Source organism: Quercus lobata, chromosome 3 (assembly GCF_001633185.2).
Source record: "Quercus lobata isolate SW786 chromosome 3, ValleyOak3.0 Primary Assembly, whole genome shotgun sequence".
In the NCBI taxonomy this organism is placed as follows: domain Eukaryota; kingdom Viridiplantae; phylum Streptophyta; class Magnoliopsida; order Fagales; family Fagaceae; genus Quercus; species Quercus lobata.
The window spans coordinates 2,112,993-2,257,171 of NC_044906.1; the positions used below are offsets into that span (position 1 = coordinate 2,112,993).

Consider the following 144,179-nt stretch of genomic DNA (forward strand, 5'->3'; position numbering starts at 1 on the left):
AAGAAATTTAAAATTGGTTAATGGATGTCCATTCATTATCTCTTTCAGTTGTGGGGCTAGCCCATTATATGACCTGTGAAAAAGAGTGCACTGATCCTATGCATATTCATTCACTATCTCTCCCAACGAATAATTATAATTTATATATATATATGGTCTTATGCATCATTCTCTACCGAAAATAAGCTCATATTAGGCTAACACTCTCTGTCACTTTCAACTTATAAATAGGCCAGCGAAGAAAACAATTAAGATGAAGGGCCAGAAGTCAAATTTTGTAGTTGCTGGGATTGACTTGCTTTGGTCTTTGCTCATACCTTTTTTTTTTCTTTTTTTTAAAATAAAAAAGGATGAGGGCGGGAGTGACTATTGTGGCTCACCCTCTTAGGAGTGGCCATATCCCACTAGAGAAGGTTGAATTGAGTCATAGATACTGTGATTTAGGGTGACTACAAACCTCACTCTAACATCACGAGAGAGCTAACAGTCAGGGGCTAGCTGCAAGAGAATTCCCACACTCCTCCCCAAGTTCTTTGCTCATACATGGCTTGATTTTTTTTTTTTTTTTTGTAACCTCACATGACCTGATTTACTTACATCATAATTACATCATAAGAGATGCATGCACATGTGAAGAAACGTCACTTAAAAAAAAAAATTTCAAAATTCAATAGATAAATCTTGAATGTCTCAGTTAGAAACAAGTATTCAGTTATACCAACTTGTCACAGGATAGATTCCATTACGAATGAATGTGTACCATAGGTGCACCAAGTTAGTTGTAAAGATTACGTCATAGTTGTTTTTTTTTTTTTTTTTTTTACCACAAAAGGAAGATACAGAGTTTATCAAGGTTACAAAATAGTTGGATCTACCAAACTTTGGTGAATTGGCATTCGGGTTTGCCAAATTTGCAGCAAAATAAACAAAATCAAGAACAACCTTATGGATAACTAATAGTTTACAAAGCAAACCATTTTGATACAAAAACTCTAGATCAGCAATCAAAGATCTTTCCTGCCAAGCTGGTTTCTTAGACTTGCTTATAAGTTGGACCAGATTCTTGCTGTTGGTCAAAATAAGAGTCCTTTGAAATCCATAGTTTCTGACTGTGATGACTGCTTCCATCAAAGCCTCCTGTACAACCCCATTGGTTGACTCTACTTTGCTGCTAGCTACACCATAAAACCTGATAACTCTTTGATGATCCTTAGCTTCATAAGCCCAAGCACTTTTTTTAAATCTTGATTTTCTAACCCCTGCAACCTTGATTAGCAACTGCTAGTGTCCTACAGCTGTGTTGGATTCATTACTTGATTTGCTGCATCTGTTGCGTGATCCAGGTGGTTGGAGAAGGCTTCTTTGTACCTGCAAGACAAAGTTTGAGCTGTTAGGACTACTTCCATGGGATTTGGTTGTTTTCCTTCGTGAACCTACTTCCATGGGATTTGGTTGTTTTCCTTCGTGAACCAACATATTCCTGTGATTCCATATGGTCCACAATGTGGTAAATATGTTGGCATATACTCCATAAAAACAGTTTCATTCAAGTTGTGAAAAACAATCAACTCCCTTCACCATTGTTGCACAGAGATGTCTATAAGATCAGAAGTGTGTACAGCCAGTGGTAAGGCATGCCAACAAGCTCTAGCAAAGTGACAAAGCAGAAACAGATGTGTGGTGGATTCCTCTTCACAATTGCATAGAGGGCATAGCCCATTATCAGTGATTCCCCTGTTTTTTAGCAACTACATAGTTGGTAGACTGTCATGCATAAGCTTCCAGTTTTTCTCTCTCTTTCAGTTTCAGATTTTTCATCAATGGCGTTGCTTGTCGCTCGTCAACTTTGTCACTCGTCGATTCGGCTTTGTTGCTCATCGATGGCGTTGCTTGTCGCTCTTGCTCTGAGCCAACTCGGCCTCGAACGCATTGATGATTTCGTGAATCACTTGGCGATTTGACGACTCGTCCTATCTGACCCAGTAACTCGTGTAGCAACGGAAACAATTACAGTTAAATTGTGGCAAGTGATCGGAGCTCACAGTTAAGGTTAGTATGGTGGCAGGAAGGAAGGCCAAGAGGTTGGAGATGATTGATGGGTGACGAATGAACTGTGCCTTTGCTATACAGTTTCTTCATGGTAAAAAAAATATAGGACAAAACTCTTGAGAAACAAAGACCAAAGAGAGAGAGAGAGAGTTATTAGGGGGTTGTGAGTGAGGAGTCAGGCATGGGTCTCACAAAATAGTAGAAATATTTGAGTGATGAGAAAGTGAAAATATGCGCCAAACGGATGGGTATAGAAAATTGAGGTATTTTAAGTGATAAGTGAAGAGTGACGAAAATTGAGTGAGGAGTGATGAGTGATGAAAAAAAAAAAAAAAAAAAACCAAACAGTCCCTTATTCTCCAATACTGTTTTGCCAACATTGTCTAGTTCATTAGATTGAACCTTTTGAGTAAAGCTGTAAACGAGCCGAGTTTTGTCGAGTAGTGCATGTTCAAGCTTGGCTCATCAGGAAAAATAAAAAACTCGAGCTTAGCTTGAGCTTGTGACAAGCCTAAAAATAGTGTTTGAGCTTGAGTTCGTGGAAAAGCCAAAAAGTTTGAGTTTGGCTTGATTTATTAATCAAGTCAAACTCAAGTTTAATATTAAGCTCAAACTCGAGCTCAGGTCAAGTTTTTGAGTTTAAGATCTAAAAAAATGACATTATTAAATGCTTAAATATCTAAAATTAAGAAAAAACAAAAAGAAAATAGTATACTCATTTTAGCATGCATATAGTCTTGCTTATGATTAACTATTATTCAAATTAATAATTTACATAATTAAATTCATTAATTCATCATTCCTTATCTACAATTTTAGCAGTTGTTTAAAATATAATTTTTACATTCATGTTAGATAGTGAAGGACTAGAAAAATGCCTGTTTGTAACTATTATGAATGAGAAAATACTAACATGTTTCACAACTTTACTTTAGATAATTGATAGAGAAGGATCATATGTAGCCTACTTAATTATTTATTTATTTTTGAATGTAACTATAGTCTAAAGTAGTTCTTGATTAGTTTAAAGATAAGGAAAAAATTGAGGTAATATAGGTAGTGGTCTAATGTTGGCCATGTCATTATTAAGTTATGTGTAATGAGTATATTTAGCTAACACATATAAATTTATAAATGAGTCTATACTTAAATTGTTGTGTATCAAGCCTAATAACTCATGAATTTGTTCGGGAACAAATTTTCTTGCTTGGGCTCTGTTTGTTTATTAAATGAGCCTAAAACTAAGGTTCAAGCTTGGCTTATTTATAAACAAATAAACATGAACAAGCTTTTTATCAAGTCGAACCTGAGTTGTTCATGATCGGCTTGGTTCATTTATAGCCCTACTTTTGAGTCCTATGCCTCCCCTAGACTTAGGATAGCATATCTTGTTCCAATTTAGTTAATGTAGTTTCTTAATCCCATGAGCATGACCCCACCAAAATGCCCTGGCTATAGAATCCATTTTCTATAGTAATAGTTAGGTGCACAAGTCTTACCAAAAAAAAAAAAAATTAGGTAAACAAGTTAATGCAAAATTTAATACAATTATAAGTCGAGTCTAAATCTTCTGTTCCACTCTTCTTACTCCACCATATACTCCACAAATAAAAACATGCCACATGTCCATCTATTTTATTAAATGCTAATTTATGTCTTCTATAATTTCAATTTCCTAAAATAAATAAATAAATAACCCATCATATTTAGGTAATTGAAATAATACAAGGTATAAATTTAGCATTTAATAAAATAGATGGATATATAACATTCTTTTATTTGTGGAGTATATAGTAGAAAAAAAAAAAAAAAAGTGGGATAGAAGATTTAGACTCTACACGTCTCTCTCTTTCTCTCTCTCTCTCCCTTGTAGAGTAGTTTCATGGGGATTATAGTTTCATGGGGATTGTTAAAATTAATAGTCCTTGATAAAAGTTAGCACCAACCTTTTGTATGGTTGCTTAAAGTTTGTTGTAATTTTTTTTTTTTTTTTTTTTTTTTTTGAAGATAGTTGGTTCGCAATTTCTAGATATTACGGGTTATTAGGTATAGATAAAGGTAAAGGCAAGATAAAAATACCGTAGATAAATGTAAAAATTAACTAAAGTAGTACAATAAAACCTATTGATAATACAAAAAAATACAGTAGGGTTTATAAATAATAAAAAAATAAGTTGAATAGTAAATAAGGTAACAACTTTCATCAATCCAAATGCCACACTACGAATAAACTTTGGTACGGGTAAGTTTTTTCACTTTTTCCATATTGAGAGATATCAAAATGCTGTACCCTCTTAAAATGCCGATGCAATTGCCTAAGTTCCAAATAAAAAAAGCCCCACTTAAAATATATATATATATATATATTGATATATATGTGTGTGTAATATTTATCTATATATTTTAATTAAAAAATATATCTTTTAGTCTTTTTATTGATCAGTAAAATGTATTAAAAAAATCCCATTGTATCCTAGAATGCAGAAAATTAAATAGGAAAAAAAAATAGCTAAACTTCGGCTAATAAAATTAAATTTTAAGAGACAAATTTATTAACTCATTCTTAAAATATGCTAAAATTAAAATTCATACTAAATAAATTTATTAATAATACAACATAATTATCTTAAAATATACTAAAATAGAGATTATTAATTTCTAAATTAAAAGAAAAAATCTCTCAGCTTTCTACCCTCTACTCTCTATCTATATTCTTTACTTTCTTTTTTTAGCTTTATTAATTTTTGAAAAAATAATTAAGGGTACATATTAAATCATCTATTTTTGAAAACATTTTATCGGGAATTGAAAATTTTATCATTACTTTTTCAATTCTCAAGAAAATTTTTTTAAAAAATGAAAATTAATGTGCACCCTTAAAACACACATTAATAAAATTCATTTTTTAATCTACTTGATTGATGAGGCAAGTACAACACACTGAGTCTTGATTCTTGATTTTTTTTCAATAAGCTCATTCATTCATTTTAAGTTATATTTTTTAATCTACTTAATTAAAAGGACAAGGACAACACGCCAAATCTTGATTCTTGATCTTTTTCTACAAACTCAGTCACTCATTTTAAGTTAAATATTTTAATCTACTTGATTGATAAGGCAAGGACAACACGCTGAGTTTGCTTTTACACACTCCACAGCACTGATGCTACTGCACAGTGACAATACACACTGCCCAAAGCTTGATACTTGATAAAATGACAGGACTTAGAGCATCAGCATTGGGGCTTCTATATGCCAAATGTTAGGAACATTTGACATTTAAGCCCCAAAACTACCCAACAATGGAAAGGCCATATGCAATATGCCAATTCCAAATTTGGGATTTAGCTACAGTACCATCTTAAATGTAAGATGGTACTGTAGCTGAATGTTATAAAAAAAAATAATTTTTTAATACTCTCATTTCTCTCTCCTCTCTCATTTATCTCGGTAAATTCCTCTCTCCTCTCTCATTTTTTCTGTTTCTTTTCTCTCACTTTCTTCCTGCTCTCTCTTCTTCAACGGAATGGAGGCAACGGCGTGGAGGCTTGATCAGAAAAGCTGTGGTGGAGGCGTGGAGGTCGTGGGTTTCCGGCGTGAGGGTCGAATTTGGGTGGCGATTGGGTGGCGTTTGGGTGGTGTTTGGCGTTTGGCGTTTGGGTCGAAGATGATGACGATGATGACGGGTTTGGGATGAATCCAGACGGCGACGGGCGACGGGCGACCCTCTCTCTCTCGCCATCGCTGCCGGTGAGAACAGATGGGTTTGGGTTTGGGTTTTGCGAGAACAGATGGGTTTGATTTTTGATTTTGGATTTTGGATTTTGATTTTGATTTAGGATTTTGATTTTGGTTTTGATTTTGATTTAGCTGGATTTGGCTGTGCTGTGTTGCCATTGGATTGTGTTTTTTTTTTTTTTTTGGTTCAGCTACTGGGTTTGTGGTTATGGCTAGTGGGCCGACGGTGGAGGTGGTGGAAGTAGTTGTGGCTGGTGGGTCGACGGTGGGGTGGGTGTCTATGGCTCCGTCGGAATGGGTTTTGGGTCAGTGGGTGGCAGGGTGGGTTTGCTGCCTGGGTTTTTTTTTTTTTTTGGGTGTTTGAGGAAAATTATGGGTTGTTGTTGGTGGTGGCGGTGGTGGTGTAGGTGTGTAATGCGTCGTGGTGGTGATTGTGGTTTTTTTGGGTCAGTGGGTGGCAGGGTGGGTTTGCTGCCCAGGTTTTTTTTTTTTTTTTTTTTGGTGGGTGTTGACGGTAAATTATGAGGTGATGCTGGTGGTGGCAGTGGCGGTGTCAGGTGTGTAGTGAGTCGGTGGTAGTGGTTGTGGTTGTTGAACAGAAATAAAGAGAGGGAAAGATTAAATAATGTGTTTTATTGTAAATGATGGTAATTGTGGGATATGTTATTTTATTGTATAAAAATATTATTTTAATGAGTAGAATAGGAAAATAAAAGTTGGGATGTTGGGTATGTTGAAAAATGGTATGGTATAAGTAATAAAGTAGTTTTTTGGGATGGTAAAATAAGATAGGATTTGAGATCCGGATGTGGATGCTCTTAGCACTGCATAGCTACAGTGCAGAGTATATAACACTTTATAATCTAAAAAAGTGGAAAACAATTTTAGGCCCCACCAACACAGCTACAAACTCTCTAATCCACCCACACGGGCCACACCTCATGTATACCCACTCAAATTAATATATATATATATATATATATTTCATGCAAATTTTTACTATATCAATTATTATTAATTATTATATCAATTAATAATTTGATATATATTATATCAATTTATTTATATTTTAATAATACTAAATTATTAAATCACGTAATAAGTAAAAATAAAAAATAGATTTAAATAAGAGTAAAAAATTTTCAATTAATATTATTTAAATATAAAAAAATTTCACTTAAAATTTTTGCTTAAAACCTTCAAAGCTGTTGGGCCGGCCTGATGCCTTAAAAAGCCTAATAGTAATTGCTTTTAAAGACAGTTGAATACGAGATTTGATATTTAATTCTTACCTACATCAAAAATTGATTAACGTCTTAATTTGATGATAAAAAACTATCATCAAGAGTGAACGTCATAAATTAAGATTAAGCTTTAGCAAAAGTTGAAAACATAAAAGAGGTCCGGCCTATATGATAAGGACTGATCTCTCTCTCTCTTAGTCCTTTTCTGCTTCAGATTTAAGCTAAAGCAGATGAAGTAGTAAATAGCCGATCTGAACCAAACTCGGTCTCTTTGTATTTATAGCTTTTGCTGACCCGTAAACAATGCCAGCCAACCCATTATTACATTTACGTTTACATTACTACTGAGGCATTGGGTTTGCAGAGGGAAGCTTCAGCGTGAATTGAATAAGGCAGAGAGAAAAAAGATAGCTGGAGTCAGTTGGAGAGTGAGAAATCAGTTATGTATCGTCTAATCAAGTGAACCTTATAGTTTATTATAGGCGAAAAACACATTTTGTTCCCTACATTTTCAGTCGATTTCCGTTTTAGTCCCTAAGTTTTTTTTTACCGTTTTTAGTCCCTCTCCTAAAAAACAGTTCCATTTTAGTCCCTACCGTTACATCATAAACGGATATTGCTGATGTGGCAAACGACATGCACTGTTGGCCTAACGTGGTCATTAAAATAATAATAAAAAATGCCACGTCAGCATTTAAATTAAAAAAATTAATTTATTAATTTTAACTAAATAAAAAAAATTAAAAATAGAATTAAAAACTAAAAATCATATGAATTGAGATCTAAGTGTGTCTTGAACAAGAACACTAAGAACACAAACTCAAATTCAAGAACACAAACCCATAAATTTAAAAAACAAACAAAAATAAGAAGAAGGTATTTTTCACTATTTATCCACCTGACACTTCTTCTATTAACTAAAACTAGAACCGGATATTAAAAAAACTCTCCTTCCCCGAAAACAAAACCATCTCCCCTAACACTCATCTCCCCTAACACTCATCTCTCAAAAACGTTTAGTCCCCAAAAACCATCTCCCCTAACACTCATCTCTCAAAAACCCAAACTGAAAAACCCTTTTGAACCCATAGCTAACGCATCAATTTCTGGGTTTGGATCGTTGAATCCGTAGATCTCAGTCTCTCTATCCTTCCTCCTTCTCAGATCGGAGCTTAGATTTTTATTTTTATTTTTTATTTTTGTTTTGTGGAGAACCAAACGGTCCTCACTCTCAGATCGGCATGGAGCTTAGATTAGTGTGGATTGTGAGATATCTCCATTGAGTGAAACGGAAAACAAATCAGTAAGTTGTGGTTTGGGATTGTTTTGATTTGGTATTTGTTGGGTGGTGGATTTCTGGGTTGATCTGAGCGTGACCGGAGCTGGGTGTGTGCTGTGATGTGTGCGTGGGTTTGGATCGGTGGGTTTTTAGGTTGATCTGGGCGTGACCGAAACTGGGTGTGTACTGTGATGTGTGTGTGGGTTTGGATCGGCGGAGATCGGAGTGGGTTTGAACTAATGCTTTGATGGTTTTTTTTTTTATTTTTTTTTTTTTTATTTATGGGTTTGTTCTTGGATTTGAGCTTGTGTGCTGTGATGTGTGCGTAGGTTTGGATCGGCGGAGATCTGGGTTTGAACTAATGCTTTGATGTTTTTTTTTTTTTTTTTTTTTTTAAATTTCTGGGTTTGTGTTCTTGGATTTGAGCTTGTGTGCTGTGATGTGTGCGTAGGTTTGGATCGGCGGAGATCTGGATTTGAACTAATGCTTTGATGGTTTTTTTTTTTTTTTTTTTAATTTCTGTGTTTGTGTTCTTGGATTTGAGTTTGTGTTCTTGGTGTTCTTGTTCAAGACACACTTAGATCTTAATTCATATGATTTTTAGTTTTTAATTCTGTTTTTAATTTTTTTTATTTAGTTAAAATTAATAAATTAATTTTTTTAATTTAAATGCTGACGTGGCATTTTTTATTATTATTTTAATAACCACGTCAGGCCAACAGTGCATGCCGTTTGCCACATCAGCAATATCCGTTTATGATGTAACAGTAGGGACTAAAATGGAACTGTTTTTCAGGAAAGGGACTAAAAGCGGTAAAAAAAAACTTAGGGACTAAAACGGGAATCGACTGAAAATGTAGGGACCAAAATGTGTTTTTCACCTTTATTATATTTACGAAAATATTATTGAACAACTTGTTTAGAACCTAAAAGAGAAAGTCCACTGCCACAGAAAAATGTATAACTTATGCCACAACTTGCCACATGGTGAGTTGTGGTTGGTGGAAGGGTAATGTGGAGACACCCTTCCACCAACCACAACTCACCGTGTGGCAAGTTATGGCATAAGTTGTGCATTGTGGTTGTGGCACTAGACTTTCTCAACCTAAAACCAAAATTTAGGCTTGTTTGGTAAAGTTCTTCTATTAACCTTGTTTAGGAGTTTATTTGGTTGGAGGAGTGAAAAAGTGGGAGGATGAAAAATTAATGGGAAGATAAAAAATATTTAGTTTTTCCTCGTATGTGTTTGGTTGGAGGGATGGAAAAGTGGGAGGGTTGAAAACTTTTTTGTATGGTTGAAAAGAAAAGTAGGAGGATAAAAAATGTAGTTTATATAAATTGACTATTATACTCTTATTACATGATAGGTAAGAAATAGATTTATTTATACTCATTAAATAATATAAAATTTACTAACAGTTATATTTTTCAACAAGAAGTGTTACGTTTATAATATTTTTCGCAATATTTTCACAACAAAATTTATGTGGAAAGTTGTTACTAGTTCTAATTTGAACCCACTACTGAAATTATTTTTTTACTCACCAATATTAACTAATAACAATTTATTACTTAAAATTTATTGTGAAAATATTGTGGTAATATTTCTCAATTAGGATTTTTTATTCATTATATTATTTCTCTTTTCTCAGCCTTTATTTCATCCATACATTTTGTTTTTGTTTTTGTTTTCTCCTCCACACATGTTGTCCTTATCTCTTCCTTATTCAAGAACATTCCAAGGGCAACTCTCATTCTTTTTTTTCTTTTTTTTTTTCTCCAGTGCTCTCTCTCAATTTTTTATTTTTTTTACTTGATTTCATAATGGGGTATTTTTGTAAAAGTGCTATGAGAGCACTTTTCTTTCCAGCCTTTTCCTCCCGATTTAGGAGGATGAATTTTGTGGGTCCGGGAGAGAAAATTTTCATAAAGGGTCTGTGAGCCTTATTGATCTTTATGTAATTCAGTATTATCAGTACAAGTTTCTAGATTCACATTTTCTCTATTTCTTCTATCTCTGACTTTCTCTCCCTTTCTCACACATTTTCTCACTTTCTTAGATATTTTCTTTTCTATATTTAGCTGTGATTGTTGACTTGTATTTCCTATTACTTAGCCGTGATTGTTGACTTGTGTTTACTATTACTCAATCTGTGATATTGAGGCCTTGTTTGGTTTTAAAAAAATGGTCACTCATCACTCAGTTTTCATCACTCATCGCTCATTACTCATCACTCATCACTTAAAACACCCCACCCTGTTTGACACCATCACTCAGTTGTCATCACTCAATATTTTTCAATTATTTGTGGGCCCATACTTGTACCTTGTGTAGTTTTTACTTTTTTTTTTCCCCCTTCAACCCCCAGTAGCTAAATTCACCGAACCCAGTGAGAAAAAAAAATAATTAAAAAAAAAAAAAAACCAAAATCACTGAACCCAGAAAAAAATAAAAAAGAAAGAAAAAAAAAGGATGAACTGAAGACCGAACAATGAAAAAAAAAAAAAAGAGAAAGAGACGAAGAACTGAAGAAAGAATCAGTGAAGAGAAAAAAAAAAGAAAAAAGGATGAACTGAAGACCGAATAGTGAAAAAGAAAAAGAAAAAAGAGAGAGACGAAGAACTGAAGAAAGAATCAGTGAGAAAAAAAAAAAAAAAGAACGGAAGACCAGCCAGTGAAAAAAAAAAAAAAAAAGAGTCAAAGGTCAAAAGTTATGGCTGTGGGTCCTTTCATGTGTGTATAATTACAAAAATGTCATTGAGTTATGAGTTATGAAAATTGAAAACAGCTAAAATATGTTTTCAGTTTCCATAACTCATAACTCAAAAATCAGAGAATTGAGTGATGAAAACTGAGTCACGAATCATGAGCCATGGAGTCTAAACAAGTGATCTTCCGTGGATCCCATCAATTTTGGATCATGAGTTATGAAAACTGGATGATATCACTTAAAACTCTCCTCATCCAAACAAGCACTGAGTTTCTCTTAACCGATGACTTGGCCTTGTCTGCTGCATGGCCTTGGCTGCGTGCCTTGGCCTTGGTTGCATGCCATCGCCTTGGCTGCATGTCTTGGCCTTGGGGGGCTGCATGTCTTGGCCTTGGCTACGTGCCATGGGGGGCTGCTGCCTTAGCCTTCGCTGCTGCATGGCCTTGGCTGCGTGCCTTGACCTTGGCTGTGTGTCATGGGGGCTGCTGCATGGCCTTGGCTGCGTGTCATGGGAGGGTGCCTTGGCCTTGGTGAAGAAATCGAGAGAAGCAAGGGGAAAAGATTAAAGAATAGAAAAGAAAATAGTACACTTCAATCAATTCAATAATTTTGTCTCCCACTATCCAATATTGTGAAGAAAAGCAAAGGAAAAGACACAGAAAAAGTTACAAGCTCCAAATCTTTCATAGCTGCTGTCTCACTCACTCCCACTCCTATAGTCTCATGACCCTTTGGCATTTTCCTAGTAAGAATTCAAAAGATTCGTTCCACATTGTGTATCCAAAATTTTCAAAAAGCAAAACAATAAAATAATTGCTGTGTGCCATGGGGGTTGCTGCATGGCCTTGGCTGCGTGCCATGGGAGGGTGCCTTGGCCTTGGTGAAGAAATCGAGAGAAGCAAGGGGAGAAGATTAAAGAATAGAAAAGAAAATAGTACACTTCAATCAATTCAATAATTCTGTCTCCCACTATCCAATATTGTGAAGAAAAGCAAAGGAAAAGACACAGAAAAAGTTACAAGCTCCGAATCTTTCATAGCTGCTGTGTCACTCACAGGGCCGGCTCAAGGCCTAGGCAAGTTAGGCCTAGGCCTAAGGCCCCACCAAAAAACAAAATTTTTCTTGAAAAAAAAAGTCCCATTTTTCATAGTTAAAGGTCCAAATTTTTATAAAATTATATATATTTTCTAAAAGTTGTACATTTTTATTTATTAGTGATGTACAAATTTTACTATTGACTTATAAATTGCCATGTTATTAATCACAAAAAACGTGATATAAACATTCATTAGTTAAATTGATGAAGTTCATCAATGAGAGACAATATCACATTATATTTTGAATATTTATAGTACTTTTAATTAGTACATTTTTCTTTTTCATTTCTATTAAGACTCTCAAAGTGCAAGACCAATAGAACCTTAACTCAATTGAAACCCTAAAATATTTCAAAAAGATGTTGCAAATGTGTTAAATTATCAATTATAGATCAATCTCCCCTAATAGTTTGAGACTTTGATTTTTGTAAACTAATATCCTACACCAAATACTATCAATCTCTCTCTCTCTCTCTTAAAATCAAAATATAAAATTAAAAATTAGATTACAACTTTATTTAACTATGCATCGTTTTATATCCAAAATAAAGTATCTTTTTCAATCACAATATATTTTTATTTCTTTTTATTAATATTTATAATTCAACTATGATATTCAATTCTCCATATGAAATTAACATTAGTCTAGTTGGTATTATTTATATATCAAATTAACCTTAATTTGATTAGGATTAAATAATTTTGTTTAATTAATATTTACATATTAAAGACCCCCTATAAATTTTTTACCTTAGATCCTAAATTATGTTGGGCCGCCCCTGCTCACTCACTCCCACTCCCGTAGTCTCATGACCCTTTGGCATTTTCCAGTAAGAATTCAAAAGATTCGTTCCACATTGTGTATCCAAAATTTTCAAAAAGCAAAACAATAAAATAATTGTAAAGCGAACGAATCGAGTAGCATTGATTGATCACCAATATCCGTGCTTTTATACATGTGCTTTTATATATATTATCATCCTAATTTTATTTTCAATCTAAAAAAAGTGCTCATTTAAATGTTCTCCCATTAGAAAATTCATGTTAAGGGTGTATTTAAATATTATTTATTTTATTAAAAATTAAAAATTTATTATTGAAAATCATAAAAAAATTTTTTTTTTTTATTATTGTTCACATTGAAAATACCGCACATTTACTTTTATGTACTGTTCATGATACATGAACAGTACAAGAGGTGCCAGGTATTTTTGTAAATAATGTATTTAAAATAGTGTATTTTTGTAATTAAATACATTAAATACCGCACATTGTAAAATAGTGTAAATATATTTAAAATACAATGTAATTAAATACATTTACAAAAATTGTATTTTTGTAAATATATTAAAAACACTATTTTAAATACATTATTTACATTATTCCTGCTCCACTTGTTTTAATATATTCACAAAAATACAATTGAATAACTTGTTTGAAAATTGAAAAATAATAAAATAAAATTTTTAAAATTTAGATTTTATCTCGTTAGTAACGTTGTTTTATTAATATTATTTTAATATTGTAAAAATATATATTTTGTTGTTTAAATAACAGAATTAAGGTTCGTCTAACTTACTTGTGCTTTTTATTTTTTCTTTTGAGTAATTTATTGATTTCCACTTTCCACCTAGTCGAGTCTACTTATATATTGTTTATTTTATTAAAAATTAAAAACTAAAAATATTATAATAAAATAATTTTTAAATATATAAATAATATTATAACTTATTTTTAATAAAAAAATAAAAAAAAGTTTGTTGATCTCATAATTAGGATACAGTACACGGATCCACCGGCTAGTCTATGTCCCACGTTCACGTGGTTCCAAATAAATAAATAAAAAGAAGAGGAAAAGCAACGAATCCGTTCCAGTGCGGTGGATTCGTTGTGATCATTTATGATCACAATAAATCCAATGTTACAGTGCACTGGACAGTAGCCGGATCCAGCTTTGATCAACAGTTTACTTATATCAACTCAATAATTCAGTCTCCCTCTCTGGCACCAACCAATGACTACGGTGAAGAAATCGAAAAAAGCAGGGGGAAAAGATTAAGGAATAGAAAAGAAAATAGTGATTACCAAAAAAAAAAAAAAGAAAGAAAATAGTACACTTCAATCAATTCAATAATTCTGCCTACCACTATCCAATATTGTGAAGAAAAGCAAAGAAAAAGACAGAGAAAAAGTTACAAGCTCCTTAGAGCATTTGCAGCAGTGGAGCTAAAAAGTTATAATGTTATTTTAGCTCCACCAATATTGCAAAACAAGCTCACAGCAGTGGAGCTAAAGCCAAAATATTTGGCTGATTTGCTACAGTGCACATCTATAGTTAGATGTGCACTGTAGCACTCATCTAAGAAAAAGACAGAGAAAAAGTTACAAGCTCCTTAGAGCATTTGCAGCAGTGGAGCAAAAAGTTATAATGTTATTTTAGCTCCACCAATATTGCAAAACAAGCTCACAGCAATGGAGCTAAAGCCAAAATATTTGGCTGATTTGCTACAGTGCACATCTATAGTTAGATGTGCACTGTAGCACTCATCTAAAAAATAATAATAATATTTTAATCCTCAGCCGAGTAAAATAATCACTCTCCCTCACTTTTTTTCTCTCTTTTATTTTATTTCTCACCGTCCTTCTCACTCTCAACTCCTTCTCACTCTCAACTCCCAGATCACTCATCACCGTCGCCGCCACAAACCAGCCCAGCCACGCCGTCCCTCGCCGTCTCAGCCCAGCGGCATCTCCCTCACTCATCTCTCTCACCCATCGCACTCCTTCTCCCTCACTCTCAACTCCCAGATCACTCATCACCGTCGCCGCCACAGACCAGCCCAGCCCACGCCGTCCCTCGCCGTCCCAGCCCAGCCCAGCCCAGCCCACGCCGTCGCCGCATCTCCCTCACTCATCTCCCTCGCTCATCGCACTCCACGCCGTCCCAGCCCAGCCCAGCCCAGCCCACGCCGTCCGTCGCCGTCGCAAGCTCTCATCTCAGCTCTCCACGCCGTTGCCGTCCCAGCCCAGCCCACGCCGTCGCCGTCGCCGTCGCCGTCCCAGCCGATCCACTTTAGGTCAGTGCTCTCTCTTTTTTTTTGTAGTGAAAAGATTCGTTCCACATTGTGTATCCAAAATTTTCAAAAAGCAAAACAATAAAATAATTGTAAAGCCAACGAATCGAGTAGCATTGATTTTTTTATTTTGATGAACTAATCGAGTAGCATTGATTGATCACCAATATCCGTGCTTTTATACATGTGCTTTTATATATATTATCATCCTAACTTTATTTTCAATCTAAAAAAGGTGCTCATTTAAATGTTCTCCCATCAGGAAATTTATGTTAAGGGTGTATTTGAATATTATTTATTTTATTAAAAATTAAAAATTTATTACTGAAAATTATAAAAAAATAAGTTTTTGGTTGTTGTTCACATTGAAAATACCACACATTTACTTTTATGTACTGTTCACGATACATGAACAGTACAAAGAGGCGCTAGTCAAAAAAAAAATTGCAAAACGGAAAACGCAATCAAAACGCTACCTAAATTTCCTCTCAACTTTTGGATACAAACTTATATTTTGCATTTTTTTTAGAATGTATATTTTTTATTTTAGCTAACTACTTTTCAAAACATTCATATTTGATTTTTGGTATCATGAGAATATTGTTATTTTTTATTATTTCTCTCACTTTTCAAAATATCAATTTTTATTTATTTTAGTTACTCTTGAGATAATTGTTAATTTTTAGTTTCTTTAATGCATTATTAAAAAAAAAAACTAAAACACAAAAAAGAACAAAATAATTGTTTGGAGAATATTTTTATTATTTATTGAACTATAGAACATCAGTTGGTAAAATATTTTATCGTTGAATAAGAATTTTATGATTCAAATCTGTTTATGTAAAAAATTAATTAATTTTTTGACTTAATTATTATAATAATACAGATGTCATAAATTGAACTGTAAAAAAGAGATTTTTGGTTGAGGTCTGGTTGAAAGGTTTTTCTATTTAGATATAACTTAGTTTACTGAAAATTAAAAATATTGTAATAAAATAATTTTTTGATTTATAGATATTACGGTTGGATTTATTTTTAATTTTTTTTAAAATAATTTAGTTGCGGTCCGAACAGTGGTAAACAGAACTTTGTCAGAAAACGCGTAAAAAAAAAAAAAAAAAAACGGAGAAAACGCAGACGCGCAGTGTCCAAACTCCACCATTCGAAGCAGCTTCTGTGTAGTCACACTTCACCCACTTATTTTGATACTTTCTACTTGACGCCATTAATTTTCGTTCCAGTCATCTCTTAGTTTGGTTCTGCTTTGCTCGATCCAGCTCTTAAAAAAAAAAAAAAATTAAACTTTTTACCTTAATTTTCGTTGCGGTATTTTGTGTTAGTATAGATCATATCATTTTAGTCGTACTCTGCTCCACTTTTCCAAAAAAGAAAAAAGAAAAAAAAAGTAGTTAAGTATTTTAGGCTTCTCACCCCTGCTCTCATTTACTGTAGCGATTATCCTTGATCTGTGAAGTCATAGAAGAAAAACCTATAAAAATTGTAGTGTGAAGGAGAGAGGTACTTCCTTTTAGTTTCTTACTTTTATATTTTTTTTCTTCGCTTATGCTATGCTTTCATTCTTCAATTTGATTTTTTGTTGCAGTTTATTTGCTCTGTTTTACTTGTCAACTCTTCATGATTACAGCTACTCAGTACAGTGACTGTCTGAGTGGAAAACAAATCAAGCTGTTCTGGAATAGTTTGATATCCTAAAGAGAGAGGTACCTTCTTTTTTTTCTTTTATCTCATTCGTCCTTTGACATGGTTCATGCTTTGTTGCAGTTATAATCCCCTTTTTTTTTGGCTTGTAATTGTGGTTCTAATAATGTTCCTAATTTGATGCTTAAACATGGTCACAATAGCTGCTCTTAAAAAGAAAACTAGCATGTAACCTGCATTATCTATAATTCTACATACACTTTAAGGTTTGTAGGTCCTTTACCTTAAAAAAAAAAAAAAAAAAAAAAAAAATTTGTAGATCGTATGTTTGATTGTAGTATTTTAATATTTTTAGGTTGTGTTTTTTTAGTCAGCGGACATGGGTCAACAAGGAAATCTTTTTGATAACCAAAGGCTTTCGTTTTTATGAATATTGCTTTGATAATTTGATTTTTTTTCTTTTCTAATTTTTGAGAATCAGTTGATTTGATTACTGGGTGATAGGAATAGAAAAGAAAATAATGTAATATCTCATTTTTACCATAAATATTTTCATAGATCGGACCATAGTTGTCAGTACACAGAGCAGGATCTAATTCCCAGCAGGAGGATCCTTCTTTCGTTTCGCATTTGTCATCGGGCAAATCAAGTCAAGAGGAATCCAAATGACAATAACTAGTACTGATTGATGGAGGAGAGCTCAAGCTTACTTTCTAATTATATAATAAAAGGCATTTTCTAAACGTAAGGGGCCTTTTCTTTCTGGGCTTGAATTCTTACCTTTTTCTTATGAAAAGGGGAGGGGCAACCAACATAGGAGGCTAGCTTGCTTCCCCTGGTGGCGGGTGGGCGAAGGGTCATATGCGATACGTATCGTGTACAAAAAGTTTCGTATCATAAGGATGTATTATAAGGGTTCATGAATCGTCCAATACATAGGTGCGTATCATATAAATCATATTGTATCAATTATACCATACATAGACATGTGGGTTTAAAATGTGTTTTTTTGGTTAAAAATTATGATTTTATTTGATTTAAACAAGTTGTTAGACTTTGTTAACACAAAATTATTGGGAAACTTAATTGAGTCTAATGAAATAGCAAGTCCATGAGTTTTTTTCCTCCCTCTCCTCCTTCTCCTACAAAATTTTGATTATACTCATAACAGCCAATTTCATATGTGCAAATTTATTTTTTATGTTATTAATAATGTATTAAATGAAAATATAATATTTTTTTATTTTGTTATTATTATTTTGAGTTTGAAAAGCTAGAATGCCAAGAAAAAATATAAAGAAAAAATTATTAGAATAAAAAAACCAAAAAAAAAGAGTAAATATTGATAATAATAAAGAAAATGTTTATGAAAATATAATTTTGCAAAATGCTGAACATGATAATAACATTGACTTAGATGGAGTTGATTAGCCATTATAATGAAAAGATATTATTATTTTGGTTCATATATCATGTATTACTTCTGAGTTTAATCAATTTGAATGTACATGTTATAAACATAAGTTAATTTGATTTATTTAGTCGGCTTTGTTAAATTTTATTACATAAGTAATGATTAAATTGGTCATTAGTTGAATAGATTTTAAATTTATATTGAATATACGTTTTATATATGTATATCTATAATTATTTTATAATTTTATTAGGTGTTTGTGTATCTTATGACACACGATTCGATACACGATAAAAAAAATAAAAAATCAATTCACGATATGATTCATGATTTGACAAGGATGGATCCGACCGTTAAGAATGTTCGATTAAACTGATACCATCTTGAAATAAATAAAATCATAGTGGTGATTTTGGTGAAGGTGGAAGTGGGGATTATTTCCCAGTTGGTTGGCGTTTAGCTTCTTTGATACTGATCTTACCCAAATTGGCCATTAATCACCACTATGATTTTATTGGACAATATGCTAAAACTTAATACTGCCTCTCTCTCTAGAAACTTCTAGAACTTTCACACAATCTCTCTCTTTCTAGAAATTTCTATCTTGTTCTCTTTCCAGAATTTTCTCCAAAATAGTTCTTATATTTTCTCTAGAAGCTTCCTAACAGTAGTGAATTTCAGCCACAAATTTATAAGGTATCTTGAAGGTTAGAGAAAGGTGTTAATTTAATGCCAATAAAAAGGAAGAAGCTAGAAGCTTCAAGTTGGTTTCCTAACCAACATACATCTAGTATAAATAGATGTAATGAGGTGAGTGAGAGACTTGTGAAGTGAAGTGATGTGAAGTGAAGTGCGTGAGTGTCATAAAGCACCGAGTGAGAGATGTGTGAAATTGTGTGATGTGTGTGAAGTGAGGTAATGTGAAGTAGTGTGGAAGGTGAAGTGTGTGCTATAGGTAGCGTGTAAAGTGAAATAGACTCAAGAGCTAGTGTTTGTAGGTGTCTAGAAGTGAGGTGTGTGCAAGCGTATTCAGTGAGTAAGTGCCGTGTTTGCAGTGAACTAGTGTCAGTCTATGGAAGTCGAGCATCAGGGCTTGCTAAGTGTTGTAATTCAAAGATTCAAGTTTTAAATAAAAGCTCTTTGTTTAATCTTTTGCATGGTTTTAAAAACCGGTATAGTTAAAGAACCGGAATAGAGAGTGGATCTCGGTTTTATGGTCGGATTGGGGTTGGACGGATGGTTGAACCGATGAGGTTATAAATAATTAATTAATAATTATAAAATATAAATAAATAAATAATTTTATAACTAATATTTTAACTAAAAAATTAAATTAAATAACAGTAAAACATTAAACCTTAACTTTAGTTTTTAAGAAATGATATGTCCACAATATTTTTATAATATTTTTACAACAAATTGTAAGTGGCAAGTTGATATTAGTTGTTATTGTTAGGCCAAAAAAATAATTTTAGTATTAATTTCAAATTTGAATCAACAACAATTAACCATCTATGGTTTGTTGTAAAAATATTGTAAATATAACATTTTTTTTTTATATTTATATATTAGACAACCAAACACAAGCTCACTACAAAAATTATTTTAGTTTGGGTTTGGGTTTGGGTTTCCTCAGTTCTGTTCAACTGTGTCAAGTCATAAATAGTAAATCTGATATTTATGGTGTCAATGTGGGCGCCTTAGGCTTCACAGCTTTAGACTTAACAGCATTTTCAAAGTTAAAATCTCTCTTCTTCTTAAATCGGAAGCAAAATCTCTTATTTATTTATTTTTTCTTGGTCAGAAACACAATGGCTGAAGTGTTAATGAACACACAGTGGCTGAAGTGTTAATGAACAAGCTTAGAACCGGTTTAACTGTACCGGTTTTCGGTTTTTCGGCTAAACCGGTGGATTTTCTGTTTTTTTCTTTATTTTCGGTTTTTAATAATAACCGGACCGGATTAAGGACCCGTTCCTAGTTGAACCGGCTGGTCTGGTTCGATTTTTAAAACCATGGTCTTTTGTTCAACAATCTAGTGTCAGAGTTTCCGTTAACTCAATATAATATTCTTGATAGTTGATGGTATTGGATCATATCAAGGTACTAAATTGGTGAAAAGATATTTTTATGGAATTGGACAATATCTTGCTGGTGTTCGATTCTTTTAAAAAAAAAAAAAAATACTATCACTATTTTTGCCAAGCAATTCAAAGATACAGTAATATATGTTTTCCACTCATTTTTATTGTTTTTCAATTGCTACGGAGATCAGGTGAGGTGGGAGATATACCATTCTTTTTTGCAGAATGAAGAAGATAAACTTTAACTGTAATAAATTTTCCATGTAAGTGTGCAAAACATTTCATTACATAGTTGGAGATAATTAATGCTATTAGTAGTGGTAGCTCTAGAGTGGTTACTAAAAAATTTAAATTATACAAAATCTAATAAAGCGATAACTTGAATATTTTCTTTAACTGCGAGCCAAGTCACTAAAGAAAGCAAAATTGTTACGTCTGTAAAGCCAAAAAGAATTTAGTTGTCGTCACCATCAAGAAAAACTCAAAACCACAATATTTTTCTTGGTACCATTTTTTATGGAAAAATGAAATTATAGATTATTTTTACTGAATAGGTTGAATGAGCTACAAATTTGAATGATTAGCAATTTTTATCTTTTTGTTGAATAATTTGTTCACTTGTTATTTGGTCTTGTTTTGTTATTATTTGGTTTATGTTTGTTGTTATTTGGGATAATATTTATTGTTGTTATTTATATCTTAAAAATGAAAAAGAAATTAAGGATTACGTTTGGGGGGCAAAATTAATTTTGGATTAATGTTATGTGCACAACATTTTTATAATAAATTTTATGCAAAAAGTTGTCTATTGGTGGATAAAAAAATAATATTAATATTAAGCTAAATTAGAATCAATAACAGCTTATCACATTTGTGGGGCCCAATAATTTGTGGCCTTGGCCTATTTATTCATCGGGGCCTAAGGCCCGAGCCGAAGAAGGTTATGGCCCAGGATCGGTAATACAAGTACGAAATAGTCTTGGGACACAGTCGAGGACGATTCAGTCCTCGGCATGTCCGAGGTCTCACTGGAAGGAAGGGTAAAAACGGTATAGGAACAGCTTGGAAAAAAAAATCTAAAATATTTGGGTCAATAGAGAAGGGTACGCTGGAAAGTATAACGACTAGGGAAAGTTGCCCTTACTGCCATTCAATACTCTGCACCTGACAGAGCCATACTCTCCAGCTTTTACAACCATCCCCAACCACTCTGGATATGGGCTGATGGAACAAGTATCAGTCTTGGAAAAGTCGATCCTACACGTGGACGAAGGATAAAGAACCTAGGCTAGTATAAAAGGAAAAGGAAGCAATCTAAAGCAGTGGCTGGGAAAAATGGCCAAAAACCAGAGCCTTCCAACCTGCCTCCGGGAGAAAGACTCTCAGGGCGAACACGATTTAACTATGTCTGACCACCACGAAAAACCCACCGTCTGGAAACTAAGGCCTAGCCTTTCAAACCCACGCTCTACAAATGATATTGTTTGGGTCTTTTTACATGCGAACCCAACACTATTATGGGTCGTTACAAATCGTGTCCACACAATTGGCGTCGTCTGTGGAAAAGGCTTGTGTGTTGGCATAGGCGGTAGGTCGAAACAGTTCCCTTGTCATTTCTAACAGCCGGTTGTAGTGTTTTAGCGTAAAGTTCCACTAGGGGCTATCTTTCATTACTAGGGGCTGCGCTTGGTAGCGTCAGCATCACGGATGGTTCTAGGGGCTTGGCCGAGGAGCTAATTCCCCTTAAACCAAGGTCACATGCCATAGCCGAGGGGGTAATTCCCCCAACTTATCGAAGTCAAGTTTTGGACAGAACCAAGGTATTGCATGGTCCTCGGACTCAAACCTATGGGGAAACCAACTACTTATCGAAGTCAAGTTTTGGACAGAACCAAGGTATTGCATGGTCCTTGGATTCAAACCTATGGGGAAACCAACTACTTATCGAAATCAAGTTTTGGACAGAACCAAGGTATTGCATGGTCCTCGGACTCAAACCAACTACTTATCGAAATCAATTTTTTGATAGAACCAAGGTATTGCATGGTCCTCGGACTCAAACCTATGGAAAGGTCAGCTACTTAGTAAAAATCCTAAGTTGCTCAATCCTCGGATCAAATACCAGAAGAGGTTAAAGCTATGAAAATTATTAGGAAGATGGTGAGACTCCTTATTACTCAGCAACCTGTAGGGGCTGTTCATTTTTGGGTCATATGTCTTCGGATGATTATCTCCTACACCGCACTAAGCATTCGGCTGTCATCTCGGCTATTTTGGGGTAAGTGTTGTTTTCTCAGGTCGGCATTATTGTGCCAAACAACTCTATTAAGTTCATAATAATATCGTTTCCTTAGCAAGGGTTTTAAACGTACGTTTCATTTGCTCAAGTTGGTATTGTTGTGCCGAATAGCACTCGTAAGTCCATGATAGCATCTTTTTTCTTGGCAAGGGATTTCGGCCCTAAGTATTGTGTTCTCAGGTCGGCGTCATTATGTCAGATAGCTCTAATAAGGTCATAATAACATCTTTTTATTTTCTTCTTAGTAAGGATTTCTGCCCTAAGTGTCACTTGTTCGAATCGGCATTATTATGCCGGATAGTTTCAATAAGCACAGAACAAGATCTTTTTATTAACAGGGATCTCGGCCATAGGCATTGTTCATAGTATAAAAATAGAAAAAGAAGTCACAGGGTAGTACGTTTATTCATGGCATAGCCATTTCAAAAAGAAGAGGTAAAGCATACGAAATGAAATAATGATGATTTTTATTAATATAAAGAGGTATTACAGCGTACAATGAAGGGCTTGAACAAACCTATATATAAAATGAGCTACAAAAACAATAAAAAACAAAGCAAACCAACAGCCAGAAATCTTTTTAAGCTCTGCTTCTAAGTCTTTCCAAATTTTCTCCCAGTAGCCCCCATATTGAGAGGAGGACCTTCCTTGGTGGGAGAGGAGAAGAAGAGGAAGAAGGAAAAGCACCAGGATGAATCTGGTGGTGGAAAGAAGAAGAAAGAGAGGCAAAAGGAGGCGCCAGTGAAGGAAGAGAGGAAGAAGCGGGGATACTTTCTCCCTGCGTCAGTCCTGACCCCTAACACGCTGGTGCCATGTTAGCTATGCTCATAAGAGAGCGGCTGGTACTGATAATGGGTGACCCCAGCTCAGTCGCGTCAAAAGTTTGACGCGACGAGCCCCTGCTTCGGATTTTGGCTGAAAGGAGGGTAAGAAGGATCTTGAGTCTCTGCCATCCCTGCCCTGACTGAACCATTTTGAGTTTCATAAGAACATGGTATTTCTGGGAAGAGTGTGGTTCCTTCATTACTTACTCCTATCTCGAACGCAACACAATTTAAGGTGTAACTAGCGGATAAAGTAAACTCTGGAGGAGGCTAAGTGTTTCAGGTTTCAGAAGGATTAAAAGGGTCTCTGTACAAGAGAAATAACCTCTTGCTTTTCTTCTTATATGAAGGGCAAAACGGAAGGTATTTAATCTGTCCAGATTTCCAAGAAAATCTGTAAACGAGAATATACCCGTTCCACTTCCCCACTCCGTCAATAACCGTCGAATTTAAATGGTCTCGTAAAGGGAAATCATTAAAGGTGCGTTTTGGATAAGCAAACGGCAGGAGCGCATTGTGAATGAATTTAGAGGAATGTCTCGTAGCTCGGTATGTTTCCTGGACAGATGAAGAGACACCAACATTAATGAAGGACCGAGTTAAACGAGCCGTAATAAAGGGTTGGCATTACCAAAATCCTCCTCTCCAACCAAGAGGTCGGACAACAGGATTTTGAGGGGCTATTGTGGGGCCCAATAATTTGTGGCCCTGGCCCATTTATTCATTGGGGTCCAAGGCCCGAGCCGAGGAAGGTTATGGCCCAGGATCGGTAATACAAGTACGAAATAGTCTTGGGACACAGCCGAGGACGATTCAGTCCTCAGTATGTCCAAGGTCTCACTGGAAGGAAGGGTAAAAACGGTATAGGAACAGCTTGGAAAAAAAATCTAAAATATCTGGGTCAATAGAGAAGGGTACGCTGGAAAGTATAACGACCAGGGAAAGCTGTCCTTACTGCCATTCAATACTCTGCACCTGACAGAGTCATACTCTCCAGCTTTTACAACCACCCCCAACCACTCTGGATATGGGCTGATAGGACAAGTATCAGTCTTGGAAAAGTCGATCCTACACGTGGACGAAGGATAAAGAACCTAGGCTAGTATAAAAGGAAAAGGAAGCAATCTAAAGCGGTGGCTGGGAAAAATGGCCAAAAACCAGAGCTTCCCAGCCCGCCTCCAGGAGAAAGACTCCCAGGGCGAACACGATTTAACTATGTCTGACCACCACGAAAAACCCACCGTCTGGTGACTAAGGCCTAGCCTTTCAAACTCACGCTCTACAAATGATATTGTTTGGGCCTTTTTACGTGCGAACCCAACACTATTATGGGTCGTTACAAATCGTGTCCACACAGCATTAAATTTGTTGTGAAATTATTGTGAAAATTTTATGAATAATCAATGTTGCATTACTCTTATTTTTGTTGAACCAAAATTTTTTTAATTCTCATGTTAGAATGTTCAACATATTTATAAAGTGGTCATAATATGTTATTTAGCATATAATTTTTTTTTTTTTGGCAAGTTTATATATACATTTTCTTTTTGCAAGTGAGGGTGATCCTTTGACCACCCTATCTTGGCAGCTGGCTATAAGATCCCTTAATTTATAGAAGGTTGATGACAAGACCATTAGAATGTTTCTACCATTAGATTTATAACAAAATAATGGCTTATAAATTGTGTAATTCTTACAAAGTTGTATAAGGTGTAAGTCTTTCTCTAAATATATGTGTGTACATATGGAAAGAAAGTTTGGTAGCAAGAATAGAGATTGCTTTTTCTTGAGACATACAGACTTCATTACAAATATAAAGGAATGAAAGATTTTAAAAATCTTGCGAATTCTCCCAATTTTAATAAAAAGGAATGAACGGTTTTAAAATCCTTGCAAATTCCCCATAAAAAATCATTTTATAACAAAAATGAACTTTTGTGTTATAATGTTATTTGTTGTTTTTCTTTTTCTTTTTTTAGAGAAGGAATTAAAAATTAAAACTTAGGTTCTCTCATTAGAGAAATTAACTTGTAACTCCATGCATATACAAATAAATATAACTAAACTTTTCTTTTAAGAGATAGTTTCAACGTATGATGTCTACCCCGTATGATTTCTCTTTATCATTAGACTAAGATACCAATTGATTTTTAAGATTGAGATCGACACCAAATCTCTTGTTCGACAATAAGAGACTTTACTTGTTAAGCTAATTAGAACCTACATAAGCATAACTAAATGCGTAATAGAATTTTACCAAGTTTGTATATAATATATATAATATTTATATTTTTGAATATATGAAATAGCTATTAATAAATATAAGTTTATTTGAAACAAACAAAGAAAAAAAATCATATAAATTGTTATCCACGAAATTCTCAATTTTAGTATGTCCAACATCATATATATATATATATATATATATATTAACAAGAGCGGATCCATTTGGAGCCTAGGGGGTTCATTTTGACCCCCTAAAATAAAAATTTGAACACTGTAATCTTATATTTTCTTTGAAGCCCAGCTGAAATAATTTTGAATATGATCTTCTTAACATTATCGTGACATTTTTAAACACAAAAAAAGGTCAAATAACAAACCAATTTGATCTAAAACCGGGGGGAAAAAAAAAGCCCAATAAGAAAAGTAGAATTTTGTTATTCTTTTCTTTTACAGTGAGTTTTAACTTATGATTTCCGTTCTTGATGATAGCTTTTTGTTATTAGACTAAGACCCCAATTGGTTTTTTGATGTAGGCGGGAATTGAACCCTGGAGTTTTTATTCAACCATCAGAGATTTTATAAGTTGAGCTAATTGAAACTCACAGAAATTTGTTAATCTTAAACCTTAAAAAAAGTCCATTTAGATATTAACCATTTTGAAATAAATCAATCAAATGAGAGATTAATGAATAAATGATTGTTTGGTTGTATATATTGAAAGAGATGTAGCTCGTATGATAGATAATGAAATATTATGAAACGATTTCAAAATATGGAATATTGTAGAAAACAATTGTAAAACTTTATGTATTTCAGTTTTTGTTTTTTGTATTTTTTGTGATGTCGATATATTTAAGTTCTCTTTTGTTTTAAATTTTGAATACTTTATGTTTGTTATTGATCTCTCTAAAAAATAATCTTGGAGCAGCCAATATATGCGTGTGTGTGTGTGTGTGTGTGTGTGTGTGTGTGTGTGTGAAGAGAAACCAGGTAGTTCCACTGAATAATAAAGTTATAATATTGTGATGAAACTTAATTAACTTTTTCCCCCTTGAATGAAAGTGGTTAATCATGTATATCATTTGTAAGTTGTGACCATGTCCATGATATAAAAACAGGAGGAATTCTCTTAAAAAAAAAAAAAACCGGAGTTAGGACTTCAGACACCAAATGGCATGAGAATTTACTATTGTCTATTGCCCAGAGCGTAATTTCCTATTAGATTTGAAAGTTATGTTGATTTAGCAGCTTCTTAATAACATTCTAAGCATTTTTTTTTACTGAAAAAAAAAAGATTTGAAATTATATTTAACCCAAAAAATAAAAAATACAAACTTTTTTTTTTTGAGGCCTTAAAAATACTCACTTGATTTTGAGAATTATTATTTTCATACTAATTTTATTGTTATTATTAGACCAACTTCTGTTATATGATGGTTCAGATAAAGGATATATTTTCTTCTAAAAAAGAAAAAGAAAAAGAAAAATGATATATTTATGATATTAAATACTGCGAAGTACAAGAACAAAATCTAGAGTGAAAATAATGCCGCCACATATATATATATATATATATATATATTGTTTTAGAGACAGCCACAATTATTTATATTCCATATAGTATGCTATATTAGTAAATGACTCCTCGTAGAAACGTCGTTTTGGACGGGCGGTTCCACCCACACTCCTGCCAAGTGCCAATCATCTTATATGCGCAAAAATTGTATTGCATCAAACCTTATTACAACCTGCCGTATATTAATAAATAAATATATAAAAAAAAAAAATTCTCTAACTTGTAGTGTGAAAGAGAAAGGTACTTCCTTCTAGTTTCTTACTTTTATATTTTTCTTCGCTTATGCTATCCTTTCGTTCCTCAATTTTATTTTTTGTTGCAGTTTGTTTGCTCTAGTTTGCTTATCAAGACTTGTAAAATGAAGGGAAAAGAAGAAGGTATTGCCAACGGTTAACGATTACTACTACCCAGCACATAGACTGTCCGAGTATAAAACAAAACAAGCTGTGCTGGAATACTCTGATATCCTAAAGAGAGAGGTACCGTCTTTTTATCTTTTTTCTCGTTCGTCCTTTGGTATGGCTCTTGTTTTATTGTGGTTCTAATAACTATTCCTAATTTGATCCTTAATAATAGTTACAATAGTTACCCTTAAAATGAAAACTAGCATGTACCCCGAAGTATATGCTTCTACAATTCTATATACACTAAAAGATTTCTAGATCATTTTCCTAAAAAAATTAAAAAGTTATATTGTAGATCATATATTTTGCTATAGTATTTTAATATTTTTAGGTTGTGCTTTTAAAATTAAAAAAAAAAAAAAAAAAAAAAAAAACTCTTTTTACTGTAATGATAATTTCATCTAATTTTTTGTTAGCACTTATTTTAAATTTTTTATCATATAGTTTGAAGAAGATGCTTTGATCGAAATTAAATTGTATATACTTAAAATTTGGTCAATAATAAATATTTTTCATTTTTCTAGGTATTAAAACGAAACTTATCAGTTACCACATAGTGCATCTAGTATATTACATAGTCCATAAAATGCCGTACTTTATTCCAAGTAGGGCTGTCCATGGGTTGGGCCAGGTCGTATTTGTGCCCAACCCAAACTTGACCCGAAAACTTTGCGTGGATAATAGTCACTAAGGAAAATTTTATTTTGGCTTGACAACTGGCTTCCTTGTGGATTTTTATGGAAAATTCTTGCTGGTCCTCTTATTGAGTTGGTGTTCAATCTCTCCACTTGGGAAAGTGGGATTTTAATTGTAGTAGGATTTCCTTTGAAATTCCTACCGATTAAAAACAAGTAATCAGAGTCACTCATTTGTCACAAATCCACCTCCCCTGTATAAACAATTTTGGCCCTCCAACTCAGGCACTTTATAAGTCTAGGCTGCCTTTTTGATTCCTTAAATAAAATAACTACAATGATAAGTGTTTCCAGAATTCAAAATTACAAGTAAAAATAAACAATATGCCAATATGAAACAAAATCAAAATGAAGAATAAAAATGTTGTAATATAAAATACCAAAATAAAAAATAACAAAAACTTGTTGTACAAAAGTAGCATTTTGTTGAATAATTATATACTTTACTAGAGGTCATTTAGACACATATCTTTGGTGGAACAAATCACCAAATTGTTGGATCTTGTTCTTTGCTTGTCTTACGAACTATTCATGATCTCCTTTGTGGAATACCTTCATGTTGCAAGAGAGGCTACTAGAGTCTCTCCTAAATCCAACATAAAGAAATTATTAGACAAATAACCATGTCCATACAAGGTTTTATTTAAATAAAAATCCAACTGAGGACCATCGAAACGGAAACTAAATCCAAGTCTAAGCATAGTAAGTACTGAAAATAGATTACATTGGACACCAGGTGCATGAAGCACATCATGAAGAAGTAATGTATGTCCTAGACGCAATTTGAGCTGGTAGGTTCCAACTCCTATGATTTCTTCTTGAGCTCCGTTACCCAAAATAACGTATTGTGTGCCTGTTGGTATTCTTTTTGTAATCCACACACCCAACTCTTATCTCTGGTTATATGTTTGGTTGCTCCTAAATCTACAATCCACCCAGGAATAGTATGAGCAACAAAAACAAGTGTACAAACATAAGTAATAGTCGAGTTGTTAAGAATGACTACCTTCTTCGGCTTAGTGCACTCAAGAGCGAAGTGACCCTTCTTACCACAGTTGTAGCACTTAATCTTTGCATTGTCCTTCTTAGCACGTTTGCCTTTTGGCAATTTGCTATCTTGCCATCTTTAGGCCCAAGGTTACCAGCTGCTTTGGCGTTCCTCCCTTGTCGTTTGTGTTTAGGCCTAAATGCCTTCCGCTGCCCAGGTTGGGCGACAAGGAGGGTGTTTTGGTGCGCCCCCATGCGCTCCGCCTCAAGCTCTAGATGACGAGAAATATAAGCAGAAGTCTTGATATTCTCACTATGTGTCAAAACAAGCTTCATTTGCCCCCAAGTAGGTTCAGGCAGTGAACGTATCACCGTTGTGACCTGTTATTCATCAAAGAGATTATTGCTAGCAGCCTTTAGGTCACGGATCAATGCAGAAATTGTCCTTAGATGTTCAGCTATGCTATGCTTTGAATCCATAGTATATTGCCCAAGCTTCAAAGTAAGAGCTCGCAACCTAGTTGTTGAAGTCACTCCATAGGCAATCTTAAGTTGGTTCCACATCTCTCGGGCATTTGGGTAGTCCTCAAACTCCCCAATAAGATCATTGTGCATGCTACTCAGCATAGTGAAGCTTGCACAACGATCTTTGTTAACCCAAGACTCATAGGCCTCTTAAGTCATGGCAATGTTGGGCAGTGTTCCCATTTTCAGGTCGCATCATCTCAATGGTTAGGGTTTCAAGGACCTCTTGTTCATTATGTAGATATTGAATTTTTCTATGCCACATATCATAGTTGGTTCCATCTAGTTTCTCTCCCTTAGTTAGATCATCAACTACATTCTTAGTGGCCATGTTCACTACATTCATTATACAAGTTGACATTAGCAGATACATTTTTAAATTTTATTTCCAAAAATCCAACTAGACCATGATATTCCTTTCTACATAGTGAGATTGAAAATTTCGCTAAGCTCATAATCATCTCTCACTATCTAAATTGGAATAACACATCTAATTGATTTTAAATAAACTTTTGTGAAGAATAAAACATCACACCATCCACATACTAAATCATACATATAGCATGTGTCCATACATCTTTGTGCACAACACATTGTGCATGGGCTCCACTATAAGCCCTATTGGTAATTTCATACAACATGCTAAGACAAAATTTGAAAATTATAGGTAACTGTGAAACACATCCCCTTACATGGTTTCCAAAATTAAATTACATAGCCTTAAATTACCATGCCAAAAACAATGGCCCAAAAAAATTGCCAAAAACTTTGGCCCAAAAATTACATATTCAAGAATCCTACTACAAAGATTCTATTTGTAATTAAAAAATTGGGGATGCCACGTTGCCAAATAATTTCAAAAATTATCTTATCCATACACAATAACAATAAATAAAAATATACGTGTTGCATAAATTACCAATACAATCTCTAACTATAGAGATGAGCCAAAGAGTCTCATAAACCCTTTGGACACATATTCATCACATAATGCATTCACATAATATCAATTCAATCATATCACAATATGTTAAAAAAGACTTCATAAATAAATTCAAAGATTAAAACCATGCATAATTATACAGAAAATTAGAAAACTAATTTCACAATTTTCTCATATTATCACAATTCTATTTTGACATCACTGTTTAAAAAAAAAATGCCACTACAATTACATATATGTTACATTAGAAAAAAAAATGTGGTCTAAACAAAATTAAGAATATATATTGTTTTACTATGAATTAAAACAAATAATAAGAAATCCCACTGTGCATGTTATAACATTTGATTTTAATATAATTTTCTATATTGTTATAACCCAATTCCTTCGTAAACTATGTTACAAATCCACATAGCATTTGTAGATAATATTACAAACCACAAAGCCACTTGTGTGTGGCTTATCACTTGCACAGTTTCCTTGTTGAAGCAAACAACAACAATTTGTGTGTACTTATACACCAACGTGATCTGCACAATATCCTTGTTAAAAGAATCAAGGATAATTAGTTGTGTTCAAGTGTAACAAATACACTAACATCAACATGGGGCTCTTTCATTTTTTTTTTTTTATTATTATTTATTTAGATAACCACTCAAACAATTAGTGGCTAGTGGAGCCCTCCAGGACTCATAGCCATAGCAAATCTTGGCTGATGAATAGTGAATGCACAGTTATTCACTTGGTCCTCTGTGTAGGACTAACAAAACAGGGTGTTCCTTTTTAATCACAACTTCATCATTTAAAGTCTAAATTAAGCATGTAAATTGTCATTTTAAAGCTTATGGAATGTGCTTTCAAACCTTTAAAAAATATTTGACATTAACAAGATTTAATGGGTCAAAATAAACCTGTAAATTTCGGATTACATGTAAACAATAAAAAAAATTACAGCTTTTTATTTTTCTCTCTACATGCCATAACATGCTTCTAAAAATTACAGATATGAAAATAAAACATTACTTAACGTTTTATTTTTTGCATGCTTATAGGATTACATATATCAGATATCATGGCATCATTCAAGTGTGAAAACAAGCATAAAATAGCTCTGATACCAATGTTGAATAATTATATACTTTGCTAGAGCTCATATAGACAAATACATTTGGTAGAATAAATCACCAAATCGCCGGATCTTGTTCTTTGCTTGCTTTACGAACTCCTCACGATCTCCTTTGTGGAACACCTCCAAGTTGCAGGAGAGACTACTAGAGTCTCTCCTAATTTCCATGCTCCAAATTTTAGGGAACAGTAGATAGTGTCTCAGAGAGAGCTTATTTATAGAAAGCACTCAAAAACTATATGTATGTTCAATCACTGTATCTATCCTTAATCTGACTGATGTCGGAGTATTTAAATACTAATAGAGATTCACTTACTATCAGATATATGTAATCCCTAAAAGATCTCATCTGTTAAGTTTAAATTACTCCACTATTGATATTGATAACTCATATCAATATTTGTTGAGTTTAAATTTAAACTTACTTCTTAGATAACCCATGTGGACAACCCATGGGCCATGGTTTATGGATTGGGTCAAAAACAGCCCAATTTCTAATGCATTTTAATATATTATATCATAATTTAGAAATCTGTCTACATTAATCTTATCAAACGCAAACATAGGCTTTGATGGGCGCAGTTTTTGTCCAATGCCTCTAGTGCATTGGATCCGTTGCGATCATAACATATGTCCATTTTTAGACGCATGTTATGATCACAATGAATCCAATGTCATTGGACACTGGACAGAAGCCGGACCCAGCTTTGATCAACAGTTTACTTTAATTAACTCAATAATTCAGCTCCCTCTATGGCACCAACCAATGACTATGGTGAAAAAATCGAGAAAAGCAAGGGGAAAAGATTAAAGAATATAAAAGAAAATAGTACACTTAAATCAATTCGATAATTCTGCCTCCCGCTATCCAATATTGTGAAGAAAAGCAAAGGAAAAGACACAGAAAAAGTTACAAGCTCCATATGTTTCATTGCTGCTGTCTCACTCACTCCCACTACCATATAGTCCCATTACCCTTTGGCATTTTCCTAGTAAGAATTCAAAAGATTCGTTCCACATTGTGTATCCAAAATTTTCAAAAAGCAAAACAATAAAATAATTGTAAAGCGAACGAATCGAGTAGCATTGATTGATCACCAATATCCGTGCTTTTATACATTTGCTTTTATGTATTATCATTCTAATTTTATTTTCGATCGAAAAAAAGTGCTCTTTTAAATGTTCTACCATCGGAAGATTTACATTATGTTTAGAAATCTCTTATTTTGTTGAAAATTGAATACTTATAGTTGAAAATAATAAAAAAATAATTTCTTTGATTACTGTTTGCTTCCATGAGTCATTTTTTTTTGTGCCTTTTTATCTTGATTGGTATCTCTCTCTCTCTCGTAATTTATTGATGGGATGTTTCCACGTTTTCCACCATGAATTTCCAGTGTAAACTTTTGTCTTTCATCTTCCTCTTCCATGATTCATTATTCACGTTTGACATTCTGCATGCCTAATTCCCTACCCTTCATGTTTCATTGCCAACTTTGATCTGGGTCTTCAATTTGCAAAAAAAAAAAAAAAAAAAAAAAACGTTGATCTGGGTCTTTGTATTCAACTCTAGTGGCTGTTTTTTCCGCTTAGCACTCTTAAATTAGAGGAGTAAAGAGAGGTACATGCTTTGCTTCTATTGTCCATCTTTGCTTTGCTTTGCTTTACAATTTTATTGTTGTGACCAGATTTACTAGTAAATTATCCAATTTCCTTAATTCTCATGCATTTCCCTGTGATTTTATTTTTATTCCTGCTGCATATTTGTTATCGTGTTAATTTTCTTCTTGGTTTTTAGCTATGTGCCTTTAAAAAAAAAAAAAATCTGTGCCTATTCTCTCTGACTGCATATTAATATTGTGATCTTTTAACTCAATGCTTAATTTTTAAAAACCACTTAAGGGCTTGTTTTGGGAAAATAATAATATTTTATTATTAATTATTAAAAATAGCGTTGCAGTAAAATTATTTGAGAGAAGAGCCTCTCTTTGAAACTCATGTTTTTAAAACATGATTTCAAGTATTGAAATATCAAATTTTAGACTAAAATTTTGTTTTCAAAACAAGATTATTAAAATTGTGTTTTGTTAGCACGACTTCATTATAAACACATTGTACACTAAAATTGTGTTTTGAAAATCCGCTTTCAGTGCAAAATTTGTAATTTCCATACTGCAAAGGGGCTATTCTTTTTTTCTTTTTGATACTATAGAATCACCTCGTGATTTGGAAAGGATTAGGAAGATAAATAGTTTTCAAACCTACCAAGGTCTAGGCAAAGTCACTTGAATATCAAATAAAGAGGGTTTTCATATGTCGTCAAGTAAAAAATCTATTGTAATTAGAGTTGTAAATGATCTGAGTATTAAAACTTTGGGATTGTCCTTTTAGTTTTAATTCAAATAAGAGTTACGCTCGAGTTCATCAAGAAACTAAGTTCATGTTCAATTTTGGTTAATTTTATTGTTGAATAAACTCTAACTTGTTCTCAAGCTATTTGACTTATATGTTTTTTTCATATATAGTAATCGCTATGGGTAAACTTTTTATACTGTCACAAATTTATACTACCAATTAGTAAATAAATTATTATTGAAATTATGTTATTTGAATTACTTAGATAAAATGACTTTCATTTCTAAACTTTTAAAACTAGATTTATTAGCATTGTATCATTAAAAATGACTATTTGTATTATCAATAAATTATAAATACTACTTTTTTTTTTTTCAGAATCAATTATTAATACTACTTTGATATTTTAGGAATTTATTTAAACACGTACACAAATATATTTCAAATTTATACTAATATATTTTTATATATGTGTTTATATATATATATATAATATTATATATATTAAATTTAAATCTATGTTTTGTTTACAAATCTATAATCTATATAAAATTGAAGATGCTTGAATTTTGATTGACCTAATAATATTATGCAACATAAGCTTTTGAATTCTCACAATTTTATAATTGATATATATATAGTGAAATATATAATTTTGGTACATTATATTTTCTTTAAATATTTTAATATATAATTTCAAATATATACACAAAGATTAAATTTTATAAGAATGTGATGTAAAACCCAGGTTTTATATAGCCAATTTCAACATGTTACATCATCATATTACCTATTATAGAATAGGTATAACCCTACCCAATCAATTTTAATATCTATTTGAAAATCTAACTTGATTGTGAGTTTATTAAGATGTTATTATGTGTGGTAGGATGTACTCAGTTTTGAGTAAAAATTTAACATGGCAATCTCTTATTGTACGGTATAAAATATGAATTTTATACCTCATCCTTACCAAATTCAATCACTTTATTTTGCAACGCACAAAGTACCAATTATGAACTTGCTTATTTCACTTAAAAATTTACGTGTAAAAATGTTTACAACATAAATTACAGCCTAGCATGAACTTAGAAGATGTTGCCAAGAGTTTTCTGTTTTCACTGATGAACGAAATCGGTATGAATGTGATGGCTCATGTTTTCTTCAGTAGGGGGTCATATCTTTAGGTTTTAGGTCAAAAGTCATATTATTACCTTTGCTTTCTTTCTGGATTTTCATTGTGGTGGGATCCGGTGGTCACATCAATTTTCTTTTGTCTGTGCCTTTTTTTTTTTTTTTTTAATAAATTTTAAATTAAAATTTTTTTTTATTGATTGCTTTGGCTTTTTACTTTTTTTTTTTTGAGTAATTTATTGATGGGTTGTTTCACCTTCTCCACCATGAATTTTCAGTGTTGACTTGTCTAGCATCTTGCTCTTCCAAGATTCATTCTTCACGCTCTACGTTTCATTGCCCAACTTTGTATTCGACAAGTCTAGTAACTGTTCATTCGCTTTGCACTCTTAAATCAGAGGAGTAAAGAGAGGTACCTGCTTCTACCGTCCATTTTTGCTTTGCTTTACAAATTTATTGTTGTGACCGCATCATCTACTTGTTCATTATTATAATGAAGTTGAATTTAACTTGGTAGGATATATGATACTATAAAACTTTATAGTTCTTCTTGGGTGATGCTTTTATTGGATATGGTTAATTGGTTGCAGAAACAACAAAAGGAACTTAAGACCTTTTATCATAGCGCACAAGTTCCAATGATAAAACAAATTTATCTGGATTTTCTGATTTTAAATATTGCCATTTTTTTTTAGGAGCAGAAACTATAGTCTTTATTAATTAGAAGCAAAACATACAATGGGGAAGAGAACGGGGACATATGACCCCCAATTTCTCTTTTGCATCACTAACAAACACTAGCGAAGCACGATTACATCGTTAACAAAGAAAGAAAAAGAAAACAAAAGAAAAAAGAGACAAAAAATTCAAAATCCAACTACTAAAAGAGAAGCAAATCTTCACTTGGATGTCCAAAAAAACCTGAAAACTGCCAAACGACACCTTTTTTATATACATGGACCTCAAAATGATATATATATATATATATATTTTTTTTTTTTTTCATCTAAGGATTGCCTTCATGCCCTGCAACCTCCATTGTACCCATTGTTGACCCAACACCTAGCTCATTCTCCACAATTTTTTGTTTTTTTTCTCCCTTAACCTCCATACCCTCCCTAATCAATTTTTCTGTTTGCTTCCTTTTGTGCCCATGTTCCACATCTACAATGGAAGACTTAATAGGGTTTCCATTTGTTGACTCCTTAACAAACTCCACTCTTTTTGGGCTATGCAAAGATTGACTACCACTTTTATCTTGATTACCACTTTTTTTGGGCTGGACCTTACTATTATTCCTGTTTCCATGCACGTTACCATATCCAACTTTAAAACCTATTTCTAATCCCTCAAAACCCGATTTTTGCTCAACTTGTTTTCCTATTTCCCATTTTAATATTGCCTTAACAGATTTTTTTTTTTTTTTTTGGGAGATTCAAATGGAGAGGCAGTTGAAAAGGCAGGTTGAGAGATCTACTTTTATTAATATACAAAAAAAAAAAGTTTTGGGCTTAAGCTTATTTTTGGAAAGCACAAGTTCCGCTAAAATGCCCCCAATTGAATTTTTCAATTTCCTCCAATTTTATTTATATTTAAAATATGCGTATTTTTAAAATCAAATATATAACATGTAGTATATTATGCTGAAAATAAGAGAGAATTGAAGGATTTGGACTCCTTTCAAATTTAAATATAAAATTAATTGAATAGTTTGAAAATATGAGAGAGAATTGCAGAATTTGAGCTTCTTTTCCACTAAAATATAAAATTAATTGAATAGTTTGACCGTTGGAATGGTTCGAGCAGGTTTCTTTATGACTGAACTCACCTTGCGGGCCCGCTCCCATTACTCGAACCCGGCCTGTTTAATAAATGGATTTAAAAAAAAACCCAAACCCACCCCATCGGACCCTATCCTATCACGATCGGCCCAAAATCACAAACACAAATCCTAACACAAACACAAACATGGAAATCATAAACAAAAACAGAAAAAAGAAAGAAGAAGGAGACTGAGGTGGAGTGAGGCCGTGAGAGGGTATCTGAGTGAGACCGTGTGGGGGGCGATTGAGTGAGGCCATGAGAGGGTGGTTGACTGGTAGGGTATCAGTACAAGATGGGTAAGGGGTATGGCGATATGGGTTGTGCGAGATGGGCGAGGGAGATGAGAGGGTTGTGCGAGATCGGTGAGGGTGAACTGAATATGAGAGAGTTAGGTGTTGTGCTTTTGGCCTTGTGAGTGAGGGAGACGAGAAATGAATAGGGAGTGGGTGGTTGAGTTAGGGATAGGATTAGGAAAAATGAAAATGGAGAGAGTTTAGAAGATATTTATACTTAGGGTTAGGGTTTTTGAATTTTTTAAAATATTATATATGTATATGGGTCGGGTTTGGGGCGGGTTTGCATAATACCCAAATCTAACCTGAACCTGTTTTGATTTTTTTTTTTTTTAATTTTTTAATTTTTATATTTAAACTCAAATCTACCCCATTTGCTTCATGGGTCGGGTAAAACCCGCTCCATTAGAGTCAGGTATCCACGGGCCAGACCTATTTTGTCATTCCTATTTAACCGCACATTTCCTTTCATAATGAAAGGATGGACTCAAAATATAGGTTCAATTGTGAGCTATTACACATATAGTTATAAATATTTATTATGTAAACAAAAAGTAAATATAATATAAACTGTATTGATATGTGAATAAATAAAATCAAGATACAGAAATTATAGACTTGAAGAAAATAGAATGGAAAATCTCGTTTGTGATCAAGGGCGGAGTTTAATTTTAACTTCAACTATGCATGCTTAAAAATAAGAGGCGGTGTTGAATTTGAACTGCACATGCTTGAAGATAAATTTCGTTCCTTACTGTGGTGTTTAAAATCTCATGGACACACACATCCAAGTCCAACTCAACTGGCTTGCGTACGTGTGTGAGTGAGCCCCACTTAAATTGGTCCTCCCTTCCACAAAAGTAGGGTGCCCCATGGGGCCAACCACATGTCCACGTGTAGGTATACAAACCCATAAATTTTTAACATTTTTTCCAATGTTGGACCATTCGTTATTCGTTTTCACTGCATTTACTCATGTATATAAGTAGGCACTTTTTTTCTCAAAAAAAAGTAGGCACTTCTATTCTCAAGAAAAATGTGTACATTTTTTATCAATTTTTTATTCACTTCTTGAAAACTTTGAGCAAGTGACCGTATGATGTTATTCTTTTCAAAGAGGTGAACACCACTTGATTCGGATTTATCTCAAAGGACATGCGGATCTCACCTTTATTTTGGCTCAAAGATAGCTGACCAATAACTTCTTGAACCATATTATCTTGAAATTGACTTATTAATCATGTTAAAATCAAGTTGATCCATTTGACACAAACTTGTAAAAATATTAACAAATTTGCTGGTCGTGTCTAATATTGTTACCTAACTTTAACCTGACAAATGTTTACATATCTTAGCGATACAATAACTACGTAATGTTTTAGATTTATTTTTACTTACAAGAATAAAATTATCAAATTCAATATATGTTAGTTTCATATTTTACTTTTTATATATCAAACATCAATAATAAATTCATATTATTATAATATTAAAGTTTTTCTTAATTTTATTAAGATTTTTCTATAATTTGGATGATCATCTTAATTTCATATATAATATGTATGTATGTATTAATTATATATGTTAAATTTTACATAAGAGAAAATTAACTTATTTAAATTATAATAATAGGACACAATAAATATTTTTTTTTTCTTGAAAATTATCAATTTATACATGTTTCCTTATGTAAAATAACTCACTAACCCACGTGATATTGAACTTATGAATTGATGCCACCACTAGATATGATATGCCATTGGTGTTACAACCCATTAGCACTAATTATATTTAAAAGAAATTTATGACTAACATAATTTTGTTACTAAATAGGGATATAAAAAATGAAATAGTTGTGGGGTTCGAACTAGTCGGGTCTCATCATCTAATAAGAAATTTGTAGTTCAAACCCCAGTCACACAAAATCCAATTGGTGTTTAGTTTTAAAGATAAAGAGCAATTATCAATTTGTAAATTTCTTGTAGTAAAACTGGTAGCACTTTTAACATTTTTCATATTGGATTTATTAAAAAAAAAATGTAAATTGCAAAGTACACCTCTAAAATTTAGGGTTGCTTGGATTTTACACCTTGAACTTTGAAAAAATAGATTTTGCGCCTTGAAGTTTACCTTCGTTAGAAAAAGTAGCTACTTTGTTAGTGACTCTCCTACGAAGCTATCAAGTGACACAATGGGGTATGATTTGTAATTTTCTTTTGCTACGTAAGTCGGTCTGCTTTTGCTAACAGAGCTAAACTTCTTGGTGTAAAATTTAAATTTACAAACTTTAGGGTGTAATATCCAAACAACCTCAAACATTAGAAGTGTACTTTGTTATTTACCTCTTAAAATACAAAAAAGAATTAAATTTTGCTTGAATAAATGTTATAAAGAGGTAATGTAATTTTATGGTAGATTTGTTAAAATAAAAACTTATTACGTTGTGTGTTGTTGCAAAAAATCACTCCAGACGCAACTGAAATCTCACCTCATAAATTTCTTGTTAATTGAATATTATTTATTATCTAACCTATGAACTCATGTTCTGCATATTTTAAAAATAATTGAAATTTAAAATTTTTATGATGAAATAGTTATTAATCTTTGATAATCTTGATAATTTTAAGTACGAATAGTATAACAAAACAATGAATTTCAAAGGTTGATTTTTCAAAATATTTCTTTAAAAAAAAAAATGAATGATGTAACATTATTAAAAATTAGATCGAAATGTAACTTGAACTCATTATCTTTGTTACATGTAAGGCTTGTTCGTGAATTAGAGTCCACACACAAAGACAAAGCTATAAATAAAAATAAGGGTAAATTGTAATGTAAACTCTTAAAGTTTGGAGTTACTTAGATTTTACACTACTTCTGTTAGTCAAAGTAACCTCCTCATTAGTTGACTTGCCAATGTGGCAAAACAAATTACATGTCAAACGCTAGCGTGTTAGTTGACGGTCATGGCCTGACTCACTGGGCTAGTGGGCTACTCATAGGCCGTGATAACAATGGGCTGGGCCGCCCCTTAGCTCAATGGGCCGTTAGGCTTTTGGGTCGGGCCGTGGACTATAGACTATTTGGTGACCCTTACAAAAAAGATAAGGAAATAGTTTAGCTTATATAGGTATAAGTTCTTTTTATCTTAAAATTTACAAACCCATAAGATATGTGTGCCCTCTATTTACTCTTGTTTTTCACTTTCATTTTTGAATGTCAAAATTTTAAAATATTTTGTTTTTAAACCTGGAACCAAATGAGGCACGTGTTCTACATAGAAAATACTCGCACTGTATATTACAATTTTTTTTTTTTTTTTAATTTTTTTGAGAAGAACCGTTTATTACCACTTAAACCGCATTTATGCATTTAGTTCAAGACCAACATATTTAATCAAAACATAAATGGAACAATATTTATTTTTGAGAATCAAATTGAACTATATCATCTTTTCAAAAAAGAAAAAGATTGAACAATATTAATAATTAAATTCACGAAATTGAAAATTATGTCTATTAACTATTAAGTCCATCGCATATTACTTCGATTTTAGATTTGGATGTAATCGTTTCAAGTTAATAAAATGAGTCAGTTTCTTTCTCAAAAAAAAAAAAAAAACCTATTAAGTCCATCAAAAACTATCAAATATACTTAAAACACAAATAACATTCAGATTATTTTGTTTTCACAATCCTCCTGTTTTGCAACTTAGTCAATTGGATCCTACAATTATTTTCGGCAGAGTTATGAAAAAAATGAACTAAGGATAGATCATCCAATTCTACAATTAGATTAGAGATATTAAGATCTTTGGCTAGATCAAGGCCGTCTCTAAGAGCCCACAACTCTGCAATCTTGCTCAATTGAGTATCGGGTTAGATCATAGGTTAATTATTTTTTTTTTAAATCGTTGGTGATGGAGTTTTACTTAAAAGTAAATAATGTATACAGTTCTAACAAGTTACATGAAGAAATGATGTCTTACAACTATAATACTTACATTGAGTCACATAATGCGCATATAATGTATACAATTCAACATTGTTAATTTATTAAAAGTATGGTTGAATGAAATGTAGAATAAATAATAAAATTTCTTTTAAATTATGGGCAATAGACTTTTAATTGGAATAATAATTATAAACATTTTGAAATATTGGCACTTGGCAGTATAGTTGTACTTTGAGCAACTAAGTTATTTAATTATTTATTCTAAAAAAAAAAAGTTATTTAATTATTTCAATGTACCATATAATTTTTTTAATATATATAAAATATAATTTTATTGTGATTGTTTCTTGTGATAATATTTAAATAACGGATTTCATCTATATAATTTCACAATTCTCTTTTAATATCCTAGATGTCTTATAATTTTAGATGTTTATTGTTGTATTATCTTTATATAATTTTAGATGTTTATTGTTGTATTATCTTTATATATTATTAGAGGATTTAGAAAGTTAGTTATGTTTTTAGAAAATGTCAAAAATACCCCTAAGCTAATTAGATAATCTTTATTCTTAAAAAATAAAAAATAGGGTTAAAATTGTAATTCAACAAAATTAAAAAAAAAAAAAAACTACGATAGAAACTTTTTTCCTAAAATTAGCATGCCCTATTTAAATATATCTCACACAAGTTTGATAATTTTTTTTCTAAAAACTAGCACACACTAAACCAAATCATTTACTCTATTTCAAATCCTAAATTTTAGTTTCTTAAAAATCTCATCCTATGTAACTTCATTAACTATAGATAAATTGAAATTGAATAATTACATTAAACTAAAAAGAAAAAAGCCTCGTGGCATGTGCGGAGTGTGTGATGAGGCTATTATTATTATCATTATTATTAATATTATTATTAATTGATTTGGTTTGATGTATTCGTTTCATTCCTTTTCAAGAATTCAGTCGATACACATTTACCATTTGAGCAGAACCGATATAGAGTGTTACTTTTTGCAATCAATGGTTAATGTAGATTTTGTGTTGAGTTAAAAGAAATAAATAAGCAGAAAATCCAAAAAATAAAAATAGAATAATCTATGAGTCTATTTGGGAACAATTTAATTTCCCTTCGTGATTGTTGTCAATTTGTCATTTTGTTTAAGAAACAACCCAAAAAAAAAAAAAAAAACACAATGTCTTTGTTTTAATTTGAATTTTAATATTACCATTATCCACTCCAGTTTTCTTTTTTTATTTTTAGATAAACATGGATGGAACACTCCAGTTTTCTAACATTTCACGCTTTGAATATTCAGAACTAGGCCGGGCATGACTGGATGGGCTGGTGAAGCAATTAACTTAGGTGTGAAATTCAAGCTCTAAAGTTTGATTGGTGTGGTTTGTCGGTGCACATCCGATTCACGACTGTTCATACTTCATGGTCGTTTTGCCATCTTTACCATACCTTTCTCCAAACTCTCTGCCTAATCATTTTCAATTTTGGAGAAAGAGAGATACGTGCTTCTGCTGGTCCCCATTTTCACTTTGCTTAAGTTGGATTCCTTTCCCAACTTCATTCTAGTGGGCCTCTTTACTCCGGTCATTGAATATCCCAAGGAGAGTGTATTTCCTTGTTACTCCCAATGGTTCATACTCATTGCAGAGTCTAGTTTTCTTTTTCTTGGTTTTGAGTTTGAGTTTGTGTCTACTTTCACACATACGGAAAAAGAAAAGGGAGAAAAAAACCAGAAGGAAAAGAGGACAGATATATTGAAATAAGAATGGAGATTGTTATTTCGATTGCAGCAGAGATAGCTAAGTGCTTAGTTGGACAGTGTCTAAGTCAATCGTTTCTCTACTGCAACGACATTCAAAATATGAAGAAAAAAGTAAAGATGTTGGATGCTGCTAGAGATAAGGTACAAAATTCCGTTGATGCTGCTATAAGAAGCACTGAAGAAATTGAAATTGATGTTCACAATTGGTTAGAAAAGGTAGATGTGACTTTGAAAGAGGCCAAGGAAATTCTGGAAGATGAAGAAAAAGGAAATACGAGATCTTCCGGTGGGGCATGCCTGAAATTGAAGCAATGTCGTCAACAAAGAAAGAAAGCAAAGAAAATAGTACAAGATATCGATGATGCCCTAAAAACTGGCAATTTTGACAGAGTTTCCCACCGTCCTGCTTCACATGCTATTTACGTGACCTTTGAGTCAAGAATGTCATCTGTGAAGGGACTTATGGAGGCACTACGAGATACTAATATCAACGTTATTGGGGTGTGGGGGATGCCTGGTGCGGGGAAGACTACAATTGTGAACGAAGTTGTTTGGCAAGCCAAGGAAGAAAAGTTATTTGACGAGGTCGCTATTGCTGCTGTGATGCAAAGCCCCGACTTGAGAAGAATTCAAATAGAAATCGCGGACATGCTAGATCTGAAGTTCGATGTGGAGTCTCTAGTTGTAAGAGCAAATCATCTACGAGAGAGGTTAAAAAGAAACAAGAAAGTACTTATTATCCTAGATGACATATGGAATAAACTTGATTTGGAGGCGATAGGAATTCCTTGTAATGGATGTAAAATATTGTTGACATCCAGAGATAGAGATATATTATCTTGTGAGATGAACACGCAAAAAAATTTTGAGCTTGATATTTTATCACCAGATGAAGCATGGAGTTTATTTGAGAAGATGGCAGGTGATTCTCTCCAAGATACTAAATTGAGATCCTTCGCACCGCAGGTAGTTGAAGTGTGTGCAGGTTTGCCTCTCGCACTTGTAACAGTTGCAACGGCATTAAAAAATAAGAGTTTGTTTGAATGGGAGGATGCCTTACAGCAACTAAGGAGGCCCTCCCCTGTGCACCTCACAGGAATGCAAGCAGCTATGTATTCAAAAATAGAGTTGAGTTACAAACATCTTGGAAGTCCAATGGTCAAGTCTTTCTTTTTGCTATGTGGTCAAATTGATTCTACCATTTACTACCGCGACTTGTTAAAATACTGTTTCGGACTGTGTTTATTTCCTAGCGTCTGTACATTGGAAGAAGCTAGAAATAAAGTATCTACTCTGGTTCGGAACCTCAAAGACTCTTGTTTGTTGCTAGAAGACCCTCATATGAGGGAGTATGTCCGTATGCATGATCTTGTTCGTGATGTCGCCATACTAATTGCCAAGGCTGAAAATATGTTCATGATGAGATATGATGATCCAGTAAAATGGCCAGATGAAGATGCATTAAAAATGTGCACATCAATCTCTGTATATGCTAGGGATATCCATGAACTTCCTGACAGGTTGGTAAGTCCGAAGTTAAAACTCTTTTACGTGGATGGCAGAGATCGAGATTTTGAAATTTCAGATACTTGTTTTAAAGGAACGAGGGAGCTCAAAGTTTTAGATTTGACTAAAATGAGACTTTCATCACTTCCTTCATCAATTAATCTCCTCACAAACTTACAAACATTGTGTCTAGATGTATGTGTTCTGAAAGATGTTGCTGTGATTGGAGGGTTGAAAAATCTAGAAATTCTTAGCCTCGCTCAATCCAAATTTACACAGTTGCCACAAGAAATAGGTCTCTTGACTCATTTACGGATGTTGGATTTGAGCAATTGTACCGAACTTGAAGTGATTCCACCCAACGTCCTATCAAACTTGAAACAATTAGAAGAGTTATATGTCTGTGATAGCTTCACTCAATGGGAGCTTGAAGGAGTGAACAATGAAAGAGCTAGTCTGGCAGAGTTAAAGCATTTATCGTTGTTGACCACTTTAGAAGTAAATATTCCAAATGCGAACATGTTGCCAAAAAATTTGTTGTTTAAGAAGTTGAAGAGATACCAAATATTTATAGGAGATGTGTGGGATCAGTTTGGTAGATCTGAAAGCTCAAGAGCACTAAAACTCAAGTTGAATTCAAGCTTTGAATTAGGGAGGGGGATCAAGATGTTGTTGAGTGGAATAGAAGATTTGTGTTTGGATGAGTTAAAAGGTGTTAAGAGTATCATATCTGAATTAGACAGCAAAGGCTTCCAACAACTGAAGCATCTACATGTCCAAAATAATTCTGAGATGAAGTACATCATCCATTCAAAGGGGTTGGTTATTGCTGATGTTGTCTTTCCTGTCTTGGAGATATTTTCTCTCAAAAACATGATCAACTTGGAAGAAATATGTCATGGACAAATTCCCTTGACATCCTTTGGTAACTTAAGCATTGTGAAAGTGGAACATTGTGAGAAACTAAAGTTTATCTTCTCATCATCCATAGCTAAAAGCCTTTCACAACTTCAAACATTAGAGATAAGAGAATGCAGCATCATGGGTGCAATGGTCGAAAAAGAAGAGGGCAGAATAGAAGACACAGATATGAAGTTGTTCCCTCAATTGCGTCGCTTACTACTACATTGTCTTCCAAAGCTCATGAGCTTCTTAAGTACACAAAATTCAGACATAATTGATGCTGGAGAAGTCATTCCTGAAAGCGAACAGGTACATTAATTAAAGTTTATCAATTAAAAGGTTGCTAGTCCAATTTGTCTGTAGTAAATGAGTCCAAATCTTCTGTACCACTTTTTGTGTACCACTCTATGTTCCACCAATCACTACTTATCAAGTGTATGATTGGTTTCCATTTTAAACTTCAATAATTCTATAAGGAAAGTAAAATGAACACATGGCAAATAGTGATTGGTGGAACATAGAATGGTACACAAAAAGTGGTACAGAAGATTTGAACTCGTAGTAAATAACCAAATTAAAATCAATTTGGGATATGTTTGCTAAAGTAATTAAGATTTATTATTTTAGAGTAATGCTCCCTTTTCACACAACAGTGGCTAAATTCAAAATAATTAAGGTGCAGAGGGAAAAATTAACCCTAGAGCATTAAATAATTTTTTCTTATACTAGCATAAGCAGATTTTTTTTTTCATAACCTAACTATTCTTTGCACAATTGCACCTTCCAAATGTAACGCTCTTAAAAAAAATCCTGGACCATTAGAAACATGGCAATGCTGATAGTTTCTATTATCAATTGTTTTTTGAGAATGTATTATCAATTGTTAATTGAAGTAAATGGGAAGTAAAATATCAGTGGGCACTTGTACACACATATCCTTTCTCACGCGTAAATAATTCGTGGACACGTGAGAGAGACATGTGCCTCAAGTGAGGTTATAGGCTTATAACTAAAGAATATTAGTTGGGTAAGAAAGGCTACGTATGTCACACAATTAGTAACTTGTGTCCTACTTTATGAAGCTGATTTTTTATTTATTTATAATTTTTGTGAAGCTAAATTTAAATGTTGCATCTTTATTAGGACTTGAAAGTTATTGATTGATGAAAACATGGTTACACTTAGTTTTTTTATTTATTTTTGGAGTCGCATGGTTACACTTAGTTGATCACCCTAATTATGCAATCAAAAATTATATTGAGACTTAAATGACTATTGAGTTTCAATGTTAATTGTTTGCAAATTTGGGAATACAAATCTCCAAGAGCCCTATAGCTTAATTTCATAGTCTCTTGTGTTTTCATGAAAGACGCCCAGGGTTCACATTCCTCCTTTGCCAATTTCAAATATATTGAAAATAAAAAGACTTTAATGCCCCTCCTTGGAGAACTGAAAAAGGGACTACTTGATTTTTTCCTGTATTTGATCAGTTTTCAATTTTTACCCAAACCTATTTTGAGTCCAATTCCTAGTTCAACTGGCTAGGCAGTCCCGTTTTTAAAACAATACATAAAGTATAACATTAAGTAAGACAAAGGATTTTTATTTAAATTTTGCTTTCAACTTCTTGTGTATTGTTTCTCAAAAAAAAAAAAAAAAAATTGTATTGAGTACGGTCCCACATATTAGTTTTTTGTATAGATCTCAGTTTTAATAAAATCTTCTTGGAATAAAAGCTTATAACACAAATAATATTATTTTAAAATTAAAATAATAAAAGTATCTATAATAATAATAATAGTATCCTGTATTTATAACCTAGTTAGTTAATAAAAATCACTATTCTTTCATGTTTTAAGAAACTCCATTTTTAGAATCCCCTCTCTCTCACTCCAAAAAATAAAATAAAAAGGTGTAGATATGTGACAGGATCATAATGTGCCTTTATAATGAATTTATCTTTTGATGACTTTTCCCTCTCATTGCTTGCTAAGTTGTCATGCCACTATGTTCAAAAAAAATTTGGTGATTTCCTCAAATGAAATAACAATAATATACGTACCCTAACTTATGCACTGATTAGGTTTGTCAAAAATACTCTCTCACTATAAATAGGATTTCTGTGAGAGTATATGTAATTACAATGAGAGGCTTTTTTTTTTTTTTTTTTTTTTTTTTTTTTTTTAATTTTTAAAATAAGAAAATGAGAGGCTCTGTTCCTTCATATAGAAAATAGAGTGACCAAAAATGCTTGAGTGAATTAACTGTTGTTGCAGAGGCTCTGTTCCTTCATAAGTCTAACTAATCTAGCCATTAGAGAGAGTTAACTGCTTCCTAATTACTTTAACCATTTGAATTAGAAAACGTGTCTAATCAAATACTAACAACTTGAGCTAAATGAAAAAAAATGATCACGCGTGCGTCACTTAAGTTAAAACTCTCTAAAAGAAAAAAAAAGGTACTCCCAAGTCTTTACGACATTGTTTTGAGTCTGGAATTCATCACCGTTTGAGGTCTGGGCGTTGTTGTATTAGGCAAATACGACACCGTTTTCTTCATTTCTTTTAACAAGTTTGCTGAAGTAGATAATTAATTGTTGTTGTAGGTTGTGTTCCCCAACTTGGAAACGTTGGAACTGTCCTCTATACACTCTGAAGAGATACTACTTCATAACCAACATCGGGCAAGCTCCTCTTTCAAATTAACAGTCCCGAGATTTCAAAATTTGCGTAACTTGAAGGTGAAAGGCTCTGGCAATTTAAAATACCTGTTGTCTTCCTCCACAGCGACATTTATGGTTCAACTCAAAGGTCTAATCATTGAGGACTGTAAGGTAATGGAAGAGATACTACTACTCACAGAAGACTTAGGAGAAGAAGAAATAATTCCAAAGGTGTTGTTCTGTCTACTGGAAAACCTGGTTCTAAAAGATCTTCCAGTACTTAAAAGATTCTGTATAGGAACCAATCTAAGATTTCCATCCTTGAAGTATCTGTGGATAGAACAATGCCCTAAATTGGAGTCATTCATATTCAAACCTGTTAGTTCAGGCATGACATTGGGCAAAGAACTTAAGGAAGTGAATTCAGAGGAGATCTCTCATGCTACCATACAACCTCTCTTTGATGAAAAGGTAATTCCATTTTTAAGTAGACGTAAACGGTTCAATCCTTTTAAATATAATAATATCTTTGTTCTTGTAGATGAGGGATAGAACAAGGGATCAGCAGGTCAAATACCAATAAAATAACCAATAGGCTATGCTCCTTCGTTATGTCAGTGCTGGATTTAATATTTTATTTATTTATAATTTAGATTATAGTTTTCCAAATTATTATATTACCCCCTCCCAATCTATTATTATTTGATAATTTTATTAAAGGTACAAGAACAATGTTTTTTACATGTGAATATACAATTTATTAATTTCTGTTGAAAATGATTTTATTTTAGATATTTTTTTTATTTGAAAGATTACTAAACACAATTTTTTTCCCACTTGTTTATGCTTTATTATTTTCTATTAACCTTATAAAATGGTGAAAATTCATTTGAAAGTTGTGTAATTTTTTTAGACATATTTTTAGTATAAATTTGTTAATGTTTGCCATTTTAATTCCTTTATTTGTATTTTATTATTATTAAATTAATTATAACAACATCACGTTTCGACCTCGAATGAATCTCAGTCTGACCTTAAAAACTATAAACATCTCCCTTTTACGGTTCATTATACAGTTTAGGTTTGAAAACTATGGTGGACATAACATTTCTCATAATTTAAAGATTGCTTGGTTGTGTGAATTAAAAAAGATGTAACTAAAAGTATTGATAATGAAGCTAACAAACAACAATTTTAAATATATATATATATATATATATATTCAAGTTTTTTATTTTTATTAAATTTTTTTTTTAATTTAAGTTTTTTTAATAACCACCTAAAAAAATTTTCTAGAACCACCACTGAAAACCATAAATACATTTTTCATCTAAACATAGAATTCATTGGTATCTTTGGGTACGTTTGGTACACTGAATGAGAATTACAACAGGAATTGTAATCTTTATTACTAGTAATAAAATGTGTTGTAATGTAATAACTAAACCTATTCATTAGTTTGGTTGTGAGTTATAACATTAGAATGAAATTTAACATTTATTTTAGGAAATATCTTACTTATACAATTATATCTTCTTAAAAATTGTTATTTTTAAATTTAAAAGAGATATATATTATTTTTTATGATTTTTTATTTTTATAATTGTTAGATGTATATGGAAAGTTTGCTTATTTGGAAATATATTAAGTTTTGAAATTATTGTACTTACTAAGAAATAGCTAATACAACCTTTTAAAAAGGAATAGTTATTCCTCATTTTGAAGAATAGCTATTCATAAGGAATAACTACTCCTTGTAATAAAAACATAACCAAACTAAAGAATAACTAAACCATAGGAATAACTATTACATTACAGTGTTTATTACAGTCTACCAAACATGCCCTTTATTTAATTTATATCTTGTCTTGCATATGATTGTTTCCTATATCAAGAACTCATGGTATGGGTCCTACAGGTCGCATTCCCCAATTTGGAGACGTTAATAATCTCCCATATGCCTAACCTGAAAATTATATGGCATGACAAATTTGCCCCTGGCTCTTTTACAAAGCTTCAGTCCATGAAGGTTCAATTCTGTGGAAATCTTATGAAAATCTTCCAAGTTAATATGCTGTCTAGATTCCAGAGCTTGGAGTCCCTTGTAGTAGAAGATTGTGGTTCGGTACAAGAAATATTTGAACTACAAGGGCAAGAAGTTACGGAAACACAAGCAATAACAGTGACTCAGTTGAAAAAATTATTTATGCATCGTCTACCGAAGTTGAAGCATGTATGGAATAAGAACCCCGAAGGAACGTTCTCCTTTCCAAATCTAGAAAAAATAAGTGTTTGGGAATGTGAGAGTTTGAAAAGTTTGTTTCCAACCTCAGTGACCAGATGTCTTAAGCAACTGGAAGATCTTCGAATAGTTGAATGTGGGATTGAGGAAATTATTGAACAAGAAGAAGGTGCAAAAGAAGATGCCAGGTTTGTGTTCCCTAAATTGACTCTCTTGATGCTTCGACAGTTGCCAAAACTCAAGTGGTTTTACCGAGGGGTGCATACTTCAGAATGGCCGTTATTGAAAACCTTGGAGGTGTCTGGATCAAATGAAATTCAAATATTTGCTTCAAAAGAATTTAGAATCGAAGAACCAGATGAACAGAGTCAACTAGAGACATCCATTCAACAACCACTTTTCTTGGTTGAAGAGGTAAGTGACTAATGGTATAACATAAATTATAGATGATCCCTCTCAAAAAAGTAAAACCAATCCCAAATTTGAAATTTATTGTGCATTTAATTACGTTTTCTTTTTAATAATCTGATTAAATTTTATTTTATATTTAGAAAAATGCTATATACACAACATTTTTACTATAAATCTTCAATGTTAGGTTGTTATTAGTAATTAAATGGGAGATCAATAGTTTAAGAGATGTTCTATGTTCATAACATCTTTACAATACTTTCACAACAAATTGAAGGTGGTACATTGAAAGTAATTCTAATTTGAATTCACAACTTAAATTATAGGTGGTACAATTTAGATTATAGTTTTCCAAATTATTATATTACCCCCTCTCAATCTATTATTATTTGATAATTTTATTCGAGGTTCAAGAACTATGTTTTTTACATGTGAATATACAACTTATTAATTTATGTTGAAAATGATTTTATTTTAGATAATTTTTTTTTTATTTGAAAGATTACTAAAAACAAATTTCTTTTCCTGTTGTTTATGTTTTATTAGTTTCTATTAACCTTATAAAAATGGTGAAAATTCATTTGAAAGTTGTGTAATTTTTTTAAACATATTTTTAGTATAAATTTGTTAATGTTTGTCATTTTAACACCTTTATTTGTATTTTATTATTATTAATTTAATTATAACATCATCACAATTCGACCTCGGTTGAACCTCGGTGCAAATTCTATGACATCAGTACAAATTCTAAATGTTAGGTTGTTATTATTCGTTATGAGTGGGTAAAATAAAATTAAGTTATAGATTCATATTAGAACTAATTGCAACTTATCACCTATGATTTGTTGTTGACATAACACCTCTTATATTTTTGTGATAAAAATGTGTATATACATTGCTTGTATTAATAAAATCTTATTGTAATAAAAGCTTATAGCAATGAAATTCTAACAGAGAGAATCTAACAGTGTTTAGCTAGATTGAAGAACAACGTAGAGAGAGAAGAAAAGGGGGAGAGAGAGAGATATCAAAGAGAAATTGTATTTGATCTTGCTTAATTACATTCTGGTGCTAGATACAGTATTTATACAAGTAAATCTCCCTAACTGAATAAAACAGAACCCCTGGAATTACGGATTAGATCCATGAATGGTGGAGTTTGTTGAGTTGGTTGATCACAGCTTCCTAACTGAAAAGCCCGCCAATACCAACTGACTCTTGAATCTTCCATAGGACAACGTTTGAGCAATACCAATTCATTAGCTATTTACTTGAATGAAACGATGCGTCTGACTGCCTTTTGTCTTCAGACTTAATGTAAGGGTGTGTTTAGCTTTATCATCTTCAACATGTAGCACAAATAGTATTATTAAAACATTAAAAATTAATTAATAAAAGTAAGATGCAACCCATATTTATAACCTAGCTATTTGGCAGGATCATAATGTGCTATTGCAAGGAATTTATCTTTAGATGGCTCCTTCCTCACATTGCTTGCCAAGTTGCCTCAAATGAAACTTTAGGTTTGTCAAAAATGCTGTCTCTTTAAATTGAATTGCTGTGATCTTTATTGAAGAAGAAAATGTGAGTATATGTTACAATGAAAGGCTCTGTTTTTTTATGTAGTAAACAGAGCAATCAAAAATGAGAAACATTTTTTTTTTTTTTTTTGATTTAAAAAATGAGAAACTGATATCAAAAGTTTAACTAATTTAGTCTTTTGAGAAACTAATTGCTTCCTAATTACTTACAATGAATTCTCTGTGCAACCTCTCTTCAATGAAGAGGAAATTCTATTTTTATAATCCCCTGTTTTACTTCGTATATATCTTATTTTCTATTTTGTGAGTTACTATGATTAGTTATGTTATTAACACACATGGGATGGACTTGCAGGTTGCATTCCCTAGTTTGGAAACATTGACAATCAAGCACATGGAGAACTTGAAAATCATATGGCACGATCAATTAGCTGAAGATTCCTTTTCCAAGCTTCAATCTCTATTTGTTGAATACTGTGAAAATCTTGTGAACATCTTTGAATCTAATATGCTGACAAGATTCCAAAGTTTAGAGAGACTTGAAGTTGCTTATTGTGGTTCACTACATGAAGTGTTTCAACTTCAAAGGCACGATGTTAGAGAATCACATGTTGTGACAACCATTCCGTTAAAAAGATTGATATTGCGTCATCTACCGAAAATGAAGCAGGTATGGAATAAGGACCCCCAAGGAAATTTCAGCTTTCAAAATCTACAAGAAATAAGTGTTTGGGAATGTGAGAGTCTGCAAAGTTTGTTCCCAGCATCTGTGGCTAGATGTCTCATGCAATTGGAGGATCTTCGGATAGGCGATTGTGGAGTGGAGGAAATTGTTTCACGTGAAGAAATTGCAGAAGCAGCAGCAAGATTTGTTTTCCCTAAAGTAACTCTCCTAATGCTTCGTAAATTGCCAAAGCTCAAGTGGTTTTGCCGAGGGGTGCATACTTCAGAATGGCCATTGCTAAAAAAATTGGAGGTGTCTAAATGTGATCAAATTGAGATAGTTCCTTCAAAAATTTTGAACTTTCAAGAAACAGTTGAACAGAGCCAACTAGAGACCTCCACTCAACAACCCCTTTTCTTGGTTGAAGAGGTAAGAGGCTAATTTAACTACTCTTATAATATTTATGTTTACGAGAAATAATAACTTTGTTTGGAGTCATACTCGTCTCTCACGCAAAAAACAAGTTTCAAACGCGAAGTTTTTAATAAAGGTCATATATCTATATATTTTTTTATTTTTAACAAAATCCTTAATCTTTCTTGCATCAAAATATAGGTACCTTTGGTGTGTTTTTATTTTGGTCAACGTGTCCAGAAATATGAAAGTACTACAGGTGTCAAATTGTGACAAATTGAAACAGTTGATCGACAACAACTACTAATTGATTAACATGGTTTTGGAAAAAAGGATTTTCTTGTAAATGACTCCTACACCACTATGTTTTAATTTAAAGGTTCGCAATTAGTTAATTTATGTTAGTTGTAGGATTCATGACATGTTTCTTAAAAATTCAATCTATGTTAATTTCTTCTTTTTATTTTTCATCTAGTTATATTCCTATAGACATCTCTACACATTGAAGGGATATCACTCCTTAAAAGCATGTCCTCATGTGCTTTCCTATGCAATGTAAAGATTCTATAAATTGCATGCCCCCTTTTGGATCTCTAAAATCTATCTAATCAAAGTATACATGTATGAAGATGCTTCGCAAACAAAACACAAAATATCATATAAGGAATTTTGCTCAACAATTATTAACAGAGCCAATTAAAAAACAAATACAAAAACTGTGATGTTGTCCATCGAAAAGTTTATCAAATTAACAAATATCAACAAAATCTCATAATTAAGCTTCTATATGCATCATTATAAAATTTAAAATTTTGGCAATCATGTTAAACATAAAAATTTAATCACAAGTGCTGTTTAATGCATCTGTATAAGATGGTTTTCTTATAAATGACTCCACCTTGCATCTGATTTGCAAGCATATATTCATCTCATATTTTGTAGATACTTCTTTTTTTGAGAGTTTGGTTTATTGGATATTCATGACATTTTTCATTACTCTTTAATTTATGATCAAGTCTTCATGATTTTTTTTTTTTTTGTCATCAAGATATATGATCCATTGACACTTTGGGACCGTATTCAAAAATATTTTCATGCAAAACCATAAATACATTTTTCATATAAACATAGAATTCCTTGGCATCTTTTTTTTTTGGTTTATATCTTGTCTTGCATTACGTTTATGATTGTTTCCTATATCAACAACCACTTTTCTTGGTTGAGGAGGTAAGAGACTAATGGTATAACATAAATCCTCTCAAAAAAGAGAAACTAGCCCCAAATTTGAAATATATTATGCATTTAATTACATTTATTTTTTAATAATTTGATTAAATAATGTATATTTTTAGAGAAATGCTATGTCCACCACATGTTCACTACAAATCCTAAATGTTAAGTTGTTATTGGTTGTTATGAATGGACAAAAAAATAATTTAAGTTATAGATTTAAATTAGAACTAATAGTAACTTATCACTTATGATTTGTAGTGAAAATGTTATGAACATAACACCTCTCATATTTTTGTGATAAAAAATATGTATATGAATACCTTGTTTTAATAAAATCTTATTGTAAAAAAAGCTTATAGCACAAATAGTATTATAAAAACATTAAAAATTAATTAATAAAAGTAAGATACAACCCGTATTTATAACCTAGCTATTTGGGAGGATCATAATGTGCTATCGTAATGATATTTTTTGATGGCTCTTTCCTCACATTGCTTGCCAAGTTGCCTCAAATGAAATAGCAATAATATAGGTACCTAGCTTATGCAATGTTTTGGTTTGTCAAGAATGCTGTCTCTTTAAATAGAATTGCTGTGATCTTTATTGAAGAAGAAAATGAGAGTATATGTTACAGTGAGAGGCTCTGTTTCTTTATGTGGTAAACAGAGCAATCAAAAATGAGAAACTTCTTTTTTTTTTTTAAGAAAAAAAAAATTAGAAACTGATATCAAAAGTTTAATTATTCTAGTCGTTTGAGAGAATTAATTGCTTCCTAATTACTTAAAATGAATTCTCTTTGCAACCTCTCTTCATTGAAGAGGTAATTCTATTTTTATAATCCCCTGTTTTACTTCGTATATATCTTATTTTCTATTATGTGAGTTACTATGATCAGTTATGTTATTAACACACATGGAATGGACTTGCAGGTTGCATTCCCTAGTTTGGAAACATTGCATTTGGATCAGTGTGTGTTGGAAGACATAGCTATGATTGGAAAGCTGAGAAATTTAGAAAATCTTAGCCTTCTTCACTCCAAGGTTGAACAGTTGCCGAGAGAAACAGGGCTTTTGACTCGTTTACGGATTTTGAATTTGAGCAATTGTACCAAACTTAAAGTGATTCCACCAAATGTCCTATCATGTTTGATACAATTAGAAGAGCTGTATTTCGGCAATAGCTTCAGTCAGTGGGAGGTTGATGGACTCAACAATGAAAGAGCTAGCCTTGCAGAGCTAAAGCATTTGTCACGGTTGACTACTTTAGAAGTGCACATTCCAGATGCCAACATGTTGCCAAAAGATCTGTTATTCGAGAAGTTGCAAAGATACAAAATATTCGTAGGAGATGTGTGGGATTGGTCTGATAAACATGAAAACTCAAGAGCTCTGAAGCTCAAGTTGAATACAAGCTTTCATTTGGAGATGGGGATTAAAATGTTGTTGAATGGTATTGAAAATCTGTGTTTGGATGAGTTAAAGGGTGTTAAGAGCGTCATCTATGAATTAGATATGACAGGCTTCCAACAACTGAAGCATCTCCATGTCCAAAACAATGTCGAGATCAAGTACATCATCAACTCAAGAGGGATGGTTATCTCTGATGTTGTCTTTCCTGTCTTGGAGATACTCTCTCTCAAAAACATGATCAACTTGGAAGAAATATGTCACGGCCAGATTCCCTCGGCATCCTTTCGTAACTTAAGCATTATGGAAGTGGAACATTGTGAGAAACTAAAATTTATCTTCTCGTCAACCATAGCCAAGGGCCTTCCACAACTTCAAGAATTGGTGATACAAGAATGCAGCATAATGGGTGCAATAATCAAAAAAGAAGAAGGCGAAATAGAAGACAAAGATATGATCTTGTTCCCTCAATTGCGTCACTTAGAACTCCATCAGCTTCCAAAACTCGTTAGCTTTTTAAACACACAAAAGTCAGTCATAAATGATGCTGGAGAAATCATTCCCGAATGCGAGCTGGATTTTCACATGCCAATCCTACAGGAACAGGTATGTTAAAGTTTAGATTTGCATATAATGATCCCAAAGATGGGCACACACCCACATGGATTGCTTGTCCAATTTGTCCCTGGAAAGCAACCAATTTAGTATTTTGGAGTACATGCTTCTTTTTTCCACATAGTAGTGGTTAAATTCTTTACACCTTCCATAGCAATATAAATCATGAACCATTAATACCCCAGTAAAATATTGATAGTCATTTATCTACTGTTAATTGAAGTGTATGGGAAGTAACACACTAGTGGGTGCTTGTGACAGTCACATGACCTTTCTCCTGGGTAAACAATCCTTGGACATGTGAGAGAGACATGTGAGAGGGACATGTGCCTCAAGTGAGGTTATAGCCTTATATATAGTAGAAAATTATTTGTGTCCTAATTTATGAATCTAAATTTGGAGTCCATTTGGTTTTTTCCTATTTGTTAAAAACTTTTACTTTTTGTCTACGTTTTTTTAACTATCTTTTTTTAAATAATCTAACTTTTAGTTTTTCAGAAAATAATTAAATCTACTTTTTCATTTTTTGTCACACATTTAACATAAAAGTTACTAAAAACTATATGTTTTTTATTTATAAACACTACAAAAATAAAGTTACTAAAAATAAGAGATTACCAGACACTTAAATATTGCAAATTTGAAGACTTGAATGTAATTAATTGAAAAAAATAAGGCCGCACTTATTTTAATCACCCATATTATTAATTAATTAAATATTTTAATGAGACTTTTAATAACTATTGAGGTTTTTTTTTTTTTTTTTGAGAGAGTTTCAATCTATGGTCTCAAGTATTAGCTATATAGCCAAATCAGTTTTAATGGAAAAAATTACACTAACCAGGTTTACTAAAATTACATTTACTTCTTGATTGTTTTGAATTGTACATGAACCTCCCTCAAAAAAGAATTGTACATAAACCTTCCCTGAGCACTCACATCAATATTTATAATTTATATAATAGAAAAAGTACAACATTTTAGCCAACTTAATCTAGAATTCACCCACATCAAGTCATGGAAAGTTATGTAAAAATACATAATTGCTACAATAACCATATAAATTTACACTAATATTATCCATTTTATGTTTAATTTTTATTCTTTTTTTACATAAATCGAGGATGAAAAAAGAGAGATAATGGTGGTTATTATGTGTAAAGAAAAAGAAACAATTAAAAAAAATATCAAGAAAATTGATAATTTAATGAAATGTAGAATAAAATGGATGAATTTAATGTGGGGTATTTTGAAAAATGAGTATATATAATAGAAAAAAGTAGGTTCTTATTCTAAAACTAGCCTCATTCTCTCTCTCTCTCTTTTTTTTTTTTTTTTTTTGGTCTAGTGTATGTGAGATTAAGAATTAAGGAAAATGGAAATTAAAAAAAAAATAAAAGAAACCAGTGAGTCTTGATAAAGTAAAAAAAAAAAAAAAAGTTGGAATGTGGTCTTGAGCAAAATATCAAAGTGGACTGAGAAGTTTTTTTTTCCTAATTTTAGTTTTTGAATAAGTTTGTTTTGAAGACATGGATTAGTAGGATAGTGTCCTATTTTGTGGACATTTTAAGAGGAGTTGGAGATATATTTTTTTACCAGGTTGTTCTCAAGGTTTTTTTCATAATAAAAGTAAGGTTTAGGGATATTTCTGAATTACATAAAAGTCTAGTCCAAAGAGAGGAATCTTCTTATAAATAGTATAGATATAAAATAAAATATCATCTCCCAAGTTTGAGATCAAGTGCAATAACTCTCATTGGCTGAGATTGAGAATTTAAAAAGAAACTTTCAATCTTAATTATTGAATAAAAAAATGAGAAAAAATAAATAAGTTAAAATAAAAAAAAATAAAAATAGTAAAAATATTTTATGAGTAAAGAGGGAGTAATTGCACTTCATCCAAATCCCCTTGGCTAGGGCTATCCATCCTAACCCAGGACCCGACCCACTCACCCAAACCATCCAACCCAGACCGAAACCCACCTAAACCACCGTCGGTGACAGTTGGTGATGGATTTTCATTTTCAGAACCCGAATCCAGCAAGTCAATTGGTGGGTCTTCACATGAAAAACAGAGTCCAATCGACCCGACTGGACTCCTCTCTCCAGATGCAACTCTGACCAGATCTCGATAAGGTCCGTCGAGATTCGACTGGATTTCGAAGAGATTTGCTGAAATCCAGCCAAATTTGAACGAGATTAGTCAAAATTCGACAAGATTTTGATGAGATTTGTTGAGATCTCCATCGCTGACATTGAGATCTCCACCATTGAGATCCATCAGTTTCGACGTGAAACAAATTGCTACCGACCCGAACCAAAGCCGACTCGACCCATGGTTTTCGTTGGTTGATGGCGAGTTAGCTTCTCTGCCACCCAAATCTGGGAGTTCGGTTTCAAGTTGGGCACATACCCGACCTAGATCGACTCATGGACAGGCCTACCCTTGGTGTAACACCGTTAAAAGTCACTATCAAAAATTGATAAATTTATACTTTTTACCATCACTTTCCAATTGAAATAATCATTTACCCTCCAAAATCATCATATGGTTGCTTTTCTATCTTCCCTATGACTGAAACCTAGTCCCTCTCTCTCGCATCCTTATGATCGAACCCCCTTTTTTTGTTCTCCCTTTTCTTTGATTTTGATTTTCCCTCCCTCGGTCTCCAATCTCCATTGAGAGTTGAGGTGTGAGTTTCAGTTTTATGATGTAGGTTTGGTGGATGGTGGCAAATTTCTAAAGGTGTTTGAATGAGTTTGACGTGTAAATAGACGTGATTCCAAAGCTGGTGGTTGATTAAACAAGGAAGGGTAAATCAGGTTGGTTCAACCATTGGCATATCGGGTATACAAGCTTGGACGATTCAGTGAATTAGATATTTGGGTTTTTCTTGAATTTTAGGTGATTGTTACTCGTTGATTATATGAATTCAAAATTGGAATCACACCTACCTACACATGTGGTATTGAAATTTATTCAAGTCTCTAATTAACATATATGCTTATGCTACGGCAGAACATGTAGGTTGGTAGCCAAAAGCTATTTTGGGACAGATTTGAATAACCAGTGTAGAAAATATACAATAAGTTTCCCGTAGAGCTACATGGAGATTGGAGAGGAAGGTGTACTGTGCCAAGGAGAAGAATAATTGGGTGGTAAACAAAAGAAGCTAGATTTGTCACAAATCCTAAATAAATCATCTTTCATTATTGACTTTTAAGAATGCTTAAGGGAGAAAGTGTAGTTTATTTTGGAAGAAGGAAAGTAAGGTCTGTACAGTCCAAAACAATAAGGAAAGTTAGTGTAATTTTAGTAACTGTTTTTATTTTTGTGGGAAAGTAATTTTAGTAACCTCCCAGTGCAATTTTTCAAATTTTAATAAGATGTTCTTGTAATAAAAGCTTATAGCACAAATAGTATAATTATACTACTAGACTCATCACATGTGCTTTGTGCGTGCAATAAGACTTTTTTTTTTTTTTTTTTAATTCAGTGAAATACTCCCTCCTTTCCAGTTTGTTTGTCCTCACTCATCCATTCCATTTTGGGATGTTCTAAAATATTGTCCTGTTTCTAAAATTAGAAGTCATTAATCTACTAATATTCCTATTATACTCCTACTTTTTTTTTTGAGAATGTATTATACTTCTACTTTATTTCCAAAACAATTTGAAAAGAAAACCAACAAATATTTAAAATATCAAACTAATTGGGCACCTTTTTGTTGCTTCATTAAGAATAACTCTTAAAAACAAAATTGATCAAAGACTCAATCTTACACGCCTTTCTCTCTCTCTTTTTTTCTTCTTTTTTTTAATTCTTTTTTCTTTTTCTTTGATGGGATCTTACACTCCATTCTCTCCAAATTAATGAACCCCCCCCCTCCCCCCCACACACCCCCCCCCCCCCCCCAAAAAAAAAAAAATATATATATATATATATATATGTACGATCCACTCATCTTACTTTGTCTTTATCAACTATCAAGTCACTCATCTTACTTTGTTTGGAAAGACAAGAATTGAAGAGAGGAATACTCTAGATCTATTTACGTATGAGAATTTTATAGGCAATGAAATATTACAAAAAAATTTCACTGGGGAGTAATTCTTTTTTGCCGCCCCCATTAAAAAAAAAAAAAAATCGAGTTTAGAAGTGAGATAAAGATAATTTCCTAATTTTTAGAATTTTGATAAAAATTTGAAAGCCTAAAACTTATGAACTCTTTTAAAAACAATAAATTACTTTTTTAATCAAATTTTGTTTTTAAATTTAAAATTATTGAATTAAAAGATAGGGGTATTTTAGAGAGTCTAAGAATTTGTATGAGGGTATTTTAGTATGCAAAATGTTAAAAACCAAATAGGAAACCTTTATTAATAGTATAGATAATATTATTACAACAACAAAAATCAAACATTAAAATTCTTTAATTTCAAAATTTTTGAACCATAATGAAAATATTCACGTGGTTTCTCAAAAAAAAAAAAAAAATGAAAATATCCATGTGGTGGGCACGTTGGTGTGAGGTGTGATGTGTGCGTATACACATAGTGGAATAGTTTGACTAAAGGTTGGGACATCACTTCCCTATATTATAAATAAATAATTTTTTTTAAATTCTCAAAATTATGGGGTTGGCTATGGATCTAAAAAAATTTAAAATATAAAAATTAAGGTGTAATTAACCTAGTTAAATAATAAAAAAAAAAATCACTATTTCATACTTCATGTTTTAAGAAATATTAAGGCTAAATTGCAAACTACACCCCTTAAGTTTGGATGTATTTGGATTTTATATGCTAAATTTCAAAATTAGGATTTTATTCCCTAAAGTTCTATTCCATTTGCATTTACAATCCTTCTATCCATATTTTCTGTTAAGTGCCACAAAAACTTATTATTTGTGTTTAGTTTTCCCAATAAAATAATGTGACGTTATTTGTGTAGTCTAAAAAAATTAAAAATGAGATGACATAATAAAAATAGCATGACATTATTTTATTGGAAGAACTAAATATGTGTGACAAACTTATGTGACACTTAACAAAAAAATAGGGACGGAGTGGCTACTAATGCAAACAAAATAAAAATTCAAAGGGTAAAATTCAAATTTCGAAATTTCAAAATATAAAATTCAAGTACTTCTAAACTTTAAGAATGTAGTTTGTAATTTAGCCAAATATTACTTTTTAGAGTTTTGCATGTGTGTGACAACAAGGGTCTTCCATGATACGTCATAAGTTTGAGTGCATGAATCAACCTCACTAAAATAATTGAAAATAAGACTATCTATCATAAACAATTAATGATAAGACTATCTATCATACCAAAAATGAGAAACTGAATTCGTAACTAATGGTTGTATAAGAGATTTGGAATTTTATCCCTGCCTACGTCAAAAACTGATTAGTATCTTGGTCTGATGATAAAGAATTATTATTAAAAACGGACGTCATAAATTGAAACTCTCAAAAAAAAAAAAAAAATCGGTAACTAATTAATCTAGCCGTTTGAAATTACTTACAATGAATTCTTTGTACAACCAATGGAATTAGGCAACATGTCTAATTAAATAACAACTTGAGCTAAATGATCATGTGAGTAAACGCGGGCGTCATTTAAGTACTCTCAAGTCTTTACGGCATCATTTTGAGTCTGGACTTCATCATCGTTTGTGGTTTGGGCCTTGTTGTATTAGGCAAATAAGACACCGTTTTCTTCAGTTCTTTAACAAGTACTCCCAAGTCTTTACGGCATCGTTTTGAGTCTGGACTTATCACCGTTTGAGGTCTGGGCGTTGTTGTATTAGGCAAATACGACACCGTTTTCTTCATTTCTTTTAACAAGTTTGCTGAAGTAGATAATTAAATGTTGTGTTAGGTTGTGTTCCCCAACTTGGAAACGTTGGAACTGTCCTCTATACACTCTGAAGAGATACTACTTCACAACCAACATCGGCCAAGCTCCTCTTTCAAATTAACAGACTCGAGATTTCAAAATTTGCGTAACTTGACCGTGAAAGGCTCAGGCAATTTAAAATACCTATTGTCTTTCTCCACAGCGACATTTATGGTTCAACTCAAAGATCTTTACATCGAGGACTGTAAGGTAATTTGGTGATTTCCTCAAATGAAATAGCATAGCAATAATATACAGTGAGATTTATGATGAATGTCAAACATCTTCACATAATTGAATGCAAGGTTATGGAAGAGGTTCTACACACAGACGAAGAAGAAACACTTTCAGATGCGTTGTTTCCTCGGCTAGAATGCTTGTTCTTAGAAGATCTTCCAATTCTTAAAAGATTCTGTATTGACAGTAATGTGGAATTTCCATTATTGAAGAATTTTATAGCAAACAGTTGCCCTAAATTGAAGACATTTGCATTCAGACATGCCAGTTCAAACATGGAGGTTCGTAAAGGACTCGTGGAAATAAATTCAGAGGACAATCGTCATACAACTTCGCAATCACACATCAATGAAAGCGTAGATATTTTTTAAACTTTCCCCCTTCTCTTATTTTTGAATTTTTATAAATGCTAAAATTAAAAATCTTTTAGCATATTTAACTTGTACATATGTTTATGAGGATTTGAGTTTGTCAGAGTTGAAAAAGAATTTATTATTGCTGCAGGTTGTGTTCGCCAACTTGGAAAGTTTGGAACAGTCCTTGGAAGAGAAACAGCAAAACCAACATTGGGCAAGGTCCTTTTGCAAAATAACAAACATGCAAACATCCATAAGGTTTCAAAATTTGTCGGCTTTGGGCGTGTGGGGCTCTGATAGTTTCAAATATCTACTGTCATCCGCCATAGCAAGATCTATGGTGCAGGTCAAGAATCTTCACATAGTGAATTGCAAGGCTATGGAAGAGATACTATTCATAGAAGATTTAGGAGATAAAGAAGAAGAAGAAATAATTCCTAAGATGTTCCCTCGACTGGAATTCCTGAAACTGAATGGTCTACCAATTCTGAAAAGATTCTGCCTCGGAAGTAATATTGAATTTCCCTCCATGAAACGGCTGTTAATAGAACATTGCCCTAGAATGAAGACATTCATATCCAAACCTTCCAATTCAGACACAGTGATGACTGTCTGCAAAGAAATCAAAGAAATGAATACAGAGGAAATCCCTCGTACTGTTGCTATACAACCTCTCTTCAGTGAAGAGGTAGATATTTTTCAATTTTCCTCCTGATTTAGTTTCTTGTGCTTATTAATCAATGTAAGAGTTGACCACTTAACCAACCATTGCACTCACTCACGAATATTCTAACACTTTATCTTCCATTGTGTGAGTTATTATTATTAGGTGTTTCATTAACACATGGGATGAACCCTGCAGGTTGCATTCCCTAGTTTGGAATATTTAGAAATATCCTACGTGGATGACTTGAAAATCATATGGGACAACCAAATCCCCCCATATTCCTTTTGCAAGCTTCGGGAAATGAAAGTTGAATTTTGTGAAAATCTTATGAACATCTTTCAATCTGATATGCTGACAAGATTTGGGAGCCTAGAGAATCTCACCATAACTGATTGTGATTCACTACAAGAAGTATTTCAACTGCAGGAGCAAGATGCTAAAGAAACGCATGATGTAACTGTCATTCCGTTGAAAGAATTGCGTTTGGATCGCGTACCCAAATTGAAATATGTGTGGAATAAGGACCCCCAAGGAATTTTTAATTTTCCAAATCTCAACCTTGATAGTACGGGTTTAAGAAGTTACTGGTCAGACTCAGTGCCTAGTGACTAGATGTCTCACGTAATTGGAGACATCTAGGGGTGGAATAAATTTTTTCTTTGTTGTTGGAGTCCTGCTATAGTATATGTAGGTTATAGTAGCTGCTGTATTTGTGGTAGACTGGTATTTGTTGCTGTTGGCTTGCCTTTTTAGGAGTCTTGTTTGTTTGTTGTTTGTACATTGTTGTTGGGTTTCCAGCTTGTTTTCAATCAAGTTTCTTGATTAATAAAAAAAATTTTAAAAAAATTATTAAAAAAAAAAAAAAAAATAGGAAGAAGAAGAAGAAAAGCGAAAAAAAGAAAAAAAAGAAAGAAAAAAAATTGTTGCAGCGGAAGGAGCAAAAGCTGTAGCAATATTTTGAGATATTTGCTTCCGAACGTCTAAGCTTTCCAGAAACTCTAAAAGAGAGCAAAGTTGATATCTTCATTCAACAAATTTTCTTGTGTAAGAGGTAAGAGCCTTAACTAATCTTTTTAAATGTTTGAGTTGCAGTGATAGAAGAGATGTTGCTTCTTTATGAAGTTATAAGAAAAGTTTTTCTTCTTGATGTGATTAAAAAAATTGTTGAATCCTTGTGTTCATGCATGTAGTAAGAGCTTTGGATGATTAATTCACTTGTAGTTTTCACTGAGTAATTAGTTTCAACTATTTGTTCATAAACCACTTATGAATTTTAGTTTTAAACTTTTTGTTTTGTTTTGAAATTTTTTTGCTTTAAAGAAATCTTTTTTTTTCTTTCACTTTCTGTTTGTGCTTTACTTCTCGGATTTACTTTTTATTTTGTTTGTTGTTTAGATTATCATTTATTTACTCTTATCTAAAATTTTTTTGTAAATATCGTTTTCTTAGAGCTGTTTGAACTCACAAATAAAAGATTGAAAAAAGAAACCAAAAGAAAAGAAGAAGAAATGTTGCTTAGTTTTAATTTTTTATTTATGAACTTTGTGGTGTTGAAGGGCTTTTGATTGGAGGAAATGTTGTGCATAGATCTTTTTGTGTAAAACGTGTTTGAGAAAAAGCCGAGCCCAAAGTAGAAAAAGAAAAAGAAGAAGCATGCTTCTTGATGTGTTTTAATTTTAGGTATTCTCCTCTCTGTCCCATCTCTCATTCATCACTGTATCTTAAAATTTATTTATCTATACAAAAGCTAATGTAATACTCAACAGGAATTGTAGGTAACCTGAACCAATCAATGAAAACCAATCTGAGTCTCCCAATTCCGGCACTCATTCCTCAATCAATCCCTTTGATCTTCTCAACGACCAAGATGACCCTTATGACCATGTTTCCCTTCCTCATTCTTCTTCTTCTTTTTATTTTTATTTATTTTTTATTTATTCTTTCTATTTTTTATTTCTTTTTTTTGCAATTGAAAATATTTTGAGCTTGTACGATTGTATGTTGACCTGCAATTAGAGATTTGTTTCATTCAAATTCAATCCCTGACACTAGGTGGACAATGGGATTGTTTTTCTATTTTTTGCATTAGGGTTTAGGATGCATTTAACGAGGTGTAATTGAGAGGGGGGGGGGGGGAAGGATAAATTATATAATTTATCGTATTTTTGAAACATGTAACTGTTTAAAAAAAAAATTCATGATTTTTTAGGTCGAATTGAGATTCAATCATGATCAAACCATGACAAAATAAAAGTTTTAATTCAATTATATATAATAAATAGAATATTTTGTGACATAAAGACTCAACAAATCATGAATTTTAATTCAACTTTCCATGCATATGGGGGGCTGATAACAATGCTTTTTGTCTCTAAATTTAGGGTAAGAGTCCTACTCAAATGTTTGGAGACAAGTGCATTACTCTCCAAATTTGTAATAGCTTTTTAGTTTAGGGAATGAATGTTTAAGGAGTACCCATTGGAAAGAGGAACAGGTCTTTTGCTTTGAAATTTGTAATTTCAGTGTATCAATTTTTTTTTTTTTTCATTGGATTTTTTTCTTAGTGATCTGGTTGTATCCAATTTATTTGATGGTAGTTTCTTAATTCAAATGAGAAATGAACTCTGAGAATATGTTATTTTTCAAAATTTTGAATTTTAGGAAATTTTATAAGACAGTGTTAGATACTTGTCCTAAGATTGGTTGAAATGGTTTTTTTTTCTTCATATGAATAGTTATTTAGCCAAGACATACTGAATCTATGTATAGGGATGTTAGTAGTACAAATTTGAGTTCTTTTCCAACATTTTGACTATGTGAAAATTCCAATAAATCTCCCCCTTCCCATGGGGGCCTTCTATCAAGTCATTTGTAGTACTTCAATTAGTCTTCCCTTTGAACGGAAGACATTTTCTAATTAATATACCACTTATTGGGGAGTGAGTACCTTAGGCTTAGAAAGACTCAAATTGAGAAGTTAATATAACATATAAGGAAACTACTTAACCCAAAAGTTTAAACTTATGAGTTTGAATTCAATTATGTTGAAATGAGTTTAAACTTATGAGTTATATTAACCACTTACTTTCTTCATTGAAATTCAATGCAGGACTTCACTATTTAACTAACCTTACTACTCACACATGAATATTTCAATATGTTGAAATGATATGATTATGGTTTTCCTACTTGATTTTTGTAGAAAAAAGTTTTCCATTCATGCTTACGATGTTGTGGGTTATTCTAGTTTATTGAAGGTAGCATTTGTAATCTGAAGTTGATTGTACAAGTTGCCGTACAAGAAGATGCATTTGTCATGTCAAAGAATTATAATTACTCTATAACCCAACAATGTGCGCACGTACGGCGCGTCGGCTCGTGCGTTTTAAGAAAATTTTCTTTTGAATTTCTCTGTGACTTGCACATGTGGCAGTCTATAAATTTTATGATTCTTTCCCCTATTTCCTTGAAGGTGTAAGTCAATTCAAAGACAAATGGAGAGAATACAAGAAATCAAGAAAACTGAAAAGAAAATGATATCCTTGTTTTCTGTCGAAGAGGTGAATGTGGGGCCGTGGCTGCTAGAAATCAGATAAAAATTCTGTGGAAGGATGATGACTACATTGAACCCTGTTGAACTTTTACGAGCAAGTTCAATTCGTTGATATCATTGATGGTTGAATCATGGTTGTGATATCATTAGTTTCAACTATCATTGAGTTATGTTTGTAAATGAGTTGTATTGTTTACAAGAGAGGTGGCACAGACTAAATTCAGTTCTTTATATATTATCAATATTGATGCTTTAGTTTGTCAATTTGATCATACTGTTTTGTGTAAAGAACAATGCCTAGAGTAGTGTTCTTGCTGCATATTCTCAATCTACTGGAAAGAGGATTTCGTTATCTGGGAAAATGGATGAGGATTTCTGATTTTTTAGACATTTATATTGGTGAAATAGCTAGGATCACATTTCACTATGATAGGATGGGTGAATATTGTGCAAATTATAATCACAAGTGGGATAATTATCTCACAGTGCTAAAACTATTTCATAAGGAATGTAGCATACAACTGCATGATAACAAGAACCCTAAAGAAAGATCAACATAGCAGAAAAATCCATTCAATGCAGTGAGCCTTTATATTCAACGCATAGAGTATAGGGACATCTTTTCTATTTTGTAAGATAAAACCTTCTAATAAAACCCTATAAACCTTAACTATATGCAGTGACGTATCATTTGAGTTGCAGTCATCTCAAGATGGAAAGGACAAATGCAAAAAGGTGGTGTTTGGTTTGCAATGATAAGGCAAACATTATGGAAATGTGAAATTATGATGTTTGGTTCGTTTATTTGTACACAATTTTATAGTAATGTAGATTACTAAAAGACGCACATTACTATTAATTATTGTAATAGTAATGTGATTACCTTATTAGATGGTGGAAATCCTATATTCCGTACACATGAGAATGACTAAAATGGACATATATTTTCTGGACTCTTAAATTTACGAGTGAAAAATAGCAATCATGACATCCTTCTTGTCTATATTGTTTCTTTGTAGTGGGTTTCCTAAGGACTTGTTTTAGTTGTTATCCCTATAGAGCAATGTGTTCACTTTAGCTGTTAGCAAATCCTAATCAAATTGAGCATGGAATCACTCAGGCTTGGCTTGTTAGAAATTAACTCAAAACTCAAGCTCGGGCTTCATTTGGTCGATGTATAAGCCTTGATGAGCTTGTTCGTGTCAAATAAAGAAGCCTAGAGGAGCTTAATAGTTAAAGTCAGCCAATATATTAAGCATTAGGTTGTGCTAATTTAGAATGTCTACGTAGTAATTTCTATTGAACTTACAAATAGAGTCACCATTCAATTACTACTAAAAAGGGCAGAGATTAGATTTTAGATTATATCAGTCGGGTAGGCTGGACTGGGATTATGGGAAAATTTCTACAAATTCTTCTCTTCCCTCATCCATTTCTTGTTTTTACTTTCTCAACTTCCTCTACCCCCCCCCCCCCCCGGCGTCCATCTCTCACGGATATCACAGAAAAAATGAAATTAAAAAAAAAAAAAAAAAAAGTTCCCAATCAAGCTGAATCAAAAACTTGCTCGTCTTGGTTAATCCTATATGAATGAACTAAGAATTATCTGGCTAACTCAAGTTGCAGTCTCTAATCCATATACAAAGTTGGTTTGTTTCGAGGGTCAAAACCCTTAAAAGAAGTATTAAAAACCGGTCTCGAAGGCCCTTGATAACCTTTGAAACAAATTCCCTCAAAACAAAAATTTCGACGGCCTATGTGACCCTTGAAACAGAAATTTCAACGGCCTACATGACCCTTGAAAAAAATGTTTCATCTTTAGGGAGGATTGGCGACCCTGGAAAATTCAAAAAATAAATAAAAGCACAATAACCTTTTTTGAGGATCTCCCGACCCTTAAAATAAGGTTTTTCTACTAAAAAAAAAAAAAAAAAACACAACCATGCACATAGACTTTATAGAACCACATATTACAAAATCTATATTATAACAAAACAAAAATATCAAAACAAAATTCAATTAGCTTTCTAAATCAATAAATCTTTCATTTTTGAAGTTTATGGAGACACTTTCACATTCACCTAAAGGAACTTGGTATTTTAACTATAGAATTTTGAAACCAATAAACTATTTTACCCAACACCTTTAATAGCATGCTGAGAGTGTTGGGCAAAGAATGATTTCTCAAGGCCATTCCAAGAGATTAGAAGATGCTTCAAAATACAAGAATTTAAATCATGCACAAGAAAACAAACTACTTTGTGCAGGAACAAAAGGCCAGTAGCCATACAACACCCAAATCAGCCTAGTGGCTGCACAAAACACAACCAAAGCTGCTATAAAAAGTCTAAATGACCTCCTCAACAAAAACACACAAACATAGGGCAAATAGCTGCACTAAACAAACCAATGGACAAAATACACATTTCCAAACTAAAATGAAAGATGCAAAGACCAATGGCCATTCCCATAAAGCTATTGCTTCTCACAAATTAAGAAAGAGAACTTAAAAATCAACTTGTCCTTCGTCAAATTCAAATTGGCAAGTAGGATACCTCCTTTGAAGCTTTCTTAATTTCTTGCAAGCACAAAGCTTTATCTCTGAGTCTAGACGACTTTCAAAAGTGATTTTCATTGTCTTTAATATATTTGCTTCCTTCAAGACTTGTCGAACAAGTTCATCTCAACTTCATGCCCTGAAAATTCCTTATTATAACAGACTGTAAGATGTGATGACAAACATTCAGGAACGTAAAGCCACTTCTCCAAGCGATCTTCCAAGCGATTTTCAGGTGGGTAACCATCATGGCTACCTAGGAATGTCAATTCAAAGACAAGTGTTTGTACCTTTGGAGCCTGACAAAACAAGAATTGTACTGCAGGCCACATATAATAACAAGACCTAATACAACCACCAAACGTCAAGGAAGTCAAATATTATTAAGTAGCATTGAGCAATTTAATTAATGATAAGAGAGTTAGAGCATGAAAAACGTAACATGTCCATACCTCTGCAGTTTCTATGCTGAATTCCATGGATTCAATGTTATAGAGTGATCCCGTGAAGTCCCATATCCTTTTTATATAATCTCGAGTACTCACATCATTTTCTATCTCCTCAAATTTAAGACCTGATTTAACCAAGTTGGGGAGGTTTTCCACTGTAACATCCTTGGCCAAAAGACCACTGAAATAAAACTGCGCAAGAGCTGGGGTGTTTAATCGGAGTATGTAATAATTGAGATACATTTCAACAGGCAGAGGTGGTGTCAGCTCTGCCCAGCAGAGTCTTGGGCAGAAATTTATAAGGATTATTTTGAGTTTCATTCAAGTGGAATACCTCCAAAACTTATATTACACTGTTTGGCAAGCTTGAACCATTCAGTATGGAAAGATCCCTCCACATCAATCCTTTCATATGTATGAGCACCAGAATAGTCTTGTTGATCTTAAAGACAAATGATTCAATTAGAAAATAATAATTTCACAGCTGTTAAGGAGATCATAATGGCTTTGAACCAAGTTTACAAACAAGTGAACACCTTATTTTCCAGTTTAAATCTCCAAGTAATAGAACATGGTATTAACACCTGACACTTAATCCAAATTTCAAATTCCACAAAAATCAGCTCAAGTACATTACACATGATCTATTCACAATTAACATTTTCCTGATATACCTGTATAAAGTTCATTGGACATAAGTTGTAACTTTAACATAGCAAATCAAAGCAGATCTATTTGGTAGGGCTCCAAGCAAGCAAAGGGAGTCAATAAAGAGCAAACAAAACCAAATTTAGTTCCCTACAAGTACTCAAATCTCTATTTGTTACTAGAGTTGCATCATGTTTCAACATCTTTTGCTAATAAGAATTTACCAACCTCATTTGCCAGTAGCACAAGACCTTTCCTGCAGAATTCCACAATGTCACGCTGGTTCTCCTCACAAGAACCTGCAGGTACAACAGAAAAATCATATAATGTACAGGGACAAAAATAGACACATAGCAATGCATTCTCTTTTACGTGAACTTTAGGTACTTTGCTAGTCAAATCTCTACTTCTTCAAACCTACTAATAGCACACCTGGCCTGTTGGGTTTCTGGGATTTATAACATTTAAAGCCCTAACTATGATGCCTTGGGACTTGGCAACCTCCAATTGCTTCTTAAGTGAAGAGACTTACAATCCCCATCCTGTTGCTTCATTGAGATAGTAAGGAACCTAAAATGACCATACTTCAAGATTGAATGAAAATTCAAAAAAGAATAAATCAAATTTCCATTTTCCAACTTCCAAGTTACCAAGTCAGGTCAGTGTTAAATCTATGCTGAAAAAAATAAAATAAAATAAAGTCTTTTCACTTAGCAGTTGAGTACAACCAATCTTGAGCTTCTGAATAAAGTGCTACAAATTAGAAGCATACCAGTGTGCCACCATGGAGATCAATTGAAGCAGAGTGTAAAGGGTAATGAGGAATGGGACAAAGAATTCCATCATTTTCTAATCTTACCAGTAATTGCATCATCATATGGACCTAGTAAGAGAGAAACACGTTCTGTTATAAATATATCAATTGGAAATGGAAAATACTGGCAGTTATAGAAACAAAAAGAAAGTGAAGTTAAAATTTACAGGAGGGTTTGCTCCATCTGTCAAGAAGATATCATTTGGATCAGCTAAGAAAACCATCACGAGCTTTAATACCAGCCGCAATAGTATCACATAAGAATAACCCAAAAAATATCATTTTTATTTCCTACAATAAAACAGAGCTACCAAACACTTTATTTAAATGAGAAGCAGCAATAACTATGGATTCAACAATCAAACAAAATGAAACAGAAGTTAAGAGAAAAATATACCATATATGATATTTTGAGAGGCATTATCTTCCTCACTTTCCTTTGGGAGTGAATGCGTAGAGGTTATGCTCATTTTGTTCCTCAGCTAAATCCTTGACCTTCCTAATGGGATTTTCTCTTTGAGATTGATCTTCATTATCTACCATAAATAATCTATCCATATTGTATAAGTTAATCTGTTGGCAAAATGATTAAAATCTAAAAGGCTTTGTCTATGATCTGAATCATGTGTGACAAACAAATGAAGATTGTTTTGTGATTTAATCGTAGATTACACTAGGAGATGAGCTAGGTATGACATTGTTAATGATTTTTGGAAGTCCAGCTACAAAAGATTTTGTGTTTACTCCAAATTTCCTACAGAGAAGTGTACTCTTTAACACAAGTTTCAAATGTATAAATTATAAATTTGTAGCAACTTCTTGATATCACATGGTCCAGTCCTTTCAAAATTAGGGAACTCAAAAAACCTCCATAACACAAAAAACCAATAAAAATGGTTAATCAAATTGCATTGATTTTAGCATAAATAGCATGAGACACACAAAGACTTGCACTGCACTGGTATAATCAATATATCCATTGGGGAAACCTATATTATAGCTGATTTTCAATAATTAACATACACAGAGAATTTTCAAAATCAGCATCAAACTCTCAGATAAAATACTGGAAAACAAAAATTAACAAACATAGCACCGCCAAAAACCTCCTAGATCCAACCCATTCTTAAATTGATACTATTGTTATACCACACCATTAACACTTAGAAACTCCTTTTTAAGCATTTCTTCAATATAATATGTTCAAGCCTCTTAGATCCAACCCATACTTCAGATTCCAAAGGACATGTAATCCAAACCCTAGCCCCCAAATTATACCAATGGACATGTAATCCAAATCCTAGCCCCCAAATTATACCGATGGTGAGGAAGAGAAATATCTACCGATGGAGAGAGAGAAAACGAGAGAGAATACCAAAAATTGTTTGGATAGTTCTGCTATGTAATTTCCATAATTTGTCGGGAAACAAACAGAGAAAGACAGACCTGTAATCGGAAAATGGGGTGGCGAAGAGTGCTCAGTCGATCAACGGCTCGCTTGTCGTCGGAGATGAGATAGCTGACCACCGCAAATCAACCCGTCGGAGATGAGATGAGCTCCGATCTTTGAGTTTCCTGAGATGAGCTCAGATCGATTTTGAGAGAATTTTCTGAGATGAGCTCCGATTTTGAGAGAATTTTCTGATTGTGGAACGTGAACAAAAATGAGCTTTCCCTTTTGTATTTTAATTTTGGACTTTATTTCAAGGGTTGGAAATTTTGAGATATCTTCTATCAAAGGTTGTGATAGGATGCGTTGAAAAATGTTTAAATTTGGAGCTAATTAGCGCTGGAGTGTAAAAACTAGCGCGCCTAATTTTAATAGATAATTCCAAGGGTTGTATAGGTTTATTTCGAGGATTTTAATGACCCTCGAAATAAAGCTAATTCAAACTTACCCCACACCCCAGTTTTTAGTGATGATTTCGGCACTTTTTAGTCAACCCTAGAGAAAAGTGGGTTGAAACAAGTCAAGTTTGTTGTAGTGATAGAAATATGCAATGTGGAAAAGTATGGTGAATGTGGGAGGTTGTCTTTGAAAAAAATTATAAGAACGAAAAATTCTTTTTCAGAGTTTCATTATATGTGTACGATGGCATTTTGTACTACATGCAGTTCAGTTTCACCTTTCCTGTACAACTTCATATATAGACATAAGATAAATTCCCTGACGGCACTTCATTACTCACATGGAGTATTAAACAGATCATGAATTGATTAATTTCTTCGCAACCTTAGAGCACAAGTTTCATCATTTTAATTAAGAAGATGAAAAAAAAAAAAGAAAAAAAAGAAGAAGTAAATGGTTACACGAGGTGGGACTAATTTTATTTGTAAATCCACTAGCATAGAATGGGCAAGAAACATAATTTTTTTAGTACATTCTTAACTATATCCCTATTTAGAAGTGAGGTAAATAATTTTTTTTTTTTTAAAGCTTAGAATTTCCTTTTTTTTAATTATCAGTTTAATCAGTAAAGGGAAACTTCATTTACTAATGTGTTGCACATAGAAAACACCATAAGGCAACAAATAAATTAGACATGTTGGCTATTTAAGAAAGCATTAATCTTCTCTGTTCTTGTGGACAAGCCCCTTTAAGGCTTTATCATCTCTGATCTTGATCAAATTATGGGCCATTTGATCAAGAACAAGTAAAAATGCAAGCCTGCAGCTCGCAGTTGAAATATGTGTTTGAGTAACCAATATAGAGAAGAGGAGTAAACCAGTTACCAGGGAATTAAGTTCAGCATTATGTCAATTCACCAGTATTGTCACCAATTACTAGACTTTGAAAACAGAGGCTGGCTCATGAAGCTTCAAAACTGAGGGGGGGGAAAAATCAAGAATTAGGTAGAATGGAAATGCAGCAAATGAAACTCTTATTAGTTGACAATGTTTGACAATGTTGGGTTTACTATCTCTCTCTCCCATAATTTTTGAATACTTATATTAAAAAAAAAAAAAAGTTGCCTTTGTTTTTAAATTGATTTTGTCATATTTCTTGGGTTACAGTCATCAACCTACCCCTAATTTTGAGTTTAGTATGGAAGAATTGTCCTGGTATATCATGTATGTCATCACTAATTTGTTTCATGAGTTTAGGACACCAAATTTGATTGCAAAATATCATATGGTGGTTCTTACTTTATCGGATCAGGTTGCTAAAGGATGTTAATGAAAACAGTGAAGAACGTGAGAGCTTGGTTTGATTTGGGTTGGGCTTGTGTGGTTTGAGCAGATGAGTTAATTTCAGAGTAAGATGGGTTGATGTATTTTTAGACTTATTTAAGGTTGGACTTAAGATTGCGTTGTGCTTTGCTTAGTTTTGATTTTTTGGATATGGGTTGGCTGGTTTAGTTGATTTGGTCCTAAACTGATGGGTTTGTGCCTTCTTATTGGGCTTAGCTTTGAGTTTGTTTGAAGCTGTATGGGCTTGTGAGAATTGAGTTTAATTGATGAAGGTATTGACGGTTGGGGCTAGTATTCTTTAATAAACAATGTTCTGGGTATAATTTTCACAAGGAATACATAGGTAAGAGTACGATGAGGCAGTGCTCATACTTTCTTCTCTCACATTCATGTTGGGTTTCAATAATTAAATTTAGGCTTTTATTTAAAAATAATTAAATTTTGGCTAAAATGATGAAAAACTCACTCATATATGTTTCACCAAAATTTATTCCAATCTTCTAACTTTGTTTTTGTTCATTTCAGTCCTTTAACTTTCAACTTTATTCAATTAAGGCTTTTCCATCAAATTTTTTAAAATGTTGTGGTAAGTTTTTCAATTTTTAAAATTAAAAATTCAATTAATGAATGAAAAATATTTTCTAGATTTTTTTTACAAAAAAAAAAAAAAAAAATTTGACAGAAATGCCTTAATTGAATAAATCTGAAATTTAAAGGACTGAAATGAATGAAAACAAAGTTAGATGACTAAAATGAAATTTGAAGAAACTTAGAGTGTTAGTTTTGCATTTTATTCTTATATTTATTATGCAATACACCATATGTGTAAGAGAAGAGAGCACTACGTCACTAAACTCTCAAAGTACCTAATACTTTTCCAGTTCTCTCAACCTCTCTCAGTAGTTTGATTCCAGTTTGCATTATGAAATTTGACTATTCTACTTCAATCGTGAGTGACCATATCATTATCAAGAATTTTTTTTTATAACAACAAATCTCTATATTATTTTGTCTTCTATATTTCTAGTATCATATCAGATCACCTAAAATTTAGAAATTAATTAAAAAAGAAAGGAAATAAAAAAAATTGGGATATGTTTTAGTTTTGAATGATTATTTGTGATGTGGTTACTCATTAGTTTTGAATTTTATATTAAAAATATTTATTTGTTTGTATTTTCATTTTCTTTTTTTAATAAAATTTGGTAAACAGATCGACACGACTGAGATATATGTTATCACAAATTTGTTATCATGGAGTTTCAACCTTCAAGTCAATCAAGTATAGGACTCCAAATTTGCTAGCAAAATATCAAATGGTGGTTCTTAATTTATCAGATCAAGTTGCTAAAGGATGGCTGATCTTAATTTATCAGATCAGGTTGCTAAAGGATGGCTAATGAAAACAGTGAAGGATGTGAGAACTTGGTTCGATTTTTGGGTTGGGCTTGTGTGGTTTGAGTAGATGAGTTAATTTCAGAGTGAGATGGGCTGATGTATTTTTAGTCAATTTCAGGTCGGACTTAAGATTTCATTGTGCTTTGGTTGCTTAGTTTTGATTTGTTGGATATCCACTTTTATCATATGGGTTGGCTGATTTAGTTGATTTGGTCAGTTTGTGCCTTTTAATTGGGTCTCGCTTTGAGTTTGTTTGAAGCTTTGTATGGGCTTGTGAGAGTGGAGTTTAATTGATCAAGTTGGTGTTCTTGGGTTTTGAACTGGGAATAGTTCTCTCAATAGTTTGCTTCTAGTTTGCATTATTTATGAAATTTGGGGCAATTAAATAACCTTTTTCAATTTTTTTGGAAATATATGTGGGTGAAAAAGTGGTAAAAATACTTGTAATATTGTTTAAAAATTGAAAACATGTGCTTGAATTCGCGTACCAAACGAGACCTTGACTATTCACTATTCTACTCCAACGTGTCCACATATCATTATCTTTTTCTTTTTTTTTTAAGAGAGTTTTAACCTATGGCGTCCACTCCTAATGATAGCTCTTTATCATCAGATCAAAACACCAATCAGTTTTTGGTGTAGGCAGGGATTGAACCCTAAATCTTTTATACAACCATTAAAGACTTTACCAATTGAGCTAATTGAAATCCATTCATATATCATTACCAATTTTTTTTTTTTTTTTTTTTGCAACAAGTAAATTAGAGACACTGGAAAATTTAGAAAGCTTAGGCTTTGTTTGGTAAGAAATTTCAAACAACAATTTTCAGTATTTAAATACTAATTGTGAGCCAAAAAAAAAAAAACGTGTTTGGTAGGAAATTTCATTTAGAAGTGTTTGAATTACATTTTTTATTTTAAGATGTTTGAAAATTGTATTTAAAGAACCCCTTCATACTCATTTTCAGTTTTCAAATAACATCGCTTAGTGATATTTTTGTAAATATAATAAAAATTGTAAGCCCCACTTGATAAGAGATTACACATACACATACCAAACTATAGGCCCTATCTGGTGAGGAAATTTTCTCTCCCCTCAAATAAAATAACAACACTTTTACTATATTCATTCTTTAAAAAAAGAAAAAAACACATACATATACCAAACATACAATTATGTTTTCTTCAAATTTTAAAATATGTTATTTGAAAAATAATACTAAACATAATTTTTACATTATGAATACTTTATACATGTATTTTCACTATAGCCAAAAAAAAAAAAACACTTATTCACGAACCCTTTTTAAACAAGTTTTGACATTAGAGCAACAAAAAACTACCACGAAACAAATACACCTTATTCCCCACACAAAACACATGATCCCAAATAAAATGAAGACAAGCAGTGGTGCAAACATAGAAGTTCCAAAATCGAAATATAAATAATGAAGGGAAGGAGAGATAGAGGATGTTTACAAACTAGTGCCGACAGAAGTAACATCCTGCCTATACTTCTTATCCTGGACATCTCCGATATCAAAAACTCCAGAATCATGACAACATGGCCACCAGAATCGACTTCCATCTGACCATCTAAGAACTTGGTGGTTGGCTCATGCCCTATCGCAAAGTACAATCTCGATACCTTGAGATCCGAAACCTCCCCACTCAGCACATTCTTCACCTTCAACCCCCCAACACCCTATTATTAGTGTTTTCGTCCCCATATGCTCCCACGACCACCGAGTTCCATAGAACTTGAATCTTAGGATTGGTCAAGGCCCTTTGCTGCATAATTTTTTAAACCTTAACTGTATCTCTCCTATGGATGATGTACACAATGGACCCATATTTGGTGAGGAATGTGGCCTCCTCCATGGTTGTTGAATCCCTGCCTCCAATTGAACAATCTTAAGGCAGGCTGATATGCCTCGGAGAAGGAGAAATCCACCTTGTTGATTGTCTCGGTTAGAATATGAGTGCCAAAGCGTAGCAATTGCTTGTGGCAATGCTCGAATATGGTAGCGGTATGGGTAGTTGGGCCACTTCCAGTGATGCATAACCTTGTTTCGAGGGTATGGAGGTCATCCATGGCCAAAGTCGAATAAATAATGGCCGGCAGTGGGGAATGCTAGGCCACTTCCCAATTTCAATGAGCAAAACCTGCATACCTCTTTTTGTAATCGCTCTAGTATGCAACTCTCTGTTTGTTGCACTCTGTTATCAACATACTACATCTCTAATGAGATTTAAGGGAATGCTTTCAACCAAGATTTTATGTTTATGGAATGCTTGAAACTATCATTAGGATGCATGCAGAACCTCCTATTATGTGTGCCTTTGCATATAGAAGGAACAGTGAATTTCTAATCTTTCACCACGAATATTAAGAAGATTGACATATACCCTATGACCTTCTTTTAATTTTTGCTGAATAACACATACTGTAGGAATTGTTTTCGACAATTGAATTTATAAGTTGGGATAGACTTTGGAGGACCTGTCCTGTACTCAATCCATTATTGTTGTTTCTAATCAATCTCCCTCTGCAATTGGATGACTTTATATTGTTTAAAAAATAAGCTCTGTAAAAGTAGATTTGTACCTTGAAAGGATAGGGTTTTAAAAAGTCGTAAATAATCTTATAGGGAAAATAAGTTGGCATTTTCGCTAATAGATTTTTGCAACTCTATCTAGCTTATATATGGTGGTCTTGAAATTTTTTTCACTGTGGCAAGAATAACCAGTTGAACATAGCATTTGAACTGTTCAAATGTCAGTTAGTTAAGGACAAATTTAACTCTGGCTACTACTATCTTTCAGTATACAAGCATTCATAAAACAAATAGTTCTCGCACTCCAAAATTCCAATGCAGAACAAACATAGGAGATGAATAATATTACCCCATTAGCAAGTCTTCATGGCTATATAACATATTCTTCACTATTAGCCAACATATGAAGTTATGCTTAAAGATTGTAGCAGAAACCAGATCATCCTCGACCAACATCAATGGCAACCCATTTTTAGATCCTAGGAGTTTTAAAGTTCCTAGAGAAAATTCTTGTATGCAAAACCCATTCTTAGACACTGCGACTTTTAAAGTTCCCTCTTTGAAGTAATGGGTGACTTGAGACTATTGATACAAATTCTTTGGTATTTCCTTGAGTGGGAATGAAATGATTTTAGGGCTAGTTTGTTGGTGTGAAGGTTCGTGTCCTTTGAGAGTGTGTTTGGAATTTTTCTCTTGATGATTGGTTCAAGGTGTATGTTGGTGGTTTGAATTGTTGTCATTGGTTGCACTTTTGGTGGTTTAATCCTTAACATAGGAGATAGTGAGCTTGCAGTTTCTCCACTCACTCAAAAACGTAGATTTAGATGGAAATTATGATTGGGTGGAGCTGCCTATGCCACTATACTACATTATAGTACAGTTCTCCTTCTCCCAACGTGCCACAAAGAGCATTGGTGGCCTTGTGACTGTATGGGAGATAACTTCTTGCTTAAGTCCTTGCTTGCTCTTATGATTAGTCACATCTTCTTCTTCTTCTTCTTTTTGTAGATTTAGGCATATGAGTATTTTGGCGAGGTCCAAGTTGTAACGGAGCAGAAGGAGAATGTCTACCCCTGTATAACCCTATGGTCTTCAAGCAATCAAGTATGAGGTTACAAAGATTGACACCCTGTACAAGATTGGTGCCGACACTACACATTGACGACTTTGCCATTGATGATGTAAGTTCTTTTCTTGGTTTTGTTTGTTCTGCATTTTTATTTGATGTCAATATCTGACACTTTTGCTTGCATTTTTTATGCAGATGACTCTGAATCCATGGTCTAAAGTTCAAGTTCTGGCTGGATTCTCCTGTGCAGCCCTTTGCCGATGCCAAAAATTGTTTGAGTCACCATTGGGTAGGTACCGGTTTCTTGGAAACCATGTACTCATTCAAGTCAACTACTCATACCCTTCAATACTTCTAAGAGACACTCCAGCCAGGGACGAAGCCACATTATTGTATACTGAATGCTTGAAACTACCATTAGGATGCATGTAACATGGTGAGAACTGGACTGAATCAACTGAATTATCATCTTTCACCAGAACCTCCTATTATGTGTGCCTTCAACCTTGGCACAACTATTTCAAGGAAAAAAGGAGAAAACCTGGACCACCTATGAAAGCTATCCAGGCTAAATTACTTATGACAAAGAAGTACTTCACATTGCAAAAGTGGTTTATGATTTTGATTGTGGTTTTCAGAAATCTGTGGTTTTTCATTTTCATTTGTTGACAAAAATCTCACTGACTTTCTTGATTTTATGCCATTTGATGTGACATACATATCTATAATGTCATTGATAAGTCAACTTCAATATGTTTTGACTGTGTTTGGCACTACTGCAAAGTTATGTATCTTGCTCATGTGTTCTAGTTACTTTGGTTGCTCTTTTTAGAAGAATGCACCATGCCCTGTTTTCAACCTAAAATTTAGGTTTTTCCTTATATAAATCATGATTTTTTGAATGCAAATTTTTGCATGATCTCTCTCTCTCTCTCTCTCACTTTCTCTCTTCCCTACAATTTTTGCATGCTTTCTTGTAATCATGCTTGTTATAAATTATTGAACAGGTTCATTTGTCATTCACATAAAGGCCTAATGAGCACTTCTACAAAAGATTGGGGTTGTTGGCTATTGTATAAATTAGGACTTGTGATCTTTCCCTTTTCCTTTGAAACAACAGTTGATTTCTAAATTACGCTGCACCAATATTAGGTCATCTCACATTCAAAGTTAAGAATATTTTGAGAGGAACCTCTGTTGCATGTATGTCATGAATTTCAGATGCAAAAATTGTGGAGGCTAGGATGATTACCCAATTGTTTTTTCAGTAATGTGGGTGCCAGTGGCCAAGAATGTTTAAAGTAATTAATAGTGCAGCAATATACGAAGATGACAGTCGTGCATTTATAATAAAGCATTGCCTTAACAAGGTATCTGATAACCAAGCTGTTTTGCTAATATCCATATCCATATGCATATGCATATAAAAGGAACATTGAATTTCTAATCTTTTACCATGTATATTATGTGGCATACACTATAAGACCTTTAATATTTTTTCTGAATAATATACTGCTAATAATCATTTGTGTATGCTATTGAAATGGAATATTCATGTATTGATTGGATTAGCTTACAGCAACCAAATTTGTAAGTTGGTATATAGTTTGGACCTGGCTTGAACTCAAAGTCTTAATCCAATATTGTTGTTTCAATCCATTTCCTTCTGTAATTGGATGAGTTTATTTTTATTGGCTTATTTTGTTTAAGAGATAAGCTCTGTAAAAGTAGATTTGTACCTTGAAAGGATGGTAATTTAAAATGTTGTACATAATCTTATATGGAAAATAAGTTGGCATTTTAAGCTAAAAGAGTTGTACATAGAAGGCAACCTAATCCGGCTTGTATGTGGTGGTTTTGGAGTTTTTTCGCATAAGTGAGACTACCCAGTTTAGCATGGAATTTGAATGATTTATATGCTAGTTAATTAAGCAAAAATTTAACACTGGCTGCTACTTTCTTTCAGTATATAAGCATTCATAAAACAAATGGTTCTTGCATTCCAAATTTTCCATGCAGAACAAACATAGGAGACCGATATTGTTACCCTATTAGCAGGCCTATCATGGGTATATAACATTTTCTTGGCTATTAGCTGGCATATGAAGGTATGCTTTTGAGATTGCAGCAGAAAACCAGATCATCTTCAACCATTGACATCAATGGCTACCCAATCTTAGACCCTAAGAGTTTTTTTTGGTATTAGATCAACTAAAATTTAGAAATCAAGTAAAAGGAATTGGTTGATGCATATCCATTCATTATCGCTTTTAGTTGTAGGGCTGGCCCATTGTATGACTTCTGAAAATAAATGCACTGGTTCCATGTTCATTCACTATCATTTCCAATGAATTATTAGGATGTGTTTTCTATAATCTTATGCATCTATTATGTATCTGCAGGGTCCATTGTTGCCATCGCTTCTCAATTGGAGGTAAGGTTGAAATATTTTGATGAAGTCCCTATTGAAAATGCAGATTATTCTAATTCTTCGCAATCCTTATTGGCTCAGGCCCCTTATTGTTTGTTCTACCAACAAGATCATCCAATATTTGGAACTTGCAAACTTTTGTGGTGATGGGGATGATTGTGTTATTTTTTCCCTACTTATATCAAATTCTTTACTCTCTTTTATCTTGAAGCTGTATGAGTGGGTTGGAGGAGCTTACTGGATTCTTCTTTCTGCATTACAAATTGATTAGTTAGAGTAGTCATCATTCGTGGAATGACCATTTATATTTCCTTTGTTTTATATGGTATTTTGATATTAGTTCAATTTTGTTGTTTTATAAAATTTATAATAAATATGTTTAGGAAATAGTTGGTGTCTTGTTCTATCACAATCAAGTCTTTGGATCTCCTTTGCAGTCTGAAGTTACCATTTCAAAGCTAAGAGGGGAGAGGAGTTCAAGCATTCAAGATATAAGGGTTTAACAAAGAGAAACTTGTAACTTCTTGAACTCCATTCTTTTCTTATAGTTTCTTTTGGTATGCTTAAAATAGGTGAGTTCTGCCATAAGCAATGCAATGCTTCTTCTTTTTTCCCCCTCCTAGTGCAACGGGATTTATCGACTATAAAAATATTATATATTCACTATCTGCATATCAATGAGTATTAAGTTTATTAAAAAGTTTTAGGTCCTGCCCCTTTCTGTAGAGACCAGCAGCTCACATGTCCCCAATTTCTTTTAGCATCTATGAATTCCTCCTTTGCTTTACCAAAACAAAAAAAGGATGGTATAGCTTTGAGTACTTTTAAAATTTTTAATAGCACCTCTAAGAAGAATGACTCAGATGAAAGGAAAATGGATTTTTCACCCAACTGGAGAACTTTTCTTCTAGAACTGCCTTTAATTTATCTTTCTCATGGTGCTGAGTTTGTGATTCTGAGAAACTCATTACTTTGTCTGTGGGAGAATATCCTATTATTATGCACACAAGGTTTTTGTATTAGGGTGAATAGTGTATCTCTATGAAATATTAACAGATGTGGTGGCTCTGCTTAAATCTCCCTAGTGTAATGAACCCAAACGTACTATAAGGTGTAATTTTTGTAATCACATCGTTAGCCTCGTAATCAAGAGTAGTCAAGTTAGTTGTAAGATTGCAAGAGGTGGAGCCAAGTTGGTTACAACTTGTTGGTTGCTTATTTGGCTAATAACATTTGCAAGCAACTTCTATAAACACTTGTAATACATAGTCTTAGAGATTTTGTTATTCTAGAAACTTGGTGAAGAATTAGGCAGCATATGGGAGGATTTGTGGTATAGTTTGTGATTTGCTTGCTGTTGTGGCTCTTGGGCAACAGGCTGTATTGAAGGGCTCGAAAACAACTTGTTATCTATCATTTATGGAGCAATTAGCTCCTAGTGCAACTGCTGCAGAATAAAGAGTCGAGTAGATGGTAGAGTTGTGACAAGTTGGGAACTTGGCACTACCATGTAGTTTATTGTTGCATTGGTTGAGCAATTGTATGGGAATGAGAAATCTAAAGAGGTTTATGAGCCATTGGTTATACTTTCCAACCCTGGGGATGAAAATGCCATAAACCGAACTAAATCCAGTGGAGTGAACATTTGATTATTTTCCCAAGATTCTTGTACCTATTACTAATAAAGGCAATGAGGAAATGGAAACTGCAGTGGTCATTAATATTCTTCCACAAACAAAAGCAAATGTTGTGGTGGCCTCTGTTGAGGATAAACTAAAAATTCTTGCTTCTAGTAATGTTGTGGAGGACACTTACAATCTCAAGTTAGTTAGTTAGTGGTAAGATTTCAAGAGGTGTGGAGCCAAGTTGGTTACAAGTTGGTTGTTTGGCTAATAAGAATGGGAAATGTTAATAAATGCCTTAGTTTAGGAACAATTTTTATAAATATTTTATGGGAAAATGATAAAGAAATTAATTTTTTTAATGGCTTTTTATATTTTTCATGAGAGTGGTGTCAAAACTTTCCTAAAATGATTCATTAACAATTATCTTAAGTGAACTCATTAACATGACCCAATAAGAATTCCAAGAAACTCATATAAATGCAATCCATAGCCTTTAGCATTGAAGTAAGGTGCAACTTTCTCACTTTCTTTCTCAATTTTCACAATAAATCCTAAGTGTAGATTCAAATTAGAACTAATAACAACTTAATGATTTGTTATGTGAAAATATTTTGAATAGAGAGTCAATGCGTACCAAAAAATTATAAAAAATAATAATTAAAATAACATATAGGCAAAAATGCTATTTTAGTCCTTGTATATTGGGGTCACAGATAATTTGGTCCTAAATTTTGGTAATAGTCAATTTAATTCCTGTTATTTACAATTTGCAATTAATTTAATTTATATTATTAACTCACTAATAGAAAATGCCTAGGTGGCAAATTGTGTATATAGTTGGCAAACTTAAATTTGACGTAACTAATAAAATAAGGGAAATGTCCACAACATTTTCACAACAAATTCTAAGTGGTGGATGTTTCTCAAAAAAAAAATTCTAAGTGGTGGATTGTTATTGGTTGTTATGGGTAATTTAAGTTGTAAATTCAAATTAGAACTAATAACAACTTATCACTTATGATTTGTTGTGAAAATATTATGAATGTAGCACTCCTCATAAATATAATAAATTTTTTTAATAAAAATAAAAAATTCTATGTCAACATTTAAAGGGAAAAAGAAAAAAAGAATTATTTCTTAATTGTAAAAGATATGGGAAAAGAAAACCAAAACTGAAAAATAAACTTTCATCAATTTTCCCATATTTTCCCACGAAACCAAACGAGGAAAAACAAAACTATGAAGCCTAGCGTACTATATTCAGAGTGATAGTCTGCTTCGGCCTCCACTAAACAACCAAATATGTCGCACATTACAGTAAGAATATTCCCAATACAAAAATTAAAATTTTCTAACCTAGGCATAATCCAACCTTGACCTTGACTCGGATATAATTCAAAAATATATAACTTTGACCTTTTGCATTATCATCGATGAGACCAAGAAATGGATCCGATGTTGATTTTTTCTACTAGTCACTTGCGTGAATGGGTGGAAATTTGTTGTACTGATGTTGATTAGCTTTGCTAGTGGCAGAGATCGAGTCTACATCAGTAGAACGAAAAGTCTTCAATCTTCTTGAACCTCCATGACAGTGGTGGCACCCTCAGATCTTAGGCTCAGATATTTCTTTAATTTTTTGGCTTTTTGTTTGTAATCTGAGTAGATTAGCTCATTAGAGCCAAGTTTGTGAAACAGTTCTTTGTAAATCCGACCTAATGGGTGTTTTATGATCTGTATAATTAGATAAAAAAACATGAGTTATTGATTTCCAGAACAAGAAAGAACTTTTGTGGGAAATTATTTTGTTTTGTTTTTTCTCACATTTTTTTATGTTTATTAATTTTTAAAAAAATTTTGCTAACTATGTCAACACTAAGTGTGCCAACTATGCACATCGTTTACTACGTACGCATTTTCTGTTTTTGAGTTAACGGAACCAAATTAACTGTAAATTGAAAATAATATAAATTAAATTGGCCGTAATCCTAAAATATAGTGACCAAAATAGCATCTTCACCCAAATAAAAGGCACAACTCAAAACTTTAAATATAGCACGCCTTGTTTCCTTGTTTGAACTTTCTTTCCTCACTAAACTTGGCACTGAGCTATAATTTGATTATGGTTTGTTAGTTGCAACTTGGGAATGAACCATATTGTAATTTTTGTTTTTAATGTTATAAATTATAGTTAAGAAAGTTCATTAAGGGGGGGGGGGGGGGGGGGGTAACGTGAATGACAGATAATAAGGATTTAAATTATTGGATTGCTAACCAATGCTAGCTTAATGATATAAGTGATTGATGCAGTCACCTAAGACCCCGAGTATAAAAAGGGCCCAAAATTTTAATTTAATTAAGCTCAAATATTAGCCTATAAATAAAATAATATTTTTTCAAATGAAAAACAAGAAAAAAAGCGAAATAGAAATGCTATGTTCACAATATTTTTCACAACACTTTTATAACAAATCATAAGTAGCATGTTGTTATTGATAGCAAAAAAATAATTTTGATGATGAGTTCAAATTAGAACCAGTAATAACTTAACACCTAGAATTTGTTGTGAAAAATAATGTGAATGTAGCACTTAAAAAAAAAAAGCAATACACAAAAAAACTCAACATTTTTCATAATAGTTGAGTTGGTCAATTTTAATTAGTTTTCATCTAGGTCCACTACTAATATCATTATTTTACTTACTACTATTATTTTACCACATCAACAGATGTGAAAAGTTTTGTCAAATTTTGTATCCATAGACTTTCTAAAAAATAAATTCTACAGGTTTCATGTTGATTAGCAATAATTTTGCATCTAAAATAAAATAATAGAGTTTAAATAACATTTAATATTTTTAAAAGTCGTTTTTAAATATATAATAGACCTCAATTTGAATTTTCATATTAGGCCTCAAATGCATCAAGCGGCTGACAAGAAGAGATTAGGACCATTAGGTTGTTTTCAAATTATATTATACAGTATTAGGTTAATTGTCATTATCATGGTAGCTGGATTTGAAATTTTAGTAATATGCTTTGATGGTTAACTTTCTTTCTTAATTACACGTCACATACACAGTATCTGCATCTAGACACTATTCAATTCACAGGATATTTTTTTTTTCTTACCTTCCAAGTTGACAAGTTTAATATCATTCTTTGACTCTCATTTGGTCATTAGTGCAATCCTCATCTCTGTTTTGATTTATAGATTCCAGCTGAAGCTTGAAGGAGAATACGTTCTTTGGTTTCCTTTCCTTGTTTTCATTTTCCTTTGAATTAATTTTCGTCGCAGCTTTCATGCTGTCATCCTCTCAGTTTGTTTCCACTTAAATAAATAAATTAAAAAAAAAAAGAAAAAAAAAGAAAAAAGAAAAATGGAAAACCTAGTCCCAACTTTCACAGTAAACAACGTGATCTTCTAGAAAAATAGCTTGCTACTTTTTTGCGAAGGAGAGAGGTACTTCCTTTAGAATCTTTATTTATTTTAATTTTGTTGTAAAAATAAGTGCAGTTCTCGATCAACTGTGCTACCCCTTGGGATTTTCTATTTGATTTCCTTCTTTTATGATGGGTGATTTTAATTTTTGATTCTTATTGCAGTTGCTGGCTATAGCCATTCTAAATTGATTTTATTTGCTCTACTTCTCTAAAAAAAAAGTTAAAAATGCAAAAAAAGAAAAAGAAAAAAAGAATTAAATTGTATCTATTTTTCAGCATATTGACTGTCCTTGATCAACTGCTTTTATTCTTTAGTAATAGTAATAGAAAACAATGCCTACTAAATCACAGATTAATTAAAGATATTTTGCTCTTTAGTAATCGTTTTATTGTAAAAGTGAAACACTGACAAATGTTTATTTATTTATTTTTTACCGTAGTTGATCAATTTCTTTGCAGTTTGTGTGAAGGAATGGAAAACAGCCTGCTTTTTTGCTCAATTGTCAATATTTGGTAGGATGGAGAAAGGTACTTTTTAAATGGGCAATGATACCCTTCCTTTTACTCGTTAATCTGTCGTTTGATTCAATTATCTGGCTTTACTTCGGTTGTCATTAACTCATCATAGTCCAGCCCCAAATTGGTTTTACTTCGCATCTACTGTCCCCTAAAAGAAAGGGCTGAAGAAGAAAGAAAGAAAGAATAAAATGTTGACAAAAACACTTTCCCCCCCTATATTTTTGGGAAATTATTATTTTGGTACTTATAAAAGCATTCATTTTGGTCACTGAGTTTCAAAAAAATTTCATTTTGCACATTGCTGTCAATAAGTTGTTGATGCGATTAAGAACATAGAATAGATAGGAGGAAACATCAATGCTATTTATTCCCTCAAAACTTCAAATTTTCATTCTCTCAAAATTTGGAAGGAATTATAAAAAATGAAATTAGGTTAAAAGAAATTAAATTTTCCAAAATACCCTTATATATTCAACTTTTTATTTAAAATTGAGATCGAGTAGTAATATTGTCATAAGAAAAATTATTATATATATATTTAAATCCAATCCATTTAGCATGCATTTGGATTAACTTTATCGTTTAGTTTATTTGTTTATATATATCTTTTTTAAGCCTTTGGTTTTCTAGATATTGTTCTTTTGTCAACTTTAAGCAAATAGAAAAAGGATAATCCAAACACACTATAAAAAGAATTCGGCTTGGGTCTAGTGTCCTGTGCACTGGACCCAGTAGGATGCTGCCATATATCTAGAAATTGTCATGTGCTGGCATTTCATTGGACACCGAAACAGTAAATAACACAAGATATGATGACCTAGAAAAACCAATAAAATAAACTAATTTCATAGTAAAAACAAACTTAGGCAGAAACTTTCCCAGAAAACAATTCATTATAGTAAAGAGAAGTTTAAGATATAGTACAAAACTTTTATCCTTAGACTCTACAATTTCAATAGATGAACTTACAGTAAAAATCTTTTACCTCATTAGAACCTTTGAATTCTATAATATATGAGCACTTCATGGATGACACACCCACAATCACAATCAAAACCTCCAACTAAGTTTAAGAACTTCTTGAGGGTTTTCTTCAAAGCAGCTAGTTTGTGGTGGTTGCCATGGCTTCAACTTCTTCACCAAACGAACTTCAAATTTACTTTGAAACTTTTCAAAAAGGTGAATTTGAGAGAACTTGGATACTAAAACCTTGACAACACAAAAAGAGTTTTTTGCTCTCTAAAAAGCCTTCCAATATATGTCTTATAATTTCCCTTAAATATTGGTTCAAATGGATCTCAATTTAGGTTTCAAACAGACAAGTTATGGATCTTTTCGTGTTGTCGATTTTTGCTAAAACGTGAAGCTCAATAGATCGAGAAGTATTGAGCTAGCTACCATGGAGGCAAAAGGTTGGCTTGATAGATCAAGAGGTTCCCTCGTGGGAAGTACGCCTCAACCTGGAGTGGACCAGGTGGAGGGTGAAAATGGAGTCGCCTCGTGGTTTAGGTCTAGGAACCAAATTAGGCTTTTTGGGCCATTCACTTATGTGCATATGTTTGCATACCAAATTATGGGTCCAGAGTTTAGGTACGACTTGAGAATGTGTTAGGCATTCAAGATCGTCCGGCTTGTGGGCTGACCTTCGTTATGTGTTGATAGGCCATATATAATTAAAGAGTTTATTAAGAGAGCCATGATCCTTAGCCTAAACATACATCATGCCCTTAATTAAAAAGACACACACAACATGTTAAATATCACACAATAATAGAAAAAGAAACACATTAAAATTAAATTAAAGAAATATTATTAAACATGGAAACTAACAATTAAACAAAACACACAAGGAAAAAATATCAAATAAAACAAACATGGCAAGATTGACCAAATAAAATATGGAGAGCAAATAAACATAAAAAATTAACCTAAATAGAGTAAAAAAGAATCAAATGACATATGAAAAATAACTAAATTAATAAAAACAATATTTTTTCCCAAATCTGGGTTTGAGGTGCATACACATACTTAGCCATGCGTACGCATATTCAAAAACATGCGCACATACTCAAGTATGCATATGCATCCTTAACACATAAACAGTAAAAATCACATGTTTTTGAATTGTATGCTTTCCTGAGTTTGGAAAAAAAATAAATAAAAAAATAAGAGGAAACACCAAAACTAAATAAAAACTACATCAAGGTTAGATTAATATATTACAAAACCAATATCATAATCATTGAACAAAACAAAATATTAATATTAAGCTAACATCACACCAAAAACATATTAAATATTACATGAGAATAAAATAAAGACATAAGAACAAATAGAATAGAGTATAATCAACCCAAAATCATATTAATACATATCAAAATGAATAAAGAACATCAAGCATATCAGATAACAATTGGAAAAACTATGTTAAGAAACTCGTGAACCATGTTAAGAAAAGGAGGGGTTCATGGAAAGAACACTCACCTTGCTTAAGATTATGAGTTTAAAGTTTGTTTAATCAACCCCTTACTATCTAAAACACAATGATTAGATTGAGGAAACAAAGGAAATTAAAGAACACAATAAAACATAGTAATCACAACTCAAGAACAAAAAGGTTTCTAAATCCTATTCCCTCTTTTCAGAAAAGAGGGGATAGGGTTTAGAAAAGATGGAGACAAAAAATAAACTCTTTTTATCTAGGGTTTGGATTGGAGACATAAGGTGAGTACTTAGACTTTAAAATAAAGTTTTTGGGGGCTTTTTAGAGGTTTTTGGATGTTTCCAAGGGTCTAGGGGCCGGGTCCCATCAAAGAATGATGTTTTAGGGGCTCAAAACTCAAGTTTTAAGCACCTAGGAATGAGCTTGCATACGCAGGTTTTGTGCATGCATATGCATGCTTCCTAAAAACCCTAAATTTGACAATAATTTTAGTCCAACTTCAATCGGGCATAACTCACTCAATATAAATCTAAATTTTGCAAAATTTATTTTCAAATTAAGTTACAGGACGTCTACTTTCCAATAAAACAAATATTACTCAAAAATTATTTGTGGATCAAAAGTTATAATCAAAATTGTGAAAAAAATGTCATTTTTCAGAATTATTTTCAAAGCGATTTGAGCACTTTTGAGCTGTGATTACTTTCAAACTATTGTGAACTCCTTAATTACCCTTGGTTGATGTATGTCAAGCTCATCATTGGGGCCAGGGACCAAAGATTATTAATGGGTACAAAATGAGGTACTTACAATTGTCACTCTTTTAACTATGCTTGCACGGCAACTATAGTTAAAAGCTTGAAGTGACAAACATTTTGTAAGTTAATAAGCATGCAATAAAATGCAAAAATGGAGTGTGCTTAAAAAAGTGATTAATGCACTTCCAACAAGAAGTGTGAAAAACTACATGAGACATAAAAGAAGATCAAGGATGTTTTCGAGTTGAAGGACTCTACCTTTGAGTTTAAGGACCTCTACCTTATCATGACACACATACATGCAATTAATCATGCAAACATGAAATTTACCATAAGAGACATTTTAAATTACCCTTGTGGATTAAAAGTTATTGTCAAAATAGTGAGCAAAAGTCATTTTTTAGCATTGTTTTCAAAGCAATTACCCTTACGATTACTTCCAAACTATTTTGAACTCTTTAATTACCCTTGGTTGACGTATGTCAAACTCATCATTGGAGCCGAGGACCAAAGTTCACAACGTGTACAAAATGAGGAGTCTACAAAGAGATATTGAGATAGCTATCAAGAGGTATCGAGCTAGCTATTGAGATACTTGCTAAAAATGTACTTTTCTTGAGAAAGCTTAATTTGAGATTTCAACTTGATCTTCAATTACAACTTTGAAACACATCAAAACTCAATATATATGTGTGTGTGTGTATATATATATATATATATATAAACATAATTACTATGGTTATACCAAAACACATGAACTTTACAATCATAATAGAATTTTCATTTGAGTAGAATTTTAAATTTCTTGAAATTTGTATAGTAGAGTTTTACTTAAATTAAATTGTCATAACAATTAATAAGATAAATAGAATTTTTTTGAGAAGAAGATAAATAAAATTTAATTGGAGTAAACTTTTTAATTTTTAAAACTAAGATAATAGAGGTTTAAGTAAATTAAACTACTCTAATAGTTAATAAGATAAACTAATTTAATGATTACTGTTAGTGTAGCCACTTTTCGCATAGGAAAGATAGGATTTAACGTTTATTATATAGTTTAATATATGAAATATATGATGTATGTACGTCTTGTGCACTTGCATGATATGTATTTATCTACATATGTCCACAACTATTAGGGGACATCTCCATACTTCTTTTCTACTTAATGTGAAACTACCACTTTTGATAAAACTAGTAAATTACTTGTGAGATGCACGAATAATATTGTAATATTTTATGTAAAATGATTTTGGAGAATGTTGTATATATATTATAGCATAATTGTTATAGAACTTTATTAGTAATTAGTTTATCTTAAAAAGCAACAAGTATAAATTGCACACACACATATTCATTACAATTATTCAATTGAATCAACGAGAAATTAAAAAAAAAAAAAAAAAAAAAAAAAAAAAAAAAAAAAAAAACAAAAACAAAACAAAACAACTTTGGAGGAATATTATAGAATAAAAGTTTATGTAGAATGTGTTTTTATCTATCTCCTTAATTTGAAAACAAAATATACATTCCAAACACCCATAGTCAATCACATCATTTACAAAATTAACAAATCCACAACGTCCAACCTTAACATCAAAATCATAATGTCGTTGTCACTTAATTAATATAAAATGCAAGCCTCCCTTCCTTGGTTGTAACCAACTCATAATGGTTAGGATTAGATGAAACAACAATGTATGCTAGAGCTAAGTAGGTAGGTGTCATTGAAAGATTGAAGGTAAATAGGGGCGTAACCAGGATTTTTTACATGGGGGGGGGGGGGCGATTTTTGACGACGATGACTATCGTCGTTGTATGGACAATCTATATTTTTAGTTGATATGGACCTTTTTTGAGATAAGCTTATCGGATTTCATCTGTTTGTTGATAGGAAATTCACATATTTATTTACATGATCCTAGATCATGATCTATCTCTTTAGATTGAATTCTTGAACATTTGGAGGGGTGTTTATCAAGCATTAAAGTACCAACATTTAAATCTACAACCATATTTGTTTCTATAGCCATAGGTGTCCTAAATTCTGAATTGCTAACATCTTTTTTCTTAAAGAATGCATTAATTGTTTTTCGTTTGCCCATAATTCTTTTAGATTTAAGAATATGACTCAAAAATTAACCTGAAAAGAACTTAAAAAATAAAATCTTAATTAGAAATTTTTACTTAATTATATGGATGTTATTCATACTCAAGAAAAAAAAATTCCACTATAATTTAAACAATCAACCTATCATCATTCCTATTATTAAAATTTTCCTGTATTTTAATTTTTTTTTTTTAATTAAGAATAACCCCTCAAACAAAAGCAAAAATTAAACACACAAGTACACAACATAAACCAAACAATTTAACACCCACTGCCACATGATATCTAACTAATCAAAAATAGGTAATAAATCAAAAAAAATTTACCTTAGAAACTTTATCTTCACAAAGTGCAAACTTTATCTTCCCTTCAAGACTCATCACAAACAAATGATAAACTAATTTGGGAGAGAGAGATAATAAATTATCATATAAAATTCATTCTTACATGAATTATAATATAAATACATTTGTGGTTAAGTAATGACCTTTTAGGATAAAAAAACTAAATAAACAAATCAATCAAAAGTAAAAACAAACAACATAAACCAAATGAATTTACAACACCCCACTACGCTATATAATGTAATAACTAAAAACCAAATACCTACACTCTGTGACAAATTCACGGCCCTCACCCCAATTTCCTTCCACAGATTAAATTATTTATTTATTTATTTATAATTTACTTACACAATGCAAGCCCCACTTGGCCACCACTCAAGGGACAAGACAAACAACACAAAAGCCAAAAGGGAAAAGGTTAGTCTGAGTCTTAGAGTCAATTGATTAAATAATAAATAATACAATAACAACAAACACAACAAGACAAAAGACAAAGTAATAAGTATAAATTGCTTTGCTGGCGAAGGGAAATCACATACACATATTTCATATTTGATATTTCTATTCAAGTATTAGTATTTAGTTCAGTACTTTAGTTGTAGAGAAAAAGAGAGAGGAGTCAAGTAAAGAATGAATGAGATACCTTGAGGAATTAAGGTGAGGGCTTGAGTTGAGGTTGAGCTATTGAGGCAATGAAGGCTAGTTCAGCAGGTTGGTGAAGGCAGCGGCATCACGGTGAGTTGGTGGAGGCAGTGGCATCATGGTGAGTCGGCAGGGTTTTTGAGGCAGTCAGGCAGAGGCGAGAGCCGGTGAGCGTGACATTATTGGAGTTGGAGGTGTGAACTAAAAAGGTAAAAAACTAAGGCAGAGGCATGAGGCATGAAGATTGTTCATTTGTTCTCTCTTTTAGATTGTTCAGACGGTGAGGATTTCCTTTTTCAGACGGTGAGGATTGAATGCCTTTTGTTTGTGTTTAATTAGGTATTTTAGATTTTGGATTCGGGTTGGGCCGGAAGTGATATGGTTTAGAAAAGAGTAATTTTGTTTGCTTAGAGAATTGGGGCTAGCTGGTGGGGCCGAACGTGGGCCAAGTTTTTTGCTTAGTTTGAAGTTGTATTGGACTAAAAGTCTAAAACTCTAGAAAAATGGTTGAGAATAATATGGGGGGTGGGGGGGGAGCGGATCTTAACTTTTGGGGGAGCCCATGTAATTTTTTAAAATACTTTAGTGGAAATTTGAAAATTTGGGGGGGGGAGGGTGGGACAACGAGCCAAGTGGCTCTGCCCCTGAAGGTAAATGACATTGTTTTTGGTCTGTGTTTATTTGACATGGGATGACATAAAGGGTTATGGGTAAATACATATAAAGGGTTAGAAGTGCAAGGGGTGAAAATGGTGAATTACAATGCAATGAGTTTTGTGTGTATGTGTGAGGGATGAAAAATCTTGGAACATTGAACCAAATGATACAAAGAATATTTATTTTTTAATTAGAAAAATCTTGAAATATTAAACCAAATGAAATTAATTTTTCTTATCTCTAATGTAGCACTTGAGAATATTTTAATTCTCTTTACATAGAATATGCCCCTTAGCAGAACCTCATGTTTTTTCACACAAGGTCTCTACTTTTACATATATATATATATATATATATATATTGATTGATTAGTGCATCTCTCTATTATTTTTCTAGCCAATATGGGATTCCAAAATAATAAGAAAACCTCTGAACTTCTCATATCATGGGTTGGATTTAACAAAAGTGTTTAAGATTAAAACACTACCACCTTATGGCCTCTCAGTTGTCCTTCTCTTAGTTTTTTCTCCTTTGTGTTGTATTTTATACATCTTTTAGTTTTTTGCCGTATGTATGACGAACAAAAATCATAAGATTAATGGAACAATATTAATCATTCAATTCATGCAAACTTTTTCTTCAGATTGTGGCTATTAGGTGTATAAAAAACTATCTAATATACTAAAAAACGGAAAGTAACATTCAGATTATTTTATATCACATGGATTTTTGTCAATACTAAGGGTTACACATGAAAAAGATTTGATGGATAAGAATTTGTATAAAATGTAAGATTTTTGTAAAAATTATTAGTGCGAAAAATGTGTTGGTAATTATAATTTATTTGAGCCCGAATTTGTCCTGGGCTATTTTTTTTTTTTTTTTAAAGAACAGTGTCTTTCATTATATATGAATTTTAATATATTGAGTCTTACCATTAACCAACTCCTGTTTTCTAATATTACGCTTTGAATATCTAAAACTAGGCATGACTGGATGGATGGTGAAGCAGTAAATTGTGGTGTGAAAGATATTGAAATAGGAATGGACACTCTTGGTGTGATTGCTACTGTGATTGTTGTCATTGCTACTGCGGTGGCAACACAAATTGGCGAGTCCATTCGACAGTGGCTCATCGAGAACGTGGTTGATCCATTTGGTCAATTTCTCATTGAAAAACTAGTTAAACCTGTTGGACAATGGCTGGGTTATTCGTTTCACTACAGCAGCAACATTGATAATATGAAGAAACAGGCAGAGAAGCTGGGGGAGCTTAGAGAAAGGGTGAAACATTGAGTTGATGCTGGTATAGGAAACTGCAGTGAAAATAAAGCTGATGTTAACAGGTGGTTAGAAAATGTGGATGTGATTATGGGGAAGGTTAGGAAAGTTCTTGAAGAGGAAGCAAAAGCAAAGATTAAGTGTTCCTATGGGATATGCTTGAACTTGAAGCTACGACATGAGCTAAGTAAGAAAGCAAAGAAGATAGCGAAAGATATTGATGAAGTCTTGGAAAATGGTGGATTTGATAAGGTTTCCAATATGGATTACATGAGCTTTAACTCAAGAATGTCAACTCTGAATGGACTTATGGTGGCACTGGGAGATGTTAATATCAACATGATTGGGGTGTGGGGGATGCCCGGTGCAGGAAAGACTACACTTGTGAGAGAAGTTGTTTGGCAAGCCAAAAAAGAAAAGTTATTTGACGAGGTCGCTATGGCAACTGTGATGCAGAGCCCAGATCTAAGACAAATTCAAGGAGAAATAGCGGACATGCTAGATCTTAAGTTTGATGACGTGGAGACTGTACCTGGAAGAGCAATTCGTCTACGAGAGAGGCTAAAAGGAAACAAGAAAGTACTTGTTATCCTAGATGATATATGGAATAAACTTGATTTGGAGGCGATAGGAATTCCTTGTAATGGATGTAAAATATTGTTGACATCCAGAGATAGAGATATATTATCTTGTGTGATGAACACGCAAAAAAAATTTGAGCTTGATGTTTTATCCCCTGATGAAGCATGGAGTTTATTTGAGAAGATGGCGGGTGATTCTCTCAAAGATCCTAATTTGAGATCCATCGCAACGCAGGTGGCTCAAGTGTGTGCAGGTTTGCCTCTCGCAATTGTAACAGTTGCAACGGCATTAAAAAATAAGAGTTTGTTTGAATGGGAAGATGCTCTACAACAACTAAGGAGACCCTCCCCTGTACACCTCACAGGAATGCAAGCAGCTATATATTCAAAAATAGAGTTGAGTTACAAACATCTTGGAAGTCCAGTGGTTAAGTCCTTCTTTTTGCTAAGTGGTCAAATGAGTTCTACCATTTTTTACAAGGACTTGGTAAAATACTGTTTTGGCCTGTGTTTATTTCCTGGCATCCTTACATTGGAAGAAGCTAGAAATAAAGTATATACTCTGGTTCGGAACCTCAAAGACTCTTGTTTGTTGCTAGAAGACCCTCATACGAGAGAGTATGTCCGTATGCATGATCTTGTTCGTGATGTCGCCATATTAATTGCCAAGGCTGAAAATATGTTCTCGATGAGAAATGATGATCCAGTAAAATGGCCAGATGAAGATGCACTAAAAATGTGCACATCAATCTCAGTTCTTGCTAGGGATATCCATGAACTTCCTGACGGGTTGGTATGTCCGAAGTTAAAATTCTTGTTAGTGCATGGCAGAGATCAAGATTTTAAAATTTCAGAAACTTTTTTCAAAGGAATGAGGGAGCTCAAAGTTTTAGATTTAACTAAAATGAGACTTTCATCACTTCATTAATTAATCTCCTCACAAACTTACAAACATTGTGTCTGGATCAATGTGTTCTGAAAGATATTGCTGTGATTGGAGAGTTGAAAAATCTAGAAATTCTTAGCCTTATTCATTCCGAATTTACAGAGTTGCCACAAGAAATAGGTCTCTTGACTCATTTACGGTTGTTGGATTTGAGCTATTGTACCAAACTTGAAGTGATTCCACCCAACGTCCTATCAAACTTGAAACAATTAGAAGAATTATATGTCCGTGATAGCTTCGCTCAATGGGAGCTTGAAGGAGTGAACAATGAAAGAGCTAGTCTGGCAGAGTTAAAGCATTTATCTTTGTTGACCACTTTAGAAGTAAATATTCCAAATGCGAACATGTTGCCAAAAAATTTGTTGTTTAAGAAGTTGAAAAGATACCAAATATTTATAGGAGATGTGTGGGATCAGTTTGGTAAATCTGAAAGCTCAAGAGCACTAAAACTCAAGTTGAATTCGAGCTTTGAATTAGAGCAGGGGATCAAGATGTTGTTGAGTGGAATAGAAGAGTTGTGTTTGGATGAGTTAAAAGGTGTAAAGAGTATCATATCCGAATTAGATAGCAAAGGCTTCCAACAACTGAAGCATCTACATGTCCAAAATAATTCTGAGATGAAGTACATCATCCTTTCAAAGGGATTGGGTATTGCTGATGTTGTCTTTCCTGTCTTGGAGATATTTTCTCTCAAAAACATGATCAACTTGGAAGAAATATGTCATGGACAAATTCCCTTGACATCCTTTCGCAACTTGAGCATTGTGAAAGTGGAACATTGTGAGAAACTAAAGTTTGTCTTCTCATCATCCATAGCTAAAAGCCTTTCACAACTTCAAACGTTAGAGATAAGAGAATGCAGCATCATGGGTGCAATAGTCGAAAAAGAAGAGGGCAGAATAGAAGACACAGATATGAAGTTGTTCCCTCAATTGCGTCGCTTACTACTACATTGTCTTCCAAAGCTCGTGAGCTTCTTAAGTACACAAAATTCTGGCATAATTGATGCTGGAGAAGTCATTCCTGAAAGCGAGCTAAATTTTAGCCTGCCAATTCTACACAAACAGGTACATTAAAGTTTATGAATTAAAAGGTTGCTAGTCCAATTTGTCTGTAGTAAATAACCAAATTAAAATCAATTTGGGATATGTATACCGAAGTAATTAATATTTATTATTTTAGAGTAATGCTCCCTTTTCACACAAAAGTGGCTAAATTCAAAATAATTAAGCTGCACTATTTATGTGAGGGAAAAATTAACCCTAGACCATTAAATAATCTTTTCTTATACTAGCATAAGCAGATTTCTTTTTTCATAACCTAACTATTCTTTGCACAGTTGCACCTTCCAAACGTGGCAATTCTGATAGTCTCTATTATCAATTGTTTTTTGAGAATGTATTATCAATTGTTAATTGAAGTAAATGGGAAGTAACATATTAGTGGGCACTTGTGACACACATATCCTTTCTCATGCGTAAATAATTCATGGACACATGAGAGAGACATGTGCCTCAAGTGAGGTTATAGGCTTATAGCTAAAGAATATTAGTTGCGTAAGAAAGGCTATGTATGTCACACAATTAATAACTTGTGTCCTACTTTATGAAGCTGATTTTTTTTTTAATATAATTTTTGTGAAGCTAAATTTAAATGTTGCATCTTTATTAGGGCTTGAAAGTTATTAATTGATGAAAACATGGTCACACTTCCCCTTTTTTTTTTTTTTTTTTTTTTTTTTTGAGAATGATGGTCACACTTAGTTGATCACCCTAATTATGCAATCAAAAATTATATTAAGACTTAAATGACTATTGAGTTTCAATGTTAATTGTTTGCAAATTTGGGAATACAAATCTTCAAGAGCCCTATAGCTTAATTTCATAATCTCTTGTATTTTCAAGAAAGACGCTTAGGGTTCACATTCCTCCTTTGCCAATTGCAAATATATCAAAAGAAAAAGACTTTAATACCCCTCCCTCGTTTGGAACATAAAGTCATGGTTTAAAAAAAAAAATCTGTATTGAGTATGGTCCCACATATTAGTTTTGTGTATAGATCTCAGTTTTAATAAAATCTTCTTGGAATAAAAGCTTATAACACAAATAATATTATTAAAAAAATTAAAATAATAAAAGTATCTATAATAATCTATATATATATAAAACCGAAGCCTTCGAAGTTCCTACAATTTTCCACGTCATTACTATTTTCTTTTTCTTTTTCTTTTTATTTTTGGTTTTATATCTTATCAAGTATTACAATAGTTTAGTTTAAATAAAACTCTATTAGATATATGTTTCAAAAGCTTGAAAATTCTATTTCAACTAAAATTCTATAACAAAAATTTTCACAAATATAAACTTCTGCCAAGGTCAAAACCCTTCATACTCACTCAAATTTTCACAAAGAGAAAACACATATCAAATTGAAGCCATAGTAGGAAGCAAGTTGATTCTTCAACGAGAACAAATCCTGTAGTACGAAGGCCACCTAATCACTTTTAGTTTTGAACTCGATTGTCTTATTAACAACAAAGTCTATGAATTGCACTGATGGACAGCCGTCCACAAATAACATCCATGCAAGGGCTTGATGTTCTTCTTAATTATCTCATATAATTCTAGGAATTATTTTATTTAATATTTTTTGGAATTAATATATTTAGATGGTTGGCATAGCAGACAACGTAAAAACAATTTTCTGTCATTTATGTTGCCTTCTGCATAACCCTAAATCAATGTTGAAAGGTTGTGTTTTACAACAATCTGATCTTGGTAACCAAACCCTACACCTTTGATTGTTTATGATTATTTTTGTTCATTGTTTGTAGTTTAAACCCATTAAAACTTATTGCTTGATGGTATTTCATGGTTTTTTTTTCCCTTTACTTTTTCTTTCAGGGTTGCTAAGAACACAACCTAACATGTGATTTTTTTTCATTGTTTAAAGTTTAGACCCATTAAAATTTAAAACTTATTACTTTATAGGTTCATGTACTTTTTTCTTCTTCTTATTTTTCTCTTTTGAATAGTCATATATTTTTGGCATTTTGGAAGTTTTCACATCTGAATTTTTGTGTTAGTTTTTGCAATATTTGAACATGTTTAGCAGATTTCAACAACTATACCATGTATTATTCTTTTGAAGGTAATCAATTTTTCTTTTATATTTCTCTATTATAAAATCATATATATATATATATATATAGTTTTGTTTCAATAATTTATAGGATGTAAATCTTATGATTCCTTAATATTTTTTGACCTTTTGGAAGTTTTAACATCTGACTTTTTGAGTTATATTTTTGTAATATCTAAAACTATTTGGAAAATTTCAATGATTATAACCATGAATTATTATTTTGAGTGTAACAAATTTTTCTCTTATATTTCTCTGTTGTGTAGTCACACACACATATATTTTTATAATTTTTAAGTTCTTAATCTTTTGATTCTTTTCAATAGTTATAGGTTTATAGTCATGAACTATTCTTTAATATTTTTCGTAAGTCATTGCACGTTTAAACAATGGCTTCTTTATCAAATTGTAACACAAATTGAAGTTATACAAGAGCAATTCATGCAATAATGTAGTTTCTTAATCAATTTAAAATTTTATAAAATCATTTTAGTTTACCACACAAATAGGTAGGTTCCCGTGCATAGCACGGGTTAGCGACTAGTAATAATAATAATCATAATAAGTATCCTGTATTTATAACCTATTTAGTTAAAAAAAAAATCACCATTCTTTCATGTTTTAAGAAACTCCAATTTTAGAATCCCCTCTCTCTCACTCCAAAAAAAAGAAAAGTGTAGATATGTGACAGGATCATAATGTGCCTTTATAATGAATTTATCTTTTGATGACTCTTCCCTCTCATTGCTTGCCAAGTTGCCATGCCGCTATGTTCAAATAAAAAATTTGGTGATTTCCTCAAATGAAATAACAATAATATACATACCCTAACTTATGCTTTTTTTTTTTTTTTTGATAAGACAATGAGAGGCTCTGTTCCTTTCTATAGAAAACAGAGTGACCAAAAATGCTTGAGTGAATTAATTGTTGTAGCAGAGGCTCTGTTCCTTCATAAGTCCAACTAATCTAACTATTTGAGAGAATTAACTGCATCCTAATTACTTTAACCAATTGAATTAGAACACGGGTCTAATCAAATACTAACAACTTGAGCTAAATGAAAAAAATGATCACGCGTGCATCATTTAAGTTAAAACTCTCTTAAAAAAAAAGTACCCCAGTCTTTACGACATCGTTTTGAGTCTGGACTTCTTTTAACAAGTTTGCTGAAGTAGATAATTAATTGTTGTTGCAGGTTGTGTTCCCCAACTTGGAAACGTTGGAACTGTCCTCTATACACTCTGAAGAGATACTACTTCACAACCAACATCGGGCAAACTCTTCTTTCAAATTAACAGACCCGAGATTTCAAAATTTGTATAAATTGAACGTGAAAGGCTCTGGCAATTTAAAATACCTATTGTCTTCTGCTACAGCGACATTTATGGTTCAGCTCAAATATCTTGACATTGAGGACTGTAAGGTAATGGAAGAGGTGCTACTCACAGAAGACTTAGGAGAACAAATAATTCCAAAGGTGTTGTTCCCTCGACTTGAACACCTGAATCTAAAAGATCTTCCGGTCCTTAAAAGATTCTGCATAGGAACCAATCTAAGATTTCCATCCTTGAAGGATCTGTGGATAGAACAATGCCCTAAATTGGAGTCGTTCATATTCAAATCTGTTAGTTCAGGCATGACATTGAGCAAAGAAATTAAGGAAGTGAATTCGGAGGAGATCTCTCAAACTGCCATACAACCTCTCTTCAATGAAGAGGTAATTCTATTTTTATTATCCCCTGTTTTACTTCGTATATATTTTATTTTCTATTATGTAGGTTATTATGATTAGATATGTCAATAACTTAGTATGGACTTTCAGGTTGCATTCCCTAGTTTGGAGACAATGAGAATCTTGCACTTGGAAAACTTGAAAATCATATGGCATGATCAATTAGCTGAAGATTCCTTTTTCAAGCTTCAATCTCTATTTGTTGAATACTGTGAAAATCTTGTGAATATCTTTGAATCTAATATTCTGACAAGATTCCAAAGTCTAGAGAGACTTTACGTAGAATATTGTGGTTCACTACAAGAAGTGTTTGAACTTCAAAGGCACAATGTTAGAGAATCACATGCTGTGACAGCCATTCCGTTGAAAAGTTTGATATTGCGTCGTCTACCGAAAATGAAGCAGGTATGGAATAAGGACCCCCAAGGAATTTTCAGCTTTCAAAATCTACAAGAAATAAGTGTTTGGGAATGTGAGAGTCTGCAAAGTTTGTTCCCAGCATCTGTGGCTAGATTTCTCATGCAATTGGAGGATCTTCGGATAGAAGATTGTGGAGTGAAGGAAATTGTTTCACGTGAAGAAATTGCAAAAGCAGCAGCAAGATTTGTTTTCCCTAAAGTAACTCTCCTAGTACTTCGTAAATTGCCAAAGCTCAAGTGGTTTTGCCGAGGGTTGCATACTTCAGAATGGCCATTGTTGAAAAAATTGGAGGTGCGTGCATGTGATCAAGTTGAGATATTTACTTCAAAAATTTTGAACTTTCAAGAAACAATTGAACAAAGCCAACTAGAGACTTCCATTCAACAACCCCTTTTCTTGGTTGAAGAGGTAAGAGGCTAATTTAACTACTCTTTTATAATATTTAGGTTTACAAGAAATAATAACTTTGTTTGGAGTAGTACTCGTCTCTCATGCAAAAATCAAGTTTCAAACGCGAATTTCTTAGTAAAGGTCATATATCTATATACCTTTTTTTTTTTTTTTTAAACGAAATCCTTAATCAATATTCTTGCATCAAAATATAGGTACCTTTGGTGTGTTTTTTTTGGTCAACGTGTCCAAAAATATGAAAGTACTACAGGTGTCAAATTGTGACAAATTGAAACAATTGATCGACAACAACTACTAATTGATTGACATGGTTTTGGAAAAAATTCTTTTCTTATAAATGACTCTTACACAACTATGCATTTGATTGACTAGTACTGTTCGATGGTATTTACGAATTACGACATAGTTCTTTATTATGTACTTTCTTTTTTCTTTTCTTTTTTTTTTAAGTTTCATCTAGATATAATAAGGTTGGACCATATTCTTACCATAAATTTTAGAGACTTCATGAATATAATCCATTTCATTAATAAATCTATTTTTCTTTTATTCAATGCTTTGATATTTTTTTTTATAGGGTACATTATTCCCTAACTTGGAGGTTTTGACATTGAGTGGAGATTTCATGATGAAGGAGATACAACGTGACCAACTTTTGGAAGAGAGCTTTTACAAATTAAAAGTCCTTTCCATAGCCGGCTATCTAGCTGTTTCTGATTGGATGAATTTTCTAAAAAGATTACACAGTTTGGAGGAACTTTTTGTAAGGCTTACTTCTTGGGAAGAAATATTCCCATATGAAGAACTTTTTGACCAGGAAAATAATGCTACAATACTCACAAAACTACGAGAACTAGAGCTATATGAACTACCAACATTAACACATTTGTGGAAAGAAGACACCCAACCAAGCCCAATTTTGTATAATCTAGAAAATTTAATAGTGTCATTTTGTGACAAATTGAAAATTTTAGTACCATCATCAATATCTTTCCAAAATTTGACAAATCTGGAATTACTAAAATGTCATGGATTGCTTAACTTAGTTACATCATCAACAGCCAAAAGTTTGGTACAGCTCAAAAAAATGATTGTAAGTGAATGTGAAAGGATAACAGAAGTTGTAGTAGGAGAGGGAGGTGAAGCGAGTGAGGTGATTACTTTCACCCAGTTGATATACTTAAAACTTGATTCCTTGCCAAACCTTGCAAGCTTTTGCTCTGAAAGTTATTCTTTCAATTTCCCATCTTTGGAAGAAGTAATTGTGAGGCAGTGCCCTGAAATGAAGACTTTCTCTTATGGAGCTTTAGGGACACCAAAGCTAAAAAAAGTACAAGCAACACAAGAAGATGAATGGCATTGGAAGGTTGACCTAAATACTACCATACATTGGCTTACATAATAGTTCATTGAAGAAAGGGTAAGTATAACTTTTTAATGCATTGATGCATAAACACGAGCAACCTTTTCACTCTTCCACTAGATAATTATCATAATAGAATCCTCGTAAATTGCATCAAAATTTCTCCATTATACATATTATTGTGTCCCTTTGCGCTTCGTAAGCACACACAAAATAATTTATTATATTTAAAATGATATTATTTTTCCTTGATGATACTTTGATGTCACCAGTTATAATGATTGATGCTTTTTTCTTCAATATGTTGTTTTCTATAATGCAAAGTTCAGAATTCTAAAGATGGAGATCATCCAAAATATGCAGCAGCGGGAATGAGGCTTGGAATTGTAGTTTGTGGTACTTGGGATCATGTTTCTTTCTCCGGTGGTTTTACCAAGAGGTGCATACTTCTGAATGGCCGTTATTGAAAACCTTGGAGGTGTCTGGATCTGATAAAATTCAGATATTTGCTTCAAAAAATTTTAGAATTGAAGAACCAGATGAACAGAGTCTATCAGAGACATCCATTCAACAACCACTTTTCTTGGTTGAAGAGGTAAGAGACTAATGCTATAGCAAAAATTATAGCTGATTCCTTTAAAAAAAAAAAAAAATTGGTCCCCAATTTGAAGTTTTTAGCATGGCTCATAAACCAATACATTTTCCATAAAATCTGTGTGCTTTGGTTTTTTGTCTACATGTCTGGAAACCTGATAATACCACATATGTCGCAATTCTGGTAAGCTAGTAAACTTAATGAAAAAAAAGATGATCAATGTATAGCATGTCTCTTTCAAAAATTCTTTTCTTAAAAAATAACACCACCTTGCATTTGATTTGCAAGCATATACATTCATGACATGTTTTGTAGGTACTTTGCTAGGGTTGTAAGCCTGGTAGGAACAAAGCTAATCAATTCTTAATCAAGTAATTAGTTATACTTTAGATCTAAATTGAATAACATCGCACAAATATGGATCATATATAGACAACTAAAATAATGACTTAGGAAAACCAATGAAAAAAAAAAACTGTTTTGAGCTGGAAGGACTTAATTGTCAATCCTTAATGCATAACAAATCCATCTGAAATAAAATTTTGTACAAAATATTTAGCTCTAAATCTAATGCTAGCTCATATTATACTTAGTAATGTGACCACCCTTAGCTCCGAGATCCACGGATTCTTCCATTCGGGATTTGTTTCACATGAACCAACTAATCATGAATTAGAGAAAACATCTCAAAGATTTGTATTAGTAACTTGATCGTAAATTTGATGAAGCAACGTCACTTTTGATCACCGATCTTTTATACATATGAACATAGGTCTACGATTGATGCTTTAAGAGAGCTTGGAAATATTAATATTTATGTACAATACACTACTCTCTTATTGTAGTCTTGGAAAATGTGGTCTAGGGGATTGCTTATATAGTAGACTTGAGATGCAAGTGCCCTAGATCAAACAATTGAAAGGAACTGTTGTGAGTCTGACATGAAAAATTCTCGATTTGTCGACATACGCAGTTCAAACATTATACTTAAGTGACTTTTGACAATTCGAGTTATGCAGAACGCGAAATCTTGAGGAAAGCACACACGAAGTTCTCTTTGTTGGAATAAAAATAAATTTTAACATATGATAGTGAACCTCGAATCCAAAAAGAGTTCCTTGAATCCACAAGGTAATACATCTAGAATCCATGAGAAAAACAATAGAGAAAAACTCTAAATTCTATTAATCTAAATAATAGTTTGACTGCCTCTAGAGGCTACATTTTCTAGTCCAAAACCTTAATTTGACTAAAAAACATTAAGAGCACGTACAATTAAGGAAAAATAATAATTCTATACCTATAAATCACTCTAGAGGCTACATTTCCTAGTCCAAAACCTTAATTTGAAAAAACAACATTAAAAACACATACAATTAAGGAAAAATAATAACTCGAATCCAAAAATATAAAAATTGCATAAAGGCACCAAAAATTAAGGAAAAATAATAACTAGAATTAAGAAATAATAACTACAATTGTTTATAGGATTCATGACATGTTTCTTAAATATTCAATCTATGTTAATTTCTTCTTTTTATTTTACATCTAGTTATATTCCTAAAAACAACTCTACACATTGAAGGGATATCACTCCTAAAAAGCATGTCCTCATGTGCTTCCCTATGCAATGTGGTATTCTATAAATTGCATGCCCCATTTTGGATCTTTACAATCTATCTAATCAAAGTAGACATATTTGAAGATGCTTCGCAAACAAAACACAAAATATCGTATAAGGAATTTTGCTCAACAATGATTAACTGAGCCAATTAAAAAACAAATACAAAAACTGTGATTTTGTCCATCGAAAAGCTTATCAAATTAACAAATATCAACAAAATCTCATAATTAAGCTTCTATCAGTGGCGGAGCCACTTGATGACCAAGGGGGGCCTGGGCCCCCCCAAAATTTATGAATTTTTTTTTTTTTTGAAAATATCTTAAATAATTTGATAATTTTCAAATAACCTTATCATTTTGACTCCCCATACTTAATAATATACATACATATTTAAGAAAGTCTAAAAATAAATATAATTTTCATTTAAATAAAATACAATCTATAAATACATGTGTCAACAAATTACAATAATTAAACATTCATTATCTTTAAAATGAAAACATAGGTATTTTAACAATCATCTCAACAAATAAGATGAAAAAAATTGAGTTATGAAGTATTGTATATTACTATTTTACATTTCATACACAAAAAAATAATAATAATAATTATATATGGCCCCCCCAAAGATAAATTTCTAACTCCGCCACTAGCATTTATATGCATCATTATAAAATTTAAAATTTTGGCAACCTTGTTAAACATAAAAATTTAATCACAAGTGCTGTTTTTTTTTTTTTTTTTTTTGGGAAACCACAAGTGCTGTTTAATGCATTTGTATAAAATGGTTTTCTTATAAATGACTCCACCTTGCATCTAATTTGCAAGCATATATTCATCTCATATCTTGTAGGAACTTCTTTTTTTGAGATTTTGGTTTATTGGATATTCATGACATTTTTCATTACTCTTTAATTTATGATCAAGTCTTCGTGATTTTTTTTTTTCATCTAGATGTATGATCCATTGACATGTTGGGACTGCATTCAAAAATATTTTCATGCAAAACCATAAATACATTTTTCATATAAACATAGAATTCATTAGCATCTTTTTTTTTTTTCTTTTTTTCTTTTTTATTTTTATATATATCTTGTCTTGCATTACATTTATGATTGTTTCCTATATCAACAACCACTTTTCTTGGTTGAAGTGGCAAGAGGCTAATGGTATAACATAAATTATAACTGATCCCTCTCATAAGAGAAAAACCGGCCCCAAATTTGAAATTTATTATGCATTTAATTACATTTATTTTTTATTAATTTGATTAAATTATGTATATTTTTAGAAAAATGCTATGTCCACAAAATGTTCACTACAAATCATAAATGTTAGGTTGTTATTGGTTGTTATGAGTGGGCAAAAAAATAATTTAAGTTATAGATTTAAATTAGAACCAATAGCAACTTATTACCTATGATTTATTGTGGAAATGTTGTAGATATAACAACTCTCATTTTTTTGTGATAAAAAATATGTATATGTATAGCTTGTTTTAATAAAATCTTATTGTAATAAAAGCTTATAGCACAAATAGTGTTATTAAAACATTAAAATTTAATTAATAAAAGTAAGATGCTACCCTTATTATAACCTAGTTATTGGCAGGCTCTTTCCTCACATTGCTTGCCAAGTTGCCTCAAATGAAATAGCAACAATATAGGTACCTAGCTTATGCAATGTTTAGGTTTGTCAAAAATGCTATCTCTTTAAATAGAATTTCTATGATATTTATTGAAGAAGAAAATATGAGTATATGTTACAAGGAGAGGCTCTGTTTCTTTTTGCAATAAACAAAGCAATGAAAAATGAGAAACTTTTTTTGTTTATGAAAAAAAATGAGAAATTGATATCAAAAGTTTAACTAATCTAGTCGTTTGAGAGAATTAACTGCTTCCTGATTACTTACAATGAATTCTCTGTGCAACCTCTCTTCAATGAAGAGGCGATTCTATTTTTATAATCCCCTGTTTTGCTTCGTATATATCTTATTTTCTATTATGCGAGTTACTATGATTAGTTATGTTATTAACACACATGGGATGGACTTGTAGGTTGCATTCCCTAGTTTGGAAACATTGACAATCATGCACATGGAGAACTTGAAAATCATATGGAACGATCAATTAGCTGAAGATTCCTTTTTCAAGCTTCAATCTCTATTTGTTGAATACTGTGAAAATCTTGTGAACATCTTTGAATCTAATATTCTGACAAGATTCCAAAGTCTAGAGAGACTTGAAGTAAGTTATTGTGGTTCACTACAAGAAGTGTTTGAACTTCAAAGGCACGATGTTAGAGAATCACATTCTGTGACGGCCATTCCGTTGAAAATATTGTCATTGCATCATCTACCAAAAATGAAGCAAGTATGGAATAAGGACCCCCAAGGAATTTTCAGCTTTCAAAATCTACAATTTATATGTGTTTGGGAATGTGAGAGTCTGCAAAGTTTGTTCCCAGCATCTGTGGCTAGATGTATCATGCAATTGGAGGATCTTCGAATAGCCGATTGTGGAGTGGAGGAAATTGTTTCACGTGAAGAAATTGCAGAAGCAGCAGCAAGATTTGTTTTCCCTAAAGAAACTCTCCTAGTACTTCATAAATTGCCAAAACTCAAGTGGTTTTGCCGAGGGGTGCATACTTCAGATTGGCCATTGTTGAGAGATTTGGGGGTGTGTGGATGTGATCAAATTGAGATATTTACTTCAAGAATTTTGAACTTTCAAGAAACAATTGAACAAAGCCAACTAGAGACCTCCATTCAACAACCCCTTTTCTTGGTTGAAGAGGTAAGAGGCTAATTTAGCTACTCTTTTACGAGAAATAATAACCTTGTTTGGAGTAGTACTCGTCTCTCACGCAAAAAACAATTTTCTAATGTGAAGTTCTTAGTAAAGGTCATATATCTATATACTTTTTCTTTCTTTAACGAAATCTTTAATCTATATTCTTGCATCAAAATATAGGTACCTTTGGGTTTTTTTTTTTTTTTGGCAACATGTCCAGAAATATGAAAGTACTACAGGTGTCAAATTGTGGCAAATTGAAACAATTGATCGATAATAACTACTAAATGATGAACATGGTTTTGGAAAAAGGCTTTTCTTGTAAATGACTCTTACAACACTTTGCATTTGATTGACTACTACTATTCAATAGTACGTATGAATTACAACATTGTTCTTTATTATGTACTTTTTTTTTTTAAGTTTCATCTAGATATAATAAAGTTGGACCATATTCTTACCATTAATTTTAGAGACTTCACTGATATATTCCATTTCATTAATAAATCTATTTCCCTTTGTTCAATGCTTTGATTTTTTTATAGGGTACATTATTCCCTAACTTGGAGGTTTTGAGATTGGGTGGAAATCACAAGATGAAGGAGATACAACGTGACCAACTTTTTGAAGAGTGCCTTTATAAATTGAAAGTCCTTAACGTGATCGACCATGTAGCTGTATCTGATTGGATTACTTTTCTTAAAAGATTACACAGTTTGGAGAAACTTTTTGTGAATTCTAGTTCTTGGGAAGAAATAATCCCATATGAAGAACTTTTTGACATGGAAAACCATGCTACAATACTCCCAAAACTACGAGAACTAGAGTTCTCTGAACTACATATGTTGACACATTTGTGGAAAGAAGACACTCAACCAAGCCCAATGTTTCATAATCTAGAAAATCTTAAAGTGTTGATTTGTGACAAATTGAAAAATTTAGTGCCATCCTTGGTATCTTTCCAAATTTTGACAAATCTGGAAATATGTAAATGTCATGGATTAATTAATTTAGTTACATCCTCAACAGCCAAAAGTTTGGTACAACTCAAAAAAAATGAGTGTAAGTGAATGCGAAAGGATGACAGAAGTTGTAACAGGGGAGGGAGGTGAAGCGAGTGAGGTGATTACTTTTACCCAGCTGACATACTTAAAACTTGATTGCTTGCCAAACCTTTCAAGCTTTTGCTCAAGAAGTTATTCCTTCGAGTTCCCATCTTTGGAAGAAGTAATTGTGAGGTAGTGCCCTGAGAGGAAGACTTTCTCTTATGGAGCTTTAGGGACACCAAAGCTAGAAAGAGTACAAGCAACACAAGAAGATGAATGGCATTGGAAGGCTAACCTGAATACCACCATACATTGGCTCTGGGAGAGCAAATATAATACCACCACACAATAGTTCTTTTGAAGAAGAGAAAGGGTAAGTATATTATTCAACAAATCTCCTAATTTCCCACACCATGTACTTTAATTTTTAATGCAATAATGCATGAACACGAGCAACATTTTTGTAAGGTTGAATTTAATCAACCATATTTTTGGTTTTATTCTGTGCCAAATTTGCTTGTATTCCAGCATTTAGTAACCCTGTATTTAGGTGGGTTTTGTTGTAAGGGTAGTGAGTGAGATAGAGTGTTGATTGCTCAAGAGTGTGCAAGAAAGCAAATACTCGCGGCTTGATCTTGCGGGTGACTCGCAGCTGCAAGCTGCCAGATGCAGCACACATGCCAAGCATGCCAGAAGATGAATAATCATGCTAGCTGGAGCACTACAGGACAAAACAGGACAACTGGCCATACGGTTATCTCGTGACTGGATCTCGTAACTCAGTCAAGTCGCGAGGCCAAGCCGCGAGCCACCCCTGTTTTGAAAAACCTGACGTTTCACATTCTCCTCTCACCTTAGTATAAATACCCCTTATACCCACAAATGAAAGAAAGCTTCCAGAGAGAATTTTGCGAGAGAAACCCTAGAGTAAAACAAGATTGATTCACCTACAATCTATACATTAGAGTCTCTTCAAATTCCTCAACTCTCTTCCTCTCCATTGTCAAACCCTTGAGAGGCATTTTACCAAAACTTTGTTCTCACCATATTCATTACTGTGAGAGGGCTGTTTGGTGTTCTGGGAAGCAGTTAGGAAGGAACCAATCTACATTGGTTGATGCTATGGTCAAGTAGCGGAATCCGGAAAGTTAGAAAAGAAAAAGGTTCGGCGCAACCTCGTTGGAGCAAGAAGCTTGGAGAGCTTAGGTGCACTGGGTAGATTAGGCTTGGAGGGTCTATTGCTGTCCATGTATCCCAACTACATTTTCTAGTGGATTGTTTACCGCTTGGAGGGCGGCGGAGAGGTTTTACGTCGAGGGCTTCGGTTTCCTCTTCGATATCACATCGCGTGTTGTCTGTGTTTGCATCTTCCTTCCCTTTTATCTTTGCCTTTTATTATCTGCTGTGGGTTGTGATTTTAATTTGGCTTAGATAGTTTTTCCAATTCTACATTATAGCTTTTGTTCATTTTCCGCACACTAGTTGTTTGACATAAAGCGTGAATTGGTTAATTTGTAAATTGGGGGTCTAAACGTTCAAGGGTGTTTTTACACTATTTGAACTTTCAATTGGTATCAGAGCGGGTACACTTCTAGTGGTTTCATTACCATAGTGTGATCCTTGACTCCCTATTGAGATGGATTGGTCTCAATCTCTAAATGCACCTCCATATTTTGATGGTAGTAATTATGCTTTTTACTTTTTAGAAGGTTCGCATGAGAGCATTTCTATGTTCCATTGATGAATCAATTTGGGATGCTGTTGATATAGGTTGGACCAAGCCTGAGGAAGCCAAATCCACATGGGATAAGGCAGCACTCGCTACATTTAATGCTAACAGTAAAGCACTCAATGCTATTTTCTGTGGTGTGTCTTCAGATGAATTTCACAGGATCTCTCACATTACCGTTGCTAAAGAAGCATGGGAGATATTGGAGACCACTTATGAAGGCACAAAGAAAGTAAAAGACACCAAGTTACAGATGCTAACCACTCGATTTGAGGAGTTAAAAATGAGTGAGGATGAGTCTTTTGACTCTTTCTATAGCAAGCTAAATGAGGTGATTGTAAGCAAGTTCAATTTGGAAGACAAAACGGAGGATTCTAAAATTGTAAGGAAGATCCTTCGATCATTGCCGGAAAGTTTTCGTGCTAAAGTGACAGTGATTGAAGAAAGCAAGGACCTTGATGACATCAAAGTCCAGGAGCTGGTTAGTTCTCTTCAGACTTATGAGATGTCGCTGCCCAATCAACGGAAGAGTAATCTCTTGCTCTTAAGACAATTAATGAGAAGGTGGAAGACCATGACTCATCGGGAGAAGATGTGGTTGACAAAGATGTTGCATACCTTGTAAAAAAATTTCGAAAATTCTTAAAATTCAAAAATAATGGCAAATTTGGTGATAAAGGAAAATTCCAAAGTTTAGGAAGGGAGAAAAGGGAATTAAAAAAGAAAGATGGAAAAGAATCTCAATCTACACAAGGTGTCACTTGTTTCGAATGCAACGGGCATGGACACTTTAAGAAAGAATGTCCGAATTATTTGAAATTGAAAGGCAAAGTGTATGCCACGACATTGAGTGACTCGGATTCATCTGACTCAGATTCTGAAGAAAGCTGTGATGGAGAGGAGAACTATTCAGCCTTTATGACTATTGCCCACGTTGAATCTTCAGACGAGTTGAATCTGCTTGTACGAGACCTTGGAGAACATAGTGATGAAGAATCATTGGGAGTTGTTGAAGAATCAGATGCTGAAGAAGATGAAAGCACAGCCAATCTTCAAGAAAATTATAACTCACTCCTGGAGAAGTCGGGGGAGTACACAAGGGTGGCTAAGGCAGTTGTAAGAAAAATGAAGAAGGCAGATGAGGACTATAAGAGTCTCCTAATCCGATATAGGGAGGCCAAATGTGAGATAGAAACACTGAATGGTGAGCTATCAGAAACTTACACAAAAATGAGATTTCTTGAGCAAGAGGTTGTGCAAGCGAATGCTAAAATAGAAAGGGTCACCACCAAGAAGCTAGATGATGTTATTTCATCTCAAAAGAGCTTTTCAAACAAATCCGAATTGGGATATAACGGAGGAAGTAGCTCATCTGGAAATGTCACTAAAGAAGTGAAGTTTATAAAGGCCAAAGAATCAGCTGATGTTGGTCCTATTGCTGAGAAGCCCAAGATAGAGGAGAAGAGAAATGTGGGGAATGAACGGTTGTTGAATTCACGTAATCAATCTGTGGGCAGGTCTGAATCCCAAGCCAAGTCTCGTCCACGACCACAAAGAGGTCCTAGATCAAATTATGTGTGTCATCATTGCAGACTTCAAGGGCATACTCGACCAAATTGTCAAAAGTTGAGAGCAAAGAATAGTGCAACTCCTCAAAGGTCACGAGGACCTAGATATGATAGAAGAAATTGGGCTGGTGAACCATCAAGAGATCAAAACGGTGATCTCAGAATGGTGAACGTGATGAAGATGATTGGTGCATTCACCAATTGCTTGGAAAGCTTCACACGAAGGTTTGAAAGCCCTAACTCCCGTACCCAATCCTATAAGGAAATCACCCCAAACGCAAGTGACGTGTGGGTGAAAAAGGGTACTCATGCATAAACATTACAACATGTCCATGCATTAATTCTTCCTATGCTTTGTGACGGTGTTTGAGTGTTTGCTTAGTGTTTATGTTGATGGTTGTTTGTTTATTTATTTGTGCATACTTTTGGTTTTCTTTTTATTTTTTATCAATCTTTTTCTTCTTATGTGTCAAAAATCCAAAAATCACATAAAAATTAGAAAATCAAAAAGTTTGATTGACATTGTTGAGTTTTGTCTCAAAACTTGTTTTGCCTTGTACCTTTGTGCTAATGGCTTTGTGCATTTTCGAGCATAGCTTGTTTCTTTGTACTCTTATCACTGTAGGAGAAATCTTGAAATCTATGTGATTGTTGTAAATAGATCTTCAAACTTATCATGAATGATTAGTGAATGGTTATGATGATCTTGAGACATGCATAGACTTGTGTCTATATATCTTCCCACTCTTTATTTTTGTTTTTGCTAAAAAGAGCTCACCAAATGTAAATCTCCAAATGAAAAGAGATATTGAGTTGCAAAAGCCTGTCGCACATACTAGTATTCGACTAGGAAAAAGGGAAAGCGACAAAAAATTAAAGTGAATGTTTATTCAAAAAGCCAAAGACTAGATCATTAAAGTGAAATATCAAATATCACTCTCACAATGAGAGGTGATTGTCTCAAAAGGATCAAAAAGATCAATTGTTATGATTGAAAGTGGAGTCAAATGTAAAGCTCCAAGTTATGTTATCAAGTTTTGTAGGAGGTCATATATGCATATTTCTATAATTGAGATGGGTCATATAATCTAGTACTAATTGTGTATGCTTTGGTTGAATTGATCATTGAAACTTCACATTAGACTAAGGACTTTCTCATTGTTGATATACACACACAACACACAAGTTTTTGTTCAATAAATGTCATATTCATTTGTGTGATTGTACTTGATGAAATGTGTTTTCACATGCTCAGTCTTTGTTGAGTCGAGCACAAAAAGATTTTTGAGTGTTTTAGGTGTTTTTGGAAAATATTTTGTTCTTAAAATCTGAAAATTTCAAAAAATCATTTTTGCCCTGTTTTGGCGACTCATTCGCGAGTAAGTCAAGTCGCAGGCCTCAGTCGCGAGTTCGCGGGTCAATTTTGGCGACTTGTTCACGAGTGGAAGGTCCAGTCGCGAGGATTACTCAGAGATTTTCGCGACTCAGCTCGCGACTCCCTCGCGGGTAGACCTAGTCGTGAAAAACACTTAGAAAATTTTTCAAAATTTTGTCTTTGAGTGTTTTGGCGGCTTGACCTGGCTTCTTGTTGGCGACTCATCTAAGTCGCGAAAATTGCGTGTTCTGCAAAATGAGCTCATTTTCAACACTTTTCTCAAAAAGGGGTTCTCATTTGCTTGTCTTGCACTCTGTGTCTGTTCATTTTCTGGTCTTACTTTCCCTTATTTATCATCACTGTGGTAATCTTCAAATTCTTTCACCAACTTGTTACCATTCAATCTATCTTCAAGGAAAGGTATGAGTTTTGTTCTCTACTCTTTGTTTTGCCTTTTCCTCATGGTTTTGTGTTCTCCTTGGTATTCATATTTCTCTTACCTGTGTTTGGTCACTTGAGTGTATGATGTTCTCATTTTTGTGTGGTTTTAATCTGATCCACTCTATTGTGTAGCTACATTTGGGTCATTATTGTCCCTCATTGTTATTTTCTGGACATTTCCATCTAGCTTTTAGGGTTTCTTCATTAGCCCTAATTTGACACTAACCCACTGCTAATAATGTCTGTTGGATTGTGTTCTTTCTTTTCCTCTATTCATGATTCAGACTGGAAATGTCACCATTCAAGAAAGCAACTGTGAAAGGAGGCAGTTCCAAAGGAAAGGAACATGTCATTGATGTTGATGACTACTCACCTCAAACAAAAGGGACTCGTTCTTCATCAAAAGGGTTCGATCCCAACAAGTTCAGATCCTATGCTACCTTTCAGTCTCATGAGAATTATTTCCGAAATGCTACACCTTTACTAGAAAGACCTGTTGATCAATCATCACTTCATGACACTGACATTCTGAAATGGTTTGCTCACAAGGATTGGAATTACCTTCTCTCTGATCTGGATGACGTGTATGAAGATTTGGTAAAGGAATTTTATGCCAACACAATTGTGGAAGAAGATGAACTTAAGTGCTGGGTTAGGAAAAAGAGTTTTTCAGTCTCTCCTGCATATTTGGCAGAGATCCTTCACATCAACCGGCCAATGCTTCGACACTCACCGGTTTATGATGATCTTTGTCCTGATGAGGAATTTCTTAAGGAGGGTCTTAGACAAGACTTGGAATTCTCATCCAATGGAAACTCCGTCAGTGTTTCCTCTCTTCCTCCAAAACACAAAATGCTTACAATTGTGATGTTTCACAATTTGTACCCCTTATCAAGCACTGGGTATATGAACCTCGGACGTGCTTTGTTTCTTCATGACCTAATCTCTGATGTAGAAATTGACATCTGTGCTCATATCTTTCATGTTCTGCGCAAAACGGTTCTACGAACTGAGTCCCGAACATGTATTCCTTTCTGCTGTCTCATTTCAAGGATTTTGAAACTCAAAGGAATTTATCCAACGGCAGATGAATCTCCTCACTCAAAACCGAGTCCAATCAACATGCGTACATTCAACGCAAGCATTGGACATAGTCGGAAGAGAGCCAAACCGGAAACTTCCGCATCTCACAGTGGTTCTCATTTCAGCACTCTCTCCCTTGATGAAAAACTTGATCACATTGTATCCTCTGTACACGAGTTGAATACAAAGATGTCCGGACTCACATCTACTCTACACCATCATAGCACTCGATGGGATATGAAGTTTACCTCACTCCAAACTCAATTGGATCAGATTCAAAGGAGGCTAGAAGAGAATGTATGGCCTATTCCATGACAAAAAGGGGGAGTGATAGCCTGATCAAAGGGGGAGGATATTACCTAAGGGGGAGTGTTTCTGCATTCTTCTTCAGTTTAAGTTGTTATATTGTATTTTGTACCCATGTTGCTTATGTAAGCTTTTAGGATTATGTTTTATGCATATTTGTAGGCTTTATGGTTTATACCATGCTTTATGCAGCCTTTTATGCTTTGTTTAAATCAGTACTTCTATCTAAATGTCTTGCATTTTCTTTTAAGTACTGTCACTCTTGTGCCCTTGTAGGATTGTTCCTAGATGCATATACTTAGTATATTATGCATTGGTTGAGTGTTGGGCATACAAGTAACTTGCATTGTTCTTGTTAACTTGTATGTTCAAGTGTTCATTCCAAGTGTGAATGAGCACTGTGATCACTACCTTGTAGTGGTTACCTGTTTGATCAAGCCATGAGTTGGTTCTTCTCTTCATCTTTGCTTGACCACTTTAAGCCTGTTTCATATGCATTTCATGCTTTTCTGCATACAATGATCATGGTGTATTGTTGTGTTTCAGGAGTTTCATATTCTTATGATTCAAGTGCTTCACAGCTTCTAGAGTTAGGTGTGAGTGAGTTTTGCTCAATTGTTCCCAACTCACATGTTAAGTCTAGAGTCTGTTTTAGGGTTTTGTCACGAAATAGACAAAGGGGGAGATTGTAAGGTTGAATTTAATCAACCATCTTATTGGCTTTATTCCGTACCAAATTTGCTTGTATTCCAGCATTTTGTAACCCTGTATTTAGGTGGGTTTTGTTGTAAGGGTAGTGAGTGAGATAAAGTGTTGATTGCTCAAGAGTGTTGATTGCTCAAGAGTGTGCAAGAAAACAGAGACTCGCGGCTTGATCTAGCGGGTAACTCACGGCTGCAAGCCGCCAAATGCAGCACACATGCCAGGCATGTCAGAAGGTGAACAATCATGCTAGCTGGAGCACTACAGGACAAAACAGGACAACTGGCCATACTGTTATCTCACGACTGGATCTCGCGACTCAGTCAAGTTGCGAGGCCAAGCCGCGAGCCACCCCTGTTTTGAAAAACCTGACGTTTCACATTCTCCTCTCACCTTAGTATAAATACTCCTTATACCCACAAATGAAAGAGAGCTTCCAAAGAGAATTTTGGGAGAGAAACCCTAGAGTAAAACAAGATTGATTCACCTACAATCTATACATTAAAGTCTCTTCAAATTCCTCAACTCTCTTCCTCTCCATTGTCAAACCCTTGAGAGGTATTTTACCAAAACCTTATTCTCACCATATTCATTACTGTGAGAGGGCTGTTTGGTGTTCTGGGAAGCAGTTAGGAAGGGACCAATCTACATTAGTTAATGCTATGGTCAAGTAGCGGAATCCGGGAAGTTAGAAAAGAAAAAAGGTTCAGCACAACCTCGTTGGAGCAAGAAGCTTGGAGGGCTTAGGTGTACTAAGTAGATTAGGCTTGAAGGGTCTATTACTGTCCATGTATCCCAACTACATTTTCTAGTGGATTGTTTACTGCTTGGAGGGCGGCGGAGAGGTTTTACGTCAAGGGCTTCGGTTTCCTCTTCGATAACACATCGCGTGTTGTCTTTGTGTTTGCATCTTCCTTCCCTTTTATCTTTGTCTTTTATTATCTGCTGTAGGTTGTGATTTTAATTTGGCTTAGATAGTTTTTCCAATTCTACATTATAACTTTTGTTCATTTTCCGCACACTAGTTGTTTGACATAAAGCGTGAATTGGTTAATTTGTAAATTGGGGGTCTAAACGTTCAAGGGTGTTTTTACACTATTTGAACTTTCAATTTTCACTCTCCCACTGGATAATTATAATAATAGAATTACGTGAACATGCCAATTTTTAGGAGCAATAAAATCCTTATAAATTGCATCAAAATTTATCCATCATACATATTATTGTGTCCCTTTTCACTTCATAAGCATACACAAAAATAACGTTTTTATATTTAAAAGGATAATTATTTTTCCTTGATGATACTTTGAGTTCAACAGTTACAATGATTGATGCTTATTCTTCAATATGTTGTATTCTATCACGCAAGGTTCAAAATTCTAAAGATGGAGATCATCCTAAATATGAAGCAATGGGAACATGACTTGTAATTGTAGTTTGTGGTACTTGGAATCATGTTTCTTTCTCCTGAAATCATTTGCTCAGAGGTTCATCATCCCCATGGTTATGGAAATGTATAGAGTTCATTCATCTTTTGTTTATTCTGATATTGTTTCATTATTTTCTTGTTTTTCCATGTTTGAAAAAAAAAAAAAAAAAAAGAAAAGAAAAGAAAAGCTGCAGTGGCAATAATAATAGAAGTACTACTACTTGTGTGATGCATTTATTTGGAGTGTTATAAACTACCTCTTCTTGGTGCAAAAAGACCATATCGCTATTTGAATGAAGTTATGCTTATTATTTTGATGAGTGTTATAAACTACATGCTATCATTAAGTGTCAAGTTTTTAAGTGTTTGATAGTTTATAATGAATTTCTAGTTGCTTATCCTTTTAAACGTTTCTCTAACTCAGTCATGCATGCATGCATGCTCACCCATGCACATAATAGACTCCGGGAGGGAGATAATTTGGGTCCAACAATATAAGGTTGTCATAGAAGCAGTTGTATAGATTGACATATCCAGTTTGATATCCCTTGACTTTTAGCACCGTGGTTACGAAAAAAAAATGATCATGTATATGGTTGTGAAATTTTAGTTAAAGATGGCTAGAAGAAAATATTTTATCTTTATGATTTTAACCATGCATGAGTAAATCTTCTCTTCATAAATTCATAAACAATTGTATGTAATTGAAATCCAAATCAATATTTTATGGAGCAAGAAAAGAACAAATAGCAACATTGATGACCAAAATAGGAAGAATGCAATTGTTTAAAAAAAAAAAAAAAAACCTGAAATAACCATAAATCTCATGAATCAAAGATCCACCAGCTCTATCTAATGAAAGGGTGTCAACTTGCACCCCTAGAGAATTAGAGGCATTTGCACTGATATTTATTGCACTCTTTATCAAATCCCTCACTGCTCTGTTAATTGGATTTCTAAAGAAGCAAATATAGCAATTCACACGTTGGCAAAGTGGCCTTTATTGAACAATGTCTATGGTTCTTTTGATTTTGGGAAACTTGTATTTGTTATTAGATTGGAGGCTAGTTTGCTCTCCCTATAATTAGTTTTTCTTTTGAATAAAATTTTCCAGTTCATCAAAAATGAAAGGGGTGTAAATTTTATTGAAAGATGGTAATGAAGATCATATTTATATTTCAACATACATGATCAAAATTATCTTCATTTTATTTTTCCCTACTTACAATAAGTGGGGAGAGGTGATTCAAATCTAGGTTTTACCCACAGAGAGAGAGAGAGAGAGAGAGAGAGATTTTAATGCTAGGAACTAATCACAACTTCCTATTCTTATTCGAGTCTTTTTTGTATACATTTAGATTTTACATGCTAATGCTCTTTTATAATTTCTCAAAACTTCCCATAATTTGCAAACTGCTAAAAACAAGAATTCCCTATAAAAATTACAATGAAAAAGTATTTCAAAAATTATCAAAAGCTTCTACTCTTTCAAGTTTTGGCACTCAATGTATCTTTGATTTAAAGACACAAATGATACAAACACCTTTTTTGACTTGTGTTTTTCTCTACAAATTCCACCATGCCATTAAAAAACTTTCAAGGTTTTCCTCTACAAATTCCACCATGCCATTAATAAACTTTCAAGGTCCTACGATTAAGCTTTTTCTGCCCATATATACAATTGGTTCTACAGAATAACTAATTAAAAATTTAATAAAGCATTAAACATTTTTTTCCTACAGGGAATACGTTAACGAAGATTTATCATTCATGCCATGATTCAAATTAGCATGCTGAGTAAATAACCCATAGGATCTGCAGAAGGTTAGGTGCTCTACAAACTTTGGTGAAAAAAAATTTAAATTCCTTTGTTCATCTTGGCATTTCCTTCTGTAGAGAAGAATAATACCAACATGACATGCCATCACACTAACCAAGTGCACCCCAAAAAAAAACAACAAAAACACCTATCATATAGCACATCAAACCTGGCGTTAAAGCAGGATATATCTCAAGAAACCAGCAAAGTAGCCAAGACCCAAGAGAAAGTTCTACAACCACATGATTAAAAACCACCAAAAGAGCAAAAGCTAAGGCTTATGATTTACAGATTATCAAAGCCAAACAATCAAGAATAATTTACAGTTGAAAATAGATGCAGCACAATGTAGGAATCTATTAATGCATCCAACAGTGACATAGTAAAATGTCATTGTTTTGGAGACAATTTTTTGCCCCTGATTAAATATTGCTCATCTTTTTCTTTTTTCTTTTTTGAACAATTTTTTAAAAGGATACACAATCCCACCTGCCAAAATCGTGTATCAGGTAATCCAAGGAAACTCCCCTAGTGGCGATGAACTTAGGATGTCTGGATCTACAACTCATCCCGAGCTTCCAACCATTATGCTGCACCCTGACGGGTACTCATCAATCAGTTTTACCCTCCTATGATCCAATCTCTTGCAAGTAATGTTCGGCTTCCAAGGCTGCCATGCAACCTGCATCATTAAAGAAACCAAGTAAACTAAATAGAGAAGACCTTAATACATATACTGTGAAGAAAGCATAACTTAAAGAGGAACAGGTCTTTTTAATTTAAATTTAAAAAGATAACTTAAATTGTTCAACAAAACCCAAATATTGGTGACAGAAACAGGTTATTGTAACAGTGGTAGATGCCATGACCAATGGTAACATGATTTCTAATTTTCCATTCGACTGTTCCAAAATTGAGAATGAAACAGAAACCAGCAACAGCCTTTCTCTTCCCACCTCTGCCCCAAATCTTGGGACCAAAATGAACATTTCAGAAAGACATGTTTTCCCAATAGCAGAATCACTTAGATTGGAGTCAGTAAGCAACAACCTACAGTTATTTATATACCACTACCAATTATTTGTATTATCTCACTTCTTATAGTCAATTACAGAAACTGTCAAATTTTATGCATTCCAATGTAGCTAAATGATGAACACAAAATACTTTCCCACATCAATGTAATTTTTTTATTTTTTATTCTGTAAATCACATTTAAAAAGACAAAACAATCCAAGCCTAGTCAAGTATCTTGTGATAAGTTCAGTTTGTGAGATTAAAGTCATGCACAAGCTTAATTTACATTTGCGCAAAAATCATACATACATGTCACTCAATCTCAGGTCACCAAGCACTAAAAAAAGCCAGAGTCCAGCTCACCCTTGAAGTGAACAACCCATTATTTTAAGGGGTCAAAAATGGGTGGGCATAATCAAGTTTTAAAATTCACATTTCTAAATACTCCATGTTCTTAAAAGCTAAGTTAGATCAGCTTGGGTTTACTCAAGAATGGGCTTAGCATCTCAAAAGAATGTGCTTGAATCAAGACTCCAACAGTCATCCAATTGCATAGAGAGATGGTGATCAAGCCATGTCAAACATATCGTAAATGGATTACTTTCTTCGCAACCCTAGAGCACAAGTTTCATCATTTTGATAAAGAAGAACAAAAAAAGTACACAGTCACACAAGGTTAGACTAATTTTGTTTTTAAATCCACAAGCATAGAATGGGCAGGAAACAGAACTTTTTAGAACCTTCTTAACTATATACCTATTAGGAGGGAGTCAAAAAAAAAATCTTAAAATTTCCTTTTGATTATTATTAGTTTCATCGGTAAAGGGTAACTACATTCATTAATGTGTTGCACATGGAAAATACCATAATGCAACAAGCAAGTTAGAGACACTGGCAAATTTAGAAAGCATAAATATTCTCTATTCTTGCAGTCAGACGCTTTATTATCTGGAGGGCAATTTGATCAAGAACAAAGAAACATGTGAACCAGCAACTCGCAGTTCTAATATGCTTCTAAGTAAGCAGTACAGAAGAGAAGTGAAGCAGGAAATTAAGTTTAGCATTATATTAATGAGATACACATAATTTTGACCCAGCAAAAAACAGTAACAGATACAAACACACATTATTACCCACACAAAACATATAATCCCAAATAAAATGAAGAAAAGCTGTGCTGCAAACATAAAAATTCTAAAATCGAAATTTAAATGATGAAGGGGGGAGATAGAGGATATTGACAAACCAGTTCCGGCAGCAGTAACGGCCTGCCTATACTTCTTATCCTGGACATCTCCGGCAGCAAAAACTCCATGCACACTAGTCAGGGTGGTCCCTGGCCTTGTGACAACATAGCCACCAGAATCAAGTTCCAGCTGACCATCTAAGAACTTGGTGGCTGGCTCATGCCCTATCGCAAAGAACAATCCAGATACCTTGAGATCTGAAACCTCCCCGCTCAGCACATTCTTCACCTTCAACCCCCCCAAGACCCTATTATTAGTGTTTTCATCCCCATATGCCCCCACGACCGCTGAGTTCCATAGAACTTGAATCTTAGGATTAGTCAAGGCCCTCTGCTGCATAATTTTTGAAGCCCTAAATGTATCTCTCCTATGGATGATGTACACAATGGACCCATACTTGGTCAGGAATGTGGCCTCCTCCATGGCTGAATCGCCTCCTCCAATTACTGCCAAGGGCTTGTTCCTGAAAATGGGTGCAGCACCGTCACACACAGCACAAGCTGATATCCCTCGGTTCCAAAACCCTCCTGGGCCCTCACCAGAGCCTGGGAAGTCTAATCGCTTGGCGACGGCACCCGTTGCCACAATGATAGAATCAGCAATGACAGCCTTAGAATCAGTGAAGACCTTGAAAGGGGTGGTGGAGAAATCCACCTTGTTGACAGTCTCGGTTAGAATCTGAGTGCCAAAGCGGAGTGACTGCTTGCGGCAACGGTCCATGAGCTCAATGCCATTAATTCCATCTGGAAATCCTGGGAAGTTCTCCACGTCAGTGGTCGTGGTGAGCTGACCGCCAGGGGCAATGCCATTGGCCATCCACCCCTCAAAAAGGATGGGTTTCAACTCTGCACGTGATGCATATATGGCAGCGGTGTGGGCAGCTGGGCCACTTCCAATGATGCACAATCTTGTTTTGAGGATATGGAGATCATTTATGGCCGATGTTGAAGAAATGCCAGCAGCAAAGGAGGATGCTTGTCCAGGTGTGGAAGTGGGAGCTGCGGTGGGAGCAGCAGAGTTGGAGGCCTTTCGAAAAAACTTGGAACCTCTTCTGAGTAGATTTAAGAGGTTGTTTTTAGGGCAATAACTCATAACTTCTCCTTTCTGCAGTCTCTATTGCTATAAAAGTTAAAAGGCATGGTTTTGAAAACCAAATTGTAAAGAGAAGAAATAAAATAAAAAAGGAGAGGTTCAAGTTTTTAAGATTGGACCATTAGTATAAAATAATAAATCATAAACAAGCTAATTAAATTTAAACAATAACAATTATTTAAAGTACAACGTCTAAACAAACAAATAAATTTCACATAGTAATATTACACATTAAAAAAAGAAAAAGAAAAAGAAAAAAACCATTCGACTACAACAACAGCAGTGACAATCACCACCAACAAGTCAATAAACAGCCTTGCATGATATAGCACATCAAGAGGAATAACAAACAAACCTAAGAATTAAACAAACTTTGGACATATATAAACAAAAACAGAACACCCACTAAGTGCTTGATTTTCAAAAACAATGTAGTTCAAGTCGCAGCAAACCCTGAAATGAAAAATGAAGAAAAACAAACCAGACACAGTGACACACTTCACAGCAAAGATTGAATAATTTAAACAAATGAAAACAAATTGAATCTAAATTTAGCTAATTCCAGGTTACTTACATATAGTTAAAGATAAAATTAACAGGACCAAATAAAAGACACCAAATTAAGCTTTTTTTTATTATGGATAAACCTAAATTAAGCTTAGAATTGATTAAAGGGAGATTACATATTAACTTTGAATTATAGCACATACCCAGTAAAGAAAATTCCCAAAAGAAAAAAGAATAACCCTCAAATGATCCTAAGTTCTATGCCTTTAACAATGTGGGGTTGCCCTTTTGACGTATTATCGAAAAGAATTTGATACACCCCACGTTTTCCTAAAGTTCAAACCTCAAATTAACAAGACACAACAGCTGACAAACAAAGAGCTTCAACAAATGAAAACTCCCAATACCCACAAGTGGGTTTTTTGTCCTCTCAAGAGCCCACCTAAGATCATGTGATACACAAACCCAAAAAGATAAAGGAATTCAAAACTAAAGAACCAAGTGAAGAAGATGAAAATGTTTACCTGAATGTCTAGACTTTCCAAGTTTCCAGTGAGCTATTCAGATTGGGGTTATGGAGGAGGAGGGTTGGTGGTTCCTTGGCAGAGGCGGAAGAAGAAAGAATAAGCTCATAGGGTTGGTTATCCATAACTTCTTGTGTTTGCTTTGCTTGGGCGGTAGGTTTGGGCCTTGAGAGTTGAGACAGAGGAAAAGAAAGAATGCTAATGCACTAATGCAGTACCAAAAGGTATTCTCAGAAGGAACAAAACAGGAAACCCAATTTTTTTTTTTTTTTTTTTTTGAAATCTATTTAAAGAAAATAAAGTAATATAAATATATTGAGGGTGGAAATACAATTATCAATGTCATCCTAACATCCTCCGTTACCGTTAGCTAGGTTGTGAGAGACATCGGATCAGGTTGCTTAGGACGTTGATGAAAGCAAGAGTGAAGGATGTGTGAACTTGGTTTGAAGCTTGTGTGGTTTGAGTAGATGAGTTATTGTCCCAGTAAGCTGACTTGTTGTGTTTTTGGATTGGGCTTAGTCTATTACGAGTTGGACATGAGTTGTTGATTAAATTAGTTTGGGCCAATTGATGGCTTTGTGTGTGTGGGCTGACTGGGTATGTGCCTTCAAAGTCGGCCTGGCTATGAGTTTGTTTGAAGCTGCGCTTGTGAGAGTTGGGTTTTTTTTTTTTTTTTTTCTCCACGAGAATATCTCAAATTTAACACGTTAATCCAATTGCGCAACCAATTCGGAGAGAGAGAAGCTCATCCATGACAATAATTATCAAAAAAAATTATGCATTAGTTATATTTTTACCATTTACATTAAACATAAATATTTTATATTTTTATTATCGTTTATTTTTTTTTCTTTGATCTATTAAGACTTTTCAATAATTTGTATGATTAGGTCTTAAGTTCATATGTTGGTCTCTATGTGCGTACGCACATGAATTATATTTTAAATAAAAAGTTAAATGGTTTTAAATTATAATAATATGAGAATATAAATAAAGTTGTTTGTTTTTTTTTCTTAAAGATAGTAAAAATTAAATAGAATATATGCTAATTAATTTTTTATTCAAATATATGTTATACTCATTTGTATATCTATTTGCGTTTTTTTCCCCATTTTATTAACGAATTTTTGAAGCATTTTTAAAAATATTGAAGCAAATATATCATCTATACATATTTTCATTCAAGATGTTGCTAACTACAATAATAACTACAATAAGAAGAAGATTATACATACAAAGAAAATGCTAAAACTACAAACCATTTTACAAATTGCTAATGTAATAAGTAGTTATTTGTAAGTAAAATGTGATATTAGTAATAGGGTCAAATGATAATCAGTAAGAATTTGTTTCTGTGAAAATTTATAAAAATATTGTAAAATAATTTGTACCTATAGCATAAAATGATATATAAACTATTTTATAATATTTTTTACAAACTACTAATGTAATAAGTAATTATTTGAAAGTAAAAAAAGTGATATTAGTGATGGGTATAGATAAGAACCAATAAGAACTGGCCCATCAACATTTTATAAAAATTAAAATATTATAAAATAGTTTGTGTCAACACTATACAAGATTTCCAAGAAGCCAAAAATTTATGAAGCCCAACTCTTTAGTACATGCTAGGTTCCCACGTGTTGGGAGATGAGGAGATCGTGTTTCTCACAAATATCAAGCATGTCAATGTTATAAAAATAATTTGTTTTATTGGATTGGTATCTTCTAGAGTTGCAAAGGTAATTAAACCTTCAAATTTGCAAAAAATCCTAATAATTCATTATGAAATAATTTATTCAAATTGGTTACATAAACAAAAATAAAATCAAATAATAAAATCATTTTGTCAGTGACGTTATTCAATTTTAACCATAAATTAATATTGAATTACTAGTGTAAGGATGATAGGCCCAGTAGTATAAATTGGGTCGGGGCCCGGTCCGAGGATGCCTAATAGTCCAAGGACGATTAAACGATGTCATGGAAGTCCGCATTAGTAAATAAAGGGATGAGGTTTGGTTATAAGAGTCCAAAAGGTGGTCCAAGGAGGATTACCTCCTTGGCTGGGCAAAGCAGAGATCCAAAGCTATGGTCTGTCATCCAAGGCAACATTACAGGATGTCCTATTGATAAGGATACACGTCATGAAGGTACAAGACAAAGGAGAACTATGAAATATTTAAGAGAAAACTACTACCACCGCATTGAATACTCTGTAGCTAACTCTCTAACTGTATTAATGAGGAAGTGATACCTGAACAGTAATTCTCAGCCTTACAACTACTCCCAGAGACTTCGGGAAGGGGCAGATGGGATAAGAATCAACACCAATAACCTAGTCTACACGTGGAAGGTGGAGATAAAAGAAGAAGAGAGTATAACAAAGAAAGGATACCTTGAGGGAAGGGGATCGGAGAATTGAGAGAGAGAAATATTATAACAATAAGAACTGTACTTGTAATCAAACTAAAGAGTTATATACAAAAACTAACTTCCTCGGACTGTGCCGAGGACGATTCTTCTTTAGATAAAACCATTCTGTCTTTACTTTATTGTCATTTGGATCCACTATAATTGCTACCAAACTCATTAGAACCTACTTTTCTAACCCACTCTCTACAAATTCATTATATTGGGCTCTTTGGGCCTAGATCCTTTAACATTTTAGGTTTAGGACTCAAATTGTGTCCTTACAACTAGAATTTTAAAATTTTAATATTGAGTTAATTTAAAAATTTTAAAGAATCCTAATTTTTAAAAAATAATATTGTATCATTAAGTTGGTTTTTTATTTATTTATTAAATGAATAATATATACTATATATAAGAGGATTCTCCTCTTTCAACTGAATTTTTTTGTAATTCAAAAATACCCTCATTAATAAAGGGTAATTTCATTTAGAAATAAGGTCATACATGTTAAATAACAAATTTTATTTTGAATTCAAAAAGAGAACTCCTAAAATTTAGAATTTTTCCCCTTCACGTTCGAAAAAAAAAGTTTATAATTACGGCTTATCTCTAAAATTTATCATTTTTATTTGTTTGAAAAATAAAAATATAGTTCTAAATTATAATAAATATAAATTATTAATTTTTACTCAAAAAGTAAAAGTGCCTCTAATTTAAAGGTTACGGATTTTCAAATATTCTTTACTTCCTCGAGGAAATTAACTCTTCTAAATCTTCTTTCCTTCTTCAGTGATATTGAGTAAGAATAATATCTTTTCTTTGGTGAGTGGGACAGAGCTTTTTGCTCTCATTGCTTTTTTGGGTTTGTGACGAATTAAAAACCGTTATCATTATTCTTTGCGGTTTATGGTTGGTTACCTGGTAGGCCATATCCTTTGCCTTTTGTTGGTGGCTTTCATTTCGATTGGTTGAATGTGCCTTTATTATAAGCATTCGAAAAGAAAAAGAAAGAAAGAATCTGCCTTTAAATAGTTTTATCGGTTGTTTGTGCCTTTAACACTCCCCATAATGCTTTTATTGGTTCCGTGTGCTTTTTCCTCATAATTCATTCTTCAAGCTCTACACACTTTGCCATTTTCGCTGTACTTAATGTTTCACTGCGAAACTCTGATCTTGGTTTCTTGATTCATTCCAATTGCTAATTTCGTTTAGCACTTTTTTAAGTCAGAGTTGTTAAAGAGAGGTACGTGCTTTTAGTAATCATGTTGCCTCTTGCTTTGCTTCTCTCTATTTTCTTTTTCTGAAGTTCAAATTATAGTACAGTAGTATCCGAATTCTTTATTTCCCTATGATTTGATTCATCTACCGCATCTTTTGTTCTTATTTATTTTGAAGGAATTCTATGAAATTACATGAACATAGCTCATTACAATGATTTTTTTTTTTTTTAATAATTTGATCATTAGAATGGAGATTTGAACTCTAAACATTTCCGTTGAAAATTGAATTTTGATGTGGAAAACGATTATTATGCAAGAAAATAGAGCTTAATTTCCAATAACTAAATCTCCTTATTTGGGTCCTTAAAAAAAACAAAAAATAAAACTATCCTTATTTAGGTATGTGATGTCTATAGATTGGCTTGTCATCTCTCAATTTCCATCATTCTTTTTATTTGTGCCTACTCTTCCTGCCAAAAAAAAAAAAAGAAAAAAGAAAAATAAAGCATGTGTTTGGGTTCTTTTTGTAACCATGACACACGATGTGTTTTGATAATACTCACAACAATGGGTTGCTTGTTAACCACTATTGTTGCATTTTCTCCTAGGCATAAAGATAATATGATGAGTGGTAGAAATAGTGAATTAATGAGAAAAATACTCTTCTTAAGGCATTCACATCACTCTCCTCATATTTTTAGCTAAACTAACTAAAAAAAACTTTACTTTTACTAGTTTGGCTACCCATGCTGTAAAGTTGTGATTTACAACTAATTTGTGTTGGCTTTAATTCCGTGCCAAATTTGATTGTAATTCTGTTTAATCTTTTGTACCCTGTAATTTATGTGGGATTTCATTGTAAGGGTTGTGTGTGAGAGAAAGTGTGAAGACTCAAGACTCATTGAAGATCAAAGATGTTTTCACGGGTAGCTCGCGAGAAGCCTTCTTGCGAAGTGAAGCATGTGCCTAGCACATGACTAGAATGCAAAGAGTCATGACAGATGGTGACAACTGGTTTTCGCGAGTGTCTCGCGGGTAAAGCCTTCCCGCGAGATACCCATGAAACATCCTGTTTTGCCAATTTGACATATCTAATACACCTGGTCTCTACCCACATTATATATACCCACATTACCCACATATTGAGAGGAGTGTTTTACAGAAAGAAAACCCTAGCCATTACCCTTGAGAGTGAGAGATTGTCATACCCACAATTCTCTACACAATCCATTGTGGTTTTCCTCAATCTTTCCTCTCCATTTCCAAATCCTTAATAGGTTGATAGCCCAAACACTTACCACACCCATCTTGAATGTAAAGTGAGGTTTTGGTGCAGTCAAGAAGCGTTGGAAGAAGCCATTTGTTTGGTGGATCGGGCTGAATTGCATGATCTGGAGAGCTAAAGAAGATAAGGTTTCGTTAAGTCAGTTGGTAGCAGGAGCTTGGAGGGCTCAAGTACATGGGGTAGACTAGGCTTGGAGGGTCTTTTGTTATTCATGTACTCTAACTCATTCTCTAGTGGATCGATTTACCACTTGGAAGGCAGCGGAGAAGTTTTTTGCCGAGTTCTTCGATTTCTTCTTCGATAACACATCGGCATGTTATCTTGTATTTGTATTTTTCTTCCCTACTCTTTTAGATTTCATTTTACTGTTGCGATTTGATTAATATGGCTTAGAGTAGTTATATTGTTTATCCGCTCGCATTTACTCTATTCTGCACTTAGTTTAATTTAGAGTAAAATCAACCGAGCCGTAATTTTAATTTGGGGGTCTAAACAGCTCTTGTGTTTTCACACAAATTCGAGCTTTCAATTAGTATCAGAGCAGGTACACTTGATGTGGTTTCATTACTTAAGTGTGATCCTAGACCCATTTGAGATGGATCGATCTCAATCACTTAATGCTCCTCTATACTTTGATGGGAGCAATTATGCCTTTTGGAAAGTTCGTATGAGGGCATTTCTATATTCTATTGATGATAGTGTTTGGGACGTTATTGAGATAGGATGGACTAGGGCAGAGACCGCTAAATCCACATGGGATAAGGCAGCTCTTGCGAAAGCTAATGCTAATAACAAGGCTTTAATGTTATTTTCTGTGATGTTTCTCCTAACGAATTTCACAGGATCTCTCATGTTACAATTGCCAAGGAGGCATGGCAAATCTTGGAGATGACCTATAAAGGCACCAAAAAGGTGAAGGAAACCAAGTTACAAATGCTTAGCACACATTTTGGGGAGCTAAAGATGAGTGAAAACGAGTCATTTGACTCATTTTATGGGAAGCTAAATGAAGTGGTGATTAGGAAATTCAACTTGGGAGAAAAGATGGAGGACTCCAAGATTGTGAGGAAGATTCTACGTTCATTGCTGAAGAGTTTCCATGCAAAGGTCACTGCCATCAAAGAAAGCAAAGACCTTGATGAGATTAAAATTCAAGAACTCATCAGTTCTCTTCAAACCTATGAGCTATCTCTCCCCTCTCAAAGGAAGAGCAAATCTCTTGCTTTCAAGATAGTCAATGAGAGATTGGAAGCTCAAAACTCCTCAGATGAGGATGAGGTTGAAAAAGATGTGGCGTATCTTGCTAAGAACTTCCGTAAGTTCCTAAAGTTCAAGAGAGATGGAAAGTCCTTTGAGAATGGCAAATTCTCAAAGTTCAAGAAGGATAAGAAAGACTTCAAGAAGAATGATTCAAGAGATTCCTCACCGTCTAAAATGGTCACGTGCTTTGAGTGCAAAGGGCATGGGCATATGAAGAAAGAATGCCCCACGTATTTGAAAGCGAAGGGTAAAGTCTTTGCAACTATCCTTAGTGACTCATATGGTTCAAATGCTGATTCGAAAGAAAACTATGATGAAGAAGGAAATTACTTCGCATTTATGACCATTGCACCCATGGACTTATTAGAAGATTTAAGCCTTCTAGTGGAAGAACTTGGTGAGCACACCGAAGTAGAGTCAATGGGAATTGGGGAAGAATTGGATGATAAAGATGAAGGAACCAAGGAATTGCAAGAATCTTATAATTCTCTTCTTGAGAAAATCGGAGAGTATGCTAGAGTGGCTAAGGCAACCATCAAAAAAATGAAGAAAGCAGAACAAGACTACAAGAGCATACTTGTAAGATATAAGGAAACAAAGTGTGAAGTTGAAGCACTAAATGGAGAACTAACCGAGGCCTACTCCAAGATCAAGTTTCTCGAGCTTGAAGTAATTCAAGCTAATGCCAAAGTGGAGCGCGTTGCCTTCAAGAAACTTGACGAAGTGCTTGCACATCAAAAGACTTTTTTTGATAAAAGTGGATTAAGATACTCTGGAGAGAGTAATTCAATTGCCATGCAACCTGCATCATAAAGAAACTAAGTCAACTAAATTGAGAAGCCTTTAATACATACACTATGAATAAAACATATATTAAATGAAACTTGTCTTATTATTTAAATTTTAAATGATAACTCTGGTTGTTCAAGAAACCCAAATATTGGTGATAGAAATAGGTCAACACAACAACAGTACAATGAAAACCACTGCTCACATGATTTCTATATGATGGTCAATGAACAAGAATGAAACAAAAACAAGCAGCAACCTTTCTCTCCCCCCATCTTGGTCCTAAAATGAATATTTTACAAAGACATGTGTTCCCAATAGTAGAATCACTCAGATTGGAGTCAATAAAGCTACAACTTGTTGTACTTTATATAGGTACCACTAACCATTTTTTCATAAATTCTAATATGGAATAGTAGTATTTTGTAGGGCCTATTTGGTATTTAAAAAAATTTTATTTTTTGGTTTTTGTTTTATATTTGTTTTGGCAAAATTGTTGCCAAAAAATATTTTTTTCACCCAAAACACAAATTCATTTATATGCCATAATTCAAATTAGCATGCTCTCTCACAAAAAGATTGAGTAATTAACCAATAGGATCGGTTGAAGTTCAGGTACTTTACAAACCTGGTTAAAAGGTTTTAATTCCTTAGTTCGTATTGGTATGCCCTCCTTGCTAAAGCAAGAATATATTTCAAGAAACCAGCAGAGTAGCCAAGATCCAAGAGAAAATGCTACAACCAGCATGATTAAAAGCCACCAAAAGAGAAAAAGCTAAGCCTTATGATTTACAAGTTATCCAAGCTAATCAATCATAAAAAATTACAGTTGATGCGGCATAATGTAGAAATCTATTAATGCATATCCAATAGTGACATGCTAAAATGTCATTGTTTTGAAGACAATTTTTTTGTCCTTGATTAAATATTGCTCCTAATTGAGCAACTTTTAAATCCCAGGCACATCCTAGGTAGTCAATCACTTTTACCCTCCCGTGATTCAATCTCTTGCAAGTAATGTTCTGCTTCCAAGGCTGCCATGCAACCTACATCATAAAGAAACCAAGTCAACTAAATGGAGAAGCCTTTAATACATAACCTGTGAATAAAACATATATTAAATGAAACTTGTCTTATTATTTAAATTTTAAATGATAACTCTTGTTGTTCAAGAAACCCAAATATTGGTGACAAAAATAGGTCAACACAACAATGGTACAATGAAAACCACTGCTTACATGATTTCTATGTGATGGTCACTGAAAATGAATATTTTACAAAGACGTGTGTTCCTAATAGTAGAATCACTCAGATTGGAGTCAGTAAAGCTACAGCTTGCTATACTTTATATATGTACCACTAACTATTTTTTCATAAATTTTATATGCCACTGACAATTATTTGTATCATCACAATTCTTATAGTGAATTACAGTCAAATTTTATGCATTCCAATGTAACTAAAAAAATTAACAAAAAACACTTTCCCACATCAATGTAGCCTTTTATTTGCTTATTTTTTAAATCACATTAAAAAGACAAACAATCCAAGGCTACTCAAGTATCTTGCAATATATTCAGTTTGTGAGATTAAGGTTAAGCACAGGCTTACTTTAAATTTGCGTAGAATTCATACATTAATGTCACTCAATCTCAGGTCACCAAGCACTAAAAACAGCCAGAGCCCAGCTCATGCTTAAAGTGACAAAATCAAGTTCCAAATATTATTCATAGTTGTGATTACCCCATATTTCCAAAACCTAAATTAGACTAGCTTGGGTTTGCTCAAGAATGAGCTCTGCATCTCAAAAGAATGGGCTTAAATTAGGACTCAACATTCATCCATTTGCATAATGAGAGATGGTGATCAAGCCATGCCAAACAGATCATATAGATTAATTTCTTCACAACCCTAGACCACAAGTTTCATCATTTTGATAAAGAATACCAAAAAAAGAAAAGAAAAAGTACATGGCCAAAGAAGGAGATACTAATTGTACCTATGAATCCACAAAGGCACAAACATAAAATGGGCAATACATAACTTTTAAAAACCTTCTCAACTATATTCCTATTAGCAGTGAGGTAATAAAATAAAAAATAAAACTTAGAAGTTACTTTTGTTTATTATCTCTTACATCAGTAAAGGGTAACTACATTCACTAATGTGTTACACATAGGTAATACCATAATGCAACAACAAAAATAGACTCAAAAGCAAATTAAGAAAGCATAAATCTTCTCTATTCTTGTAGTCAGGCCCCTTTATTATCTGGTGGCTAAGCTCACAATTGAAAATTTATTAGAGTAAGCAGTACAGAGAAGAGGAGTGAACTAGGGAATTTAAGTTTAGCATTATATCCATTAGATACTAAGATAAACATAATTCGACCCCGAAAAAAGAAGAAAATAAATAAATACACATTGTTCCCCACACAAAACATATAGTCCTAAATAAAAATGAAGTAGAATTTCCAAAATCGAAATTTAAATACAAATAATGAAGGGGAAATATCCTATCACTAATTTGTTTCATGGAGTTTCAACTTTCAAGTCGATTAAGCATAGAAAACCAAATTTTCTTGTAAAACATCATAGGGTGGTTCCTATTTTATCTGATCAGGTTGCTAAGGATGTTGATGAAAACAGTGAAGTATTTGATGCGAGAACTTGGTTTGATTTCGGGTTAGGCTTGTGTGGTTTGAGTAGATGATGAGTTTAATTTCAAAGTGGGCTCAGGCTTGATATAAGTCTAATTTCAGGTCAAACTTTAAGTTTGCGTTGGGCTTAGGTTTCTTTGTTCTGATTTTTTGGACATGGGTTGGCTGATTTAAGTTTGGGCCTGAACTGATGTGTTTGTGTGTGTAGGCTGACTGGGGATGTGCCTTCGAATTGGGCCTGACTTCGAGTTTGTTTGAGGGTGCATGGGCTTGTGAGAGTTGGGTTTAATTGATGAAGATGAGGGGCCAGTATTTTTGGATAATGAATCGGGTATAGTTCACTTCTCTCAAAGCCTCAACCGTAAAGAATGTTGACGAGTTGAATTTGGTTAAAGATATCTAGGAGATGAAGTCAAAACTAGATGATCTTCAATCAAAGCTAAAGGTTGTCAGCCTTTCTAAAATCTGTGTTAAAATTTATGGTTTGGTTTTAATTGATGGTATGTTTTCGATACAACGAATCTCTATTTTATTTTTCCTTCTCTAGTTCTAATATCGTATTATAGTATCAGATCAAATAAAAATTTAGAAATCAATTGAAAAAAAAAATGGCGGATGCCTATCCATTTATTATCTAATTCAGTTGGAGGGTTTTCAGTTGTTTGCCCCTGTCCGTGGAAAAAATAGAAAAAGCACTCCCACTATTATGAAACAACCTTGACACAAAAGAAAACAAAAAAACCCTTCACAATTCTCTCACAAAGCCACACTATCTCCTATTTTACTGTTCTTAAATAGCATTTATTTCAAGTATTTTTTACTACTTTTCTTACCTATTCTAATTTTTCTTTTCTTTTCTCGTTATAATTATAATTATAATGCTATAAACACAACTTTTTTCCTAATAAATTTCACAATTGCAAAAATAGTTAACTGTGAGTGGTGAACAACTTATATTCATGGACCCACTACTCTATTTCATTCACAACTTATAGTCAATTATTTTGACAATTGTGAAAATTTTGTGTACACATTATTGTATGACAATTCAATTAGTAGGTTCCATAGTTAACTTTTGTAGATTGATTTATATTCTCAATTTATTTTAAGCAATCAAACTGTCTAAATTTTATGTATTTAAATTAATTTCTCACTTTGATTGTTAGTAACTATGATTGATTATTTTTGTTTCTTTGTTTTAATAATATGAAATATATATATTTGTAGTGGCAATTGTCTATTTATTTTGTTATTATTATGATAATATCAATTAATATGTTTAGATTAATTTTGTTTTTAGTATTGTTTTTCAATCTTGCCTAAGTTGCCTGCCCTAAACTAAAATCTTGGCTCTGCCACGTACTGCTCATGACCTTTTACGCTGATAACATATTAAACTACTGATTGACTCAAAAGTTTAAGCTTAAAAAAAAAAAAAAAAAAATTGAAATTTTATGATGAAGTCCCTATTGAAAATGAAAATGGTCTTCAGTAATTCTTCTCAATCCTTATCAGCTCGGGCCCATTATTGCTTGTTCTACCAACAGGATCATCTAATATTTGGAACTCAAAAACATTTGTGGTGATGACTCTGATGAGGATAATTGTGTGTTATTTCCTCCTGATTATATTAGATTATTTACTTTTCCTTTACTCTCTTTTTTTTTTTTATAAACTTTTAAAGAAAAATTTCATTCATTCATCAAGGAGAAAATGAAAGACATCAGAGAAGAACATACGAAACTCATAAAACTTTATAGAGCTTGTGGAGGGTCTTGAGAGTTGAGACTCTTGACCCTTGATAGAGCAGGTGATGAGGTAGCAGAGGCTCAGTTCTTTTACTCTGATAGAGTAGTTCTCATACATGTAAATATGGAATAACCATTATATATTTCCATTGTTTATATGGTATTTTGATACGGATGGGAAAAACTTACTGTATTCTGCCTTATGCATTGGATAGAGTTGTCCTCATACATGGAGTAACTATATATATATATATATATATATATATATTTCCTTTGTTTTATATGGTAATTTGATATCAATTAAATTTTGTTGCATATATGAAATTTAAAATATATGATTAGTGCAAGCTTGGAGTCTTATTTTATAGTAACTAGTCGCAGACCCATGCTATGCATGAGATTATATAATTATTTTGTAATGTGATATAATATATAATTAATTTTCTAAAATTTTTTGAAAATAATTTGTTCTCTTTAAAAATTAAACTATTTCTAAAAGTATTTTCCATCTCTATATCGATTTCTACAAATATATCAATCTATTATTTGATTTTTTTTTTTTTGGGGAAAAAATTAGGTGTGTTTAATTGATATTAAATTTTATTTAGAAGAGCTATTATTCTTTTTTCAAGTGATCTATATTCTTCAAACCTTTTTTTATAGTGTGTTATGTTTTCCTTTTTTCTATCTCTACAAATATATCATTCTATTATTTTGAGTTTTTTTGGAAAAAATTAGGTGTGTTTAATTGATATTATATTTTTTTTAGAAGAGCTATTATTCTTTTTTAAAGTGATCTATATTCTTCAAAAAAAAAAAAAAAATTATAGTGTATTATGTTTTCCTTTTTTATTTCTACAACTCAATATTTTTAAGTTTCAAATTAATTATTTAAATTTCTCATTCTCTCAAGGAGATTGTCATTTTAATCAAATCTTCTCACAAATTTACAATTGATATTACTCAAATAATTGATAAGCACATTCAAGTATTACAATTGTTCTCTTTTCTATAGAAGGAGAGCTCAACCACATGATCTGTGGTGGTGCTACATCCGACCCACTCTCAATCACAACATTCACTCTTTGTTCCCATTAGCCCATGACGAAAGAAGGTGGTTCGTGTAATTATTGTTGGATTTCATAAATGCCTTCAATTCTAACAAACCTATCCTCTCCTCCTCAATATAACTTCTGTGCTCATGAATTTGAACAAAAAGTACTAAAGCCCAAAGCAAAGACTTTACTAAAGGCCACTCCATCAAAAAATGATGTGAAACACCAAGATTCAATAATTCTAGCTAAACCAGCTTATGTGTAGGCATCCAATACAAGAAAATTATAAGTTTATTGGCCCCTTATATATAAAATTTTAGAACGTAACTGTTCACATCGAAATTCATAATTTATAGGTGAAGTCTTTGGGGAACCTCATGGACATATTATATATGTGTAGATTGGGTTTGGCAGAATCTTAGACTAGCATGTTTACTCAAAGCAATCTACTTTAATAATAAGAAAGCCCTTCGGGTAAAGCACTCATCACATGCACTTTCTATTTAATAATTTCTGTTTTAATGGATTCAGTCAAATCTCATAACTTTAGACTACTTGTAAAATGATGCAAGTTGTTGCAGGAAAGGAATCAAAGGATCTCAGAATAGCACTTTCACACAAGATTCATAGTAAAAGTAATATTGACTTAAAAAAAAATTGTATTAAAATAAATAATAGGAACAAAGAATCTAAAAATAGACACAACTACATATAAGAGAAAACATCAAGAATTTACATGATTTGACAATAGCTTACTTTCATAAGTAGTAAAGAATGAATTCACTATATCAAAATATAGATAGAATGGAAGAGGGAAAAGCAAATATTTATAGTAAAAAACATGGGGAAAAGAAGAGTCAAAATAAAAGGAATGTGATTGGACGGATGAATTGTAAGGTTAAAGTATAGAGTAGTGGAGAGATTAAAAAAAAAAAAGTAAAAGTGGGGAAAATGTTAGAGGAATAGTAATTGTACAATGATAAATTAATAAGGAGAAAAATAATTAAAAAGAAGAGAGAAAATGCTAGAAATAAGTGGATGACATGGCCACTGATGTGGCTTAAAAGGAGTATAGCAATAATAAATACTACACTTTAACTTTTAGATATATATAGATAGATAAGGTCTTTCAATTTTGTGGATTCTAGTAAGCTTAATTGATAAAGTATGTTATCATTAAATAAAATATTGAGATTCAAACTTTGTTTATGCTAAAACTTGATTTGTGTCTTGTCCTGATTATTATAAGCAATTATCTTGGAATGGATGTCACTGGTTGAATTTCTATCCTATCTGAAAAATAAAATAAAATAATCTTTGGATTTCCTTTGCAAGCTAATTTTAGTATTTCAAATTAGTTTGAAAAGGTCCTACCAACCTAGTGCAAGCCGAGCTCAAATTTTTTTGGAGGCTGAATTCAACTATTTTGCAACATTTTACTTTCTATTACATTGCGTGAGCCCTGAGTCTTGTAACTTTCATTGGGATTTAAGAGAGTATGAAAGTGAGCTTTTAAGAAATTTTTCAAGAGCCTAGAACGTGGATCTTGCTAAGTGGGCTAGGGCCATTTGTAAGATCTAAGGTATCACGAGGAAGGTGGCATCCTAGCCACTTTGACTCAAATGGAGTTCTGCAATTCCCTCTATATGTTGCTAGAAGTTTCATTCAACCATTTTTAGCCCGAAAAACATTTTAATTTATAGGTTAGGCTTGTGTCTAGTGGTCAGTTTCACTGAACATGCTAGGATATGGACACGTGTCCAAAACACGTTGAGATGCAGACACGTGTCCAGTTTTGGACACGTGTCTGTATCCTAGCATGTCCAGTGGAATTGGCCACTGGACAGAAGCCTCTCCCTTAATTTATTGGCTGAATTCTAATGAATTCTACCACATAAAGCAACTTCCTCGAGCGCTGCAATTAGCTGGGAATGTGCAGCTAATTAGGTTTAGTCAATATTTTTTTCTTAGCCATGACTAAAACAATCTATTCCTTTGTCTAAGCTAAAAGAAATTTGAGGTTTACCATATTTTTAACAACATAGAGGCCCATAATTTCACTCATTATTAAAAGATCAGTTCCTAAAGACGTCTCAAGCATGCTATAAAGTTCCCATCATATCTAACACACAAATTCATTCATTATTTCCTTTACTACACTTAACCCTCTCAGCAACTTAAGAGCATCAGGATATTAAGGTCTGAGGGTGAATGGGGCAATATAGTAGAGCCCTGTCTCTCACTCCCATCCCACTTCTATTAATTTCTCATCCCTGGGGTTTCCCCCAAAAAAAAAAAAAAAAAAATCTCAACCCTGTTGTATGGGTAAAATGGTTCTAGTTTAATGCACTTTGCACGTTTATTCATTCTTTTGTTGTTTAGCACTTTAGGCTTGTGCCTGCAATGCACCACTAAGCATTGGAATATTGGGGTTGACTCTCCACATTTTATTACACTTCAAAGAACATGAGGGGGGGGTTTTTGGGCTATCTTTTCTCTTTTTCTAAAATGCAAACTATACTACTGAAGTTGTTCCCAAAAAGGACAAAAAATAAAAAGGTATCCTTAAAATTTAAGAGTATTTAAATTTTACCCATTAATATTTTAGAACATTTCAAAACGTGAAATTTACACTTGAAAGTTTAATAGGAGTACAATTTTGATAGCTAGCCCTCCGTTAGTTTTTGACTAATGTGTCTGTTGAGTGTCATGTTAGTTACTATTACCTATGCTAATTAAGCCAATTAAATCATGACATGTGTTATTATGTATCCCATGCAACTTAAAAAAAAAAAAAAAAAAAAAAAAAAAAAAAAAACCAAAAAAGTATTTAAAATCTATTGCATAAATTTTCAACATGAACGCATTGAAATTTTTTCCCCCAAAAAATTTCCGGACCTTCAAAATTTTCTTTCCAAACAAACACTCAAAGGGAATTTTTTTTTTTTTTTTTTTTTTGACAAGAAAATTTAAGTCCCAAATCAAATCCAACACCATCTAGACCTAAATCTCTCACACAAACGTGAGGATCTGTTTGATGAGTTAGTTTGAGTAATGTTGTTTGAATGTTTTTGATATAGGTGTGAGTGAAAAAGTGTGTTATATTGTTTAAAATGTATAGTTTTGTGTTTGAGTAAGGTCGCCACATACATTCCTCTCCTGCTTCTCAATTTAGATCTAACTCACTCTCTTTCTAAAGTCACTTCCTTTGGCCCTAACCAGAACGCGAGATTCAGTCGTTAGAGAAGACCTTTCAATCTGACCAAGAACCAAAAGGCTAACCAGACGAGTCTCACCAATTATCAATACTCAACTCAAGACCAAAAAGGAATCGCTTCGAGTTGATACTCAGTGGCGGAGCCACATGTATCCTTGGGGGGGCCTTGGCCCCTCCAAAATTTTTAATTTTTTTTACAATTTAAGTATATTTTATAAATATATAATATTTTATAAATATATAAAGGTTATATAAAAAAAAACAGGAGTTGGCCCCCCCAAAAGAAAGCATTGATTAAATAATTTAGTAATTTTTCCTAAAAAAAGAGAGTTTAGAGTTGATATACAATTACAATAAAATGAAATAGTTAGGTAGTAAGTTTTGTAAGTAAATAGTGGAAGTGTGGACCCCTAATTTTTAGCTCAATTTCAATTCCAATTAATACGTTCAAATCATTCAACATTGATAATATATGCAATTTGGTTGAAATTTCCTATTTTCAAGATTTTATTAAGAAATAAAAAAACTCTTATGATAATTCAATTATAACATTATGATATTGATTTGTCAAACATGGATGAAGTTTTGCAAACAATTTATATATTTTATATTTACACATAAATATATTATGTGGATTTTTTAGGGGAGTGTCTATTTTTTATTTGAGTTTATCGTGACAGAATATATAGTTCGCCCCCCCCCCCAACTCAAGATTCCTAGCTCCGCCACTGTTGATATTGACTAGTACAAATTCAACTCCTCCTACCCAAAACCCCTTTATTCTGTTTAGTTCTGTTTTCTCTACTCTTTAATAATAATTGTTTTCGATGCAAATTTGTGGTGGGTCGACTCTAGAAAATGGATCTCGGTCAACTTGCCCCACTTTGTTTATCTGCAAAGAGAGCATAAACCAGTGCACTTAGTGAAGAAACTGGGTCTCTTGTATGGGAAGACGTTCATTTGTCCACCCTATAAATTTTTATTCTAATAAAAAAAATTTGGTTGAATCTTTATACTGGGTTTTGGTTGAATGATAATTTGCTTTGCTGGGTTTGTTTGTAACCACAATTTTTTTTTTCCCTTTTTAATATTGGGGTAGTGTTTCTTTCTGCTGGTGCTGAGTCGAAGGATTTCGAAGAATTTTGATAGGGTGTTGAAGACAATAGATTTGATATTTTTGTGAAATTTAGAAATTGGATTTTGTGTAAAAAATTTACATTCGGATTGAAGTTTTTATTAATGAAGTTTGATTTTTTTTTTTTAATCCAGAATTTAAAATAATTTTTGCTTCTGAGCTTCAAGCTCTGCTTGAGTGACCTCTCCATAGTCTCCAACAATTTTCTTGAGAATTTCTGTCCATACGTGAGTTTGAGTTATTATTTTTTTTCCTATCAAAAATTAAAATAAATTCTAAAAGATTATTAATTTTAAATTTTATTTAATAACATTGAATATTTTTTAATGACATTGAATATTTAATACTTTATGACAAGTGTCATTATTTACGGTTTAATTAGGATACGTGGAAAGCAAACCTGACACTTAACAAATACATTAATAAAAAGAGAGATGTTACGTTTACAATATTTTTACAATAAATTATATGTGGTTAGTGATTATTGGTTCAAATTTTAAACTAACGCTAAAATTACTTTTTTGCCCCAACAATAACAACTAGTAACAACTTGTCACTTAGAATTTGTTATAAAAATGTTATAAACATATCATTTCTCTAATAAAAAACTAACGAAAGGCTACCAATTAAATTGGTATAAAATAATAAAGCTTAAAATTCAAATCTCTGAAATTTTAGCATGTGAAATTCAAATATCTCAAAATTTTAAGAGTGTAATTAACATTTTACTCAAAAAATTAATAGTCAAGCCCTAAATAAATTAATAGGGTAACTACAATATCTTCTCAAGTTGTTTATGTTACTTTTCTAACTTTTAATAAAGTAATTATTGTGTGGTCTAATAGTATTGCTCCTTTCTCTCACTTGGAATTCTTCTCGAGATGGGCATGAATTGATGATAAAAAGGAAAAAAAAAAGTTTATTTATGATACCACGTGATTTTCACTTATTCTAATCTTAAAAAACTCTTAGCTCTTACTTTCTTTGTTTTCATTTTGCAACTTTTACGCATTCACTAACTGGCCTTCTCTCTTCTCTTATTTATTCTATCGGCATTCATGCGACATTCATAGATTGTATGAATTTAAAAAGAATTGAGATTCAGTACAGTACCTTAATTGAGATCAGGTGCAATACTTATGGATGGTTGAGATTAATAATTGCAATAAGCAATTTTTAATCTCAACTATTGATTAAAAAATGTTAAGAAAAATTAAAATTAAAAATTAAAAAAAGTAAAAAGTGAAAAAAAAAATATTGTGAGAAAAAACGTGCGTGAATTGCGCTCCGTGGTATTGCAGCCGGATCATTTAAAATACCTTCACTCTGCGTTTTACACTATGTTTGGTTGGAGGG

At 33.0% G+C, this 144,179-nt stretch overlaps 4 protein-coding genes across 17 annotated transcripts; 2 read left to right on the forward strand and 2 right to left on the reverse strand.

Annotated features, from left to right (window-relative positions):
- The first annotated feature begins 16,533 nt into the window (after nt 1-16,533).
- LOC115979880 lies at nt 16,534-64,889 on the forward strand. Of its 5 annotated transcripts, none has more exons than XM_031101958.1 (13): nt 16,534-16,710; nt 16,796-16,913; nt 27,597-27,753; nt 35,722-35,855; nt 42,833-46,012; nt 48,309-48,836; nt 50,284-51,021; nt 52,915-53,652; nt 55,800-56,882; nt 62,779-63,006; nt 63,102-63,389; nt 63,538-64,077; nt 64,252-64,889. In XM_031101958.1, exons 5-13 carry the CDS (start codon nt 43,298-43,300, stop codon nt 64,666-64,668), a joined length of 7,275 nt encoding a protein of 2,424 aa, XP_030957818.1. In that variant the 5' UTR covers nt 16,534-16,710; nt 16,796-16,913; nt 27,597-27,753; nt 35,722-35,855; nt 42,833-43,297; the 3' UTR covers nt 64,669-64,889. The 5 variants fall into 5 exon arrangements, with proteins under 5 accessions (XP_030957818.1, XP_030957817.1, XP_030957821.1 ...); XM_031101957.1 differs by having other exon boundaries at nt 16,838-16,913; XM_031101961.1 differs by lacking the exon at nt 55,800-56,882 and having other exon boundaries at nt 16,838-16,913.
- A 4,934-nt stretch (nt 64,890-69,823) lies between these two features.
- Nucleotides 69,824-73,857, reverse strand: LOC115979885 (alanine aminotransferase 2-like). 7 transcript variants are annotated; one of them, XR_004089218.1, is made up of 6 exons: nt 73,524-73,857; nt 72,475-72,627; nt 72,036-72,146; nt 71,492-71,833; nt 70,950-71,057; nt 69,824-70,807 (listed from the first exon to the last, which is right to left on the reverse strand). XR_004089218.1 is itself a non-coding variant. In XM_031101968.1 (3 exons), exons 1-3 carry the CDS (start codon nt 72,496-72,498, stop codon nt 71,473-71,475), a joined length of 225 nt encoding a protein of 74 aa, XP_030957828.1. In that variant the 5' UTR covers nt 72,499-73,857; the 3' UTR covers nt 71,348-71,472. The 7 variants fall into 7 exon arrangements, 1 of the variants encoding a protein (XP_030957828.1); XR_004089219.1 differs by having other exon boundaries at nt 73,453-73,857; XR_004089217.1 differs by having other exon boundaries at nt 71,492-71,562; nt 71,696-71,833; nt 72,475-73,857.
- A 13,876-nt stretch (nt 73,858-87,733) lies between these two features.
- On the forward strand, nt 87,734-105,180 carry LOC115979773 (disease resistance protein At4g27190-like). The gene is made up of 7 exons (XM_031101833.1): nt 87,734-87,812; nt 88,253-88,321; nt 96,253-97,925; nt 98,111-99,141; nt 102,411-102,932; nt 103,038-103,775; nt 104,356-105,180. The coding sequence occupies exons 3-7, from the start codon at nt 96,638-96,640 to the stop codon at nt 105,178-105,180; spliced, it is 4,404 nt and encodes a 1,467-aa protein (XP_030957693.1). The 5' UTR covers nt 87,734-87,812; nt 88,253-88,321; nt 96,253-96,637.
- Nucleotides 105,181-121,911: 16,731 nt separating this feature from the next.
- LOC115979882 (thioredoxin reductase NTRB-like) lies at nt 121,912-126,301 on the reverse strand. 4 transcript variants are annotated; one of them, XM_031101967.1, is made up of 3 exons: nt 126,038-126,301; nt 123,914-125,033; nt 121,912-122,332 (listed from the first exon to the last, which is right to left on the reverse strand). In XM_031101967.1, exons 2-3 carry the CDS (start codon nt 125,004-125,006, stop codon nt 122,280-122,282), a joined length of 1,146 nt encoding a protein of 381 aa, XP_030957827.1. In that variant the 5' UTR covers nt 125,007-125,033; nt 126,038-126,301; the 3' UTR covers nt 121,912-122,279. The 4 variants fall into 4 exon arrangements, with proteins under 4 accessions (XP_030957827.1, XP_030957825.1, XP_030957826.1 ...); XM_031101965.1 differs by lacking the exon at nt 121,912-122,332 and having other exon boundaries at nt 122,855-125,018; XM_031101966.1 differs by lacking the exon at nt 121,912-122,332 and having other exon boundaries at nt 122,855-125,025.
- Between the last annotated feature and the right edge of the window lie 17,878 nt (nt 126,302-144,179).

What these genes read in the sequence shown, in the direction of transcription:
- LOC115979880 (XM_031101958.1), top strand. Translation starts at nt 43,298, where the DNA reads ATGGAGATTGTTATTTCGATTGCAGCAGAGATAGCTAAGTGCTTAGTT. An exon ending in AACCTCTCTTTGATGAAAAG is followed by an intron (nt 48,837 to 50,283) that starts GTAATTCCATTT and finishes TGGGTCCTACAG; the next exon opens with GTCGCATTCCCCAATTTGGA. An exon ending in CACTTTTCTTGGTTGAAGAG is followed by an intron (nt 51,022 to 52,914) that starts GTAAGTGACTAA and finishes ATGGACTTGCAG; the next exon opens with GTTGCATTCCCTAGTTTGGA.
- LOC115979885 (XM_031101968.1), bottom strand. Translation starts at nt 72,498, where the DNA reads ATGCCTCTCAAAATATCATATATG. An exon ending in CTCTCAAAATATCATATATG is followed by an intron (nt 72,147 to 72,474) that starts GTATATTTTTCT and finishes CTCTCTTACTAG; the next exon opens with GTCCATATGATGATGCAATT. An exon ending in ATCTCCATGGTGGCACACTG is followed by an intron (nt 71,563 to 72,035) that starts GTATGCTTCTAA and finishes TTGTACCTGCAG; the next exon opens with GTTCTTGTGAGGAGAACCAG.
- LOC115979773 (XM_031101833.1), top strand. Translation starts at nt 96,638, where the DNA reads ATGGGGAAGGTTAGGAAAGTTCTTGAAGAGGAAGCAAAAGCAAAGATT. An exon ending in TGCCAATTCTACACAAACAG is followed by an intron (nt 99,142 to 102,410) that starts GTACATTAAAGT and finishes TTGTTGTTGCAG; the next exon opens with GTTGTGTTCCCCAACTTGGA. An exon ending in CCCTTTTCTTGGTTGAAGAG is followed by an intron (nt 103,776 to 104,355) that starts GTAAGAGGCTAA and finishes TTTTTTTTATAG; the next exon opens with GGTACATTATTCCCTAACTT.
- LOC115979882 (XM_031101965.1), bottom strand. Translation starts at nt 125,006, where the DNA reads ATGAGTTATTGCCCTAAAAACAACCTCTTAAATCTACTCAGAAGAGGT.